The following is a 114984-nucleotide window of genomic DNA, read 5'->3' on the forward strand; positions in this document are numbered from 1 at the left end:
TTTTGCATGTTTGTCACACTTTAATGTTTCAGATAATCAAACAAATTTTAATATGAATCAAAGATAAAACAAGTAAACACAACATGCGGTTTTTAAATGAAGGGGTTTTTTTATGAAGAAAAAAAATCCAAACCCACATGGCCCTGTGGTTAATCACACCTGAGTTTAGTTTCTCTAGCCACACCCAGGCCTGATTACTGCCACACCTGTTCGCAATCAAGAAATCATTAAATAGGACCTGCCTGACAAAGTGAAGTAGACCAAAAGATCCTCAAAAGCTACACAACATGTTGAGATCCAAAGAAATGAGAAAGAAAGTAATTGAGATCTATCAGTCTGGAAAAGGTTATAAAGCCATTTCTAAAGCTTTGGGACTCCAGCGAACCACAATGAGAGCCATTATCATTAAATGGTGAAAACATGGAACAGTGGTGAACCTTCCCAGGAGTGGACGCCAGACCAAAATTACCTCAAGAGCGCAGTGACGACTCATCCAAGAGGTCACAAAAGACCCCACAACAGCATCTAAAGAACTGCAGGCCTCTCTTGCCTCAGTTAAGGTCAGTGTTCGTGACTCCACCATAAGAAAGAGACTGGGCAAAAATGGCCTGCATGGCAGAGTTCCAAGACGAAAACCACTGCTGAGCAAAAAGAACATAAAGGCTCGTTTCAGTTTTGGCAGAACACATCTTGATGATCCCCAAGACTTTTGGGAAAATACCCTGTGGACTGACGAGACAAAAGTTGAACTTTTTGGAAGGTGTGTGTCCCATTACATCTGGCGTAAAAGTAACACAGCATTTCAGAAAAAGAACATCATACCAACAGTAAAATATTGTGGTGGTAGTGTGATGGTCTGGGGTTGTTTTGCTGCTTCTGGACCTGGAAGACTTGCTGTGATAAATGGAACCATGAATTCTGCTGTCTACCAAAAAATTCCTGAAGGACAATGTCCGGCCATCTGTTCGTGACCTCAAGCTGAAGCGAATTTGGGTTCTGCAGCAGGACAATGATCCAAAACACACCAGTAAATCCACCTCTGAATGGCTGAAGAAAAACAAATAAAAGACTTTGGAGTGGCCTAGTCAAAGTCCTGACCTGAATCCTATTGAGATGCTGTGGCATGACCTTAAAAAGGCGGTTCATGCTCGAAAACCCTCCAGTGTGGCTGAATTACAACAATTCTGCCAAGATGAGTGGGCCAAAATTCCTGCACAGCGCTGTAACAGACTCATTGCAAGTTATCGCAAACGCTTGATTGCAGTTGTTGCTGCTAAGGGTGGCCCAAACAGTTATTAAGTTTAGGGGGCAACACAGGGCCATGTGGGTTTGGATTTTGTTTTCCCTTCATAATAAAAAACTTCATTCAAAAACTGCATGTTGTGTTTACTTGTGTTATCTTTGATTAATATTTAAATTTGTTTGATCTGAAACATTAAAATGTGACAAACATGCAAAAAAAAAATAAAAAAAATCAGAAAGGGGGGCAACACTTTTTCACACCACTGTATACTACTATCAGTATATTAGTAGTGAACTCATGTGTACTGTGCTACTAAATTGTCCCACTTTTGAGCACAAATTAAAGTATATTTTAAGTGTACTTTGGGTGTTCACATGAGTAAATTTTAGTAAGTACTTCACATCTTCCGTAAGTCTTTAGTATTGCAGCTATACTAGTTATATACTTCTTGGTGACATTTTAGTTTATAAAAGTTCTGTATATATATGTATATCTAACCCAGGTGAAAAGCAAGTGCACTTCCATAATGTACTTATAAGTGTGCTATTTTCACACACTAATTCTGTCCTTAATATACTATTTTGAGGGCTTGGGAGTACACTTGATCCTATCTTTCATACACTAGTGGGTTCAAGTGTACTACAAATGTGGTAGGTAAATACATTTTTAATATAGAGATAGTATGTTAAAAGCACATTTTAGTTAATATTCATGGTGTCCAAAAATAGCACATTTGAGTACACTTTCTTTTTAAGCCTAGTCCCAGACTAAAATGTAAGGCTGAGCTGTTTCAATTGAAAGAAACTTGACTGATCTTAAAATATATCAGTTACTTTGTTTTGTCTCAAGATGCAAGTTTTTTTCTAAGGCACGTTTATAAAAATTACTTAAATGTCCTAACTGAACTATGGCCTAATCCTGGCTTAGTCTAAACCTAAACCAGGCCTTAAATGTTTTTAAGATTATCTTAATTTTTTAGTATATTAAGTACACAATTAGTGCATGAACATAGAGCACTTTAAGTGCATTATGGAAGTGCACTTTTTCACCTGGGAAGTATAATGTTAAGTTCACTTAAAAATAAATTAGTTCAAGAAAAATTGATTTCAAGTATATACAGTTGAGGTCAAATGTTTACATCCCCCTTTCAGAATCGTCAAAATGTGAATTATTTTACCAAAATAAGAGGGATCATACAAAATGCATGTTATTGTTTATTTAGTACTGACCTGAATAAGATATTTCACATAAAATATGTTTACATATAGTCCACAAGAGAAAATGATAGTTGAATTTATAAAAATGACCCTGTTCAAAAGTTTACATCCATTCTTAATATTGTGTTCTCACCTCAGTGATCCACAGCTGCTTTTTGTTTATTGATAGTTTTTCATAAGTCCCTTGTTTGTCCTGAACAGTTAAACTGCCTGCTGTTCTTTAGAAAAATCCTTCAGGTCTCACAAATTATTTGGTTTTCCAGCAGTTTTGTGTATTTGAACCCTTTCCAACAATGACTGTATGGTTTTGAGATCCATCTTTTTAAACTGAGGACAATTGAGGGACTCATATGCAACTATTACAGAAGGTTCAAACACTCACTGATGCTCCAGAAGGAAAAACGATGCACTACGGGGCAGCCGTGGCCTAATGGTTAGAGATTCGGACTTGTAACCCAAAGGTTGCAGGTTCGAGTCTCAGGTCCGGCAGGGATTGTAGGTGGGGGGAGTGAATGTACAGCACTCTCTCCACCCTCAATACCACGACTGAGGTGAGTCCCTTGAGCAAGGCACCGATCCCCCAACTGCTCCCCGGGCGCCGCAGCAATGGCTGCCCACTGCTCCGGGTGTGTGTTCACGGTGTGTGTGTGTTCACTACTGTGTGTGTGCACTTGGATGGGTTAAATGCAGAGCACAAATTCCTTGTATGGGTCACCATACTTGGCCTCACTCACCCCCTTTCCTTTTAAGAGCCGGGGGTGAAAACTTTTGAACAGAATGGAGATTTATATATTTTTCTTATTTAGCCTAAATATCAATTCGTTTTCATTTAGTAATGCCCTTCAGAGGCTACAGAAGATCCCCATGCTCCCCAGAAGACAAAATCAGTTAAATTATTTTTATCTTCAAATTCAAAAGTTTTCACCCCCAGCTCTTAATGAATGGTTTTTCCTTCTGGAGCATCAGTGAGCGTTTGAACCTTCTTTAATAGTTGCATATGAGCCCCTTAGTGTGAAAAGATGATACAGATGAAAATGAAAATCATACAGTCATTGTTGGAAGGCTGGAAAACCAAATAATTTGTGGGAACTTAAGGATTTTTTGCAGATTCTGAAAGAGGGGTGTAAACTTTTGACCTCAACTGTAACATGTTAACTAACAGTATACCTAAGTTGACTTTTAGTGAAGTTGCTATTCTAACAAAAAATTAAAGTCTACTTTTACTCCTAAGAAGTATTCAAATATAGTATATATACACAAGTATAATATTATATAGTGCATTAAAATGAGTACTTACCACATATTTGGAAAATATACTTGAATTTTACTTACGTTCACATAATAAAATGAGCTTAAAAGGAAGTTATCCACATCAAAGCTGAGTTGTTACTATACACATGAAGATGTAAATTTATAAAATAGTATGCAAAACATTGGCTAGACTCCTAACTACATCAAATAATTCATTATGTGTGGAAAAATGATTTACTCTTATCAAAAAAGTGATGTAAGTATATCTTGATTAAAAGATTATAAGTGAATTTCAGAACCGCATACTAGCATACTACTAATACCGAATCTTAATATCGCAAACGTGTTTCCAAATTCAGAATTTTCTGTATATTTGTCAGTATAAGCCAAGTATGCTTGAGTATAAATTTTGAATTCAAAGTATGTGTATATATAGCACTGGAATAAACTACTTTTTTGAAAGGTGTTCATACAATATTCACTATATTTGGTGACTATGTAGAGACAATCCTGACAAGTTATACAGGGACGTTTGATTCTTTTGTTTTGCAGATACAAGCAATGGAAATTTAGGGCATTGATCTGTGTAATATAAACTCAACAAAACATCAGCATTAGGGTCAACTGAGGATACAAACCACAGTTCGTCAAATTCTGCCTATAGAGGGCACTAGAACCTGTTTGTTGATGTTGAAACACACTATTCTTGTTGTACGGGTGGAGCACATGCTCCTGACAAACTCCAAATCTGATTTCAAATCATAATTAACTGTCCTATATAGATATAGTCTGTAATCGATATATACAACCAATGTAGTACAAGTGCAACTATATGGGTGAATTCAAAATCTTTTCTGATTAGTAAATTCTCCAAAAATCCAGGTCACTTAATTTTTCTGCCAGGAAAATCACTGTTTATGATATCATAGTTAGGGAATTGTTATTCCTGAACACATTTGTCAGATATAAGCCAAATACATATTTGAGCGTGGTCCAAACTGACTAACATTAAAGGCATTTTCAAAAATCTCTTCCAAATATCTGATGTTCTTGAAAATACACAATATAAAAAATATGTGGGATGGAAATACTGTTGAAATGCAGGATAATAAATGCTTATATGCTCAATAACTTCTCTTTGTTACTATGTCCTGTGTAGAATGTATTTGGGCTGTGAGAATGGAAACGGAAATAGGGAAGAGCCTAACACGTCACGGGTACTGTACAACTACTGTGCATTTTATTTTCTAAAAGAAAAAATCTCAAAAGCTGGTGTTTTCTTTCCTTGACAGATCATTTCAAGTCACAAAATGAATAAGTCTTCAAGTCATAATATGTTCTTGTTTGTTTTGAAGGTAAGAGGTTTCAAATTCCACATTATACCACAACAGTGCCTGTAATGGCTTACATTCATACTTAAAGCTGAAGTGTGTCATTTATTTTCAATGTTAAAATTCAGATACAAATAGTAAAGAACTCACCAAAAATAACATCTGCATCTCTGAGCTGCAATCAAAACATGCTTGTTGATTAACGTTGGATTATCGATTTGGTTGCCTGAAAATCAGAAATCACACACTTCAGCTTTCATTCAACATATACAGAATTGTCAAACTGATAATATACATGAAGATGTTTTAAGGGAACCGCTTCTCCATTTTACATACAACCAAACGTCAATTAAAATTTTGGAGAATTTAACTGGAAGACAAATGCAAGAATCATTGTAGCTTGCGTCCATGGGCAGAGAGACCTGAGAAAAGAGGGAAAATACAACAAAAAAGCAGGGAAATCATGCAAGAATGCCTAATGTAAATATATGATCTTAAAAAGGAATGTAACAAAGGTTTTTTACTAGAATGTTGCAATGACAGCCATGTTTAATCATCTCAACTCAAACAAAACCACATGTTAAATCTAACAGCAACCTATAATTCACATGAAACCAGAAAACATTAGCTTAGAAAATGCATAAAATCAGTGAGCATTGAATCGAATTGCATTGGTAATTCCCTTAGGCTATTTGATGTTCATAGTACTGGCATTTCAATGTCAGTCAGTTACCATCAGGGGACTGTGAGGTCATAGTATTATTTGTGCCACATAAAGTCAAGAGGAAAAACACTCAATAACATAGCATGGTCTAACGATATTCAAGCTGGGTAAAACATTGAGCACCGGCCAAACTGAAAGATCCAGAACTAGTGCAGCACCTACATGTGATTTGTCAATGCCAGGGGACTCTGGTACTATGAATAAGCACCGCTGATGAGCACTTTCCCTGAGCTATATACAAACTCAGGGTTATACATGATGGTTTTACACAAAAACAACAGTTTCATTGTTCAGCAAAAACAGATTGAAATGAAGAGACAGTAGCGTGAACGTACCCATGCCACTCTGTGACTTCAAGTTCCCCAAAACATAGGCTCACATTGGGTTACCGTTGAGCTTTTCTGTCCACTAGTTTCAGAGACAATGTGTCTGATTTCTCACAACCTACATGACAAGATGTTGTTGTACAGCATTTTGGGTGTACAATGGTTTTGAACACTCTTTAGCACCATAAAGATGAAATTAAAAAGACATTTCTTAGCCATATGTTCACTTTAAACCCTCATGTAAGAGAAATGTAAACCTTGCGTTTGAGCCAATGTCTTGACTAGGCCTCTGGATACATATGCAATTACGTTGATCTTTCATTCGACGCATCTAAATAAAACCGAACAAACTTGTGTATAAAAATGCACAGACATTGATCCGCCTCAGCCCTCGCACCAAAAAGTGATCGATTTCAAATAAAAATGCACTATGTAGCAATACAAATATATGAAATGACATCTCAAGAGGTGTCATGGGATCTCTTTAAAAGCACCAGTGAAAAACATACAGTAAATTCGTTTTGAACTTAACACGCTTGAATTGTAGAAAATGATTACGCTGTTTTCAAGTCATGTTTCAACCTCTTTGGGAGTTAAAAACAAAAAAAAGAAAAGAAAATGGGGATCAAATAATATAAACTTTTACATAAGTGCCAGAAATGAACTAGATTTGGACATGTTGTCAAAATGCAGCATTAAAACCTTCCATGATTATTGCTTAAATATGCAAAGTTTCATAATCATGAATGAGTCGACTCCAAACACGTGACTATAGATACTGATGAATAAACCAAACGTGTATATTGGAAACTTCAACGGTCAAGTTGGTCTGAAGATACAAAGTGCCTTTTTAAGGATGCCACGTACTATGTCCAGTGTTGGGGAGTAACTAGTTACATGTAACAGCGTTACGTAATTTAATTACAAAATAAATGTAACTTTAAAAAAGTGCAATGAAATTACAGTTACTGGAAATGTTAACGATTACAAAGGGGGTGAATACTTTCGCACACATATAGATTTGATCGATTTCTTTGCAAAATCGCATTGACTGCTCTAAAATATATGACACCAATGTTTCAGGAGTTTCAAACAGAATATTCGATTCGATAACTGTTTTATTTTCTATTTGGGTTTATGTATATGCTTTTTTATATGCCAGTGTTTCTTGTCATAGCTATGCAATGATTTGATTTCAAAAACAGTATCATAGCTATTAAAGTATTTTTTTTTTGTTATGATTTTAAATCTCCAATTAACTTTAGAACAATCTCAAAGTAAAAACATCCTAAAGTCTGATTTTGTGGTGGTGGCTGTGCTTTAAAATCGCTAAAATGTCGCTACTATAAGGTTAACCTTGCCTGCTTTAAATGTTTCAAAATGATTAACAGTTTAGAAAAAATGTAGAAATTTAAATTTAGAAAAATACTCAAAAAGTAGTCAGTCAATCAGTTACATTACTTTAAATAACTGAAATAGTTACACTACTAATTACATTTTAAACAGGGTAATCTGTAATCTATTACATTTCCAAAGTTACTTTTAAAAGTAATGCATTACTTAGTCACTTTTTATGGAAAGTAATGCATTACGTTTCTTTTGCGTATCACCTGGGCTATCCTCGCTTATGTTTTTTATTAACAAAACCCCCAAATATTATACTTTAGACAACTGTAATGGCTTTTTCACACCAAGGGCCAGTTTTACAAACAGCTTGCGCCAGTGCAAACTATGTTTTAGCGTTAAAATATTGCTGTCAGGATTTACTCCACTTCACGCAGTGAAGAATTAGCGTTGTTTTACAGTAATTTTTACACGGACATTAAAAATATCTGGCAGCAACACCGTTAAACCCTCTGTGGTCAAAGATCACACAAGTGCAGTCTGTCTCATTTTTTCTTGATGACCGCGAAAATAACTAAAAATTCGACTAATTTTTGATGGTACAGATAATAAAGTATCGTTTGAAACTGCAAAGGGTCTACATTTTTTTGTATATAGTTATAAAAACAGCAAAACAATGTGCTTTTGTAAAATAAAAATTCACGTGAGACGCACAGAAACCTCCGTAAACAGACATGAACATTCATCAAGTTTATCTCGACTACTTTTTGTTTCTAGAAGAAGACACGCTGAGAGGAATAAACCAGATTTTACCTCAGAAGAAAAACGCAATTCCCTTTAGTGAGCTCAATTATAGTAACGCCGCATTTTATTGTCAGTAACGGCGTTGTAACAGGGGAAAAAGTTATTTGTTTGATTACTCGTTACTGAAAAAAGTAATGCCTTTAAAAACGCCATTATTCCCACCACTGGTCATTATGGAAATGATCTGGCTGCATCTGTGTCTAAAGTGCGCATTGTTAGTAAAATCACACACAGAATTTTCTCCTCCCTTCTGCGTTTTTATGGAATTGCGCTCTAATGCTAAACTGCCCTGCTTAGTAAAACTGGCCCCGAAAGTGAAATTAATAAGCCTTGGCACTTCACTCCCAGTTTCTCTTAACACAGGGACAGGAGTAATTGAGAAATAAGTGGGTAAACAAAGTACCTTATGTAAGAGATATTTTGTCAATTTTAAAACTTTACTTGAAAAAAGTAATCTGATTACGTAACTCGTAATGCGTTACCCCCAACACTCTCACAATGCCGAAACAATGTACCTTCACACCAATACGAATAACCAAAAAACTGATGTAAAGTTCCTGTAACGACCCATGTGTGGTTCATATTGGTCATTTAACCCTACTGCTACAATGGCACCATAAAATAGCAACTACCAAGTGTCGGACAAGACAGCACCGAAGGCTGAGACGAGAATATAGAATTCACATTTGACAATGTCAATTCGGAGTGTTTACTACACACGTCATTTAAAGGATGACATACTCCTATTGCAGTAAACAGGCTTGGACCAGAAATTAAATTACAAAATAGTCTTGAAAATGATCAGAATAAATAATCACATCTTCTATGCACTAATTTCATCTATATGTATAAAACCAGTTTTATAACATCTGTTCTGAGCACCATCTCTTTACAATAAAAAAAACACAGACACACACCAAAACTCACAGTTAAAAACCCACAAACGGTAGTCTATTTCTTCGTAAAAGCTGAGATGAAGAGCACAACTGAAGAAGGGCACACGTAAAAACGGGCATGAAAGGATGAGAACTAGCTGAGGTAAGGCATTAGCTAGACAAGCACAGAGAATTTCACGTCCAACGGTTGTAAGGCCCAGTGACGTGCGTGAGGGCGTAGGGCGCTGACATGACGAGGCCATCGTGCGTGACTGTTTGCGATTGACGGGTAGGGACCTGATACTTGCATCTCTCTTCTGGATAAGTCTCGTTTTCGCTCTCCGTATCCGAATCCATCGGCTTTGACCTATCGTTGAGTCCCAGACGCTCGGCTTCCTCTTTCTCCCTGGCCTTCTCTGCCATTTTAGCCTCCCACTGTTGCAGGCCGTGGCCCTGGGCGTTCAGGCTCTTGTGCTGGTAGAAGACCAGGGAGATGCGGGTGGGATGCGTGCGGTTGGGCCGCAGGATGGGAGTGGTTGCATGCAGTTCCCGACGAGCGCATTCGATCAGGATGGAGCCGTGGGAAGGAGCCACCGCGACCCCGCCGATATCGCTGTCAAGGAAATTGTGCTCGCTGTCTGACCACACTTCCTCCGCTTTACACACCTCTGGGGTCAGGGGTTGTGGGTTGCGGTGGTCCTCTGGGTTCAAGCGGCAGTGGAGACCCTCGGCCATAGGCGGGGAAAACGGGGTGGAAGCTGCGCCGCCCTGGAAGCACCGCATCTCCTCAGGCTCGGATTTGAACGTGGGAGAGTATTTTGAATCGTTCGGATACGAGTTTCTAAACGGTACAGGCGTCTGCCTGATGTTCTCGAGTCCGTGTCTAAGAGAAGGAGAACCATTGCTGTGGCCGGTTCCTCTTGAGGGATCATGCGGTTGAGGGAACTCTGGGTGTGGAGGCATGCCAAAGCCGGAGGCCACTGGAGGTGTGCGGCATGTGTTGGTCTGGTTGTACGGGACAGTAGAGCGGAGGTCTGAGAATTGGTCTCCAATGCCTGGAACTCCAGACAATCGCATTGTGGAACTTAAATTACGAGTATCTTTTTCCGAACATGGTGAGTTGTTTTTGAAACCTGTGGACAGAACAAAAATGATAAGAATAATTTAATATAGATTAGAGACAAGATGGCCCGTGTACGTTAGGGGTGCAACAGTTCTCTGTAAAAATCGGAACCGTCCCGTTCTCCTCCCACAGTTTGGTACGTACCAGGACCGCGGTTCAACTTGAAACTGACAACGCATCTGTAATATGTTTTAAATAACAACAAGTAAAACAAACAATGCATGTTTCTGTTGATGGATGTGCATTCTGGCTTCCCAATACTTACAACAACAGCAATTCAATAAAAAACGTGGACAAACCATTCTTGTTCAATGCGAGTGCCGCATGCTGGAATATGAGCAGTCATTATTCCGTCGTCTCCCGGGTGCTGATAGCGCTCGTGTACAGGTGAGACCTGAACAGCACACATTGCTATCTGGATTTAAACTAAACTCATTTAAGCGTTGCCATTTTCAACATTTAAGAGCTATAAGACGCAAACCCGCGAGCGGAGTGACAAGTGAGAAGATCTGTGTGTGCGCTCATCCGAAGAGCGCAAACCCGCGCCTCAGAACGCGCGCAAATATTACTCCCGCAGAAATATATGTTATTTCGTCCTGCTCTCGCCCGCGACATTTGTTTTGCCCCACTCCCGCCCGCAAAAACCTGCATAAAAGTAACCTATACCCCCGCAGGAAAACAGGTCTCTACTTCATCTCTTGGCTGCATGAAACAAACCCTCGCGCTAATGTAAAGGCACGCATAAGTCCGCTATTGATTCACAAACTATTCATGCTTTCGGGGCTCTGATCCATAGTATTTTTGTGTGAAATTTTAAAGTATTTTCATAGTTGTCAAAATGAATGTCCTGTGAGTGTTTTATAATGAATGCTCACCCATAAAGGTGAATCTTGTAAGGGTCAGTGGTGTTTATGCGCATATGAGCACCAGCATCAACAGATTTATAATGTATTTGCTGTATTTTTCATTTGTATGTTTATTTTATAATGGATACAAACAGAAGATATTCCGTCAGTCCAGTTCAAAAAGACAAGTTTAGTGAGTGGTCTTTTGGCATTTCCCTGTTGTTCTGTTTGGCAGGTTCACTTACTTAAAAAATACTCTGAAGTTGTAAAGAATCTCTGAATTAAAGAATTCAGGAGATTTAAATCTGTATATATGTTAAAAACTTAGAAGTGAGCAGAGGGTTTTCTTTTAATTCAAAAGTATAGTTTTAATTTAAAGTTTGTTTGTTTGTTTGTTTGAGGTTTTTTATAACATGCATTAGAAGAATAAAAAGGCAAAACAAATGTTTTGGTTAATAAAAAAGGTTTAAAAATAAACACCTTTAGAGGAAATGTCAGGCATAGGGGGGCCTTTTAAAAAAGGAGGTAGGCCCCAGCACAGTTTCTGTACCTAAAAACTAATGTTAGACCTACCTAAAAAAACGAAAAATCAGTTTATTTTATTGTATCTTTATTCTATTGTATTTATTTGTGCTGTTGCTTCTAGTTATATAGATCATTCGTATTTCTTTACTTTTAAAATTTTTTCCCTAAACATAGCACATGTACCGAAACGTACCGAAACCGTGACTCTAAAACCGTGATACAAACCGAACCGTGAGTAAGTTGAACCGTTGCACCCCTAGTGTACGTTGAAACATGAGGAAAACGGCACCTTTGAGAAAACGAAAAAAGAATTGGCCTTGATTTTTTGTTTTTACGTTCAGGTATAGAAAATGGGTAAACAGCTTAAATATTCGATTTTAAATCAAATGGTGCCATCCTCAGGTCTTCTTCAGTCACGTGCACCAGAATAATAGTCTTCCGCTTCTATAGTTAAAGCTTTTATTGCGACTACATTTCATCAACATGTTCTCATTCCCAACTCATCACATATTGACACTTGGTCAGGACCCTCAGGACTTTTTGATGCACAGGGTACCCCCTTAGTGCCATTTTTCAACATGCAGGCTCCTCCATTGCTTTAAATAAGAAACCCTTGGTGTCAATATGCAGATGCAAAAGGCATTTGAAATTTTATCGCCATGATCAAATTATACATTGGGTAATTTTGCCATTATTGCATATATTTTGGGATGTATTTTTACAATTAAACAGTCACAACAGGTTCATTTACATTACACTATTTACACTAGGGCTGCTCCTTAGTAGTCAACTAACCACTAGTGGATGAGAAGAGGCTTGGTCGACCAAACTTCTAGAAAAAAAATCCTCAGGAAGTGGCAAAGTCACACAGTCCGTGAGACAGATCGTTAACGACTCGTCTATGTGGTAATATAGTACATCGGGCAGGACTTCCAAACACTCAACTATCATTCATTGACCTCATATTTTTTTCATCTGAAAAATGTAAGTAGCAACTTTACATGTCTGCTCAATCTAATGTTAATCTAGAAAAACGTGTGCTATTCATGTGCCTATGCAGAGTGTGGCAGCTGCATGGAAGATGAAGGCGCCGGTGAGATCATTTGCTCTTAAAATATGTCATTTCTGGTCATACAGATAAAAGTAATACATATTTTGAATCTTTAAAGAATGTGTTTATTTGTGTGCACTCAGAATAACAACGAAGTATTGCGCTTTTGTAAAATAATTAAAGAAAAGAGGATGCGCTTTCTGCCGTCTCGGTCTTTGTGAACTTCAGCGGGAAACTTCGAAACTCCACCTTACAGGCATGAAAAATATATCTATAGACAGTGAAATGTCTACTTTTAAATGAACCAACTCAAATAGAAAACAAATATTCTCAGATTATGTAATCCGTATGAAACATGCATACAGGCGCATCACTACTGTGGAGATGACGAGACGATCTCTAAAGCCGAAAACAAAAAAGTTTAGCAATAAATTATTAAAATGTTAATGCAGTCTCCATGCCGTTTTCCCTGACACATTAATAATTGTTATATCTGCTGGTGCACTGTGGCAAGCTTTTTTTGGCTCAGCCAACAAGACGGGCTATTTGCACTTACTGTGAATAGACACTTTGATTAAAAAAACTGGATTGTCCTGGCTTACACTTTGAGACAACCTGCTTTACAGGTCACCTTAACGGTATGGTAATACAACAAAGATGTACTAAAAATGAAAAAGCATTTGCATTTTAGAAAGGTTTTGTGGCCAGTAACACAGCTCAGACACACTATGTGTCTGCACACACAGGCATTCCTATGGACTGTGACATCTATGTGTGTGACATCTTCTTCTTTTTTTTTTTTTTACAAATTCACATTTTTTTTGTTTACACGGAGACGATAACTGTATCGTTTCTAGTAACCTGCACTTTAAAACCTGTTTTCAAAAGTTTGCATTTTCAGACTGCCATAAAGTATTGTTGTGTAAATGAACGGCCAAACTGTAAGTAAGTTTTCTGTTTTTAGTTGGAAATGGTGTTGTGTTAATGTCCTCTAAACCAGGGGTTTTCATACTGTTTTTGGAGCCTCCCCAGCACTACACATTTTGAACGGTAGGCACACATGAAGAGACTCCACGGGCGGCTGGAAAAACCCTGCCTTAAACCAACTTGTATGCATCAATAACACAGCATGCTTCTTAAAATGGAAGGCTGAACTGGATATACCTTTAAGAGGCTCATTCTTCACTTTCACAGGCGTGCCCTGTTTCTCAGCATTGGCTCTTTTAGCCTCCATCCTCCTCTTGTGTGCTGATTTGACGGGCTCGGCCAACATCCTCACTTCTCTTGGGAAAGCAGAGAGCACCTGCAGTGCCCCAGACTTTATTTTGGACCACTGGCCCTCAACATGGCCAAACTCATCCGTGTCAGAGATCTTGTAGAGCGGCAGGACGTGCAGCTGCTCGTCCTCTGGAATGTTCCGCACTGCACGGTTATCCTCCTTGGTTAAAGTGCATACCTGCGGGTTCACATGAGGCAAGTGCTCATTTATCTCAAAGGTGTCAGAAAATGGAAAAAGTAAGTATTAGAAGGACATTGACATTGATATGGGAAGAGAGACTCACCACAGTGCTTCCATTGGTCATATTATGTGTGTCTCGGTGGGCATGAGCGCAGAAGTCCACACATGCAGTCACACCAGAGAACGGACGACCTTCGGTCCTGCCCAGCCGACAGTCCTGCCCCTGCTGCTCCTGCTCCACCTGAGGGGTTGCAGATCATTATAATACTTTCCTTACAAGTGTAAACAGGGCTTAGTTTGCTTTATCTCAGATGCTATAGAAATATCAACATGATCATATAATGATTCTGCTTAAAGGGATAGTTTACTCAAAAATGAACATTCTGTCATTAATTACACACCTTCATGTCGTTCCAAACCTGTAAATCTTTGTTTATCTTCGGAACACAAATTGAGATATTTTTGATGAAATTTGAGAGCTGTCTGACCCTGCATAGACAGCAACACAACTGACACATTCAAGGCCGGAAAGGTAGTAAGGACAATGTTAAACTTCTTTATGAACGAGTCCTTGAATCATTTGTTCAACTTAATTTTTTTAACAATTCGTTAAATATTGACTATATTTTATAAATAGACTGCAGCAATTTTAGTATAAACTGGTAATTACATGTTATTTTGTTTAAATGTTTTGTTTTTCAGAATCATGGTAGGAGAATAGTGATATCTATTTTAAAAAATAAAATTGTTATTCTCCATTTATCCAAAGTTGCGCAGCTCTAGATGGCATCCAGAACATATACATTTATTTTGTGCCAAGTATTCTACAGATACATTTACATATTTATGTGCTTAAAAAAGTTGGTATACTAAACTGGTATCTAAAGTGTGCTAAATCAAAACAACTCATTTTATGCTTAATGTACTTTCATTTAATTGAATTGAATTTAAGTAAGTCAAGTCAAATTAAAGTTATAGCTACTGTATTAAAATCGTGTTAAAATCGAAAAATTGCAAGTATACTGCAGGCACGCTTTAATCTTGCATTTAAAGACCAATATTATACAGGGATCATACAATCTTTATTAATAGTGATATTAAAACACATATTAGACATAATATTAAGAAATGTGCATTGTGCAATAACAAAATACTCCACATGAAGCTAAATAATAAGTTTATGTCAGTAAGTGATATGTCGATAAATATGTTAATGGATTCGAATCCTACTTAGTAAGAAATTAATGTATTATATATACAGTATATAATTACATATATAAAAATATATTTATAAATATATATATATATATATATATATATATATATATATATATTTTTTTTTTTTTTTTTTTTTTTTTTTTAAATGGGGCTAAGCCCCTTATCTCTCCCAACCCTAGCAACACCCCAAGAAATGGTTGAATGGTTAAATTTTTGTTTTCTTTGTGTACAAAAAGTATTCTCGTAGCTTCATAACATTACGGTTGAACCACTGATGTCACATGGACTATTTCTATAATTTCTTTACTACCTTTCTGGGCCTGGGAACATTTCATTTGTGTTGCTGTCTGTGCAGGGTCAGGAAGCTCTCATATTTCATCAAAAATATCTTAATTTGTATTCTGAAGATGAACAAAGGTCTTACACATTTGGAATATAAGAGATTGTGACATTTTGATTTTGTAATCCTTACCTGGTTATGAAAGGCCTCAGGAGCAAGTTTCTTGTACACGGGGGCCAAATCTGATGCTAGATTCTGCAAGTTTTTTTCCAACTTCTCCTCCTAAATACAAAATCAAACATTATTGGTGTTTGAAGGATGAATTAAAATGACCACAAAGCATAAACCATAAACCTTTGAAAAATTGGGGGTTGGTCCAGTGAGGGAAAAAAAATTGATGCCCTGCTTATTTTGTCCGTTTTCCACTGACAAAGAAATGTTCAGTCTATAATTTTAATTGTAGTTTTATTTTAACAGTGAGAGACAAAATAACAAAACAAACAAACAAACAAAAAAACAAACAAACAGAAAAAACATTTTTAAAAAGTTATAAATTGATTTGCATTTTAATGAGTGAAATAAGTTTTTGATCCTCTATCAATCAGCAAGATTTCTGGCTCCCAGGTGTCTTTTAGACAGGTAACAAGCTGAGATTAGGAGCACTCTCTTAAAGGGAGTGCTCCTAATCTCAGTTTGTTACCTGTATAAAGACACCTGTCCACAGAAGCAATCAATCAGTCAGATTCCAAACTCTCCACCATGGCCAAGACCAAAGAGCTGTCCAAGGATGTCAGGGACAAGATTGTAGACCCACACAAGGCTGGAATGGGCTACAAGACCATCGCCAAGCAGCTTGGTGAGAAGGTGACAACAGTTGGTGCGATTATTCGCAAATGGAAGAAACACAAAATAACTGTTAATCTCCCTCGGTCTGGGGCTCCATGCAAGATCCTACCTCGTGGAGTATCAATAATCATGAGAACGGTGAGGAATCAGCCCAGAACTACATGGGAGGATCTTGTCAATGATCTCAAGGCAGCTGGGACCATAGTCACCAAGAAAACAATTGGCAACACACTACAACGTGAAGGACTGAAATCCTGCAGTGCCAGCAAGGCTCAAAAAAGCACAAGTACAGGCCCGTCTGAAGTTAGCCAATAAACATCTGAATGATTCAGAGGAGAACTGGGTGAAAGTGTTGTGGTCAGATGAGACCAAAATTAAGCTCTCCGGCAATAACTCAACTCGCCGTGTTTGGAAGAGGAACGCTGCCTATGACCCCAAGAACATCATCCCCACCATCAAACATGGAGGTGGAAACATTATGCTTTGGGGGTGTTTTTCTGCTAAGGGGACAGGACAACTTTACTGCATCAAAGGGACGATGGACCAGGCCATGTACCGTCAAATCTTGGGTGAGAACCTCCTTCCCTCAGCCAGGGCATTAAAAATGGGTCATGGCTGGGTATTCCAGCATGACAATGACCCAAAACACATGGAAAAGGCAACAAATGAGTGGCTGAAGAAGAAGCATATTAAGGTCCGAAAGTGGCCAATCTCCAGACCTTAATTCCATAGAAAATCTGTGGAGGTTTGAGTTTCCAAACTTCAGCCTCGAAACCTTAATGACTTGGAGAGGATCTGCAAAGATAAGTGGGACAAAATCCCTCCTGAGATGTGTGCAAACCTGGTGGCCAACTACTAGAAACATCTAACCTCTGTAATTGCCAACAAGGGTTTTGCCACCAAGTACTAAGTCATGTTCTGCGAGGGGGTCAAATAATTATTTCACTCATTAAAATGCATATCAATTTACAACTTTTTTGAAATGCATTTTTCTGTATTTTTTGTTGTTATTCTGCCTGACACTGTTATAATAAACCTACCATTAAAATTATAGACATAATTTCTTTGTCAGTGGGCAAACGTACAAAATCACTGTATGATTTTTTTATTTTTTGAAAAACATCCCTTATTGCTCAGCAAGGGTTTAGTTGATTCAAAAATACAGTAAACACAGTAATAGTATGAAATGTTATTACAATTTAAAGTAACTGTTTTGTATTTTAATACATGTTAAAATGTAATTTATTCTTATGACAGAAAAGCTGAATTTTCAGTCTTCAGTGACACATGATCCTTCAGAAATCATACTAATATGCTGATTTGGTTCTCATGAAACATTTCGTATTACTATCAATCTATAAAACAGTTATGCTGCTTAATATTTGTGTAGAAACCATTTTTTTCCAGGATTATTTGTTTGATAGAAAGTTCAGAAAGCTTGGTTGTAGAAAATGCAGCACAGTACTACAATCTGCCGTACTTTACATTACAGTCTTCCATCATTGCAAATCAGACACTTGAATTATCTGAAAGTGTATAATCTACTTAATAAGAAGGCGTGTTTGCACTGAACTGAATGATAATGACTCAACACTCAGTGGCACTATTAGTCATGTCTTTTATGGATTTGCACTTTGAATTAGGTCCATCATGTGAGTGATTTTCTATTATCTATTTAATTAAGTGTCACTAGAGTTCAACAGGTTAAACTGGTTCAAGGTCTGCTCATACAGGATGCTCTCATCTGAGTTGCACATCTCATTTAAAGCCACTATGGCTTGTTGGCAGGATTTAGAAAACCAGCATGATTATCCATAACATGGCATTTGCTTACACATTTCTAGTGGACTGAGAATGTATCTCCTATATGAACCCATCTAACGCTCACCTCCTCAGGATAGTCTCCCTGCAGTCTGAACTTCCGGGGCGTTTTGCTGCGTGCAAACTTGCAGCCATTGAAGTACATACTCCAGGAGCAACCAAACGAGAAAGAGGCACCGCAGGTCTCTGGATCCAGGCCCTGACACGCGCATGTACGACTAACAAGAGAGAGAAAGAAGATAAAGTAAGTTAGAGTGCAATAATACGCTACAGAATAATACAATATGCTAAAAAACATTACTGTACAGAACATTACACATTTTCTCTATGGTGTAGATGTAACATGGTAATTTGGTGCAATTAATTGTGGAAAAAATATGTTAAAATGAAAATGTAGTAGTAATATCACACGATCAAATATCTGCATGACTGCAAATGTGACGTTGATTTACACAATATACAAGAAGTTAAAATTGTGTTCAATTTTAGACACAATATTGTCAATACTGTCAATATTGTCTGTTTACTCGCTTTGTTATTTGAATCAATTGGTTGAATGAATGACTGAATGCCTCACTCATTATGACTTCTACTTTCATTTTGAGAGTATATTTCATTTGCTTTGTTTATTTTAATACAAATTCAATAAATACATTTTGAGAACTCACAAATACTTATTAAAACTCTTTAAAAACAAGCAAAAATACTATCATTACTTATGCAATGTTGAATCAAAACTACTTTCTAGTAGCTTTCTAAAAAGCTCTGTTTTGTAATGTCTTTTCAGTGACTTTAATGATCAAAGCCAATATTTAAGCCCTATTTTTTACAACTTACAACCAAGGTCTGAAATTAAAGTCCATTACAGGGAAATATTTGTCCCCTGGAAGTGATTTCCTAGGGCATTTTCTTACCTTTGTAAGGGCAATTATTATAATGACCTTATTTTAACATATCCCTTGCCTTTTTATGTGAAATATTTAAATTAATTAATAATTATTAATTTAATCATTTAATTAATTAAATCAAAACATCAACAATAAATTACTTTATATGGAAGCCGTTTCCGACATTGAATAATAAATAAAAATGGTAATTGTGACTTTTTATCCCACAAATTCATTTTTTTTTCTCGCAATTGCAAGTTTACATCACAATTTCAGAATTGTGTGATACAAACTCGCAATTTTGACTTATTTTCTCAGAACTGAGATATAAATTCACAATCGCGAATTAAGTCAGAATTGTGAGATATAAACTTTTCCCCTCAAAATTGGACTTTTTAACTTTTGCGACAATTGCGAGTTCATATCTTACAATTCTGAAAGAAAAAAAGTCAGAATTGTGAGAAATAAACTCGCAATTCTGAGAAATAGTCACAATTCTGAGAAATAAAGTCAGAATTGTGAGATATAAAGTCAGAATTACGAGATATAAAGTCACAAGTCACACAAGATATAAAGACTTTTTTCTCTCAGAATTGCAAGTTTGTATCTCACAATCTTCACTTTTTTCTCGCAACTGCAAGTTTATTTCTCACAATTCTGACTTTTTTCTCAGAATTGTGAGATATAAACTTGCAATTGCGAGTTATAAAGTCCAATTTTTGAGGAATGTTCTCAGAATTGTGAGTTTATATCTCACAATTCTGATTAATAATGCACAATTGATATAAATTCACAAGTCTGAGAAAAAAAAGTCAATATTTTAAGTTTATACCTTGCAATTCCGACTTCATTTCTCAGAATTGCAAGTTTATATCTCACAATTCTGAGAAAAAGTCAGAAGTACAAGTGTGTATCACACAATTTTGAGAAAAAAAGAACTGTGAGAAAAAAAGGTCAGAATTTTAAGATAAAAAGTCACAATTACCTTTTTTTATTTTTTGTTCAGTGACAGAAACAGGCTTCCATAAGTGTATTACTTTCCCTTAATTTATGATAAGAAAAGTTTGTGGAACTGCAGAACTTTTTCCTTCCTCACCGGTGACTAATCTAAACATCTCTAATTGGTCATCATATTTATGCGCTCAACAGATGTGTGTGTTATTATTTTGAAAGCTCAACACTGCAAATAACATGCAAAAACAAATCTTTGACACATTGTGTGCAGATCTGAATGTATGACGCAATTGACACTCATTATTCACGTTCACATTTCACTTTAACCGCAACTGTTTTAGTTTAACTGTGCATTTTTTGTCCTGATATCTAGAATTTTATGTTCAACCCTGCTTTCTTCTAATTCAGCCTGGACTTTTCAGCGGTGAATGTACACTTTCAAAATGATGACGTGAAGCAGTTTGAGTAAAAGCTTAAGGAAAAGTACTAATGCTTCAAAAACACTTCATCAAGAACAACCTCCAAATGTTCTTTTGTATTTAAGTGAGGGAGCGTGTGTTTGAATCATTCCCACACACTCTGTCCGTATGTTACTTGTGACTCACTCTTCATTAAGGGCACATCGGCGGCTAGTGGGCGAGCCATATTTGCAGAGAGTCTGTGTGAGCTCCTGGTACAGCCTGTCAGCCACACTGCGTGGGATCCCCTCCCAGGCCAGGATGAGAATGACTACCACTGCATTCTGACAGCAATGACCAGCACGCTGCCGCACAAGACACAACAGCTTCTCTTCCTCACTTCCTCGACGTATGATCTGCAGAATTCAACACATGTGCACACAGTATGTGAGAAAACAGACATTCCACAAGCTTTTCACAGACTGTTTTTTTATATATATATACAAGTCACTCACCCACTTTGCGATTGGACAACCCTGTGAGCTCCGCCCCTCTTTGCCTGTATACACAACAACCTCCACACGGACTGCGTTGCCTTTCTCTCCATATCTGTGATGAAAACAGTGCAGTGAGTTGTGTGGGTGTCAAAGACTATAACACAGGGGTTATCAAAAGTGCACATTTTTTTGACCTCTCCTCACAAAATATACAGATACATATATTTTTATGTAAAAAGACTCATTTATACTGTGTTAAATGTCATATTACAATGACATGTTGTTTCTAAAATTAAATAACTGGCTTTTAAACTGTCATTGTACAGAAGCCAAATGAGTTAATTATTCCCACCCACTATTACACAAATGTTAGATGTAAAAAAAAACTGAAGAGAAACATTTTCATTAAACTATATTAAGATTTGTGTTTCTTACTGTTAAATATGAATTGAAAAACAGGGGTGGGTTGCATAAACTGCTTAGACTAGTCTTAAAAAGTTAGTAATCTATTTTCAGTCATAAAAAGCAAAAATGTTCTAATTTGAGTCCAAACATTAAGTCTGGTTACCTCTTCGATAATTACTAGTTGGTCTCAACTAGTTCTTACGCATAATTTACTCACCCCCTTGTCATCCAAGATGTTCATGTCTTTCTTTCTTTGGTAGAAAAGAAATTAAGGTTTTTGAGGAAAACATTCCAGGATTTTTCTCCATATAGTGAATTTCAATTGGGATGAATGGGTTAACCTTCCAAATTTCAGTTTCAGTGCAGCTTTAAAGAGCTCTACACCATCCCAGCCAAAAAATAAGAGTCTTGTTTAGAGAAACGATATGTCATTTTCTGAAAAAATAAAAATAAAAAAGTAAAAATTTGTGAACTTTTTAACCACAAATGCTCATCTTGCACTAGCTGGGCTTCACGCATTACATAATCACGTACCGACCCAGTGAATAACTTCATCTTATTTTCTCCTCCAACTTAAAAATCGAAATAGTTGTTTTACCTCTTTTTTTGTAAAGGGTATTTGACTTTCTTTGCACGTTCGCTTTGTAAACACTGGGTCGGTACTTCCGCCTATGTCACACATGACCTTTCCAATGCGACCACATAATGCGTGAAGTTGAGCTAATGCAAGATGAGCATTTGTGTTTAAAAAGTATATTCACTTTAATATTTTTTAAGACAATGACCAATCATTTCACAAGATGACACCCTTATTCCTCAGCTGGGATCATGTAGAGCCTTTTGAAGCTGCATTGAAACTGAAATTTGGACCTTTAAACCTGTTGATGCCCATTGAAGTCCACTATATGGAATGTTCTTTTCAACTGAAGAAAGAAAGACATGAACATCTTGGATGACATGGGGGTGAGTAAATTATCAGGAGATTTTAATTCTGGAGTGAACTAATCCTTTAAATGGAGTCAGTATATTATATTACTTAGGATTAGGGGTCTAAAACAAACTCTAACCAGAAGGTTTGAGAAATATCAATATAGTGCTTCCGTGCTTTTTTGCAAACAAGGTAAGTGTTATACTTTTGACTGAGTGACTTAAGGGAAATGGTATCATCACAAGATAATTCTACCATAGCTACCACACTTCAGTAGTAACCTCTCCACCTCTGTGGTGAGAATAACTCTATGGGCCCCTTAAACCCAGTTATAAGTTTCCTGTTTCAGCTTTTAGAGAGCATGAAAGTGTGTTTCTGCTGAAATGCATCTGTGGTTGCTACTTAGAATGCAGAAAAGTCTATAGTTACATGTATACCTCTTTGCTAACGTTTAAAAATATTGCACACTGGGGATCCACTGCCAGTATTTGTTTGCCAAGCCCTAGAGTTATAGAACTTAATTATGGAACATTAGGTACATTTACATACAACCTGATAATCAGGTATTAATTTGACTGATAGTTCAAGAGGAATACTCTGAATATTGGATATTTAAAACAATTATTTGGGAATTTATTGAAACAGGATAGTATAGACTGACAGGAAGTGAAGTGGGAGAGAGGGGACGGGATTGGGAAAGGTGGTTTGAGCTGGGACTCGAACCACAACCATGCTACACGTTGGATTGTTTATAAATATTAGGGATGTAACGATATTATCAATATCGTGGTATCGCGATAGCAAAACTGTCTCGATATTATCGTGGTCACATGATGATAAGAAACGATAGGTCTTCCATGCAAAAAGTGTAGATTTTTTAAATATTCTATCATAAAACCTCTTTAAAGTTGTGTTTTGGGCCATTGTGCTTTGGCACAGTATCTGTCAAACGAACTAAAATCGTCATCAAGTCTATTTTCACTGTGCGTTTCAAAGTAAAGCGTGCATGTCGTTCAGGCGATCAGCTTGTGATCCGGTGTTTTCCATGCCTCAGTTCACAGTGAATGTAGTGAACTCGTTTATATCATTTTTGCCGCAGATGATTAAGCCTGTTTTCACTAAAACTGGATTTTTCCGTCAAAATAAAAGCTTAAATGTGCAGTGTGAACTGCTGACAGCTAGCTGTTTAAATGGGTAATGTTACTGCAGTTCAAATTCAAAATATCTCTTTCAAGTGTAGAAATTATGAAATAAGTATTGTTATTTCCCTACTGCAGTGTAAAGCAAAAATAAAATACCTACGAAATCTTCATTTTTATTTATTTTACAGTGCAATTGATTTAAAATACATGGCTATTACTGTCATAGTAACAACAATAATACAAATCTTATTATTATTACATTATAATTATTTTGGCTTCTAAAACAGCAGTGTAAATGTAATTTAGACTGAGTTAGTATAACACAAATAAAAAGAGGGTTGAGTCCCCTTTATAGTTTAGGTACAAGTCAATTAACTTTTTTTGTGACTTCAGTTTTTTCAGTTAAGTCTCAAAGTGCATTACATAGAAGAATTTACGTTTAAAATGTAGAAAATTTTACAAATGTCTTCATTTGTCTTTTTTTTTTATATCACAAGAAATATTGTATCTTGGACTTCATATCGCAACATCATCATATTGTGACATTTTGATATTGTTACATCTCTAATAAATATTAAACATTATCATTAATAATAATAATAATAAATAATTTATTTTATTTTTATTTTATATTATTATATATTTTTTATTAAATACATTTATAATTTTTTATTAAATATTTTTTACAAATTACAATTTTACAATTTACAATTTTTTTTACAACAAAAAATATTTTAAAATAAATATGAATGAATACTTATAAAAATGGTACATTTAAATGTATACAATAAAATAAATTATATTTTTATGTTGGAACTAGTAATCACATTACATTACTGCATGTAAACAAAAGAACCAGTGCTGGGTTGATTACTTACGAAGTGTAGTCTGTTATGAAAATCAATGAAAAGTAACTGTAATCTGATAATGAGCATTTTAAAAAGTAATATCTAATTACAAATACTTAATTTTGGGAATATGATTATGTAGTACAGATTACACATAATTAGCACTGACAGCAACTGAGATCCGCTTTACCTGTTCTCCATCATCTCTCTCACAGCTGCTACATTCGGGCCAGATCCAAGGTGAGTGTAGTACGGACCCTCCTCTTTCTCAATTACTTGTTCTGTAGACAGAAATTGTGTTTGTAGATGAACTGAAAGAAGTTTTAGCAAACTTTTATCTCAAGTTATAATATGGCTAATATGACTTACCCACACAGTCGCAGGAGGGCAGCTCTGTGATTTGTTTAGAGGGGGTGTTGAGGAGATTCTTAGTCGGTGTGTCCAAAAACCTCATTGGAGACTCCAAAAAGCTGTTGATCGTGTGCTTGGTAGGAGTCTGTTCTCCAGTGTTCGCCACATCACCGTTCTCCAAACGCACACTGGATGTGGACAACACCGTAACACCTCCAGACTTCTCCACTTTGTAAAATCCGTTTTGGTTGGCGTGCAAGTGTTGATGATCATTAAAGCCGTTGGCTTTATGGTATATCCCTGGGCTCTGCGGCAAGTCTTTACAGGGTTCACTGGCCATGGTTTGCTGAGGTTGTTGTTTAGCACCATGATTTAGCACATCGTAGGTTTTCGATACCTGAGAAATCGTTTGTCGTTCACATTCATGCCTCGGCCACTGGCTAGCACCTAGATGGTCATTTGTATGATTGTGAAAGAGTCCGTTCGGCGGCGGTAAAGAATGACTCTGAGCTCCGTGCTCGTATTTAAAGTGAAAGCCGTTCTGCTTACCAGAACCTAAATTGGTTTCAAAGTGCTCTTTCTTCAGAGAGTTGCCGTAGTATAAGAGCTGCCTGTTCTCGTGATGAGCCTCCGCGATGTACTTTTTCAGGTCTATCTGCGCTTGTGGAAGAAATGGACTCCTCTTGTGCTGGAACCTCATCTTTTGTTGCGAAATGGCTTTCTGAATGGTGGCCTTGAGTGGGGTTTTCCTGTTGGGTGTCCTCTTGGCCAACGGAATCCTACAATGGCTGCCCTCGGTCTCAGCAGCTTTCTTCTTAGACATCCTGGGCTTTGACGGTTTCCTTGGCTTTTTTAAGTGCTGTCCCAAATAATTATTATTGTATTTCATGGTCTGAGTCGGGGGACTGTTTTCCGAGACTTGCATCTGCCTAGATTCGATCATGAACGCTAGCTGCACCAACTGAGCCGCAACTTCCTCCTCATCCCGCTTTCTTGAGATCTGAGTCGCTTCTCCGTTCTTATACATCTTGAAAGTGCCTTCTAACCTGTCGGCTTTACAAAGTGCTTGGCCATTTCTGCGGTTCTCCGTGGCATACGATAACTTTTCACATTCTGAGCTGGCCACCAGAAGATCCTTCAAGGACAGTTTTCTGGAGGTAGACGCACAATGCTGATTTTGACTTTGGGTGAAGTTGGCTGGCCTGTTCAGAGGGTTGCGGATGACAGAAGCCTGTTGCAATGATGAACTAATTACCGAGACCTTGTTAGAGAAAACATCTGAAACTGGTTTAGCCTCTCGAAGAGGTATGTGGTTGCTTGAAGCAGAGCATGTAGACGTTTCTCGCTGAGGGTCCTGATTCTGGTTTTCTGTTTCAAAGGGCACTGTTTGTGGGGTAGCTGCCAGTTGGGTCAAGGCCTCAATAGCTATAGCCTGATCAACGCTAATATTCCTATGCTGGACCAGAGACTGGACACTGGGTAATGATAGTGCAATGTTATCACTCCTTTCTCCTTGATTTAACTGACACTGATATGGTTCTTCTTTCGGCTCAGTTTTTAAACAGGCCTGAGGCCCATAAAGCCTCTCCTCTAGATGTTTCCTGTCCGTACTGGAGAAGCAGACCACAGCTGCTAGAGTAGATAAAGCGTCCTCGTAGCACCCGTTAGTCTCTAAGTGCTTTGAGTGCGAGGCGTCAATCTCAACCCATTGCTCCTCCAGTTTGATCTTCTTCAGAGGAACCATCTGTTCTCGAACGGCCTCGGTTTCGTGACTTTTCCTAACCGTGGATCTATGGAACTTGGCATGTGGCTCAGTGGGATCCACATGTCTCTCAGTGTTTGGTTTCATGTGTTCAGCACCATTATGAGAGGTTAGAGAACTGTTGTGAGGGAGAAGTACATCAGTGGTCCCAGGCTCCTTTCCAGGCGGCGCTGGTAACAAGCCTCGCTGAAGAGGCGTGGGACCATCAGGTGGAACATTGTGTGTTAAGGATATGTAATGCGCCTCTTCCTCTGGTGCCGCACAGGTCTCTTCCATCTGCTCTGAGCTTGTGCCATTTACTGAGTTTGCCTCTGACTCAACCTGCAGTGGAAAAATATAGAGATGCTTCAGCATGTTTTGGCTGGGGTGTGAAGCAGGACATACTGCAATTGGTCATCGCAACTTATGACAGCTGGTGCCACAGTGGATCATGGCACAGAACTTGGGGTGATTAAGCAAGACATGAAAAACACTTTTTCCTTTTCTTGTTTCTTGTAATATGTTAAAACATTATTGTGCATTATTTCTGTACAAAAAAATTTTACTTTCTGAACAGTTTTGTGCCAACTTGAAAAACTTAAAGAGTGAAGTTGGAGTTTGTGCTCTGCATTTTAACCATCCAAGTGCACGCACACGCACACGCACACACACACACACACACACACACACACACACACACACACACACACACACCACAATAGTGAACATACACCCAAAACAATGGACAACAATTTTTGCTGTGGCACTCGGGGGCACCACCTACATTTCCTGCTTGACTTAAACCATTAGGCCACAAATGCCCCAAAGAGAATGTTAGAAAGAAAAAAACAAACTAACACAAAAGTAGTCTTTAATTAATTATATTAAAATCAAATAAATGCAAAATGCCCACTTGAAAGTTTACAAAAGTCAGCACTGTTCAAACTTCCACCATAGGAGTCCACTGTATGGCGAGAAATCCTGAAATATTTTCCTAAAAAAACACAATTTCTTTATGATCGAAGAAAGAAAGACATAAACATCTTGGATGACAAGGGGGTGCGTAAATTATCTAGGGCTGTGCAATTAATCGAAATTCAGCTTCGATTTTGGCTTCAAGCGATTATGAAAATACAATAATCAAGATAAAACCTTTGTGCGCTTTCGCTCCTCTATAAAAAGCCAATTTCACATGCAAATCAGTAAAATCAAGTAACGTGACTTTATCTGTGCAACGGTATATTGGATCCATTGCAGCTCTTAAAGCGGCCACAAGTAATATTCCTTCTGCCGTCTCTATGCTTAATGTTAATCAAACAACAAAAGAAAAAGACAAAATCACTCACTATCTTTTTTTATTGTATTGCTATCTTTAAATTAATCAATCATATAAAGTTCTGGACCCACTCATAATCGTGATTACAATATTGACCAAAAATAATCGTGAATATGATTTTTGCCATAATCGAGCAGCCCTAAAATTATCTCTATATTTTTGTTCTGGAAGTGAACTTCTCATTTAAGATACAATTAACCATACCACACTGTGTTAAATTGACAGCCCTAATTTAAATATACCACAATGCCAACATTATTAGTAACGCTCATTATAGCTTCATAAAAAAAAAGAAAAAGAGGCAATGAAAAAAAAAACTGCATGTGAGAAACTTCGCAGCATGCCAGCCTTACTGTAACCTAAGTACCTCTCATAAAACAATTTTACTACCCGCGTAAAGCAGTGTGCATGAGGAGATTAACTACTTGCGGGAGTCAGTCAGTCATTTTGTGAGAAACTGTGGTTTTATGTTTTTCTTATTTATAAGCAGGTTAGATGTGTCTCTTAGTGCGGTGTGTAAATACATTTAGCAGCACCAACAATGTAGTATTAAGGGAAACTCCTTCATGTATCATTAGCACTTACGCCAGGAGAGGGCTGATGCAACCAAGGGGTCGAAACAAGAGTGAGGCAATAACTTGGCAGCCACTGCAACTGTTAATACTGGGGGGAATAGGAAGAGAATAGTAATGGGCTCCTCTGATGTTCACATCTAGTAGTGAAACAAAAGCGGTCAGCGTCAGATGCTGAGTGAAACTACTTTCAATAACAAACAAAGTAGTCTGGATATAAATCTAATGGGAGGGCTTTGTTAATGTTTTAGATCTTTTGCTTCCTGCAATACAGAATCCTCAATGTTTCATGCCTGCTGATCATAAGGTATAATTCAGTAGAAATGTGACAAACACTATGTAAACACAATGAAAATGAGACTTCGTAGACATGCAGGCTGCAAGTTAGAGGTAGTTTGTTTGTGCAAATTCTGGGTAAACTTGCAAAGTAAATCCACAGCTGTTGCTTTTCAGGAAAAACACCACTGATAGACCTGAGCTCTTGAGTTTGCACTATCATTTTCTAGCAGAGGATTGCAGTTAAAATAATCTTTTGTAGATGGGTGATAAAGAAAGTCAAGTGCTCAAACCACGCAGTTTCATATTTCATATATGGACACTTCAGCTCAGCATCGAAAAAGCTTGAGCAATTATTCCATCTAATTAAACATGAAAATCAGTAGACCGGCTAATTACAGGTAAAATGAAATACCATGACAGCCTTTTGCCTTGTTTACTGGACAATGTAATATAAAAAGTGCAAATGTGCTATGGAGAGTTATCTGCACATATACTAAACTTGGCGAAATGTAAAATTAGATTATTAAAGCAATAAGCCACTTGAGGCTGGGTGTTACAGTGATTTTTTAATCATGGGTAAAGAGGTTATATTCCTGTAAATTCAAAGACGACATTAAATGAAATCCTATTTCTTTTCTAAATAATATTTATATGGATGCCCGTTTCTTCCACTGAATAAAAATTTAAAAAGGTAATTGTGACTTTTTATATCACAATTCCGACTTATTTTCTTGCAATTGCAAGTTTACATCTCGCAATTCTGACTTTTTACTCAGAACTGTGAGATATAAACTCGCAATTGCGAGTTATAAAGTCAGAATTACAAGACATAAACTTGCAATTCTGAGAAATAGTCAGGATTATATAAATACCCATTCTGACTTTTTCTCAGAATTGCTAGTTTATATCTTACAATTGACGAAAAGTTTAAATCTCGCAATTCTGACTTTATATCATGCAATTCTGACTGTAACTCTAAATTGCAAGTTTGTATCTTGCAATTCTGACTTTATAACTCGCAATTGCAAGTTTACATCTTGCAATTTTTACTTTTTACTCAGAAACTCACGATTGCGAGTTATAAAGTCAGAATGTGAGACATAAACTCGCAATTCTGAGAAAGAAACTTGGAATTCTGAGAAACAGTCAGGATTATATAAACTCGCAATTCAGAATTTTTCTCAGAATTGTGAGTTTATATAAATACAACTTACCTGACTATCAGAATTTAGAACTAGAACTTTTATGTTTTATAATGAGCCATTTTAACTCAATTTATTGACGTCTATTTAAACGTTAAGGTCATTGCACACAGTCTGAAATTTTCGTATGTGCTTTTTCGTTTTTTTATCAAAATGTTTGCCATGGATGTAAAAGCGCAGAAAATCAAACCTTCAAAATGTTTTTTTAGATGCACAAAAGTTTCAGAGGCAGTGTGTAAATGTGATTGACACAACATGAGGTCATAATTATTTTTTAACATGCAAAAAAACCTGCAAAAAGCAGGTAAGAAAAGTGTATTAAATAGTATATTAACTCTTATGTTTATTAAATACACTATCAGTCAAAAGTTTTTAAACAGTAAGATTTTTAATGTTTTTTTAAAAGTCTCTTGCTTACCAAGCCTGCATTTATTCGATCCAAAGAACAGCAAAAATAGTACAATTTTAAAACATATTTTTACTTTTTAAAATAACTGTTTTCTATTTGAATATATTTAAAAATGTAATTTATTCTTGTGATTTCAAAGCTGAATTCTTAGCATCATTACTCTAGTCTTCAGTGTCACATGATCTTTCAGAAATCATTCTAATATTGTGATTTGCTGCTTGAAAAACATTATTATTATTATTATTATTATTATGTTGAAAACAGCTGAGTAGAGTTTTCACAGGTTTCTTTGATGAATAGAAAGTTCAATAAATCAGCATTTATCTGAAATAGAAACCTTCTGTAACATTATAAATGTCTTTATCATCACTTTTGATCAACTGAAAGCATCCTTGCTTATTATTTCAGATAAATGCTGATCTATGGATCTTTCTATTTATCAAAGAATCCTGAAAAATGTACTCAACTGTTTTAAATATCGATAACTAGAATATTAGAATGATTTCTAAAAAAAAGATTAAGTGACACTGGAGACTGGAGTAATGATGCTGAAAATTTAGCTTTGATCACAGGAATACATTACATTTTAAAATATTTTCCAATAGAAGGCAGTTATTTTGAAAAGTAAAAATATTTAATTGTTTTATATTTGAATTTTGGACTGCATTTTGACCTTAACAGCAAAAAGCAGGTAAGAAAAGTGTATTAAATACTGTATTAACTTATGTTTATTAAATACACTACCAGTCGAAAGTTTTTGAACAGTAAGATTTTTTTTTTTTTTTTACCAAGCCTACATTTATTTGATCCAAAGTACAACAAAAACAGTAAAATTTAAAAAAATATTTTTACTGTTTGAAATAACTGTTTTCTATTTAAATATTTTTTTAAATATAATTTATTCCTGTGAATAAATACAGGTCCTTCTCAAAAAATTAGCATATTGTGATGAAGTTCATTATTTTCTGTAATGTACTGATAAACATTAGACTTTCATATATTTTAGATTCATTACACACAACTGAAGTAGTTCAAGCCTTTTATTGTTTTAATATTGATGATTTTGGCATACAGCTCATGAAAACCCAAAATTCCTATCTCAAAAAATTAGCATATCATGAAAAGGTTCTCTAAACGAGCTATTAACCTAATCATCTGAATCAACTAATTAACTCTAAACACCTGCAAAAGATTCCCGAGGCTTTTAAAAACTCCCAGCCTGGTTCATTACTCAAAACCGCAATCATGGGTAAGACTGCCGACCTGACTGCTGTCCAGAAGGCCATCATTGACACCCTCAAGCAAGAGGGTAAGACACAGAAAGAAATTTCTGAACGAATAGGCTGTTCCCAGAGTGCTGTATCAAGGCACCTCAGTGGGAAGTCTGTGGGAAGGAAAAAGTGTGGCAGAAAACGCTGCACAACGAGAAGAGGTGACCGGACCCTGAGGAAGATTGTGAGGAAGGGACCTGCGGAAGCAGTGGACTGAGTCTGGAGTCGAAACATCCAGAGCTACCGTGTACAGGCGTGTGCAGGAAATGGGCTACAGGTGCCGCATTCCCCAGGTCAAGCCACTTTTGAACCAGAAACAGCGGCAGAAGCGCCTGACCTGGGCTACAGAGAAGCAGCACTGGACTGTTGCTCAGTGGTCCAAAGTACTTTTTTCAGATGAAAGCAAATTTTGCATGTCATTCGGAAATCAAGGTGCCAGAGTCTGGAGGAAGACTGGGGAGAGGGAAATGCCAAAATGCCAGAAGTCCAGTGTCAAGTACCCACAGTCAGTGATGGTCTGGGGTGCCATGTCAGCTGCTGGTGTTGGTCCACTGTGTTTTATCAAGGGCAGGGTCAATGCAGCTAGCTATCAGGAGATTTTGGAGCACTTCATGCTTCCATCTGCTGAAAAGCTTTATGGAGATGAAGATTTCATTTTTCAGCACGACCTGGCACCTTCTCACAGTGCCAAAACCACTGGTAAATGGTTTACTGACCATGGTATTACTGTGCTCAATTGGCCTGCCAACTCTCCTGACCTGAACCCCATAGAGAATCTGTGGGATATTGTGAAGAGAAAGTTGAGAGACGCAAGACCCAACACTCTGGATGAGCTTAAGGCCGCTATCGAAGCATCCTGGGCCTCCATAACACCTCAGCAGTGCCACAGGCTGATTGCCTCCATGCCACGCCGCATTGAAGCAGTCATTTCTGCAAAAGGATTCCCGACCAAGTATTGAGTGCATAACTGAACATAATTATTTGAAGGTTGACTTTTTTTGTATTAAAAACACTTTTCTTTTATTGGTCGGATGAAATATGCTAATTTTTTTAGATAGGAATTTTGGGTTTTCATGAGCTGTATGCCAAAATCATCAATATTAAAACAATAAAAGGCTTGAACTACTTCAGTTGTGTGTAATGAATCTAAAATATATGAAAGTCTAATGTTTATCAGTACATTACAGAAAATAATGAACTTTATCACAATATGCTAATTTTTTTAGAAGGACCTGTATTGTGTTATTCCATTACAATTTTTTTTACTGATTTTGCTGTATTTTGGATCAAATAAATGCAGACTTGGTGAGCAGAAGAGACTTCTTTAAAAACCTTAAAAATCCAACTGTTCAAAAGCTTTCAACTGATAGTGTACAATTAAGTTGTAATAGATATGTCATTAAATTTAATTCAGCTACAAATAAATATGCAACTTAAATCCACAGAATTTAGCAGAAAATGAAAAAACCTTCACAGATTGGGTCTGGGCCTGATTATAAGCAGACCTACAACGACCAACCGCTCAAATTACAGTCTCATGGTAACAGTGTCCAAAACTTTCATGTTTATAAATAAACTAAGAAAGTGTATCAAGAAAGTAAACAAACCCCTCAAACGGCTGCATACTTCTCTTGAATTCATGTGGGTCAAAAACAACCATACACTACAACAACGTCCCAAACGCACACAGTAGAAAATGTGCTTTTTATTGAAAACATTACTAGGAGGGCTAACGGTTTGCTCATTCTCAGCACGTCAAACGTTAGTCGCTCACATCTGCGGCTTTGTTCTTGACTTGTTGTGTCTGAAGCCTTGAAAACTCAAAAAAGTCACACTTGACTTTGTCTCCTTTTCATTGTTGTAAAACTCCCCCAGACAGACACACGCACCCCTGGCAAAAGCACACGTACTCCCGGAATCCTAAGAAGCGTTACCAGGGAAAGTTAAAGCAGAAGGAGAGTATCCAACCTAAACATAGGGAGAGGAGGAGAGACCACACCACATGCTCATTCAGCTTAGAACGATAACACGCTGCAAAATAGCACGTCTTTATAGCTAAGCAGGTACTCTGAGAAGTTAACCATCATCCCCAGAACTCCCTTCTGAACACATCAAAGCTAGTACTTTTGCTCAAACTGCTTTGCGTGCACAAACCCTCGCTGTTACGCGGATTCGAAAAAACAAACGCTTCCTTCCTGAAGCGCGTGTAGTTTCTCTGAAGTTGTGAGGTTTTTTCATTCATATGCTGCTGCTTTCCTGTTTCTGAACTTCGGTGCGAAAAAAAAAAAAAAAAACTGGTGAACACACACTCGCGGCTGCCCCTTCAGCCAAGCTAAACTCTGATTTGAAACGCTGCTTCAAAAGAACCAGAATGAGCACAAAATGTTCTGTGCCTAAAAACTTAGTAGTCTGTTACCTTAAAATCTCGCTTTTTTGTCGCGGTTTGGAAATATCCTTGCACACTACCTGAAAGAAGAACCAAAACATTAGCTGAGGCACATTACTGATGATGCAGCAAGAGCATAAACACACACACACACACACACACACACACACACACACACACACACACACACACACACACACACACACACACACAGACAAGCGCACACACACTCTCCCAGGAGCATCTGTTTGAGACAATAGCCATTAAAAGCCAGGCTGGGGTTGTACCTTCTCATTCCTCAGAGGCAGACCCTCAATTTTGGGCAGCATAATCCTAAAAGGTAGCCATCTTGCCTCCCTCGGCTTCAGAAGAATAAGTGGCCGTAGTGGCAGATGCGGCGCGAGCAGCACAGGTTTCGCATGATCAGTGCAGAGGAGAGAGGCTTTGGATGGCCGCTGCCGCTGCAGACAGCCGACGCATGCCTCTCGCAGACGCAGACAGCACCACCTCCAGCCAATCGCGGAGGGACTCTAGCGGCTTGTAAATGTATCAGCCATGCCTAGACCCTCCTAAACAAAGGATCCCCTATGTGGATTCTTACTCTACAAGTACGCACGAGGGAGAGCGTTAAGCTGCGGTCCGGACACTCACGACGCCGGACTGGAGTTCAAAGTCGTGGGGGAGGGAGGGGGAGAGAACAGGAAAAGTGGGCTTTGGACTATTTTTAGAAGCACGCTGAAGTTTCCAAGCACATTATGTGCCATCTCAGTCTTGTTTTATTAACAGGGCTCTATGTGAAATAACTAATTAGCATTTGTTTCTAAATATGATAGAATTATAATAGATATAATGAATGTATAATAATCACATTCAAATAGTACAAATGTATTGTATATATTCTAGATTGTGCATGTTTATTTATATTTTAATTGTATATTTGATCTCTAGTAATCTTATATAATCTACATTTTGTATGTTTATTAATAATCTAGTTAAAGTAGAATTCTATTCTATATATATTCTCTCTATTATTATATTTTAATTGTATATTTTATGTCTAATAATCTTACATAATGACAGAAATTGTGATTTTAATATTTAAAAAAAAAAAAATTATATATATATATATATATATATAATTAATTAATAATCTAGTTAAAATGGAAATATATTACACATATTCCAAATGTTTTGTTTATTTATATTTTAATCAATAAAAATAATCATTTTATATATCGACAGAAATTCTGATTTTACTGATAATTAAACAACAATAATAAATATAATTAAGTAATAATCTAGTTATATTCCATATCTCATGTTTATTTATAATTTAATTGTATATTTTATCTCTAATAATCTTATATATGGACAGAAACTGTGATTTTAATGATAATTAAACAATAATAAATGTAATTAATTAATAATCTAGTTAAAATATAATTATAGTCTATGTTTCATATCTCGTTTGTTATTTTTTTTTTTTAATATTTTCTTTTATCTCTAGTAATCTTATATATTGACAGAAATTGTGATTATAATGACAATTAAAAATATATATAATTAATAATTTAGTTAAATGAAATCATATTCTATATATTCCATATTTTATATATTTATATTTTAATTGTATATTCTATCACTAATAATATTATAGAATTGTATCCTGTATGTATTCTTTATTTTGTGTTTATTTATATTTTAAGTGTAATCTCTAATAATCTTATATATTGACAGAAATTTATATTTTAATGATAATTAAAATTTATATTTTAATTGTAAATTTTATGTCTAATAATCTTATAAAATTGTATCATAAATATTCTATATTTTGTATGTATATTTATTTTTTAATTTTATATTTTAAAAGAAATTGTGATTTAAATGTTAAACAATAATAATAAGTATAATTATGCAATAATCTAGTTAAAATAGTTATATATATATAATTCATATCTCGTATGTTTATTTATATTTTATATCTCTAATAATCTTACATATTGACATAAATTGTGATTTTAATGATAATTAAGCAATACCAAATATAATTTATTAATAATCTAGTTCAAATTGAATTATATTCTACATATTCCATATTTTGTATGTTTATTTATATTTTAATTGTATATGTTTTTATATACTGACAGAAATTATATAGCAATTATATTCAACATGTTATTTCTTATATAATAATTCAGAGCCATTTTGGTCTTATTACGTTTAATGCACTAATTATAATTTATTTATAAATATTATATAATATTATAAAATAGATTAATAATAATTACAAATATGAATATAATATTAATATTATTAAATTTTTTTTATTTATTTTTATATTTTCTTTCTAATAATCTTATAAAGTGACAGAAATTATTAGTAAAATAGACTTTTTAATATTATATGTTGAACTCAACTCACTCTTATTATTATAAACAAACTCGGTTTTAAGTTCCCAAGCATATTAGCATTTTTCTTATTACATTAATGGTGCATTGTGTGAAAACCTATTCCCATGACAAATGCAAGCTGTAAACACTACATTGATATCTTATTTAAAAAATAAATAAAACCACACACATAACCTGTTACATCATGCAGGGTAATCACCTCTATTCTTGCTTCAAAAATGTAAGAATAAATCTAAAATAACCATTGAAATATTATAATAAAGCTTAGCCGACCTATGATGCAACACAACATGGATGTTCCAAATAACATGAGGAACAAAGAGCACGAGTATGACTAAGCGTGCTGCTGCCACACAGCTGTTTTTGTAAGTGACGTCACAGCAAGGCGCGTCACGCTCTCCTTTTTCTGGGAGGATGTCAGACGCTTCAGGGCAGGCAGTCGCGCTCTCTGTTCTCCATGGAGACGCGTTTAGAGTGGATGTGACGGCGCAGCCGCAGACCCTCCACCGCTGCACTGCAGCTGTCACACCATGTACTGTTCAGCCTGGTCTGCAGACACACTCCAACCTCCACACAAACATAGGCTGAGGAGGTCAGATGAGGACAAGGGAACGCAACAGCTACTTTTAGCACTAGCACAGCCATTGACTACAAAGACCAGGGAGCCGGCGGATACAAACGCAACTCTATTATTTTACTATCTTCTGTATGCAGATATCTTATGTTACATAATATATCTTTGATGTATTAACTATATAGCCTATACACGTCTGTGTTTGTACATGCATTTATTTAATTACAAGATTGCATTTTATGGAAGCCCGTTTCCGTCACCGAATAAAAAATTAAAAAAGTAATTGTGACTTTTTTCCTCACAATTTCGAGTTTACATCTCGCAATTCGGACTTTTTGAACCGTGAGATATAAACTCACAATTGCAAGTTATAGTCAGAATTGCGGGATATAAAGTCAGAATTGCAGGATATAAACTCTTTCTAACTGTCTTTGTCACAATTGTGACTTTTTTTCGCGCAATTGCGAGTTTGTATCTTGCAATTCTGACTTCTTTTCTCAGAACTGTGAGATATAAACTTTGCAAGTTATAAAGTCAGAATTGCTAGATACGAAGTCAGAATTGTGGGATATAAACTCACAATTGCGAAAAATAAAAGTCAGAATTGCGAGATGTAAACTCACAGTTCTAACTTTCGTTGTCGCAAATGCAACTTGTATCTTGCAATTCCGACTTTTTTTCTCAGAATTTTTAGATATAAACTCACAATTGCAAGGTAAAGTCAGAATTGCTAGATACAAAGTCAGAATTGTGGGATATAAACTCACAATTGCGAGAAATAAAGTCAGAATTGCGAGATGTAAACTCGCAATTCTAACTTTCTTTGTCGCAAATGCGACTTGTATCTTGCAATTCTGACTTTTTTTCTCAGAACTGTGAGATATAAACTCACAATTGCAAGTTATAAAGTCAGAATTGCTAGATACAAAGTCAGAATTGTGGGATATAAACTCACAATTGCGAGAAATAAAGTCAGAATTGCTAGATACAAAGTCGGAACTGTGAGATATAAACTCACAATTGCAAGTTATAGTCAGAATTGCAGGATATAAACTCTTTCTAACTGTCTTTGTCACAATTGTGACTTTTTTTCGCGCAATTGCAAGTTTGTATCTTGCAATTCTGACTTCTTTTCTCAGAACTGTGAGATATAAACTTTGCAAGTTATAAAGTCAGAATTGCTAGATACAAAGTCAGAATTGTGGGATATAAACTCACAATTGCGAAAAATAAAAGTCAGAATTGCGAGATGTAAACTCACAGTTCTAACTTTCGTTGTCGCAAATGCAACTTGTATCTTGCAATTCCGACTTTTTTTCTCAGAATTTTTAGATATAAACTCACAATTGCAAGGTAAAGTCAGAATTGCTAGATACAAAGTCAGAATTGTGGGATATAAACTCACAATTGCGAGAAATAAAGTCAGAATTGCTAGATACAAAGTCAGAATTGTGAGATATAAACTCACAATTGTGAGAAATAAAGTCAGAATTGCAAGATATAAAGTCAGAATTGTGAGATATAAACTCACAATTTCAAGTTATAAAGTCAGAATTGCTAGATATAAAGTTAGAATTGTCAGATATAAACACAATTGTGAGAAATAAAGTCAGAATTGCTAGATACAAAGTCAGAATTGTGGGATATAAACTCACAATTGCAAGTTATAAAGTTAGAATTATGAGATATAAACTCACAATTGCGTGAAATAAAGTCAGAATTGCAAGATACAAAGTCAGAATTGTGAGATATAAACTCACAATTGTGAGAAATAAAGTCAGAATTGCAAGATACAAAGTCAGAATTGTGGGATATAAACTCCCAATTTCCAGTTATAAAGTCAGAATTGCTAGATATAAAGTTAGAATTGTCGGATATAAACACAATTGTGAGAAATAAAGTCAGAATTGCAAGATACAAAGTCAGAATTGTGGGATATAAAGTCAGAATTGTGAGATATAAACTCACAATTGTGAGAAATAAAGTCAGAATTGCAAGATACAAAGTCAGAATTGTGGGATATAAACTCCCAATTTCAAGTTATAAAGTCAGAATTGCTAGATATAAAGTTAGAATTGTCGGATATAAACACAATTGTGAGAAATAAAGTCAGAATTGCAAGATACAAAGTCAGAATTGTGGGATATAAACTCACAATTGTGAGAAATAAAGTCAGAATTGCTAGATACAAAGTCAGAATTGTGAGATATAAACTCACAATTGTGAGATATAAACTCACAATTGTGAGAAATAAAGTCAGAATTGCTAGATACAAAGTCAGAATTGTGAGATATAAACTCACAATTGTGAGATATAAACTCACAATTGTGAGAAATAAAGTCAGAATTGCAAGATACAAAGTCAGAATTGTGGGATATAAAGTTAGAATTATGAGATATAAACTCACAATTGCGTGAAATAAAGTCAGAATTGCAAGATACAAAGTCAGAATTGTGAGATATAAACTCACAATTGTGAGAAATAAAGTCAGAATTGCAAGATACAAAGTCAGAATTGTGGGATATAAAGTTAGAATTATGAGATATAAACTCACAATTGCGTGAAATAAAGTCAGAATTGCAAGATACAAAGTCAGAATTGTGAGATATAAACTCACAATTGTGAGATATAAACTCACAATTGTGAGAAATAAAGTCAGAATTGCTAGATACAAAGTCAGAATTGTGAGATATAAACTCACAATTGTGAGATATAAACTCACAATTGTGAGAAATAAAGTCAGAATTGCAAGATACAAAGTCAGAATTGTGGGATATAAAGTTAGAATTATGAGATATAAACTCACAATTGCGTGAAATAAAGTCAGAATTGCAAGATACAAAGTCAGAATTGTGAGATATAAACTCACAATTGTGAGATATAAACTCACAATTGTGAGAAATAAAGTCAGAATTGCAAGATACAAAGTCAGAATTGTGGGATATAAACTCCCAATTTCAAGTTATAAAGTCAGAATTGCTAGATATAAAGTTAGAATTGTCGGATATAAACACAATTGTGAGAAATAAAGTCAGAATTGCAAGATACAAAGTCAGAATTGTGGGATATAAACTCCCAATTGCATGTTATAAAGTCAGAATTGCTAGATATAAAGTTAGAATTGTCGGATATAAACACAATTGTGAGAAATAAAGTCAGAATTGCAAGATACAAAGTCAGAATTGTGGGATATAAACTCCCAATTTCAAGTTATAAAGTCAGAATTGCTAGATATAAAGTTAGAATTGTCGGATATAAACACAATTGTGAGAAATAAAGTCAGAATTGCAAGATACAAAGTCAGAATTGTGGGATATAAAGTTAGAATTATGAGATATAAACTCACAATTGCGTGAAATAAAGTCAGAATTGCAAGATACAAAGTCAGAATTGTGAGATATAAACTCACAATTGCGTGAAATAAAGTCAGAATTGCAAGATATAAAGTTAGAATTGTCGGATATAAACTCACAATTGTGAGAAATAAAGTCAGAATTGCAAGATACAAAGTCAGAATTGTGGGATATAAACTCCCAATTTCAAGTTATAAAGTCAGAATTGCTAGATATAAAGTTAGAATTGTCGGATATAAACACAATTGTGAGAAATAAAGTCAGAATTGCAAGATACAAAGTCAGAATTGTGGGATATAAAGTTAGAATTATGAGATATAAACTCACAATTGCGTGAAATAAAGTCAGAATTGCAAGATACAAAGTCAGAATTGTGAGATATAAACTCCCAATTGTGAGAAATAAAGTCAGAATTGCTAGATACAAAGTCAGAATTGTGAGATATAAACTCACAATTTCAAGTTATAAAGTCAGAATTGCTAGATACAAAGTTAGAATTGTCGGATATAAACACAATTGTGAGAAATAAAGTCAGAATTGCTAGATACAAAGTCAGAATTGTGAGATATAAACTCATAATTGTGAGAAATAAAGTCAGAATTGCTAGATACAAAGTCAGAATTGTGAGATATAAACTCACAATTTCAAGTTATAAAGTCAGAATTGCTAGATACAAAGTTAGAATTGTCGGATATAAACACAATTGTGAGAAATAAAGTCAGAATTGCTAGATACAAAGTCAGAATTGTGAGATATAAACTCACAATTGTGAGATATAAACTCATAATTGTGAGAAATAAAGTCAGAATTGCTAGATACAAAGTTAGAATTGTGAGATATAAACTCACAATTTCAAGTTATAAAGTCAGAATTGCTAGATACAAAGTTAGAATTGTCGGATATAAACACAATTGTGAGAAATAAAGTCAGAATTGCTAGATACAAAGTCAGAATTGTGAGATATAAACTCACAATTGTGAGATATAAACTCATAATTGTGAGAAATAAAGTCAGAATTGCTAGATACAAAGTTAGAATTGTCGGATATAAACACAATTGTGAGAAATAAAGTCAGAATTGCTAGATACAAAGTCAGAATTGTGAGATATAAACTCACAATTGTGAGATATAAACTCATAATTGTGAGAAATAAAGTCAGAATTGCTAGATACAAAGTTAGAATTGTGAGATATAAACTCACAATTTCAAGTTATAAAGTCAGAATTGCTAGATACAAAGTTAGAATTGTCGGATATAAACACAATTGTGAGAAATAAAGTCAGAATTGCTAGATACAAAGTCAGAATTGTGAGATATAAACTCACAATTGTGAGATATAAACTCATAATTGTGAGAAATAAAGTCAGAATTGCTAGATACAAAGTTAGAATTGTCGGATATAAACACAATTGTGAGAAATAAAGTCAGAATTGCTAGATACAAAGTCAGAATTGTGAGATATAAACTCACAATTGTGAGATATAAACTCATAATTGTGAGAAATAAAGTCAGAATTGCTAGATACAAAGTTAGAATTGTGAGATATAAACTCACAATTTCAAGTTATAAAGTCAGAATTGCTAGATACAAAGTTAGAATTGTCGGATATAAACACAATTGTGAGAAATAAAGTCAGAATTGCTAGATATAAAGTTAGAATTGTGGGATATAAACTCCCAATTGCATGTTATAAAGTCAGAATTGCTAGATACAAAGTCAGAGTTGTGGGATATAAACTCCCAACTGCAAGTTATAAAGTTAGAATTGTGAGATATAAACTCACAATTGCGTGAAATAAAGTCAGAATTACAAGATACAAACTCGCAATTCTAAATTTCTTTGTCGCAATTGCGACTTTGTATCTCACAATTCTGACTTTTACTCGCAATTGCGAGTTTGTATCTCGCAATTCTGACTTTTTTCTCAGAATTGTGAGATATAAGCTCGCAATTGCGAGGTATAAAGTCCAGTTCTGAGGAGCAAAAAAAAAATCTGATATGTTCACAGAATTGCGAGTTTATATCTTACAATTCTAACTTAATAACTCGCAGTTGCAGTTGTCTACTCTATATCACACAATTCTGACTTTATTTCTTAGAATTGCAAGTTTATATCACACAATTCTGACTTTATAACTTGCAACTGTTTGTTTCTAGCAATTCTGACTTTATTTCTAAGAATTGAGAGTTTATATCTCGCAATTCTGACTTTATAACTTGCAATTGCGAGTTTATATCACGCAATTGCGACTTTATTTCTTAGAATTGCGTTTGTATCACGCAATTCTGAGAAAAAAAGAACTGTGAGATAAAGTCACAATTACCTTTTTTATTTTTTATTCAGTGGCGGAAACGGGCTTCCATAGCATTTACTCGTTTAAAAAAAGGACACAAAAAAATGGAAAAATGCAACGCTGAATTTTCATCAGTCATTATTCCAGTCTTCAGTGTCACATGATCCTTCAGAAATAATTCTGAAGATTTATGCTGATTTATCAATGTTGGAAACAGTTGTGCTGTTTGAAACCTGTGGTACTTTGATGAATAAAAAGTTAAAAAAGAGCAATTATTCAAAATAGAAATATTTTCTAACAACATAAGTCTTTGCTATCACATATTAACACATACTTGGTGAATAAAAGTATTAATGTCTTTCAAAAAAAGAAAGAATAAAAAACCACAAACTTTTGAATGGTAGTTTATATTATTACAAGTAATGATGCTGAAAATTCAGCTTTACATCACAGGAGTAAATTACATTTTAAAATATATTCACATAGAAAAAGTTGCTTTTACACTGAAATAATATTTCACAATATTACTGTTTTTTTTTCTGAATTTTTGTTCAAAGAAATGCAGCCTTGATGAGCATAAGAAACTTTTTTAAAAACATTAAAAATCCTACTGATCCCAAACTGTTAAACAACAGCGTATATGTGTGTATATTTGTTTATAAACATACTTATGTATATATGTCTCAAATACTGCAGACAGCACGTTGTTTGACTGAAGAGTCAACATGAAATGATTGTGTATAGTAACTCAAGGTCGTAAAACAGGTTATATTTTGACTTAATGGGGGTTGTATGTTCAACTGGTTTGTCTGGATGACTTAGTTTCTATGAATGTGACCCATTCCTTTCTGCTAATTAATATAGCAATGATCACTTTTCCATGTGTTTGTCATACACATAAACTGTTATTTTATTTTATTTATCACTCATTTTCTAAAGCAATCTTGCCTAGATAGAAGTCCATGTGGATCTAAACTAAGACATTTCACCTAATCCTCACTCTAGATGAAACTTTACTCCAAAGCGTAACTTGCATAATAGACTGACCGTCTCTCTGTGAGCGTTTGTCTAAAGCAGCCATCCATAATAAGTCTGCCTGCTGTGTCCAGTGATGGCTGAGTATTGTTGCAGCGCTTTGTGTGATAACATGTGAGGTGGCTGATGGAAATCGGTTTGAGTCGTGCAGTGAGTCAGCTGCCTTGAGACAGTTTTCTTCACGCTCGCATCAACGGACAATAGAGTTGTGGTATTCTCTTTGACAACGGACATAAAGGCTGAATCTGGTTAATATTCTGAAGACTGCTGAAAGCTACATAATGCTTTAAGTGAGAAGGCATTTCATGAGTGAAACCAGTAGTCTTTGTTCGACTATTACAAATATTAATCCTAGCATGTTTCATCATGCCCTTCTCTTTGACAAATCATTTGCCTGTTGAATTTTTTTAAAGGGATAGCTCACCCAAAAATGAAGATTCATGTAGTGGCTCTATCCACTCTATTGTATGGAAAAGTGGACATTGTGCTCAATATCTTTTATGTTTCACTGAAAAAGGAAAGTCAGGTTTGGAATGAGATGGAGGTGAGTGTATGATGACAGAACTTTCATTATTATTATTAGGGGCCAAGCACTTATTGTATCCGTTAGTTTTCTTCTTCCGCTTCGGGAGTCTAAAGCAGCATAGAACTGCTTGCAGGGAAGTTACGAAATTTGTCACACAGATTTGTCGGACATTCTCAATAACCACAGCAAATTTGGCAAATTAACTCAAACTCTCTAGCACCACCAATAGGCCAAATCTGCACTCATATTTCTGCTAATAACTAAAGCTCTGATTCCTTGGCTCATGCTGAGTCGAATGCATCCCAAAATTAAAATTTAGAATTTTGGGAAAAAAATTACTTTTTTTTTAACTCCTCCTAGACGGTTTGTCCGATTTTCACCAAAATTGGCTCAGATCATCTTCAGACAATGCTGGCAAAAAAATATCAAAAGCTTTTTAATATACCAAACCGTTTTCGTAAAACCTGTTAATGAATTTGACGAAATTTACACAAAAATGGGCATGAGGTTATATCTTCGCAACTCTTTAACTCTTTAATGGCGCTTTTCCACTACACAGTACCAGCTCGCCTCGGCTCGACTCGACTCGGCTCGGCTCTGTTTGGTTTTCCACTGTGTAAAAGTTGTACCTATAATAATAATAATTATAATTCGTTACATTTATATAGCGCTTTTCTAGACACTCAAAGCGCTTTACAGTGTCAGGGGTATCTCCTCATCCACCACCAGTGTGCAGCATCCACCTGGATGATGCGACGGCAGCCATAGTGCGCCAGAACGCCCACCACACACCAGCTTACTGGTGGAGAGGAGACAGAGTGATGAAGCCAATCGGAATATGGGGATGATTCGGGGGCCATGATGGTCAGAGGCCAGTGGGCAAATTTGGCCAGGATGCCGAGGTCACACCTCTACTCTTTTCGAAGGACATCCTGGGATTTTTAATGACCACAAAGAGTCAGGACCTCGGTTTAACGTCTCATCCGAAAGACGGTGCTTTTTGGCAGTATAGTGTCCCCGTCACTATACTGGGGTGCTAGGACCCACACAGACCACAGGGTGAGCACCCCCTGCTGGCCTCACTAGCACCTCTTCCGGCAGCAACCTAGTTTTCCCAGGAGGTCTCCCATCCAGGTACTGACCAGGCTCAACCCTGCTTAGCTTCAGTGGGCAACCAAGCTTGGGCTACAGGGTGATATGGCTGTACCTCTACAATAGTACCTGGTTTGTCATAGCGACGCTGCAGGAAACTGCCGTGACGTAATCTTCTACGCGACACACACCCGCTGTCTGCACCTCCTCGTTTGAGCACGGCGTATTCTTCCGAGTTGCCATAATATGTAATGGATTGGATATGTCACGCAATCTCTGGCCAAACTTTTTAAAAATGGCGGGGTTATTCTGGATACTATTGCTGGCGCGTGCAATGATGACGCAGTGAATAGTGACGATTCTCTCTGACCAATCAGCAGTCTGCTGTGTTTTCACGTCACATTTAGTATCGCCTCAGCTCGCCTCAGCTCGCTTGGAACCTCGCCGGAGGTGGTACGAAAAAAAGTACCTGGAAGCCGGTACAGGTACAACTTTTACACAGTGAAAAACCAAACAGAGCCGAGTCGAGTCGAGCCGAGGCGAGCTGGTACTGTGTAGTGGAAAAGCGCCATAATTCAGACTAAACTTGGTAGGTGTTATACCAAGCATGACCTGAGGGCATATGACTAGTTTTGGCGCAGTGCCAAACTGACATGTTTGTTAATATTTTCTGAACAGTCTGACCAAAAATCATAAGTGTTATCTCGTTAGATTTGGAGTAGCTTATTGAATCAAACGATACCAAATTGTCCTATGTCAGCCATTTTGAGCATGGACCATCTCAAACTAGTAAAATGCTGTATTTTTCCAAATGCTTTAATGTATTGTTATGAATCTTATAGAATCACTTGTGAGAAACTTATGAAATTTGGCGCACGGATAGAGGACAGTCTCATCAGTAACCACAGCAAATTTGGAGTCTCTAACTCAAACTCTCTAGCACCACCAACAGGCCAGATTTGTAATCATGCTTTTGCTAATATCTTTCGAACCCGTAAGGTCTAAAAGCAGAATTCTTTTTTCCTCTGATTCCTTGGCTCATGCCAAGTTGAATGAATACCAAAATTTAAATTTTTATGGGTCAAGATTTTTTGCAATATGGAATTTTTCAAAAAATCTACTATTTTGAACCTGTCCTAGATGGGTTGTCCACTTTTCACCAAAATTGGCATTTTTGTTAATATTTTCTGAACAGTTTAACCAAAAAGCATAAGAGTGATCTCATTAAATTCAAAGTAGCATACTGAATCAAACAATACAAAATTTTGGTGTAGACCATTTTGAATTTTGTAGTAAAATGGTGTTTTTTTCAAACGCTTTAATGTACTGTAATGTGTCCTATGAATCTTATAGAAATGCTTGCAAGAAAATTATGAAGTTTGGCACACGGATAGAAGACAGTCTCATCATTAACCACAGCAAATTTGGAGTCTCTTACACAAACCCTTTAGCGCCACCAACAGACCAAATTTGCATTCATGTTTCTGCCATTTCTGCTTGAATGCATATGGAAATGTAAATTTCTATGGTCAAGTTTTTTCGCAATTTAGAATTTTTCTGAAATATCTACTTTTTTGAACTTGTCCTAGACAGTTTGTCCAGTTTGTTCACCAAAATTGGCTCAGATCATCTTAATAGCATTCTGGCAAGAAGTTATCAAAGAGCTTTTTGATATACCAAAGCATTTTCTTAAAGTGCGCTAATGAATTTGCTGAAGTTTGTGCAAAAAAGAACATAAGGCTATATCTCTGCAACGCTTTAGCAGATTCTGACCAAACTTGGTATGTGTTATAACAAGCATGACCTGATCACATAAGTAGTTTCGTCACAGCACTACCTACTGGTCAACATTTCTGCTTATAACTTTTTCCCAGTTGGGCCAAAAATCATAAAAGTTGTTCGTGTTCGATTCGGAACATCACACTGAATCAAACATTACCTCATTTTCCTGGCGTCTTTTCAAAATCTGAATGTCTTTAACAGGGGTCTCCAACCCTGCTCCTGGAAAGCTACCATACTTGCAGCTTCAACCCTAATCAAACACACCTGAACCAGCTAATCAAGGTGTTTAGGACTAAATAATTACAGACAGGTGTGTTAAAGCAGGGTTGGAACTTAAATCTGCAGGAAGGTAGCTCTCCAGGAACAGGGTTGGAGACTGGTCTCTACCGAGTAAATAAAAACAGTTCCTTAGCTCTCCATTTTACCTCTGTTGTGCTTGCAGCTATATTCATTATTATTATTAATATTTAGGCCTAATCTGTGACTCTTGTGCCTCTTTCCACCGACTTAATGCTGCTCAGAGGTGGCATGAATGTATTTACACAGCAATTACAACTGCATGCTTTGATATTAGGAACTGAGGTGTGTCTGAACAGGCATAATTTAGTCTGGCTTTTATGTGGCATTGCATCCTTACAGCCTTTAATCTGCTGTGTAAAGATGCCTTTTTCGAGCAATGTAAACTTACGGTGCAGAAATCTTTTCCAACACCGCCCAGAGCACCTCCCTTCTTTGTCTTTCCTCACGTGTGTTTAGAGTGCCAATTGAAGAAACATGTCCATATGGTGAGCTTTAAAAAGCTGCCCAGCCTTTATTAGTCACAGGCAGCCCATGTATAAATCTCCTCATGAAGTGCTGGCATACGGCCCCTACACCAGTGGACTATGTCGAGGTGCTCACCAATGGCTCAAACCAATAAAACACCAGCCACAATCGAGCATGTCAGGAGATTAAAGAACTTCACCTCCTTTTATCACTGTAACTGAGGAAGGAATAAACAGCATGTGGCAGATGAATGGATATGGGTGAATTTACAATTAGGGGAATTGTTGACCCAAGTCTTGAAAAATAAATACTTTATGTGAAAGGGATAGTTCACCCAAAAATGAAAATTCTCATGTCTTCAACACGTTCATGAGAGTACCGTTGTGGTACTCTGACTATTTTAACAATGTCCTTACAACATTTCTGGGCTGTGAATGTGGAAGTTGCGTTGCTGTCTATAGGGGGTCAGAAAGCTCTCAGATTTCACCAAAAATATCTTAATTTGTGTTTTAAAGATAAATGAAGGTCTTACGGGTTTGGAACGACATGAGGGTGAGTAATTAATGATAGAATTTTCCTTTTTGAGTGAACTAACCTTTTAAATGCCAAAATGAACTCAAAATATGAATTTAGATCCTCAAAAGCTTACTTTTCTTGATTATAACTTAAAGACATACAATAAACAGTTAAAAATTAACTTATCCTCTAAAATCTTTGACAACCAATTTACTTTTAAAGACCACATAGCTAAAACTGCTCGATCTTGCAGGTTTGCATTGCACAACATCAGAAAGATTAGGCCCTTCCTAACAGAGCATGCTGCACAACTCCTCGTCCAGGCCCTGGTCATTTCCAGGCTGGACTACTGCAATGCTCTTTTAGCCGGTCTTCCAGCATGTACAATCAGACCTCTACAAATGATTCAGAGTGCAGCAGCACGTCTGGTCTTCAATGAGCCCAAAAAGGCCCATGTCACACCTCTCTTTATATCCCTGCACTGGCTACCGGTTACAGCACGCATCAAATTCAAGACACTGATGCTGGCCTATAGGACAGCCACCGGATCATCACCTGCCTACCTCCATTCACTCCTCCAGAAGTCTAAGATCCTCTAGTGAAAGACGCCTCATTGTACCACCACAGAGAGGCATGAAATCACTTTCCAGAACATTCTCGTTCAACGTTCCTGTCCCGTGGAATGATCTTCCCACCCCTTTCCAGAATGCAGACTCCTTAACAGCTTTCAAGCGACTGCTGAAAACCCATCTTTTTCGACACTATTTGACTCAATAATATATATATAAAAAAAGAAACTTTGTTCTCCTCTCTTTCTTGATCTTCCCTTTCTAGCCTCTACTCATCTAACAACGCCTATTATATGGTATTTTTGAGCACTTCCTATGTTGATCTGCCTCCTTAGGATGAATCACTTGTTGTATTCCCAATTTGTAAGTCGCTTTGGATAAAAGCGTCCTGCTAAATGAATAAATGTAAATGTAATGTAAATGTAAAATTAAAATGATCTGTTGTTTTGGTTTGTTTGTTTGTTTAAAGCATTTTTTCATTCTAACAAATACAGGGTCCAAAGGTTCCCTAATCAGAGAATCACCCATTAATGGTGGAAATATCCTCTCTTTCAGGAAAGCATGACCGTACGTTTGGATATATCCCTAAAGTCACACACACATTAAATCAACCCCAGGCGGCAGGAAAAGTCAGGCTGAGCAAGAGGCGAGAATCCTAATCCCCTCTAAAAGGCACAGAGAAGCAATAAAACAATGTATTTATTGAGTGAATACACTTCTTAATTCAATAATCCACTGGAGCCTGCTAATATGCACTGTTAATATGCAGTGTGAAAAAGCCTTGGAAAGTGTTTTCTCTTAACAAATTCACACAATAGTCAAATAAATGAGAAACCTTGTTGATAATGCTGCCCTCATACATCCTATACGCAATCAGTTTTTGCATATAATGCAAAGTGTCCTGCATTTCTGCATACACAAAAACAAAAAATATGCATCTGCGAGCGGGCAGTTTTGCTCCACAAGATTTCCTCCATCAGGAGGGAAGTGTGTGTGAACACAGGAAGACTAACTGGTGGTTTGCTCTACATTCAGATAACAAGGAAAAAACAGAGGGAGAGCCGACAAAGTCCATCAAGGACAATTCAAGGGATGGACCTGGCTTCTGTAATTACAAATGTAACAAAAATGCAGCTGCCTGATCCCATCATTGTACTTATGTCATGACTTTATTTTAAGCTATGATGATTCATATCACAAACTAAAACCTGTATAGCTCTTGGGGAAGGATTACCTTGAGTGAATAGTGTAAGAACACCTGGGACTCCTCAAAAGGAACTGAACGATTCAATCCATTGGCTTGCTCGGAGGGCTGACATTGAAATTTAAATCACTATTCAACTGTAAAGTCGTGAGGACTGTGAAGAAATTTTCCAGTACTACCATACTCCTCCATGGCAACTAATGTAGTAGTGTAAAACGCTTCAAGACTTCCTATTTTCAGTACTGACAGGCATTAATCTTAGGTTTGCTTGAATGTAATGAGATATTTTGAGCGGAGACATGCCGAATACTGTATAGTCTGTTCTGTGTGTTGCTCCTAAACAAGTTTCTCCATGTTTGGTTAACCTAATACAGTGAGGGAATAAAATTATTTGATCCCCTGACAAAGAAATGATCAGTCTGTAATTTTAATGGCAGGTTTATTTGAACAGTGAGAGACAACAAACAAAAAAATCCTGAAAAATGCATTTCAAAAAAGTTATAAATTGATTTGCATTTTAATGAGTGAAATAAGTATTTGATCCCCTATCAATCAGCAAGATTTCTGACTCCTAGGTGTCTTTTAGACAGGTAACGAGCTGAGATTAGGAGCAGGGAGTTCTCCTAATCTCAGCAAACAGGCATTCAAATAGTAAGTTCAGAATGGCTCTAATACAGAGAAAACCAGAACGATTTTGTCAGATTGCGGAGAGTCGCATCCAGATGTCAGTTAACGTTATTCTTTTCTGAGTGGATTTGGTTTAAAATCATGAGTGATAAACGTAGGCCTATATAAGTGTGCAGCGATGTGCAGATCAGCTGAATCAATCTGCTGTTAAAAATGAACCATTCATTTCATCATGCAAAGCTAAGAATTACAATAAGTGTAATATGACAATCGGGTGCGGCTATCTAAATCAGAGAAAAATATAGGTGCGGGTGGGTGGCGGGCGGATAATTTATTTGAAGCTGCGGATTCGGGTGACGGTTGAGCCATCCGTGCATCTCTGCGTGGTTGTCATCACGTGACAGCGTGGAGGAGAAAGAGAGAGGTGGGGAAAGATGGCGAGTCGCGCACCAAGTGACCTGAGGCGCGTTTCCCAAAAGCATCGTTAGCCAACTATGGTCGCAAGTTCCGTCGTTACCAACATAGTTCAATGATTGGGTGTTTCCCGACACCATAGTTCAAACGAACATTCGCAAACTTACATGGTTGGAACTACAGCTCCCAATCTGCGGTTAGAAGTATAGTTTCTTGTTAGTAAGACATGTGGGCTTAATCAATTTTGTTTTTGAGCATAACTTGCAAGCTAACATGCTGTACAATCTATATCTTCCATTTAAACTAAATATAAATGCATTTTAATCTATGTATTTTTGTGCTTCCTCTATAAGCACCGTTTATGAGTAGTGCGTGTGCACAAATGTCTGAGGGAACCCCGGAGTATGACGTAAGAGGGAACCCGTGATGAATCAAACATCAAATAAAGCGTAATGACAGGGGGGAAAAAGAAAATGATTCATTAGGTGCCATGTTTAATATAGCTGCATTTTTGAGATCTCTAATAAGTTAAAGGTCCCATATTGTACACATTTCTGGAGGTTTATTTTAGTTGTTGATGTCCTTAAGAATATATATTTGCGGTATAAGTGCCAAAATCCATCTCAATATATTTTTACAGCTCCTTTTTTAGGAGCTCTGTCAAAAACAGGTCGATTTTGGCCCATCTAATTAATATTCATGAGCCTCTCTTCTGATTGACCTGTTGTTTTCTGAGTGACGCACAGCCAGGCCAACCACAGTTAACTACGGTCATGTATGCTTTAGCCGAGCCCAGAGCCATAGAGAGAGCCTAGTCTGCTGATACTCAACAGGATATTTCATCGAATGCAGTAAGCTACATAACTGTTGCTTTAGTAAAGCCCCTTTCACAATGCGCGCTGATTCTGGAAAATTACAGGAACAAGCGCTGTGTGAACAAAAGCCAGAACCATAAAGGCAGTGTTGTAGTGATGAGGCACGTTATCATGCGACTCTTCACAACGAAAAAATACGTGCAAAGTGGAATGAAGCGGCGATCGGGCAGAGCCAGCTCCGCACTATCAGCGCTGAAGCACAGTTTGTTCAGGTTAGTTTCAGTTTAGTGAAATGTACGCGTCGCATTACATCTCACATCCAAACGTCACATGTCTTTATGGTTTGTGTGTAAAGCACGCACAGATTCCGGAAAACAACTGTGAATGAACCAAATCAAACAACTCCGGAACAAATCATGGGACACATTATCCGTGTATTTACCGGAATCGCTGTGTGAAAGAGGCTGAAGTTGACGTGCCTCTGGTCTCTTATATTCACGTTGTTCTGAAGCCTGTGCAATGATGTAGTTTCGACATCTATCGACTGAACAGGGTTTTCTAGATTAGTTTCCGTGTTGTTGTTCCTTAGCAATGTTATGGACCCGATGTTGTCTGGGTTTGACAAAAGGAGGGTGGTACGGTGGTTGGTGCTGGGGTGGTGACTGAAGGCGGTGACTGAGTAGATCGGACGTCACATCGTTACGGAAGTCACAGCGGCTCGTGAAAATGAACAGCTACTTTAAGCAGGCTGTGTGCAGTTTACTGTGGATTGACTGTTTTGAAACTCATATGGTAGTTACATAGCCCCTAGACCTCAATTATCATGAAAAAAGCCAGGAAATTTCGATTTTGACAATATGGGACCTTTAAATAGCCGAAATTATTACTCAGTTACGTCATTAACAACGGCCATACGTTGTTGAACTAGTGTGGTTCAAACGACGGAGATGCGACCATGTTCGGGAAACACTCGTGACTAGCTAGTTCGTTTCCACAACAATGCATCATACTATGGAGGTTAACCAGCGAATTATGTCGTTCTACGGGAAACGCACCCCTGGATGTTTGTTAATTTAATTCTGTTTGACTGTTGTATTTGCACTTTTTTATAAACTGCTATTTGTTGCTAATAAAAGTTGTTAATATTGTTGTGCATGTTATTTTGTTATTGTTTCAGTAGTGTTTGGTATTCAGTTTCTGAACGGTTTAGGCACAAGCCAACAGTTTGGTGACTCCTTACGTCATAATTTTTTTATTATTCACGGTAATACCGTATACCGAGGTAAAATATGGAGGAGGTTTGACGGTATCAAAATTTGGATACCTGGCTGGAATGGGCTACAAGACCATCGCCAAGCAGCTTGGTGAGAAGGTGACAACAGTAGGTGTGATTATTCGCAAATGGAAGAAAGACAAAATAACTGTCAATCTCCCTCGGTCTGGGGCTCCATGCAAGATCTCACCTCGTGGAGTTTCAGTGATCACAAGAACAGTGAGGAATCAGCCCAGAACTACTCTGGAGGATCTTGTCAATGATCTCAAAGCAGCTAGGACCATAGTCACCAAGAAAACAATTGGTAACACACTACGCCATGAAGGACTGAAATCCTGCAGCGCCGGAATGATTTAGAAGAGAACTGGCTGAAAGTGTTGTGGTCAGATGAGACCAAAATCAAGCTCTTTGGCATCAACTCAACTCGCCATGTTTGAAGGAGGAGGAACGCTGCCTATGACCCCAAGAACACCATCCCCACCGTCAAAAATGGAGGTGAAAACATTATGCTTTGGGCAACTGCATCGCATCAAAGGGGTGATGGACGGGGCCATGTACCGTCAAATCTTGAGTGACAACCTCCTTCCCTCAGCCATGGCATTGAAAATGGGTCGTGGACAAGTATTCCAGCATGACAATAACCCAAAACACACGGCCAAGGCAACAAAGGAGTGGCTCAAGAAGAATCACAATAAGGTCCTGGAGTGGCCTAGCCAGTCTCCAGACCTTACTCCTATAGAAAATCTGTGGAGGGAGCTGAAGGTTCGAGTTGCCAAATATCACCTTCAAAACCTTAATGACTTGGAGAGGATCTGCAAAGAAGAGTGGGACAAAATTCCTCCTGGGATGTGTGCAAACCTGGTGGCCAACTACAAGAAACGTCTGACCTCTGTGATTGCCAACAAGGGTTTTGCCACCAAGTACTAAGTCATGTTTTGCAAAGGGGTCAAATACTCATACTCATTAAAATGCAAATCAATTTATAACTTTTTTGGGAGGCATTTTTCTGGATTTTTTTGTTGTTATTCTGTCTTTCACTGTTAAAATAACCCTACCATTGAAATTATAGACTGATCATTTCTTTGTCAGTGAGCAAATGTATAAAATCAGCAGAGGATCAAATCATTTTTCCCTCACTGTAAAGTAGTCTAGTTACAATGCCATTCCACTCATTTATATTTCACAAGATTACCTTATATCTTTCAACTGTTACTTTATATACTGCAATAAAGTCAAATTGTGAGATATAAATATACTTTGATATACATTCATCCTAGGTAGCACCAAATGTAGCATGCCTGGTAAAATAAACACCCAAAAGAGCAGTATAAATATAAGTATATAAATATAATAATTAATGGACTCCGCCATGATGTGGTGCACAGAGGTGGCTAATGGTGTCAGATGTTGTTCCGGCCTTGGATTTCTGTTGTTTGAGGGTGTGATGGAAGCATAACAAGGTGTTGAGGCAGAACAGAGATCATATCACACTGGTCAGAGCGAGAGCTGATGCAGAAGCATTCACTCATACTGACATTTCACGATTTGTTTGCTCACTTCCTTACACTCCAGCCTCCTACCAGCTTGCCTGGCTCACCAACACTCACACCAGCTCATGCCAATGATCCCACACTGGCACAGCATTACAGTCCCTGCCTACAGGCTCCAGGAAAAACTTTTTGCTGGAGATTTAACTACATGAATATAACATTACCATCATCCTACCAGATCTAAAATCTCACAGCATTAGCCAAGTTTCAAAACACATCTGTAATTGCACAGCTGAATTCTATACACACAGTGAGTGCACAATCAATAAAAGGGCTACAATAAATTTAAATGACATATTACTAAAATGAATTTACTGTTATGAGTATACTAGGGATGTAATGAATATGAAACGATAGGTCTTCCGAGCAAAAAGTGTAGTTTTTAAGTTTTCTTAGTTAAGAACATAGGTTGGTGCTCTTAATTTTAAACTCTCAAAGTGCATTAGATAGAATAATATAAACTTAAAATGTACAAAATTTAAAAAAAATTCCAAGTCTTCATTTGTCTTTTTTAAAACAATATCGCAATAATATTGTACCGTGGTGGGAGACCAATACAGGCAATCCACCTGTCACTCAAGTGGCCACGCCTTTAATTATGCAGAACTTTAAGGCTTAATATAACTTAAACGGATGAGTTATAAAAAAATCACCCCCCTCACAGTTGACATGAAGGGCAAAATTAGCTATATAGACCAAAATCACTTTTTGCACCAGGCTGTAAACATTTTTTTCTGCTGTAAAGTTGGGCATTTTAACATAGGGAGTCTATGGGATTGACTCCCTTTTGGAGCCATTCTCTCTAGCAGCCAGTCGATGAATTGCAGTTTAAGTCACTTCTGTGTTGGTTTCAATAGAGAGAGCGGGAGGTTGCCGCTTGTGTAGTACCCTTGCTCTCTATGAAGTAGGGTTGCATGGTATACCGGTACTACGGTAGTATCGCGATACTAAGGCTTAAAAATACCCGCGGTGCCTTTGCATTTTTGAAACGGTAATATCGTCTATACGGTAGCACCGTATGATATGTTGTATGCAAGGCAGGAACACTGTTTAAAATGTTCGTTTGAACATGCACGCCAGCAGAAACATTACAAGTTGATTGCCAAAATGTATTTCTGCTGTGCTTTGTGTAGTACAGGCTGTGTATACGCTTTATATGGTATTCAGTGTTTCCTGACGCTTCAGTTCAGTTTGAAATGAGAAGGTGCACGCGCGCGTCGTTGTTCACGCTGCAGTTTATCAGAAGAGAGGGTCTGATTCAGACCGTCTGATGTTATTAAAAAAAAAATTGCAGCCCAAGAATCAATTATTAAACATCAAAATATTTTACTCGAAAGAATTTTCGTATTGTAATAATTCGTTTCTGGAAGCATCTTTGCAATCACAAATGCAATTCCATTCATTAACATAGTGGTTTTGCAATTGGTTCTTATCAATCAGTATATATATGTATTTTTTTAACATTATAAATGAATACGTTTTAATATACAAGCTGCTAACTTGGAAATTTTAAGATATGGCAGCAAAAAGTGACAGTTCAGCAATATAACACAAGCAAGATGTTTTTGTTTCGTTTCTGTGTTCGAATCCGAATCCGCGTTGGTTTGGGCGAATCACTGATTCACTAAGCCATTCATAAAAACGAGTCATTTGATTCACTCCTGAATTATTCAGCCGTTTGAATGAACAACTCAGTGATTCAATCATCAACACTGCTGCCACCTGCTGGCGGTTTTAGGTATCCCGTCATGTTCCATTCTTTTCCAACATATTTCTATATTCAGAGTTCTGTATTTAAAACATTAATCTTATAACATTATTTATGCAATTATAAGTACAGTCTAAATGTATAAATACCACATTTAAATGTCACTCCATGAAGCTTCTGTGCAGTGCTAAGATGAGTTTTGTTTACATGATTTCATGGATAACAACAGCCAGTCATTCATTCACATTAATGAAGTATTCAGAGAAAAATCTTGCCTGTTTTCATTTACATCTTTTTATTGATGAAATCTTTATTCATTTTGTAGAACTGAATTTTAAATGAACAGAATACTGCACGGTATCATGATACTACTTGGTATCGTGATACTTCAACTGGTATAGTATCGTAAGTCATTTTTATGGTATCGTGACAACCCTACTATGAAGGGTCAGAAAGCTCTCAGATTTCATCAAGGTCTTATGGGTTTGGAATGACATGAGGGTGAGTAATCACAGAATTTTCATTTTTAGGTGACCTATCCCTTTAAGGTACTAATATGCACCTTTTAGGGGTAAATAAGGTACAAATATGTACTTTTGAAAAGGTATCACCCCAGTCAAAGCTTTTGTACCTTTTTATCTAAAGAGTGTACTGTATATTGATTATGTTAGCAGGATTGAACTGGTATTGCAATGACCTACCACTTAATTTGCCTTGTTATGTACCAAAAGATCCCAAATTCACTAACTGCAATGATTTCCTTGGATTGCTGAAACCCAAGTTTGCTGTGGGCATCCGAAGTTCACACAGAAAAAAAGGGTTCAAAATTGTACTTTTTGGGGTACAACAGCTTGTCACTGGAGCAGTACCCTTAAAAGGTCATCTTGACCCCTTTTTTCTGAGTGTTCGAGTCTCGACTTAAGGTCCTTTCCCGTTGCCCTCTTTCTTCCAAATTCCGGCCAGAATGGCTTACACGTATAACAGTTAGAGCAAGCTAGAGAAAAGTGACTATTAAGTTTTAAATATGGATATTTTTATTAAGAATGCATCAATTCACTACAAGAGGTCTGGAGCTGTGTGAAGCACTTTTTATTATAGATAGACTTCTTATTGGACTTCTTTTGGACTGTTGAACAGAAACACCGGCCCACTGTCACTATAAAGCTTGGAAGAGCTAGGACAATTTTCAATATAACTCTGTTTGGTTTGACTGAAAGAAAGTCATATACATGTAGGATGCCTTGAGGGTGAGAAAATCCTGGGCTAATTTTCATTTTTTGGGTGAACTATCCATTTAATTGTTTCTGGTCTGTTGACATTACTCATTGCTTAGAGTTTTTATTACTTCTTGTCTGTTACTTAAAGTATAAAGTATATAAAGTATAAAGGCCAAAACATTTAAATGAAGAATAAGACAATCCAACACATTCCAGAGGGACTTATCAATAAAAAATCATTTTGACATATAGCTGCATCTGGGGTAGAGGATTAATGATGGAAACTGCCAACTCAAGGGCTGAATCGATTACATGGGCCAGAATGGCACCAAGTTCACCACCTTGAATTCATTAAAGCCTCCAAAAATGAGAGGAAATCACTGGTGAATACCTCTACCTATTCAGTCAAAATGCCGGCCATTCATCTCCATATATAATATATTTCCTATAAAGGAATACCACAGAATTATTTAATTATTATAGAACACTGGTTACTTTTATTGCTGTTGCAACATTTTCCTAAACGCAATAAGCCACTCAAGGCCATGCTTTACCATTTTATGCCTATTTATGCCACTAATCTGTAGTAAACTTACTGTAAGGCTTGATCTCTAATGGCTTATTGCTTTAAAAAAGCCTATTCACTGCATAATCCACATTGTAGTAATGTCCCGAGGCATGAGTGTGAGTGCTGGGTATTTTCTTCTGATGTGTTTTATTAAATGATTAAGTGCCGGTTATACATGGCTTATAAAATCTTTCTATAGTGATAAAACAGAAAATTATTAAAAGGATAACAGTCTATTCGACATGTTTGGTTTTGTTTTTTAAAACAAACACAAAGTATCAAAGCCAGAGGTTTTGCCACCCAAACTGTCGAGATGATAAAAAAATACATCCAATACTTATATCTCAACATTTAAAGGGCTGTAAAAACATAAAATATGTGTACACCTCTGATGATGTTTTAACAGCCCGTGTCTTTATAGATTTGACTGGAAATTTGGAGAATTTAAGATTAAATGTTGACAGTAACTATTCATGATGCATCATCAACCCCTCAGTGAAAATATCAGTGGCCAAATGATCTTGACTTAGATTGTCAAGGTGATACACGCTGATACCATGGCAACCATATCAGCTCAGTTCTGTGGTTTATCAAGTTGTGTTTGGCATCGCTCTGGAAAAGCACTGAAATACTTACTCATAATGTTAAAACAAAAGATGCACGAGTATGAATAATGACAGGGTTCAAAACAGACTGAAGTAAAAATTGCCAAACCCATTATACACAAATCTCTAAAGTGAAAAAAAAGTAAGGCATTTGTTAGTTAACATCTCACAATTCTGACTTCTCCTCAGGATTGCATAATACTGTATTAACTCACAACTGTGAGAAATAAAGTCAGAATTGAGCAATTCAGAATTTTTTCTTGCAAATGCAAGTTTGTATTTGCCAATTCTGACTTTTTTTTCCTCAGAATTGGACGATATAAACTCAGTTCTGACTTTTTTTCTCAGAATTGGATGATATAAACTGGTAAATCTGATTTCTTTTCTCAGAATTGCATGATATAAACTTACAATTATGAGTTATAAAGTCAAAATAGTGGGATATAAACACAATTCTGACTTTTTCTCACAAATGAGAGTTCATATCTTGCGATTCTGACTTTTTTCTCACAATTCTATTTTTTCCCCGCAAATGCGAGTTTGTATCTCACAATTCTGACTTTTTTTTCTCAGAATTGGACGATATAAACTCACAGTTCTGACATTTTTTCTCCGAATTGCGTGACATAAACACAATTGTAAGTAATAAATTCAAAACAGCGAGACTGAGCCAGAATTGTTAGATAACTCATAATTCGTACTTTTTTCTCGCAATTCTGAAATTTTTCTCGCAAATGCGAGTTTGTAACTGCCAATTCTGACTTTTATCTCAGAACTAGACCATATAAACTCACAATTCTAATTTTTATTTCTCAGAATTGGATGATATAAACTTGTAATTCTGACATTTTTTTCAGGATTGCGTAATATTAACTCACAATTGTGAGAAATAAAGTCAGAATTCAGCAATTCAGAATTTTTTCTCGCAAATGCAAGTTTGCATCTCACAATTCTGAATTTTTTCTTGCAAATGCAAGTTTGCATCTCACAATTCTGAATTTTTTCTTGCAAATGTGAGTTTGTAACTGCCAATTCTGACTTTTATCTCAGAATTGGACCATATAAACTCACAATTCAGATTTGTTTTTCTCAGGATTGCGTAATATTAACTCACAACTGTTAGAAATAAAGTCAGAATTCAGCAATTCGGATTTTTTTTCTTGCAAATGCGAGTTTGTATCTCACAAATCTGACTTTTTTCTTGCAAATGCAAGTTTGTATCTGCCAATTCTGACTTTTTTTTCAGAATTGGACGATATAAACTTCTTTTCTTTTCTCAAAATTGCATGATAAAAACAATTGTAAACTATAAAGTCAAAATAGCGGGATACAAATGCGCAATTGCGAGAAATATAGTCAGAATTGCGAGATAACTCACAATTTGGACTTTTTTCTCACGAATGCGAGTTTGTATCTCGCAATTCTGACTTTTTTTCACAGAATTGGATGATATAAACTCGCAATTCTGACTTTCTTACAAATGTGAGTTTGGATCTTGCAAAAAGACTATTCTCAGAACTGCATTGAAGCTTACATCTCACAATACTGACTTAATAACTCGCAATTGTGTGTAAAGTCAGAATTGCGAGATATAAATTCGCATTTCTGCGGGGAAAAAAAATCACTCGGAAATCTAGCAATTCTGACTTAATTTCTCAGAATTTCAAGTTTATATCTCTTAATTGTTAAAAGACAATGTCTCATTGTTTCCGATTCTGACAAAAATCGCACTGAGGAAAGCCACACATCTCGACACAAAGTAGGCTAAATGTATTCAAAAATACAGTATTTTGTACTATGAAAAAGTCTTCCAAAAACTTAATTAACTAAAACCAAAAACCTAAGTGAACATTGTCTATAAACTACCTAAACAATATTTTACTAGCTTTGGTCTTTAGAGATGTTTCCTTGTGCAGTGTGGTAGCTTCAGAGCAAAAATGAGACATCTGTTTTAAACCTTTCTTTAACTTGACTCACACTGGATAGTCTGGGTAGATTTAGCCCATTGCGAGCAGCTCAGTCATTTTCTTCGTTCTGTGTTGATTGTGTGTGTGATCTGGCAAGCTCAACTGTGCAAATGGTCGTATGGTATGTCAATTTGAGCTCCATCATGTAAAACTTGCTGACACCCTCATTAGTTTTGATCCACACGCAGCCAAGATTTCTGTGGTACATCACTTCAGACTAACACAGCACTGTGTCAAAACCATTACTTAATGTATAAGAGAGGAAATGGAAGTTGTAAAACTCAAGTTCCTTTTAATCTCAAATATGAAAAATGTGCTGTTTATGAAAGAGGTTTAGTCACATGCAACCTCTTTGTATCTTTTTTTTACTCATACAGTATGCTTGTAATTTCTGCATTTGTGAAAAATACTCAAAACAGCTTTTAAGAAGAGATTGGTTCCCCTATTTTCAGTAGGGGAAACAATCCAAAAAAAAAGATTTTCGAAGATTTCCATTAACAATTCAGCACTGGGGTAATAAATATTAATTACCCTACAAAACATTCACCTCAAATGATTTGATGCATGGTGGATAAGTGAGTGCTATCACTTAATCGCTTGCAAGTTCATTCAGCTCACGGCCAAAGCAACCAGTTGGCAAAGAGTACTCCTTAGATTTAAAAGCCATCATTTCAAGCCGTTTCTTTTCCTCCGCACTGCAGCCAAGAAAAATTAAGCTCTCAGAATAGACAGATTATGTCTCAAAAAATGAGGGAGACAAATTTAGTCATTTCTAAAAGTGACAAGGCATGTTATGATGTGAGGGTGAGGGTCAATTGCTACATCCTTGCTTTTCAATGCTTGGAGGATTTGACAACAAGCATTGAACAAAACAAAAGAGTTACATGGAGGTCCAAGTAATTTATTCTCCGCATACTCGATTAAATCAGGACATTAGCACACGGAAGTGGTAAAAAAAACCATCCGGCGTTCAATACACATCATCTGTGAACTAAACCAGTAAGCATTTGTTTGTAAAAATTAAGAATTTGAGGTTACCATCTTGATAAGCATATTCAATCCAAATAAACACTTCCTGGAGAAGAGAAAGTCGTCATGGTTTTCTGAGAAACTAGGTAGCGTTTTCCCAGTCAGGGTAATATATTGTTTGTCTGTAACACAAAGCAAAGCCCAGGGGTGGACGAGCTGCTGTATCTACCTTTGGGATTGTAGACATAGACACAAACCCTCCAGCTGGAGAAAAACCCATGACTTAAAACCTTCCGATCGGCATTTACTAATACCCAAACTCGTGGTCCAAACACTTCTTGAGAGTAAATCAGGACATGTGTGACATGAACTGAAGCCACTGTATTCCGAAGCGTTACCTCAGCATCCTGCCTGGCTTCGGTGCACTGTCAGGCGTGATTAAAACCAGACCTGACTGAACCAACAGCCCTCTTACCCTTCGTTTTTCCTTGATTTCCCTCTTCTTTGACTGTGCCAAGTCAAGCAGCCCCTTGTGGCATTCATAAACCCATGGCGGTAGCTCCGTCTCTGAGGCATGGCAAAATACGGCAAGTGAGATGAAACTTTTTTAACCGAAAGCTCATCGGTTGTTGGTGTAGTTGGGAGTGTCACAGCTGGACGGCAGATGTGCACACCCAGCAAAATTAGTTTTGTTTTTTCATATGAATATACCTTGTAATTAGGAATGGAACACAAAACTTGATCACAAAAGCTTGCTGATGTTAAAGTGAACCAACATTGGGGTAACTGAGATCTAATGTAATCTAAACCCAGCATAGCTCATCTCTTAGCAAAAGCTACGCTCCGAAAAGTAAACAAAACACACATCATTTATAATTGTTATGACTATTCTACGGTGATGAAGGAGACATGTTGCGGCACAGGCTGTGAGATGTGGTATGTGATCACTTCTAGCCCAGGGGTCATGCTGTTCAGGAACATTAATTAGAGAAAGACGCAAGAAAAACACAAAGCGGATTACGTAAAAGCGACAACTGATCTCTCGTACTGGATCACAAATCACCCAGCATGTTGATATCTCCACGTAATTATCAGTATGATCTTGTTTACAAGTCAGAGCACATGTAGGTCTTACCCATACACACTATCAAGATCATCTGATCCAGTTTGGGAACACCGGTGTTTCATGTTTGGTAACTTTTGACCTGATATAGTAGGTGTGGATGCAGGCTGATCCTGAACTTCTTGTCAGGACAGCCTCTTTCCTCGACATACACCCAAAGAGACTTGATTTAACCTGCTCATGAGGGAATGGAACAATATGTAACAAAAAAACAGAACAAACCTTAAAGCTAATCATTTTGAAATGTCTTTTGAAGTCCAAAATATATGACTAATTTTAGAAAAAAAGAGTAGTATTTGGTGGAAAAATAGCTTATTGATGATTACTCTAGTTCAAACTATTTATTTAATTTATATCAAATAAGCAACTTAGCAAAATACTTCAAAAGTATAGGATGGGTTAACGGATTAATGCAAATGCAGATCCCACTGTTTTGTTTTTTGGCTAAGGTTTGCATATGGTGGTGTGTTCTTAATTACACCTTTCCTAAAATTATTTCCCTTTTCATAAAATAAGAAATATTCCAAAATATCGCCTTGCTTACAGTATCGCAATGTATTGTATTGCAACCCCTGTATCATTGTACATATCGCCAGATTCTTGGCAATACACAACCCCTAGTGGCCATTGTGTTCCTAAACCCACGCTATACTCACAGCACATGCAAAATATGAGTACACTGCATTCACTGTGAACTGAACCGTTCTGAGGCACAGAAAACACAGGATCTTAGCAGATCGCCTAAACGAAGTGCACGCTTCGCTTTGAAATGCGCAGTGCAAACAGACTTGATGAGGGGATTAAGCCATATTGTGCTTTTGGTTTTAGCTCATTTGACAGATACTGTGCCAAAGCATAATTGCCCAGAACACAACTTTAAAGACCTTTTATGTTAGAATATTAAATGTGTCATGTGACCACGATAATATCGAGACAGTTTTGCTACTGCAATAATATAATCAAGTTACATCTCTAGTAAACAGTAATATTGTAAAATATATTTTTACAATTTAAAATAACTCTTTTTCTTTTTTAATATTTTTTAATTATTCCTGTTACGGCAAAACTACATTTTCAGCAAGCATTAAGCCGTGAAGTTCAAAAGAACAGCATTTATTTCAAATAGAATTCTTTCGTAAAACTGCAAATTACTGTCACTTTTTTTTTTTAAATGAATGCATCCTTGCTGAATAACAGTATTATTCATACTTTTAAAAAGTACTGTATATGAAATTAAAATAGGCCATATATTTATCACCAAGTACATCAGACAGGCAGAGGTTAAATTGCATCACTGCAATGAATCTTTCGTAAGCATCCACATTTCCTCCTGCACTTATTTCCACTTTACCTATCATGTGACACCAATAATGGGCAGATGGATGCACAAACAACAACCCTCTCTTATGTAGTTAATTACATAATTACAGATTGCCTTTCCCATAAGCCCTTAAAAGATAGAGAAGCACAATCCAAGACATTCAGCCCACAAACCACCCGCTCGCATCCAGACACTGATGACAACCTGACTAAAGTCTGACTATAACTACGGCAGATGTGACCCTGGCCTAAATTTTAGGGAAATGACTGATACGTTTACGAACCTCAATCTGGTGTAATCCTGTCATCATCCCTGTCCCTGAGAGAAAACTACTAACAGACAGACATTAGAGGACAGGCTCAAACACTCACAAGTGACAGCAACGATTATGTAATTAGGTAAGAGTGAACTTACTGTGTTAGTCAACTTTCTACCATGTTTAAAACATTTCAAAACTAGCAACTTTATATGCATTAACATCAAAGTTGTGATTGCTTACAATGTCATTTAATATTTGGTGGACACTTATTAAAACACATTTCATCATACCATGCATTACTTGGAAACCCTCTTGCCAGAGCTATGCTCTACTCTACTGTAAAATGACAAAGGTGGTTTTATATGCTCAGTTCCTTGTTGGCAAATTTGACAAAGGGTCTAAAAATACTGCTCCAGTGCACGAAGTTGGCTAATCAGTGCTTAATCAGAAACAGCAATCCTGTTTCCAACAGACTAAATAAACAACTAGACTTAAAAATGCCAGGAATTCAGTCTTAATCAGCACAATGACACAGTGACAACACTGAATTAAACATGCTTAAAACGAACAAGCTGTTAAACTACTGACTCATCAAACGCACACAAGTAAAATGAGGACACGCTGTAACATGGAGACTTAACATATGTAGAGTGCCATTCATTCTCTCTCGCTCACAAACTTGCACACACACAGACACATAAGCCACGTGCAATGCTCATGGTAAATCATGTGATGGGTTATGCCTGAAACCAGTTCTCATCTATTTCTTTCATATTTTTGAGCCAATGCAGTCAGGAGACAGCAATAACGATAAGCAAAAGTGTGACTAGTAACTACGATTCAGAAACCAAATCAGTTTCAACCTCTGCAGCCTAGTAACATTATTAACCATCATTAAATGAGTCATATAATTTTTTTAAAATGCTAAGTGCACTTATCAACTGTATTTTTAAACTTAGGAGCGGGTGTGGCCATTTTAATTTTCAATCTGCTTAACCAAACCATGTGAACAGGACCATATTTAACACTCCAAACAAAACTGACAACTGTAACTCTGTTGTTGTATAATAGTTGTCACCAAAAAATTGGAGATATTTAAATGATCAGGGACCTTTAAAGCAAACTTTAGCCTTTAATTGAACCTGGGGATGTTTGGGAAAGATATGCGTTCCATAACTTCCACAACTTTTAATGTGTTTCCTTATTACCTCTGTGACTGGGTAGAAGTTTTGCGTCACCAACAGACATCTCTGATGTGTAAAATGATGCATATGTTGTACTGAAGAACTTTTGAATTTAAGAGAAGTTCACTTCCAGAATAAAAATTTCCTGATAATTTAATCCAAGATGTTCATGTCTTTCTTTCTACAGTCGCAAAGAAATTTAGGTTTTTGAGGGTTTTTCTCCATATAGTGGACTTCAATGTTGGCCAATGGTTTGGAGGTCCAAATTGCAGTTTCAGTGCAGTTTCAAAGTGCTTTACAAAGCGATTGGTTGTTTTCTTAAAAAAAATTAACATTTATACGCTTTTTACCCACAAATGCTAATCTTGCACTAGCTATGCGATGTGCATATGTGTCTTCATGCTCGCTTAGTTCTTCGTCTGTGTACTTCAGTTCAAAAAGGTAGGGTAGAGCGAAAAACTCCATCTCATTTTCTCCTCCAACTTCACAATTGTCCGACAACGTTACCTGTTTTGTAAAGGGCATTTGACTTTCTTTGTACGTTCGCTTTGTAAACACTGGGTCCAACACAGGCTCAGTGGAAATAAGTGGCTCTATATACATTTATGCAACAAATTACGTACCTTACTGCATGTTTCGCGGCAGTTTCAAAGTGAAACGCCCAGAGAGTATGTTGATAAAACGTGCATATTCCTGCGTTTTTATTACACTGCTTGAGGTGTGTATTGCAACTGTTATCAAATATCTGAGTTAGGGCTGGGCGGTATACCTTTTCATACCGAATACCGGTGTTTTTTTTTTAAATGATATTCATTTTTCATATACCCCAATACCGGTGAGTGTGTGCGTACAAAGCGCTGGGAACACGTATGTTGACGCAAACAGAAACCGCAGCTTGCACGTGCTTGTCTGAAGCAACACATCTGAGGTGTGGACGTATTTCAGTAGGCTATATCTGAGAAAGACCCAGGGTTAGCGATTTGCAAAACTTGTAATGCCGAAATTTCAAGAGGGGGTGTGTCTGCAGTGATGACTAGAGCAGATCGGCGCATTGTGCGCAGACAGATGTAGCTTTCAGTGAGAGAAAAACAATGGCTTTACGTTGGTGTTACGTCGCAATATTTTAAAAATGTCTTTTCTATATACTGTATTTTTTATTAATATTTATGCTTTAAAGCCAATGGATATCACACAAGCAACGTGGAAACTGATCAATATGTTAAAGTGAAAGTAAAAACTGACTTTCAGCATCTGATGTGCATTCTTTCAGACAATGAGAGACGATTATACTTCATATGCTGATATTAATTTAGTCCCTTAATATTTTTCTTGTGCCCCGAACATGGTGGGAAAAATAAATAAAAAAGAAACGTATTTTGTGTAAGGTTTGTTTTTTAAGTCTTAAATAAAGCTCTTAATTTTCATTGATGACTGCAGTGTTATTAGGGGGTTATGAAAGTCATAATTATGATTTCAGGTGGTCTAAAATGTGGGGATTGAAAGACAAGAATTGCGATGAAACTTCAAAAGGCTATCCATTGAATAAATATGAGCGCTGCACGTTTCAAAATCATTTGTTGCGCTACTTTGTATACTATCATTCTGACAGCGCCTCCTGCTGGAAGAGAAACGCGTAGACTTGTAAATGTGAACTTGTGAAGAATGCACAATAAAGTGTTGTGTATTTTGACTGCAAATCATGAATTCTGATTTCTTCACCTCATTACAATTATGAGTGCCACTGTCACTTCTTTGTGAACAGCAGCATTTTGTGAGACCAATCAAACCTGGGTTAATACTAGTCCGGTCAATGTAAGCCAATATACTGCAGTAATTATTCTCTAATTTATTAGGAAATGTGGTTAACACCTAGTCATGCATGAAAAAAAATAAAAAAAATACCGTCATATACCGTGATACCGTATAATTTTGAAAAATACCGTGATATAAATTTTTGGTCATACCGCCCAGCTCTAATCTGAGTAGTGTAGCTAAAGGGTCCTGCTATATCGTGTTGGAAATAACGGCTACACCAAACCCAACTCTAAAAATCTATCCGATAGTATTAACAAATGCAAAAGTGATATAAAAACGCATTTGTTGATTCAGCCGTTATATTTTACCTTCCTTATAAATTTGAGCTTGTCAGATCATAGTTTCACAGGTAAAAGTTTTTGTTGAGTTTTACTGCCTCTAGTTTTAATTTCAACTGGAAACTGCGGTGATTTGTACTTACAGGAAAAAAAATTCAGTTTTGCAGAAATATAGAGGCTAGGGGTGTGCAGGTCTAATCGACTAGTCACAAAAACGGGACAGCTCCTACTAGTCGACACTGAAAACAATAGAAAAAAACATGATTTTTATCATTAAAATTTACAGAATTTTAACATTACATTCACAACATTTTAAACAATAAGTTAAAATGAAAGGTTAAAAATTATGCATTATTTTTAAAAGTGTATCTGGACCTCACATGCCCTTATAGAGACCTCATGACCATGCAAAAGACTATAAGGTGTGGGAATATTTTGAATTAGATAGAAATTGGAAAAGTTGTGTGTAAATGGTATAATGTCAAATTGGCAAACAATAACTCTACTAAAGCGATGCATAACAGGTACGTTGTAGGCGTTAGCTTAGAGGCTAGCCAAAGCCAGCAAATGTCAATCACGGCATTCTCTACAATCTGCCGCCATTGCGACCCCTTTCCCCCCGTCTTTTCTTCTAAATAAAGACCCACTTCGGTGGTGGTGCGGGATGTCCAGGCGCTTTCTAAAACTCTATTGGCTTAGTTTTCGTAATCTATGCGCGTCTGCAACTTCAGTTCCTGCGGACCGTGTTTTTTCAAGTGCAGGAATAATTGTTAATTGCCTCAAGTCCTGTAGTTCACCAGACCACGTTGATAATTCAATGTCCCTGCCTGGTGGAATGATCTTCCCACCCCCATCCGGAATGCAGACTCCATTACTGTCTTCAAGCGACTGCTGAAAACCCATCTTTTTCGACACTATCTGACTCAATAAAAAAAATAATAAATAAAATAAAAAAAATTATTTTCCTCTCTTTCCTGATCTTCCCTTTCTAGCCCGTACTCATCTAACAACGCCTGTCATACGGTATTTTTGAGCACTTCCTATGTTGATCTGCCTCCTTAGGATGAATCACTTGTTGTATTCCCAATTGTAAGTCGCTTTGGATAAAAGCGTCTGCTAAATGAATAAATGTAAATGTAATGTAAATGATAATTTCACTGAACAAAAAAAAAAATGTATATTTCAAATGTAGGCTATTATATACATGCACACACATAGGTTTTTTTTTCTTACTATCTTTTGAGGGTTTGTTGCTTTCAGACTAGTCGGATACAAAACTTTCGTTTAAGCGACGTTTAAAGTCGCTGCACACATGCCTAATAGAGGCACATATTTCCAATGAGTCGGTACTTCCGCCTATGTCACATGTGACCTTTCCAAATGAGACCCTTATTCCTCGGCTAGGATCATGTAAAGCCTTTTGAAGCTGCATTGAAACTGCAAATTGGACCTTCAACCCATTTGCTCCTATTGAAGTCCATTATATAAAGAAAATCCTGGAATGTTTTCCTCAAAAACCTTTTTTTGCCACTGAAGAAAGAAAGACATGAACATCTTGGATGCCATGGAGGTGAGTAAATTACCAGGAAATAATTATTATCTGGTAAATTAAAATAGAACAGTAGACACATCAAAATGTTAAAGAGTCAGGTGTCTTACCTCTCCCGAACAGATCATTAGGGGCTTTTTTCTCAGCTCAACACATTTTCTGAGCTTGCAGATCTGATGGCCCGTTTTTCCGTTTAGGCAGCTCCTGCATTCCCCACAGTTGATCTTGCGCAGGCAGGGCACGCAAACACCACAGTGAATTCTCTTGTTCCTCTCTCTCCTCTCTTGAACTTGAAGTAAACGCAACTGAATATCCTCAACTTGGAGAGGAGGGCTTCCTGACGCCCCGTGCTCCAGAACCGATTCTGACTCACTGTCAAAAGAGAACTGGGTGCTTTCTGTGCTACTGGAGAGCGACGCCGTCGCCTGAGGCCCACGGCCCATTTCACAAAGAGTGCTGTTGTAAATGGTCATGCTCAGCGAGAGGAGAGAAAGAGCTCCCTCTTTTTTCATTGACATTTCAGCATCGTCAATTTCATCTTTGGTGTCCACGTTTGCAGTGCTTTCAAACTTGTTTTCTTCCTTCTGGGGTGCATTCGCAATGTTTTCAAGTGCTGGTGATTCATTGGAGGACTGACACATTTGGGAGGGCATAGTCTCACCTGCTTCTGTAGAGTTTTCTGGAGTGGTTTGAAAAGAATTGTCGGGAAAGTTCATGTGTGGAACCTCCTCAATCTGACCTGAAACATATTTATCTGACTGTGAAGGGGAGGGAGTTGTTGGGCCTGAGGTATTATTGTTGTAGGCAAAGTCCACATTATTGACAGGGTCATTAGGGTCACGCTGCTCAACAAGCGCCATGTTCGGCTGCTCGGTAGGAGCGGAGCAGCTTTCACTTTGTTCAGCTTCTGTGTTTGCTTCTACCGTCTCTTTCTCAGCCTCGTCAGTGTTGTGAACAACAGTCTCTCTGTGGTCCTCCGCAGTTTCCTCTGAGCTTATGTTAACGCTCTGTCCCTCGCCAGTGGGAATTACAGCACCCTTTTGTTGTCCATCACCATTAGGATCATGAACTTCTGACCTTTTAGTATCAGTATCCTGTTCCCTAATCTCCTGACCTCCCTTTCTCTTTGTAACCGCTCTCTTGTTGGACTCAACTTCATTCGGACACGAGACACTATTGCCAGGTGACTTCCCTTTCCCATTAAGTTCTGACAACAAGCCATTTTGGTTCAAAGAACCACGCGTGTGCCTGGATCCTTTAACAACGAGGACATTCTTGACTGTCCTCTTGCTGGGCTTGCTGGCAACAGTCCTCTGGGTCGCCTTGGCTGCCTGTTTCTTGTTTATGGCCTTCCTGATCTTGCCATTGGCTTTGAGCAAGTTGACCGTTTGCCTCCTAGCCTTGGAAGCTGTCACCCTCCTAACATTTTGCTTTTTGGATGCACAAGATGACTTCTTGGGTGCTTTGGGAGTATGAGGCATAGCTGAAGTAAGTGAGGGTGAGGGAGGAGGAGTTCAGGATAGCCGGCATGGGAAACAGTATAACGATGACTCTGGGCAACTGTACTTTTCAGCTCTTTCATGTAATGTTCCCTGTTTTGAGTTAGATCACATTGACATTGTTCCACTGATGACATATGGATGAATGGCTACCTGCGGAAAGGACAATTCGTTAAAAACCATGTAGCATGATATCACATCTGATTCTGTTTATTTAAGACCTGTTAAATTAAAATTGGGGTTTGTGGCTTGTGGTCCATATTTGTGGGCTTTGAAGACATCTATATGTGACCCTGGACCACAAAACCTGTCGTAAGTCGCACAGGTATATTTGTAGCAATAGCCAACAATACACTGTATGTGCCAAAACTACCTATTTTTCTTTTATGCCAAAAATCATCAGCTCATGTTCCATGAAGATATTTTGTAAATTTTCTACCGCAAATATATCAAAATGTATTTTTTGATTAGTAAATATGCATCGCTAAGGATTTCATTTGGACAACTCTAAAGGCGATTTAGGTTGTATCTCAGCCAAATATTGTCATATCCTAACAAACCATACATCAATAAAAAGCTGATTTATTTGCTTTCAGATTATGTTTTAATTTCAATAAAAAAAAAAAGACCCTTATGACTGGTTTTGTGGTCCAAAGTCACATATATAAGTGAAATATGACTAAATTCACAGTACACATTTACATTTACAGTCTTTCTCTTATAATTAACTGAAACAAAACCTCAATCGGCTCCCTTGTTCAGGGATCGATGTTAGGGAGTTGTTAGTTGTTAACACAATCATTCACATATCAGAAATTGTATAATATTTCTAAAGTGTGAAAAATAAATTACACAAGATAATTCAATACACACCATGGAACATGTTAAAAGAAGCTGTTTTAATTAAATTTTACCATAAGCCTATTGATGGACAGTAGTCACTATAATTTAGATAAGATATATAATTAATATAAGGCTGAAATGTTACAGAGATATACAGTACTGCACAAAAGTCATAGGCAGGCCATTACTATTTTTACCAACAAAAATGGTTTTAAACCAGTTATGTCTACTTTTTGTGGTAGTGTGTCAGTAGGAAATTTCAGTTTACATTTCCAAACATTCATTTTGCCATTTATTGTAATAATTCAGTGAGATGTTAGTATGCACAAGGAGTCTGACAACAGCCAGTGCTCCACACAGAGATCTGATCTCACCATCACCCAGTCTATCTGGGATTACATCAAAAATAATAATAATGAGACAGACTAAATCTAGAAAAACTGTGGCACCGTCTCCAAGACGCTTGAAGAACCATACATGAAAAGCTACAGAACTGTGAAAAGTTTTAGGCACTTTCAAAACAAAAATAATGCTGTAAAGTGAGGATTCTATCAAAAATATACAGTCAAGACCGAAATTATTCATACCCCTGGCAAATTATCACTTAAAATCATATAATTGCTGATCAGCTTTTTGCATGTCTCCACTGGTATCTTTAGCAATGAGCTCCAACTCTTTCAGGTTGGAGGCTCTCCTTGCCATCACCCTGATCTTTAGCTCAGATTCTCAATTGGATTTAAGTCAGGACTCTGGCTGGGCCACTGCAAAACGTTAATGTTTTTGTCTGCTAACCATTTCTTCACCACTTTTGCTGTGTGTTTTTGGTCGTTGTCGTGCTGAAATGTCCACTGGTGCCCAAGGCCAAGTTTCTCTGCAGACTGTCTGATGTTGTTATTGAGATTTTTGATGTATTGTCCGCCTTGGTGGTGATCCTCTTTTTTACAACTCTCACTGTCCTCCTGGCCAGCACAGGTGTCAGTTTTGGCTTCCGACCACATTCTCTGAGATTTTTCAGTGTGGAACGTCTTGTATGTTTTAATAATACTTTGCACTGTAGCCACTGGAACTTCAAAATATGGTATTATAGCCCTTTCCTGACTTGTGAGCAGCCACAATGCGCAGCCGCAGGTCCTCAGTGAGCTCCTCTGTCCACAAACCAACAGCAGAGAGCTTCTGTTTTTCACCTGTTGATTAAAACAGCTATTCCCAATGAATCAGGGTAATACTTTATGCTTTAGAACAGCTTGGACTATTTGGAATGGTATAGAACTTTCGATTTTCCCATAGACTGTGACAGTTTGCAAAGGGTATGAATATTTTTGGACATGCCACTTTTTGCTCAAATGAAAATAAAAGCTGAGAAATATTTTTGTAAATTGTCTTATTATCTTTTGGGAGAAGCCTGTGTCATTTCCAGTCAAAAAAAAAACCTGGTTGAATAAAAGTAAATTTAAGTTGGAATTTGCCAGGGGTATGAATAATTTCGGGCTTGACTGTATATGTCATAAATAGATTTTTTTTTTTTTTTATCAATTAACTTCTAGTAACTACATCAAATCAACATTTGGTGTGACCACACGTTTTGTTTATAAAAAAAATGTCTGGTACACTTTTGCATAGCCTTCAGCTTTGCAGGAAGGTTTCTTCAAGCATCTTGGAGACGTTGCCACAGTTCTTCCAGATTTAGTCCGTCTCAGTTTGTTTTGTTTCTTTATGTCGCTCCAGACAGACTGGATGATAATGAGATCAGATCTCTGTGTGGAGCACTGGCTGTTGTCAGACTCCTTGTGCAAACACAAATCTTACTGGATTATTACAATTAATGGCAAAAGAAATGTTTGAAAATGTAAACTGATATTTCCTACTGACACACTACCGCAAAAGATTGAAATAACTGACTTAACATAATTTTTTGTTGGTGTAAATACTAATAGCTTAACACTTTTGCACAGTACTGTACATTCAAATTATTTTTCATAATATACTTTTATTGGCATTTAAAATTATTGTCAATGTATTGATAAATAAAAGTGGTGATGTTTTATAAATACGAGTATGTTGTCACATTGCTGGAAATAGATTCATCAGTGTCCCAATTTGTTGTGAGTCAGGGTCCTTACCGGTGCCCAGTGTATGTCATGTAAACAACACACTGATTCACGACCTAGAGAGAGGACTGAGACGCATCCAATGATGCATCAAATTTTTGTTTAATCAAATGCTCTCTAAAAAGAGAATAGACCAGCAAGTAGGAAATTGTGATTCATGGCTGTAACGTAAACTTAAGGACTCTTGCTGCTTAAAAAAAAGGATGAGTCTGTCAATGTTTACACCAAAGAAAACTGTGCTCACCCAGCCATTAACTTCAAGCTAATGAAGTGTAATGTGAATCATACAGTAAACTAATCAGCTAACAGATAATCACAATGGCTGACATAGTTTGATGACGGTGCATCCTCACCATTCCAAACTTTGCACAGTTTCTACCATAAACCAACTCCCCATGAAAATAAAGACCAAATGTGAATATATTTCAGTCAGGAAGAAATGCACAATAAATAATACTGTGGAATATTATGCAGTCTTTAGGTACAATGTATTCAGAGCACAACAAATGTGACCCTGGACCACAATACCAGTCATAAGGGTAAATTTTGTGAATAGGACAATATTTGGCCGAGATACAACTATTTGAAAATCTGAAATCTGAGAGTGCAAAAACTTCAAATATTGAGAAAATCGCCTTTAAATTTGTCCAAATTAAGTTCTTAGCAATGCATATTACTAATCAAAAATTATTTGTGATTTATTTACAGTAGGAAATTTCCAAAATATCTTCATGGAACATCATCTATAATTAACATCCTAATGATTTTTGGCTTAAAAGAAAAATTTATGATTTTGACCCATACAATGTATTTTTTGGCAATTGCTACATACATAACCATGCTACTTAAGACTGGTTTGGTGGTACAGGGTCACAAATGAATATGTGACCCAAATATGTGAAAATCATTAGGATACTACGTAAAGATCATGTTCCATTAAGATATTTTGTAAATTTCCTACAGAAAATACTGTAACTTAATTTTCAATGTGTAATATGCATTGCTACAGACTTAATCTGGACTTTAAAGGTGATTTTCTCAATATTTAGATTTTTTTTTTGTACCCTCAGATTCCAGATTTCCAAATAGTTGTATCTCTGGCAAATATTGTCCTATCCTAACAAACCATATATCAATGAAAAGCTTATTTATCAGCTTTTAGATGATGTATACATCTCTCTCTCTTTCCTCGGCTTATTCCCTTCTACTCAGGGGTCGCCGCAGCGGAGTGATCCGCACAACTGATTTCGGATGCCCTTCCTGACGCAACCTAGACCTGAGACTGCACTAACTCGTGCAACCCCAGTGCTAGGACACACCCACTCACTCATTCACTCACACACTCATTCCCTACGGCCAATTTAGACTGTTCAATTTACCCATGCATGTCTTTGGAATTGTGGGGGAAACCGGAGCACCCGGAGCACGCAGACACGAGGAGAACATGCAAACTCCACACAGAAAGGCATCCTGGCCCAGCCGGGGCTCGAACCAGGGACCTTCTCGCTGTGAGGCAACAGTGCTACCCACTGAACCACCGTGCCGCCCCATGATGTATACATCTCAATTTAAAAAAAAAAAAAAGATCCTTAAGTTATGACTATTTTTCTGGTCCTGGGTCACATATATTAGGGTTAGTGCTGCTAATAAGACAAATCTTTCTGCTTACCAAAAAGTACCATGGTGGTATTACATGGTTATTAAACAGTACCGTTACCATGGCTTTTAGACACTGGCATGTTTCTTAAGATGAGTACCATGATAGTAACATTCATGAATATGGTAAGCATTAAGTACTATGCTTCTTTTTTTAAAGGGATAGTTCACCCAAAAATGAAAATTTGATGTTTCTCTGCTTACCCCCAGGGCATCCAAGATGTAGGTGACTTTGTTTCCTCAGCAGAACACAAACAAAGATTTTTAACGAAACCGGTGCAGACTGTCAGTCATATAATGGCAGTGGATGGGCACCAGACCTTTAAAAGTAAACAAAAACACTCACAGACAAATCCAAATAACACCCTGCGACTCGTGACGATACATTGATGTCCTAAGACACGAAACGATTGGTTTTTGCGAGAAACTGAACAGTATTTATATCATTTTTTACCTCTGATACACAGCCATGTCCATCTGTCCTGAACACGAGCTTATCATCCGGCTCGTTACAAGTGAACACGCTCTGGCAAACGCCATAATATATATAACGTATATTGTTTCTCGCAAAAAACGATCGTTTCGTGTCTTTGGATTTGTCTGGGTTTTTTTTTTTACTTTTAAAGGTCTGGGTAGGGTTGCACCAGCCATTCGTAAGTTCTTACTTAAATTGGAACGTAAAGTCCACACTAGAGGCTTAGTAACTAGTTTTTAACTAAATCTATACATTATTTGGTTGCACCAGTTGTTGGCAAGGCAGGACTTAGCTAGTAGACCGTAAACTCTCCGTAAAGTAATGCGTAGTCGCATAATATGACGTTTACACTACATCATCCTATTAAGACCTTCAAAATACGTGAGCAGAACTTGTTTAAATGCTATGAATTGTAATTTATCCTTCATTCTAACTTATTTTGCCTCGCATATACTAACGCTAAAAACATGTTTCCATTAAAAACGAAACAATAATAACACTAGTTTATATGTAAGCAATTTTTTGGCAGGGTCACATGTGTAAATAACATTCAGAGACTAACTGAAATAAATGTGGATCAATAAAAAATTAAAAAAGAAATGCTATTTATTTATTATTTCATCTGACATGCGCAACACAAAGTGCATAGAGTCGCACTGTAGATGGGGTGTTAAAGACGCGCTAAAAAAGAAACAAGTACGTTTATTCACATATTGTTCACTCTCTTAATATGTGTGTGAGTGTAAATGTCAGCAGCATCATACATGTCTAAATGATTGAAGGTTGTCGGTTCAAAAAAGAGCATTTTGATGCAGTTCACTCAGTCTGCTATTTTATTCCAATCGTTAATCCTGACCAGACGCTTCCGTAAATATTTAGTTTATACATAGTAGGGATGTTAACCGATGACCGTTTGACCGGTGGTTGACCGTATCAACGTTAACCGGTCAAAGTTGTCGGTAGTCGGTTAAAAAAAAAAGTGCCGGTGTGTCTTTTACGCATTCTGAAGGTGCCTGTTTTATGCATTGGTTTTATCATGTTGCAGTCTATTAGGCAACATTCCGCATAAAATGGGCTTAGATTTGGAAATACATTACATCTACATTTCAGTGGTAACCGATAAGGTGATGATGATCATCATCTTTCTTTAATATGGTTAGCACTACCTCAACTAAAGCGGCGTCTCTTCGGAGCTGTCATTTTCTTAAATGAGCCGTGGCAATGTTTCAAATGAGCTTCTAGTCATGAAGTTGAAAAAAAAATCAACTCTAATGGTGCGTTCACACCGGACGCGACTTGCGCGGAAAAAACGCGCTATTCGCGCGTAGTTGAACGCTTGAACATTTGAGTTTACTCGCGCCATTCGCGCGGTAAAATTCGCGTCATTCGCGCGTGACATTTTCTTCACAACAGACGCGAATTCGCGTGAAGGGAGGGGCTTCTGCCACTCGTCAGCGGGAAAGTAGTTGTAAAATAGGTGAATGAGCTCAATTTGCCAGCTTTAGCTTGCTTGTAGTCTCAATATGTATGTATATGTAGGTTAAATTGAGTAAAGAGCGTTTTTTAAAACTAACCAGATTGTCCGACCTCTTCACTCACTTTATTCTTAGCAAGATCCCTTTTATTCCTGTTTCTACAAAAGTCCAAAGATGTATCGTACAGCTCCGATAGCTCATGCTGTGCGCCTGTGCGTTTTTAGAACTAAAAGACGCGTTCGGTGTGATGATGCGACAGAGTTGCGAAATTGCAGGCGCGGCTGGAAATGGCTGTTATTTCAAATAGCGTACCATATTTTAAACTAATCGGTTAACCGGTTTCAACCGGCTAATGAGGCTCGGTGGTCGGTCAAGAAATTTTTTAGTTTTCGCCATCCCTAATACATAGAGTTACGTTCAAACTAAGTTTAATGGTGCAACGCAAAAATGTTAAGTAGTGCGTAAGTTGTAACTTAGTGTCCATTTACGTCGCAACTAGGCTAAGTTGTAACTTACGCACAGCTGGTGCAACCGGCCCCTGGTGCCCATTCACTGTCATTATTTGGCTGGCAGGCTGCACCGGTTTTCGTTAAAAATCTTCGTTTGTGTTCTTCCGAAGAAACAAAGTCACCTACATCTTGGATGCTCTGGGGGTATGCAGATAAACATCAAATTTTCATTTTTGGGTGAACTATCCCTTTAAGGATGCTCATACTTCCTACATTTACATGTTTATTGGTTTCAACTGTTTGTTTACGTGTATATGTGATTCAAAGTCTCCCTCGAGTGAAACAAGTGTTTGGCCACTTGTCATGAGTCGAATGTAAACACAAATTAGTCAAGTGTGAGGTAAGTTTGTTCTGACAAGTGGGTCTGAAGACACTCACATAGGTTTATACACTGGATGTGTCTCAAACCGAGTGAGCTCCCTATCTACACAACATTTCTGTGCGTCATTGTGCAAAATTGCGAGTCACGCGCCTGCGATGCCCAAAATGCTCTCTAAGTAGGGAACTAACTAGGTTTTGTGACAGCCGTTGAGGCTGACTAATCGCTTCACATGCTTATCTCTACCAACAGTTTGTTTCACTTTCTATAGCACTCTACAAACTTTTACAACGTGCTACGAGACATATAATCAAATGAGGGGACTTTAATCCGTGGGTTGCTGTATTGTTATGAACACTTTGAAGGGAGTTGAAATACTTTACATACCGGAGAGACAGATGCACTGTCTGAGGGCTAATAATATTCCCCGCCTGTACGACACGACCGATCCTTCTGCATTTCTCTTCGATGGATCTTCCCTAGGCACGCGGGAATATCGTCTTCACGCCGTATCCTTGAACTGTACCACTGACATGCTGCCACAGAGACTAAAGCACCTGATAAAAGGCAAATCCTTCTTATGTCAATCCATTCACGGCAGCCCTCTGCCAGCCTCGACCGACCTACACTCTCCAGTCAACTTCAGGATATTTAATGGACGTCGGCGTGAGACGGCGGGAAATCCCGGACTGGATTCCTGTTCTCAGCATACTAGTCAATCTGTGCAGAAATCGGTCTAAATATCAGATCAGTTTTTAGGCTGCTAACTCACGGTGCTTTGAGCTAAAAGCTAACACCTCTAAATGCGTGTACCACGACTTGAGATGACGTTGGTTTCACTATGACTGTTTCACTGTGACTCAGTTCACCAATCCAACAGACCACTTGTCTGTGAATGAGCTTGTATGACATCTGTGTTTATGAGGCATTAAATATGACTATTACACTGGATATATCTTTCTCATCATTTTATTATTATTATTATTGTTGTTGTTGTTGTTGTTGTTGTTGTTGTTGTTGTTGTTGTTGTTGTTGTTGATATCTTATTACGCAATTTTATCATACAGACAAGTCCTCAAAAATTCAGATGAATATAACTTGTAACTTTAAAAATTCAAATTATCGTTATTATTGTTATTATTATATTATATTATTCTAAATATAAATATATTTCTATTATTATTAATGATATTAATTATAATAATTATAAGTGTATTAATAATAATAAACATTATTATTATATTAGAAAATTATTATTATTATTATAAACATTATAATTGTTGTTGTTGATATCTTATTACGCAATTTTATTATACTGACTGTCCTCAAATTGTCAGATAAATAGAAGTTGTAACTTTTAAAATTCAAATTATCATTATTATTGTTATTATTACTATTATATGATATCATTCTAAATATAAGTATATTTCTATTATTATTATATTATATTATTCTAAATATAAATATATTTCTATTATTATTAATGATATTAATTATAATAATTATAAGTGTATTAATAATAATAAACATTATTATTATATTAGAAAATTATTATTATTATTATAAACATTATAATTGTTGTTGTTGATATCTTATTACGCAATTTTATTATACTGACTGTCCTCAAATTGTCAGATAAATAGAAGTTGTAACTTTTAAAATTCAAATTATCATTATTATTGTTATTATTACTATTATATGATATCATTCTAAATATAAGTATATTTCTATTATTATTAATGATATTAATTATAAAAATTATAGGTGTATTAATAATAATAAACATTATTATTATATTAGACAATAATAATAATTATTATTATTATAATAAACATTATAATTACTGTTGTTATTGATATCTTATTAGACGATTTTATTATACAGACAAGTCCTCAAAAAGTCAGATGAATAGAACTTGTAACTTTTAAAATTCAATTTATCATTATTATTGTTATTATTACTACTATTATATTATATTATTATATTATATTATATTATTCTAAATATAAATATATTTCTAATATTATTGATGATATTAATTATAATAATTATAAGTGTATTAATAATAATAAACATTATTATTATATTAGACAATAATAATTATTATTATAAACATTATTATTAATGTTATTGTTGATATCTTATTACACAATTTTAATATGCAGACAATTCCTCAAAAAAGTCAGCTGAATAGAAAAAAACATAATATTTAAATGTATTATCATTGTTATTATTACTACTATTATTATATTATATTATATTATTATAAACAATTCTATTAATAATAATAATAATAATAAACACTATTATATTATACAATAATAATAATAATTATTATTATTATTATGCAGACAATTCCTCAAAAGTCAGCTGAAAGAAAAAAAATTAACATTTAAAATTATCATTGTTACTATAAATATATTTTAATTATTAATAATAATATTAATTGTAATAATTATAACAACAAGTAATACATTATTTTTATATTATACAATAATACTTATCATTATTATTGTAAACATTATTATTGTTTTTGTTGATATTTTATTACGCTATTTTAATATACAGACAATTCCTCAAAAAAGTCAGCTGAATAGAAAAAAACATATTTAAAATGATCATTATTGTTATTATTACTTCTATTAGTATATTATAAATATATTTGTATTATTAATACTAATATTAATTGTAAAAATTATAATTATAATAACAAGAAACATTATTATTATATTATACAATAATAATAATAATATTTACTTATCTTATATACAGACAACATTTCCTCAAAAGTGTGATGTATAGAAAAAATATAAAACGTTTAAAATGATCATTATTGTTATTATTATTACTACTACTATTATATTATATTATTATTGATAAATATATTAATAATAAAATTTACATTTACATGTATTATTATTATTATTATTGTATTTTCATATATAGACAATAACTCCTCAATAAATAAAAAAACTCACAATACACAGTATTCCCAAAAATCATTTGATATATTTTATCATACTAAATCTTATAGGAATGTAATGTTGATGAACGATTATTATTATTATTATTATTATTATTATTATTATTATTATTATTATTATTACTGAACAATATCAATTTAATGTAGAATCAGATGAACGTTGAATGCTGTGGCGTGGTGCGTGTACACGCAATTACGTAGTAATTCTGCGACAGGAAACAAATCAGTGAAGGACACGATATGGACGTAACTGCCGACAAACACGTGAAAATCTCACTATGCCTTGAAGTGTGTTTTATGTAAGTACATCGTTTAAATACAAAGAACTAAACACATATGCATGTAATGTAGAGCGAATAGTGGTGTCGTCGTTGACGCATTAGTGTTCACGCAGTTCAGACGCAGTGTTTATAACAGGAAGAGCTGACAGCTTCAGTATCACGCAGGTCCATACACAGTTGTGCAACCAGTGACCTTGATTTTAGCCAGGATCTATTTTAGCGGTTTCTAAGAATTCGGGTCAGAGCTCCTGAAAACGTCTGTTTTTGAATGGTGCAAATAGTTGAGTGTAAATGGCATGAGGAGTCACTATCTCTGGTGTAATATGGCTGGTTGACGCACGGAATAAACAACAGTAACCAAGGTAACAGTCTGCGAACATGGCTATTGTGCATTCAACAACCTTTCGAGTTATAAAGGCTTACGCACATAGGCAATTTTATCTAATTTAGCCAGTTGCGAAAAGCAGACCAGATATTTACGCACTAAAAATAAAGTAGCAAAAGTTTTCCTCTGTCATTACCGTGGTTATTGACGTAAGTTACGTGAGTATAGTGATCATTCAATTCTATAATGTAAAACGTTATATTAAGCTTATGTGGTATTGACATGTGATACCATGGTGCAGCAGTCATTTTTAAAATCATTTAGGAGCCAGAATAACTTGTTTGTATGAATTACCTATTAATTTGTCTTTATATAAGCATTAATACAGAATTACACTCAATGTTGTACATAATTTGGTTTGTCTTTGTAGTTTAGACAACTAAATCTGTTAAAAAGTAATACATTTACAACGCTGTCTATCTGTTTATGACTGAAATGACTTTCCTGTGTGCATAGTCCAACCTATAGTTGAGGCATAATAATACCAATACGCATGTTTGTTTACTACATTCCAGAGTGTGCTGAAGACATCAATGTGCTGCAGTCCTGATAGCAGCCATCATGACGACAGAAGCTGTGTCCTCAGGGTCTCGGGCTCAGATCCCAGCTCCTGTCCAGAAAGACTTCCACTACTGGTTACGATCTTTCGCAGCTGGAGGTGAAGTTTTAATCACAAAATGTTTGTGTTGGGAATCCAGGGATTCCTAAACTTTTTTTATCAGCTGAAGATTTGGAGAAATTTAGCATTACGTGACTTGCTCACCAATTGATCCAATGCAGTGAATGGGTGCCATCCGAATGAGAGTCCAAAGAGCTGATAAAAACATCACAAGTAATCCACATGACTCCAGTCCATCAATTAATGTCTCGTGCAGTGAAAAGCTGTGTTTTTAAGAATCAAATCTGTCATACATTTAAAGGCTTTTCATTTTAAACCATCACTTCTGGCCAAAATATGAATCCATAATAACACTTACCGGTAATTTAGTGAAAAAATTCATGCCCTGTTGTCTTCTCACATCAAAATCCTCCAACAAATTTGTTTTAAAACCATTTTCGCTTGTAAACAGTGCTTGATCTGTGCATATTTTTCTCTTCAGATGAGAGGACTGAAGAAAGCGGTATTTCGCATATACAGTGCCTTGCAAAAGTATTCATACCCCTTCATTTTTTTTCACGTTTTGTTGCAGCATTATGTTAAACTGCTTTAAATTAGTTTTTCAACACATCAATTTACACTCCATACACCATAATAATGACAAAGCAAAAACCAGATTATTAGATTTTACAAATTTATTAAAAATAAAGCACTGAAATAAGTACATTGCATAAGTATTCACACCCTTAACCTTTACAGCCTCAAGTCTTTTTGGGTATGATGTGACAAGCTTTGCACATCTGCATTTGGCAGTTATCTGCCATTCTTTGCCTCACCTTTTCACCTCTCAGGCTCTGTCAGCTTGGATGGGGGCTGGCAGACATTTTCTAGAGTCCTAGTTGTTCCAATCGTCTTCCATTATGGATAATGGAGGCTACATGCTTCTGTGAGCCTCCAATGCAGCAGATTTTTTTCTGAACTCTTCCCTAGATCATTGCCTTAACATAAGTCTATCACTGAGCTCTACAGGCAGTTATCTTGACCTCAGGACTTGGTTTTTGGTCTGATATGCATTTTCAGCTGTGAGACCTTTTCTGAGAGGTGTGTGCCTTTCTAAATCATACTCATTCAAATGAATTTGCCACAGTTTAACTCCACTCGAAGTGTAGTAACATCTAGAAGCAATATGAATGCTCCTGAGCTAAATTTCGAGTGTCCCAGAAAAGGGTATGAATACTTATGCAACTGGATCTTTTCAGTTTTTTTTATTTTTAATAAATTTGCACAATGTTAAAAAAACTATTTTTTGCTTTGCCATTATGAAGTAGGGAGTGTAGATTGATGTGGGGGAAAAAAGTTATTTAAAGTAGTTTAATATAAGGCAGCAACATAACAAAAAATGAAGGGGTATGAATAATTTCGCAAGGCACTGTATCTAATATTTTAGCTAGAAGCAATGGTTTAATACAGCCTAATGATAGATTTGTTTATTACAAACACACAGTTTTTCGCTTAAGACATTCATTGATGGACTGGAGTCATTTGAATTTTTTGTAGATTATTGAGATGTTTTTATCAGCTGTTTAGACTCTCATTCAGACGGCACACAGTCACTGCAGAGGATCCAATGGTGAGCAAGTATTGTGTTAGATCGAGTCCCCATGCCAAGACAATTTAGATTCAGCCCCAGACACCAGATCTCGTCAGAAAATATCAGTTTGTCCGGAAACAGAACAACTTGTCAGAAGTAGTCTTTAATACCCAAAACCTGTTAACAGGAGTTCTTGTCTGGTACCCGAAATACCCAAAAGACTATTAACAGTCTTCTATCAGCTGAGAAGTTGACTGAGGGAAAAGCCAGTGAAAGTGAAGAGCAGAAGCATGAAGTGATGGTGGTTAAAAGGAACAGAGTTTATTGAATAGTCTTAGCTTCATATGTTTTAATGCTCAGACTTTGTTTAAAGAACACAAATACAACAACATCCCATAAACCATGAGTTTCCAAACACATTCCCTTATATCTCTTATTCATAAAAACAAACAGCCCTTGAAACCAACACTCAAATATATATATATATATATATATATATATATATATATATATATATATATATATATATATATAAAATACAACTATAATATAATAAAACATAGTATAGTATAATATAATATAAATGACTAATCAATTAAAGAATCAATGAAATAGGTATATAAATGATTATTATAAATGATTTTATGATTAAATGGAATAATAAAATGTAAATTTATTTATATAAATTATATAAATGAAAACATGAATGAAGAATAAAGAGTATAAAAAAGTAAAACAACACCAATTTCTTTAAATATGTTATAATGAAGAAACTACAAATCTACATCTTAGATGGCTTTAGGGTGAGGAAATGTTCAGCAAATGTTTATTTTTGGCTGAACTGTTCATTTAATGGTCACATGAGGTAGACAAATAAAACATCTATCTAATCTTTTCTGGTAAGTGTTTTATAATGAGCATATTTCATTTTTATATTTAGGTGTTGCAGGATGCTGTGCCAAGTCCACCATAGCGCCTCTGGATAGAGTGAAAATTTTACTGCAAGCTCAAAATCCTCATTACAAACACCTTGGTAAGTTAAACTCTAGGGGCCTTATTTATAAAAATTGCACCGAAACCATCCTAAATGTGATCTTACGATCATCTCTCAAATATGCATACATGTGATTCACAGAATGAATGTATGTGCAGAAAACGCACGTATGCCTCTCTTTCAGATGTGAAATTTATGAATCACAAATGATCTTAAACTTGCATGAAACACAATGATTTCAGCTCTCTGCCTTGTAAACAACCTAATTAATGTCATTAACATATCAAAGATCACCAGTCATCATCCAAATCCTTTAGTTTAGAACAGAGAGCTGCAAGAACAGCTTACATTTCCAAAAACCTGCCGTACCCCGACAAGAAAAAGGAAAAGTACACTTTTTCACATCAAAGGCAGTTTTCACTAATATGAGCGTTGGCGTGGATTTAAGCTTCAAATCTGTTTTATAAATGGGGCCCAAAATGTTTCTGATGGACAGATATTTTTGATTATCAAAAGAACTATGCATTAGAATACACTAAACGGTTGAATGTGATGTTATCTTGTTTTTTGTTTTTTTTTTCAGGAGTGTTTGCCACACTTAAGGCTGTGCCAAAAAAAGAGGGTTATCTTGGATTATACAAAGGAAATGGAGCTATGATGATCAGGATTTTCCCATATGGAGCTATCCAGTTTATGGCTTTTGATAACTACAAAAAGGTTACTTTTGTCTCATAGTCATTATGAATGACAAACTCAACATAGTGACGTTATTAACATACAGTAACTGTATTTTTAGCAGAGTGACAGTTCAGTTGTTCAAAATACCATAGCTATTCTAGTACTACTACTTCTGGGTTTTTGTCACATTATTGCAAAAGCAAGCATAAAAATAGACAATAATCAAACACAATCTCCTAAACGGTCCTCTCAAGTAAAGCACTAGTCTGATTCAAAGATTTAAGAAGTTAATGTAGTTAAAGTTTATCTGATGATACAGTTGAGGTTGAGAGAATCTGCAAAATGTTTATCATTTTACCAAAATAAAAGGGATCATAAAAAATGCATGTTATTTTGTATTTAGTGCTGACCTGAGTAAGATATTTCACATAAATTACATTGACATATAGCACACAAGAGAAAATAATAGTTGAATTTATAAAAAATGACTGTTCAAACATTTACTTACACTTGATTTTTAATACTGTGTTGTTACCTGAATGATTTTTTTTGTTTAGTGATAACTGTTCATAAGTCCTGAACAGTTAAACTGCCCGCTGTTCTTTCAGCATTTTTGTGTGTTTGAATACTTTCCAACAATGACTGTCTGATTTTGAGATCCATCTTTTTACACTGAGGACAACTGAGGGACTCATATACAGCTATTACAGAAGGTTCAAACACTCACTGATGCTCCAGAAGGAAAAACGATGCATTAAGAGCTGTAAACTTTTGAACAGAATGAAGATGTTTACATTTTTCTTATTTTGCCTAAATCAGTGCTGTTTTTGACAACCATCTTAGATTTAGTCTTAGTCTTTTGGACTAAAATGCTTCTTAGTTTTAGTCAAATTTTAGTCACGTCTATATGTGATAGTTTTAGTCCAATTTTAGTCGACGAAAAGTCAAAAAGGTTTTAGTCTAGTTTTAGTCAAAAAAAGGGGAAAAAGTAGTCTTTTAACAAATTAATGTAGGTCAGTAAGTATTTTGCTGTTGGGTAGTGTCACTTATAAGTTCTGAAAATAGCAGATCTATAGTTCAACACAATGTGAGCTTCCGGATCGACTATTTTCACCAATAATTACAATAATGAAGGAATGTTTTAGAACATAAAAGACAAACAAGGATGGAATGCTAAAACGGCTTGCCATACCAGTATAGCAAAGAGTATTTAATGCTAAACGGCTTGCCATAGCGTCAGATACTTTTTAAGTTTTAATTGGCATGCACAATAAGCAGAAATGTCATGCATTTTAAACGTCTGATGGACCACCCACTAACATTTTTGTCTATTCTCGTCTCATCAACGAAAACTCACACACGTCTCGTCATGTTTTAGTCATCAACGAGCCATTTTTATCTCGTCATCGTCTCATTATCGTCATGAAAAAAAGCGGCGTCAACGAAATGATTTCGTCATCGTCATCGTTGACGAAAACAACACTGGCCTAAATATATATATTTTTAGTACTACTCTTTGGAAGCTACAGAAGATACTAACATGTTTCCCAGAGAACAAAATAAATTAAATTTACCCTGATCTTCAAATTCAAAAAGTTTTCACCCCAAGCTCTTAATTCATTGTGTTTCCTTCTGAAGCATCAGTGAGCGTTTGAACCTTCTGTAATAGTTGCATGTGAGTCCCTCAGTTGTCCTCAGTGTGAAAAGATGGATCTCAAAATCATACAATCATTGTTGGAAAGAGTTCAAATACACAAAAATGCTAAAAAAAGACGAACAAGAAACGACCCTCACTAAACAAAAACACAGCTGTGGATTATTCAAGTGTATGTAAACTTTCGAACAGGGTCATTTTTATAAATTCAACTATTATTTTCTCTTGTGGACTACATGTAAACATCTTTAATATGAAATATCTTATTCAGGTCAGTACTAAATAAAAAAATAACATGCATTTTGTATGATCCCTCTTATTTTGGTAAAATAATTAGCATTTTGCAGATTCTGCAAGGTGAATGTAAACGTTTGACCTCAACTGTATTTGAAATGACTGCTTCCATAACTTTGATGTTAGTACACAGTTTTGCACTAATGCCAAATGTACACTCTGTTTAGGTTATGTAATGCTTGCAGTAAGCTGTTTCTGATGTACTTTCAGTTCCTTAACACACGACTTGGAATATCTGGGCATATTCATCGGCTCATGGCAGGATCTATGGCAGGTTTGTGTTTGTTTTCCATGACTCTTTTCCAAGAACATTGTAACATCATGATAAGTGTTATGGCTTTATATTCTTTCTGCAGGGATTACTGCAGTTATTTGCACCTATCCACTCGATGTTATCCGAGCCCGCTTGGCATTTCAAGTGACAGGAGAGCATCGCTACACTGGCATACGAAATGCCTTTCAGACTATTTACCTTAAGGTATGAATACCAGAAAGAAGTTTAATTGAAAACCTTTCTGTGCTTCCCTTTTGCATGACAATGTTTTATCTTTGAAGGAAGGAGGAGTCTCTGGATTCTACCGTGGTCTGACCCCCACAATCATTGGCATGGCTCCATACGCAGGTTATTTTCTTATTTATTTTATGTAGATCATACACTTTTACTTTAGTTTGCTTTATGTCACTGTTTTCTCTATGTTCCAGGCTTTTCTTTTTTCACATTCGGTACATTGAAGACTCTGGGACTCACTCACTTTCCAGAGCACCTAGGCAAGCCGTCTCTTGACAATCCTGATGTTCTAGTGCTGAAGACCCACGTCAATCTGATGTGTGGCGGAGTTGCTGGAGCAATTGCTCAAACTATATCGTATGGTTACTTTATTTTTTTTAATACCTTATTTATAGTTTTCTCTTTTACAACCGTCATTTAGAAAAAAGTATGTCACATATCAAGTTTAGAGAACAACCTATAATATCCTAAATTTCAAGGTTACCGCTTAGTCGTATTTGAAGTTATTCTAACAGGAGTAGGGCAAGTTTTTAAGCATATTTCATAAATTATTTGTATTCTGAAGCACAGTATAAAAAACTTAAATGAGAACTCTTGCAGATACCTTCAAATTATTGGTGTGTATCTGGCATATGGTGCTAATTTCCTTAATTATATGACAAACCATGTTTAACTGGCAGCATTCCTCCAATTTTCACTGAGATTGCAAGATGGCGGGCTGTCAGGAAGTTGTCCAGATGAAGGTCAAAGGGATAACACTTTCAGCTGTTGAAAAAGAAGTTGGTCGTTCCAAATCTGTGATTTCTGAAATATTGCAGGTTTAAATATTGCAATGACACTAATTCACTCAAGTCCTCCAAAAAGGCTGGTCATCCACATAAGACAAATGCAGAAAATGACAGAATAATGCAGAGACTCTCAATGGGGAACTGGTTCATTTCAGTGCCAAAAAAAAGGCTAAGTTCACCTTAGCAAGGAGTATGTTGTGTGGAGAGAGGAGAACTGGTCCAAAGTACACTTCTGTAATAAGAGCAAGTTTAATTTATTTGGGTCTGATGGGAAACATTTTGTTCAACATCAAACTGAAGAAAGACTGAAACCCAAGTGTGTAAAGAAGTCAGTGACAGGTGAAGGAGGAAGTGTCATGGTTTGGGGGATGTTTTGTGCAGCCTCTTGTACAGCTACATGTCAGAATGAATGCAAATGCAGAACCTCCTTCAGCAACTTGCAGCAACTTCCCTGCAAGCATTTCCCAATCAGCCTGCAATTTCATTTAAAACAATGCTCCTGTCTAAAAACAGTTCCTTGAAGCTAAGAACATTGAAATACTGAAATGGCCAGGCTGATGTCCTAAAACCTGATCGAAAATCCTTGGCAACAATGTTATTGTTAAGAAACCCATCAGAGTGGAAAAAAGTGCAAGATCACACCAGCGAAGCGGCCGCAGATGTGCTGAAGTCATTCAAAGCAAGGGCCTCCAAACTTCCTACTAATTTCTGACAGCTGTAACTTTGCGAAATTTTATTTGTAATCTTCTTTTGTGTAACACTGGTTACTGTTTGCTTACAGTGGTATACCTTCAGCTAATTTTCCTTCACATTTTAAGTGATGAAGATGTATTTATAGATTGTTCTCTAATTTTGATCTCCACTGTGTTTGTGCATTTGCGTAACTGTGCATACATTCTATATTCTCTATAAAACATTCTTTCTAATATTTCTGCACAGATATCCACTAGATGTTGCCCGGAGGAGAATGCAGTTAGGTACATCACTACCTGATTTTGACAAATGTTGGTGAGTATCATATAATTTGGATGATTTCAAGTCTTTGTTCCCGTAATGATTTACACTGGCGTGAATTATAAGAGAGGTATTGCTTTGTAATTAGGTCTAACTAATAATTATTTTTATATTATGGCAGAGAACTGACTAGTGTTGTCACGGTACCAAAATGTCAGTATTCGGTACCAATACCAGTGAAAATCCACGGTTCTCGGTACCAAAGTAAAACACAATAACATTAATTGAACAACACACAATTTTTTATTAATAAAGTTAAAGAAAAATAAAATGTGCAAAAACCAATGTCATTCGTTATACTTATCTAAATTTAGTTTCAGGTTTTTCCAAGTAATAAAAGTATTTCAAGGATTGTAAACATTTGAATAATTATTCAAAATTCATTCAAAAAATGTACACAAGCTTCATCCAAAAGTTTGTTTGTGCTGCTTCTAAAAACATCTGTACTGTTGTCTGTTTTAGAGTTTGCTGGGGTGTTTCATGATCTTCCTCAGTCTGCAGCTGTAAAAAGAAAATATAATACATTTAAGTAAAGCAGTGGGCTAAGTCTGACCAGATGCAACATTAGATCATTGACACCAGCAAAAATATTAATTTTCATTAAATAACAAACCTCAGCTTTTATAATAAATGTAGATAAGATTACATATATTAAGTTAACTGTCTATCACAGATAGAAACTGCAGTATTGAAAACTCTTTACAATACGATTTCATTTGTTAGACAACATGACCTTACAAAAAAACAGTAGTTATATGGCAATTATTCTTCTTAAAGGAGAAGTCCGGTGTGATATTGACCTAAAGTGTATTGAATCATGATACCGAGTGTGAACGTACCTTGCATATCTCATCTCGGTTTGTGTCCTGCTGTCCGAAATCTGGGGTCAGTTAGCCGATGCTAACAACAGGTTGTCAATGAGAGTCAACAGGGCATCGGAATAGTGGAGCTACTTTGTGCCTCGTAAATGGCGTAAAACAGTGATTTATTTACATGGCTATTCCGATGCCCTGTTGACTCTCATTGACAACCTGTTGTTAGCATCGGCTAACTGACCCCAGATTTCGGACAGCAGGACACAAACCGAGATGAGATATGCAAGGTACGTTCACACTCGGTATCATGATTCAATACACTTTAGGTCAAAATCACACCGGAGTTCTCCTTTAAGGTTAGGCTCATTTCAACATTTACTAATCCATAAAATCATGTTAAACTGTTAAACATGAACAAACATGAATGATCATGTGTTTGTATTGAATAACATTTTAAATTAATGTTGTAAAAATATATTGTTCACTTAAGTTTTAGATAATGCATGAATTTGATCTTATCGTAAAGTATGACAAAACTAAACTGGAGATCAAACGTGTTTTATTTGACTGTACTTTTATTTAATCCAAACTGCGTTCATATTTAATGAAAAAAAAAAAAAAGCTTTATAAACCTGCTAGAGTTATCCAGCCAAGAATAAGAACGTTTTCTGACAGACTGATATTAAGGACATGAACGTTGTTAATGATACATTTGTACATTCTTTAACACACATATTTTGGATAAACAGGTCATTTGTGTGTATAAATAGTACATATATCATGTCTTTCTTTTATCTTTTACCCTAATAGAAATTATGGGAGCGTTAAATAGCTCAAAATCATTCTAAGGCCCAGCATATTAGCGTTAGCCGCTTATGCTAATGATTAACTACATTACAATCCGACATTCAAATTAAAATATGCAATAATGTTCTTAACAGAAGCTCTAAATATGAAATTAAATTGAAACATACCGTACTTGAACTCTTTAATTTGATCCTGCAGTCAGCCTTCACTGTGTTTTGTTCAGTTTGATGCGTTTCCTTCTTTTGAGAGAACCTAGACGATCTATGATGTTCGCCTTCTTCAGCCGAAAATCGAAAATGTTTGGAGCATGCCTGGCTCTTCCTTGTCAACAAGTGGATTCAGAGCGACCGCATCAGCAGCAGCGCCGACGAGAGCGCAACTGCGCAGTGCGCACCTTTTAGATAGCGCGTCAAGAACCGGGTCGACCGGATAGTCGGTACCACCGGTACTAAAGACAACCTGGAACCGTAACATTTAAATTTTTTAGTACCAAGGTACCGAAGTACCGGGACTTTTGACAACACTAGAACTGACAATTGATATACATAAATACATACATACAGTCAAAAGTTTACATACACCTTGCAGAATCTGCAAAATGTTCATTATTTTACCAAAATAAGAGGGATCATACAAAATGCATGTTTTTTTTTTGTTTGTTTGTTGTTTTTTTTTACTTTTTTTAACTGCCCGCTGTTGTTCTTTAGGCCCCTCAAATTCTTTGTTTTTTCTTTTTTGTGTGTGTGTATTTCAACCCTTTTTATCAATGACTGTATGATTTTGAGATCCATCTTTTTACACTGAGGAAAACTGAGGGACTCATATGCAACTATTAAAGAAGGCTTAATGCATCGATTTTCCTTCTGAAGCATCAGTGAGCGTTTGAACCTTCTGTAATGATCTTGTGGACTATTTGTTAATGTCTTTTAAGTGAAATATCTTATTCAGGTCAGTACTAAATAAACAATAACATGCATTTTGTATGATCCTACTTATTTTGGTAAACTAATAAACTTTTTGTAGATTCTTCAATTTGTATGTAAACTTTTGACCTCATCTGTATATCCACACAATAGGGTTGCACGGTATACCGTTACTACGGTAACATCGAGCTTACAAATACCGGCGGTGCCATTGCATTTTTGAAACGGTAGTATATCGTCCACAATAGTACCGTGAGATATGTTGAAGATATGTTGAACACTGTTTAAAACGTTGATGCACGCCAGCAGAAACATTACAAGTTGATTGCCAAAATGTCTTTCTGCTGTGCGTTGTGTAGTATAGGCTGTGTATACGCTTTATGTGCTATTCAGTGTTTCCCGATCCCGACGCTTCAGTTCAGTTTGAAATGAGCAGCTGCACGCGCACGTCGTTGTTCACGCTGCAGTTTCAGAAGAGAGGGTGTGATTCAGACCGTCTAATGTTTTTAAAAAAATAGCAGCTCAAGAATCACTTATTAAACATCAAAATATTTTACTAGAAAGAATTGTCGTATTTTTATTCATTTGCCCACTTTTAGAATAAGTGTAATAATTCGTTTCTGGAAGCATCTTTGCGATCACGAATGCAATTCCATTCATTAACATAGTGGTTTTGCACTTGGTTCTTATCAATCATTATATATTATATATGTATTTTTTTAACATTATAAATGAATACGTTTTAATATACAACCTGCTTACTTGGAATTTTTAAGATATGGCAGCAAAAATGCTCGTGACAGTTCAGCAATAAGACACGAGCAAGATGTTTTAGTTTCGTTTCTGTGTTCGAATCTGAAATGGCGTTGGTTTGGGCGAATCACTGATTCACTAAGCCATTCATAAAAACGAGTCATTTGATTCACTCCTGAATGATTCAGCCGTTTTGAAAGAATCGTTTGAACGACTCAGTGATTCAATCATGAACATTGCTGCCACCTGCTGGCGGTTTTAAGTTTGTTCCATTCTTTTCCAACATATTTCTATATTCAGTTTTTTATTTACAATATTAATCTTATAACATTATTTATTCAATTATAAGTACAGTCTAAATGTATAAATACCACATCTAAATGTCACTCCATGAAGCTTCTGTGCAGTGCTAAGATGAGTTTTGTTTACATGATTTTATGGATAACAATAGCCAGTCATTCATTCACATTAATGAAGTATTCAGAGAAAAATCTTGCCTGTTTTCATGTACATCTTTTTATTTAAGAATTTTTATTTTATTTTGTAGAATTGAATTTTAAATTAACAGAATACTGCATGGTATCGTGATACTACTTGGTATCGTGATACTTCAGCTGCTTTAGTATCGTAAGTTATTTTTATGGTATCGTGACAACCCTACCACACACACTACATGTCAAAAGTTGGAGTAATTCATATTTTTTGAAAGAAGTCTTTTATTCTCACCAAGGCTGCATTTATTTGATCAAAATATAGTAAAAAATTATTACAATTTAAAATGATTTTTTAAATAAATATTAAAACATAATTTATTCCTGCAGTGCAAAGCTGAATTTACAATAGCAGTTGCTTACGTCTTCAGTGTCACATGATCCTTTAGAAATCTGCTGATTTGCTGCTCAAGAAACGTTTAAAAACATTTTCATGTTGAAATCAGTTGTGCTGCTTAATGTTTGTGGAGACCAAGGTACACTACCATTTAGACATTTAAGATAAAGATAACTTTTAACACACATTAACACTGGTACTAAGAAGTATATATATATATAATGATATACAGTCAAGCCCGAATTATTCATACTTTTATTCAACCAGAACGTTTTTGTTTTTTTGACCGGAAATGACACAGGCTTCTCCCAAATGATAATAAGATGATGTACAAGAGGCAAAAAAAAAATTCTCAGCTTGAATTACATTTGAACAAAAAGTGGCATGTCTAAAATTATTTATACCCTTTGCAAACTGTCACAGTCTATGGGAAAATCCCAAGTTCTATACCATTCCAAATAGTCCAAGCTGTTCTAAAGCATCCTAATTACCCTGATTCATTAAGAACAGCTGTTTTAATCAACTCAACAGGTGAAAAACTCTCTCTGCTGTTGCTTTGTGGACAGTCATGGCTAAGACAAAGGAGCTCACTGAGGACCTGCGGCTGCGCATTGTGGCTGCTCACAAGTCAGGGAAGGGCTATAAGACCATATCTAAATGTTTTGAAGTTCCAGTGGCACCACTTCTCCAGATAAGGCACATAAAAGCCCGCTTGGCCTTTGCAAATACTTATCTGGACAAAGAAGAAGACTTCTGAGATGAAACAAAAATGTAATTGTTTGGCCACAATTATGTAGCCTTCATTTGGCGTAAAAAAGGAGAAGCCTTCAACCCTAAGAACACCATCCCCACTGTCAAACATGGTGGTGGGAACCTGATGTTTTGGGGGTGTTTTTCAGCCGGTGGACCAGGGAACCTAATCACAGTAAACGGCACCATGAAAAAGGAGCAATACATCAAAATTCTCAACAACAACATCAGGCAGTCTGCAGAGAAACTTGGCCTTGGGCACCAGTGGACATTTCAGCATGACAACGACCCAAAACACACAGCAAAAGTGGTGAAGAAATGGTTAGCAGACAAAAAAAATTAACGTTTTGCAGTGGCCCAGCCAGAGTCCTGACTTAAATCCAATTGAGAATCTGTGGAGGGAGCTAAAGATCAGGGTGATGGCAAGGAGACCCTCCAACCTGAAAGAGTTGGAGCTCATCGCTAAAAATGAATGGGCAAAAATACTAGTGGAGACATGTAAAAAGCTGGTCAGCAATTATAGGAAGCGTTTGATTGCTGTAATAGCCAATAAAGGCTTTTCTATTGATTATTGAGAAGGGTATGAATACTTTTGGACATGCCACTTTTTGTTCAAATGTAAATAAAAGATGAGTAATATTTTTTTCCACAGTGATGCCTCTTGTACATCATCTTGTTATCTTCTGGGAGACGTCTGTGTCATTTCTAATAAAAAAAAAACTTGCTGGTGGAATAAAAGTAAATTTAAGTCAGAATTTGCCAGGGGTATGAATCATTTCTGGCTTGAATATCTATTGGATCTTCTCTGTATGTGCACTTTTCTCTGTGATCACTAATATTGTTTTACCTTTTCTTTTTTTTTTTTGAGCAGCAGCCTGTCAAAAACTCTCAACCATGTGTACACCCAGTATGGTGTTAAGAAAGGACTGTATCGTGGCCTGTCCCTCAACTACATCCGCTGTATACCGTCACAAGCCGTTGCCTTCACCACTTACGAGTTCATGAAGGAAGTTCTGCACCTAAACTAGAAAAATCAGTGATTAAGCCTTAAAGAAAAGAGTTGAAACAACCCCTGGCAACATCACAGCAGCCCTGCCTGCCATTCCAGTAACCAGTCATCTGAACTCCAGTTCTTACAAAACACCCACACAAACGGCAAACCTGTGGCTTTGCACAGCCCAGCAACGGTCACTGTGGATACAGAGACAAAAGCTCGCTTTTCCATTATGTGTGGATCAGAAACAACCGACACTGGAAATGCCATGGAAACCTACATCTGAAACTTGGTTGTAAGAAGCCATCCAGTCTCAATTTGAACAATATGCCTTAATAATTCACTCTCTTCACACAGACTTTGATCTGTGTGGACAGTTTGAGTAGGTGTCTAACAGTTTTAACTATGACTGATGACGTAATTTTTTTTTATGTCAGAAATGGAAGTTGATTCTTTGTTAAATTTCATTCATATGTAGCTTTATATTTCAGCAAATCAGAGTCACCTCAAGTCTTACTGACTGATATTTGTCTCTTTTACTGATAAAGATGACGTTCCTCTACAATTTAAAAATACAGTGAATGGAAGAGACTGTACATAATGTCTATGCAGTATTCAGTCATGTTCGCATGCCGACGTTACTGTGGCTCAACTTTAATGTCTGATTGATGCCTTACAGTGCAGGTTAATTTACAGTCTCCTTTATGTGTGGTGATAAACATATCATAGCTGATATGTATATGAACCTTAAATTATTGTTCACTGATTTGTGATGGGAACTAAAATAGTTCTTTAAATATAAAAATGACTTGCCTTTCCATATGCAAAGGATTTGTCAAAAAATAATTCTGTCTTGCTTCAGTTATGAATTTCATATTGGAGTAGCGCATGTCAAATATACACTAGCAGTCAAAAGTTTTGAACAGTAAGATTCTCTTCGGCTCTCCAAGCCTGCATTTATTTGATCCAAAGTACAGCAAAAGCTGTAATATTGTGAAAATATTTTTACTATTTAAAATAACTGCTTTCTATTTAAATATATTTTAAAATGTCATTTATTCCTGTGATCAAAGCTAAACGTTCAGCATGATTACTCCAGTCTTCAGTGTCACAAGATCCTTCTGAAATCATACTAATATGCTGATTTGCTGTTCAAGAAACATTTTTCGATTTATCATTCTCAATACAAACAGCTGAGTACATTTTTTTCAGGATTCTTTGATGAACAGAAAGATCCAAAAATCAGCATTTATCTGAAATAAAAAACTTTTGTAACATTATACACTTTTTTTTTTGTTTGTTTGTTTGGGAAAGAAATGATAGAAATGAATACTTTTATTTAACAAGGATGATTTAAATTGATCAAAAGTGATGATAAAGACAATTATAATGTTACTAAAGATTTCTATTTCAGATAAATGCTGTTATTTGGAACTTTTTATTCATCAAAGATTAAAAATTCTACTCAGCTGTTTTCAACATAACAATAATAATAAATGTTTTTTTTATCAGAATGTTAGAATGATTTCTGCAAGATCATGTGACTGGAATAGTGACGCTAAAAATTCAGCTTTGATCACAGGAATAAATTACATTTTAAAATATATTCAAATAGATAACACAGATAGTTAAAACATTTCAAAAGTTGACTGCTTTTTCTGTACTTTGGATCAAATAAATAAAAATCGTACTGTTCAAACTGTTCAACTTTGTCTGTTAGTGTACTTTTACACTATTATTACATGTTTACCAGGCCAGGTGACAATTAAAATTAGATTTTATTTTTTAAAATATATATATAAAATTTAGGTATTGCCTTGTTCTTTTTTTTTGTTTTGTTTTGTTTTTTTGTATGGAAATAAGCTCCTTCAAACGCTTTTCTGTTGTAACTTCTTTTGTTGTCATGTGGTGGCAGTGTTGCAGTGAATCGAGTTCTTAAACCTCTGTAAATTTGACTTTTGAGTTCATGTACGTGTTGATCATTTAGCTGCATGTGTTTCCAGAGATGAAGAAGAACATTTTTGAGTATATGTGTGTATGAGTACATTCAACAGTGACTGATACAGTTTTATTACTCAGCGGATACATGTATGAGTAGTAAAAGTCTTGATTAATTCATTACATTTCAGTTTATTTGCACTAAATACCATCGAGTTGAATCGCTAGAATATGAGGTCTGTCTTAATCTTATCTTTGCTGATTCTTGAGGAGAAACTGAGAGAAAGTTCATCTTGCTGCTTTGGATAAATCGCCTTTTTTGTGTGTGTTATATTTATATAATGAATGAATATAACGTCCGATTGAAATGGTTAACAGGCGTTGAACAAATGAACAGTGAGAATGTCTGTTCCGTACATGTGATTTTTAATTTGCGTGTATGCTCAGATCATTAAAGAAATGTAAATGTTATCCAAATATCTTTGGAGTAAACATAAAGGCTTATTGTCTTTTGCTGGAGTTTGGTTTGATTGCTTTCAGATACGTAAAATATGAAATAGTTTTTACCATATTTGTCATCCGGTGGGATTTCCCTGAAGTTCCTTCATTTTTGCTTGGAAATGGATTCACTATAATACGCCTCCCACATAGCAATTCATTTGCATTTATTTCCTCCTATGTTTGTAAGGTACTGTTGTTTGATAACGCCTTATTTGACTGGAAAATATGTTACAAACAAAACACTGGTTATAGTATATATGTCTGAATTACCATGTCACCATGCCAGCATTAAAAAGTAGAGCTCACTGGCCAGTGTCAGTTTTTGTCCTTCTGTAGCCTACTTTGGAAAGTTTGGAAACAGCTGTAAGTAGATTGGCCCAGTCATTTTGAGGTAAATGTGTTTAAAAGTATGAAAAATCTGTGTGTAATTTAAGGAACGTCACTACCAAACAAGATCTTTCTGCAATTAAACATCCTTTTTTGTGAGTTATTCCATAACATTTAGTTTTTATATGTGAACAACTGTTCAAAACTGTGCTAGCTAACCATGTGCTGATTAGTATCTTTGAACTAGATTCAAAAGTATAAAATTGTCAGGACCGAAACATTTGGTGGCGTTTCGGTATGACATCTTTATTTTTGGAGTTTTATCACATAAAATTGTCACTACCAAATCAGTGACAAAAGGGAACACATAATCCTTTATTTGGAGGAAATAAACAACGTTTTAATACAGTTATGTCATTTTTTTGTATTTTAGTTTGCAAGTTAAAATCCTGTAATGTGATGTGGTCGCTACCAAACAGGGTTGCCAGGTTTTCACACTTTTTTTTGCTTCTCAAAACTAGCCTAAAACTAGCCAAGTCGCATTTCGAGGGGGTTCCAAGTGGGAAAAATACATGGTTTTTTTTAGCAGAGTTCCCCTGGTAAAATTTGGATTTCATGGGCTAAACATTGCTGGAAAACTGCAGACTTGACAACACTGCTACCAAAACATTACCGTCGCTACCGAAAATGTGCAGTCACTACCGAAACATAGAAAAAAATAAAGTGTACTGAAATATCAACTAAATGTTAAGATAGTTTTTGGTTCAATGTATATTCAAACTAATAAATCCTTGACTTTGAAATCAGTATAATCAACTTTTTGCCTTTTACAAAGAAAACATTTATTCAAAATACCAAAAAATTCTCATTAATTGCACTTGAAATCTTGTTAAAAATGTAACTGTTTTTGATTTACCTCTGACAAAAATTGTAATTAAATAGCAAAAATATATATTTGCAATGTAGATGTAAGCAAAATCTTAATAGGCCAATAAAAACCTTCTTATTAAATTATTACTGTGTTTCGAGTGACAAATTTGGGGAGAGGACAAATATTTCAGAACCTTCTGAAAATACAATATGAAAATTAACTGCACAATTACTAGAAATGTCTACTTTGGATATTATACAGTTTGCATACAAACAATTTTTTTGGTAAAATAAATTTTTTCCAAGATGTTTCTAACTTTGACTTTGGACTAGTTCTGTAGAATGGCCCATATACTACCATTCAAAAGTTTAGGGTCAGTACATGTCGTTTATTTGTTTAAATGAAATGATAGCTTACCAAAAAAAATACCAGGGTTATTCTGGTAAAATTCGGATTTCATGGGCTAAGTATCGCAGGAAAACCGCAGACTTGGCAACACGGCTACCAAAAACATTACTGTCACTACCAAAAATGTGCAGTCACTACCGAAACATAGGATGTTTTGTTAAAAATAAAGTATACTAAATGATCAACTAAGATTTTATGATAGTTTTTGGTTCAATGTATATTCAAACTAATGAATCCTTAACTTGGAAATCAATATGATCAACTTTTTGCCTTTGAATTGGATTCAAAATACAACAAATCTCATTTATTACACTTGAAATCTTGTTAAAAATGTAACTGTTTTTGATTTACTCCTTTAAAAAAAATAGCAATTAAATAGCAAAAATATAAATTTGCAATCTAGATGTAAGCAAAACCTTAATAGGCCAATAAAAACCTGATTATTTAATTATTATTACTGTGTTTCGGTAGTGACAAATTTGAGGAGAGGACAAATATTCCAAAACTTTCTGAAAAAAAAAAAAAAAACATGAGAATTTACTCTATAATTACTAGAAATGTGTATCTTGGATATTATACAATTTGCATACAAATTTTCTTTTGGAAAAAGACATTTTTTTCCAAGATGTTTTTAACTTTGACTTTGGACCAATTCTGTAGAATGGCCCATATTTATTTATTTAAATTAAATGACACTTTATCAAAGAATACTAAAAAATGTATCACTTTCCACAAAAGCAGGTCAACTGTTTTCATTAATAAGAAAATAAATATTAGTCAAGCAGCAAAACCGCATATTTGAATCATGTGAGAATCATGTGACACTGAAGACTGGAGTAATAATGCTGAAAATTCAGCTTTGCATCACAGTAATAAATTACATTTTAAAATATATTAAAATAGAAAACATTAAATTTTTCTAATTAGATTTATATTGTAAATGAATTATTATATTACTTTATGATTAAATAATTGCCTTGGTGAGCATAAAAGATTAAAAAATACAATTAAAAATATTAAAATAATATAAACCTCTTTTAATGGTAGTTTCTGTTTGTATTTATTAGCTGACTGTGAGCTGGTGCACCACAGAGCAAATACCACAAAGCCTTGCAAAACTATCAAGACCATTGCAAACTCTCAAAACTTAAAAAAACACAACTGTGAAGCAACCGCTCACTCCAAGTACAACTTTTCTTAAGGCAAGCCTTGAAGATAAACGAGAACTACAATATCTGATAACCATGCCAAGCAGAGCATCTTAAAACTGGTTCCTGTATTGTGAAGTGTATAGACATGATTTACTGTATAGACAGAATTTGATTTCATAAATAAACTGCATGATACACTTCTTAAAACGAGTAACTAGGGTAAAGCCTACCGCAATGCTAATCAAAAGCACATCTATGAATTTCCGCGTACTCTACGTGTGAAGTTTGTGGCTTGAGCGAGTCAGTTAGAGAGAGAACGGGAGAGGGGGAGAGAGAAGAGGAAATGCAGTCTGCGTGCAACTATTGAAAAGTCCATTCGAGTTTAGTCGCAGAGCTGATCTCCAGCTTGACGAAAATGCCTAACTACACAGTGACTGTCGCCACAGGCACTCAGTGGTTTGCTGGGACGGATGACTACATTTATCTGACCCTGGTGGGGTCTGAGAGATGCAGTGAGAGGACCCTCCTGGATAAACCCCTCTATAATGACTTTGAGAGAGGAGCGGTAAGAGACCTTGCCTAAAAGAGGCATTGCCTATGATTGCAACTTACACTGTATTAGACTTTTAAACTCCTTTTGAAGAGTTCAATCCACTGTATCTGAAATATATTGAACATATTATGCAAATAATGTAAAGAATTATATTGCATGTATGAAATTATAAATTAAAATTGCAATTATTATGGCTGTTGATTAATTTGACTCAAAAACATAGGCTATATTAACCACAGGAATGAAGAAAATGCTGAATAATTTAAAAGTGGAAAGGATGCTGTTTTAAAAATGCAATATGTGACCCTGGACCACAGAACCAATCATAAGGGTCAATTTTTGTTAAATTTATACCGGAAAAGATTTTAATAAAAGCTCTCTATTGATGTATGGTTTGTAAGAAAAGGACGATATTTGGTTGAGATACAACTATTTGAAAATGTACAACCTGAGGATGCAAAAAAATCTAAATATTGAAAAAAATCACCTTCAAATTTTTTTGAAATGAAGTTCTTAGCAGTGCATATTATTAATCAAAAGTTAAGTTTTGATACATTACGGTAGGAAATGTACAAAATGTCTTCATGGAACATCATCTTTACTTAATATCCTATGGAAAATCAATCATTTTGACCCATACAATGTATTTTTGTTTTGTGGTCCAGGGTCACAAATTACATTTTGGGTATGATTTGTCCAGTATTCGATGATCAGGGCTTTAAGGCTTCAACCAAAAGTCAAACAATCTCTTGCATGTGTCGTATAAAGACTTATAAGTTATATGCAGTACACTTAAACACTTTGAAAATATTTTTTCAAAGTTAAGTTTAAGTCTCAAAGTCAAAAAAGGGTTATTTAGCACGTTTTATAAGAAAATTTCAGTCTTTTTATATTTAAATTCCTATTTAATTCGATGTCACTTGCCGATTCTATTATTTGTGAAATCAATTTCCTTTGTGAAATGCATTTCATCAGTTTTCAGTATGCACTTTATAAGCAGTGTCTTTGATCAAAATTGAAATCAAACCGCAAACTTGTTTAGAATATTCAAACTAGTCATACAGTGCATCCCTGAGGGAGTCTAATCACCAAGTGTCAGACATAAGATAAAAGATCAAATCAATGATTACTCACAGGAAGACTGTTAAATGTGTTTTTTTCTTGAGCTACTGTGTTTCAATAACATCTAACCATAAGCTGTAATTCAAGGTGGACTCATATGACGTTAATGTGGGAGAAGACCTGGGTGAAATCGAGCTGGTGAAAATCGAAAAGAAGAAATACTGGATGCACGATGACTGGTACTGCAAATACATCACGGTGAAGACGCCCTATGGAGATTACGTTGAGTTTCCCTGCTTTCGCTGGTTAGCTGACGACAAAGAGGTGATCCTCAGAGACGGCAGGGGTATGTTCTAATTGGCTTGTACATTTCTTCTTGTAATAGATGTCTAGGCTTTACCTTAACATAAGGTTTCCGATGCTTGCTGTGTTTGTTTCAGCTCGATTGCCACAGCATGACAAGACCGGAGTGGCGAAACAGCACAGGCGCAAAGAACTAGAACAGAGACAGAAGACATACAGGTTTGATGCAACTTTCAGAAAGAGGTTAAACACTGTAGCAAATAGGGTCTCCAGGAAAAAGTGCTTTCATCATATGCACATGTGGTTAAGTGTGTGATTTCATCGTAAGATAACAAACCATTAATTTTTCGCTTTTCTCACAGACAGTTATACTTTGATGATTCATATGGGTCTTTCTACAGAGTCAGAGTTGTTTTTTCTCACACATTTTATATATGTGCAAATTGTACAATATGCAGGGTACAAGTTTATAGTGATAGTTAAAGTTAAAGTTAATTCTCTTTTTTTTTTAGAAGGTTTTGGAATATTTTTTCTCCCTTCAAATTTGTCACTACTGAAACACAGTAATATATAATTTAATAAGAAGGGTTATACTGACCCTATTAAGATTTTGCTTACATCTTTCTTGTAAATACATATTTTTTCTATTTTATTAAAAAGTTTTTTAGAGGTAAATCAATAACAATGACAATTTTAACAATATTTCAATTGTGATTTAAGAGATTTGTCATATTTTGAATCTATTTTTTCTTTGTACAAGGCAATAATTTGATTTCAATGTTAAGGATTCATTAGTTTGAATATACATTGAACCAAAACTGTCATAACATCCTAGTTGATAATTAAGTATAACTTTACTTTTGACAAAACATCCCATGTTTCAGTCGTGACAACACATATTTGGTAGTGACAGTAATGTTTTGGGTGTGACACATTACTAAAACATACTAAAATACTACAAATGTGCACAACTGTACTAAAAGTTTGTTTATTTCCCCCAAATAAAGGATTGCGTGTTCATTTCTGTCACTACTGAAACAATGATGACATGTACCTGCTGAAAAAAACAGCTAAAACCAGCGTAGGCTGGTTGGCTGGTCTTAGCTGGAAGTAGCTAGTTTTAGCTGGTCTTTTCCCAACATGGCCAGGCTGGAAAAGTGGCTAAAACCCCTTTAAAACCAGTCTGCTGAACAGCTGTGACCAGCTAAAACCAGGCTGGTTGACAAGCAAAAATCAGCCAACCAGTCTAGGCTTTTTTTCATCAGGGTTTTCGGTTGTGACTATTTCAGTAGTGACAATTTTATGGGATAACACCCAAAAAAACAAAGATGTCACTATACGCAGTAACTCCCAAAAAAGTGCACTTAATTATAGAAAAAAGAAAATCAGTTTGGTAGTGACATCCCTGGTGAAAAAAACAAAAAAAACAAAAAAAAAAACAGCTAAAACCAGACTAGGCTAGTTGGCTGGTTTTAGTTGGTCAACCAGCCTGGTTTTAGCTGGTCAGGTTGGGAAACCAGCCAAAACCAGTTACTTTCAGCCTAAACCAGCTAAGACCAGCCAACCAGCCTTGTTTTCATACTTTTGTACACATTTACTGTATCTCAAAATAATGGGGCCTATTTACTCACCAGAGTGACACATAAATATTTCCTGATCATAAATGTAGGGGTGTAGTTAAAATCAGTCAATAAACTAAAATATACGCTGTTTCGGTAGTGACCTGAAAATGCGGGACACATTAAAGTTTAATAATTTACAAAGAAAAACAAACATATATTTTTTGAACTTCACTTTGTTAAAAAAAATCTAAACGATATCTTTTAAATTTACCAGACAATATCTTAAAAAAACAACAATCTAATAAAATGCAAAAATTATTGTAATGTTTTCATAATTTGACATTTAGAGGTTAAGATTCGGCAAAGCCACCTCCTAATTTAAAGTACCTACTAAATGATGATTTTATATATTAAGCTTACTGATATTTTATTTTTTATTTCAATTGATAATAAAATTATCTTAGTAATCATTTAATATTTAAATACCTAAATGCTTTTTAACTGCGTAGCCTACTGTTTTTTTTTTTTTTTTTTTTTTGGAGGTGGGACAGCAGTTTGCACCAATTCTGTAGAATGGCCCATACTGTTTACTCTTTTTGGTTTAATAAATAACTTATTCGGACTTTGTATTGTACCTTTGTAAATCCTGGGTTACCAGTTGCATATCTGCAGGATCACACTATCATGTTTGGAAGAACGCTCAAAATGTGGCTTGTTTAAATAACGTCTTGTGTAGCTTATGTCCCTCAACTGAGTTTACATACCGACCGTACCATCCAGTCTTCCTGAATACACTAGTCTTTTCATAACTGTAAGAGTAAATCGCTCTTATTGCAACAATTAACGCTTTTCCCGTCAATGTTGGACGTTTTAATTCTCCCTCAAACTCTGAAACAAAATACACCGAGTCAAAGTTTGAGACTCTCCGAGCTCATGAATATTTAATTAGGCAAGCGCTATTCAGTTAATGATTGGTTGTTGATAAATCGTCATTTTCTAACGTCGCATACCGTGAGATAGGGCCGATTGCAGAACAGCAGAACCATACGTCACAGCCATAGACTGTAAAAAAGCAGCAGGCTCAGCCGGTAGTGGGCGGAGTCTCCAACTCAGAACGAAAGTGTGTGAAAATAATTATATATATATATATATATTTTTTTTTTTTTTATCAGGTAACACATTGATTATTTATAACTCAAACCCCTTTCTCCACCCGTCCGTTGATCGCGCATATCCGCCATGTTTGTAGTTTTTTTTTTTTTTACACTTTTTATGTGTGTTTGTAGTTCTAATCGAATCTTCGTTCACCGCGTAACGTGTTGTGGGTGCATTGATCCGTATGTCGTATTCTGAAGTTAAGTAGTAGACCACCCGGAAATCTTTGGAATACTTTTTAAATATAATACGATTTGGGACATACTAATTCTATTTGCGAATACTATTTAAAACGCATAGTTTGCGAATTGGGACCTGATTGGGCCGCAGCAGGAGACTCCGCCCACAACCGGCTGAGCCTGCTGCTGCCGTGTGACTGCTGTGACGTATGGTTCTGCTGTTCTGCAATCAGTCATTGTTGGATACCGTAAACACGGACTACATTGTTTTTTTTTCTTTTTTTTCAAAATGACAAGTGGGGTTACACCAAAGTCCCGTTAAGGCTCTTTATTCTATAGTCTTTGGTTACACAGATTTCCCCCTCAAGTGAAAAGTTTGTCATCATTTACTAATGTTCTTACAAACCTGTATGGCTTTCGTTTTTCTGTAGAAAACAAAAGAGTAGCCTAAATATTTTACATATTCAGATTTAGATAATTAGGTATTTTGAACGAATGCAAATGATGACAGACATTTTTGAGCTATTCTAATGAGAGTTTAAAAAAACGCCGTGCATGCTGAGATCTGACACCAAAGACCCAAGGGCGAAAGCCCGGGGTTCATATAGTTCATAATCACCTAGAGAACTCACAGGGAGTCTGGGGAAGAGGGAGGGGCAACGCCGCACTCTTCCACATAGTGCAGCGTCACTCAGACGCTAAGTTTAACGTACATACAGGGCGGGGTTACGGCCTGAGCTGATGTGGAAATATGGGTCTTTACACAGTTTGCCCAGGCACATCTTGTGCTACTACTTTCACTGTCGACCCTAGAGCTATGCTCAGTAGACGCAGCATTCCGAGCTGATAGCATCAGGTCAGACAACACTGATTATCTAGACTGACAGCAGTCTGGCCTGTAAGGCGGGAACCTCCAGGTTGTAAAACCTTATAAATGTAGACGAAGAGGCCCAGCCCGCCGCCGTACAAATATCTTGCAAGGCAATCCCACTCGACCAAGCCCACGATGAGGCCACGCCCCTCGTGGAATGTGCTCTGACACCCAGAGGGCACTGCATGCCCTTGGAAGCATATGCCAGCGCAATAGCATCAACTATCCATCTGGATAGGCTCTGTTTCGACGTGGCCAGTCCCTTGGGACGCAAATAAAACGAAACAAAAAGCTGTTCTGTCTGCCTAAAAGCAGATGAGCGAGACACGTAAGCTCGTAATGCTCTGACTGGGCATAAGAGGCTCGCGTCCATTTCCTCATCAGTGACCGGTAGGGCTGACAGAGCGATGACCTGTGCCCTAAACGGTGTGTTGAGGGATTTTGGAACGTAACCATGTTTGGGTTTGAGTATGACTTTAGAGTCATTAGGTCCAAACTCCATGCACGTCGCGCCCATGGAGAGCGCGTGCAAGTCCCCTATGCGCTTCACTGAAGCGAGAGCCAACAGAAACACAGTCTTAAGAGACAGGTATTTCAGATCAATCGTCTGCAGAGGTTCGAATGGTCCACCATTCATGGCCTCTTGTACCACAGAAAGGTCCCATACGGGGACTGAGGGAGGTCTGGGGGGATTCAGTCTTCTAGCTCCCCTCAGGAAGCGAATAACTAAATCGTTCCTTCCTATTGACTGACCTAGCGTTGTCCTCGAAAACTCTGTTATGGCCGCCACATAGACTCTTGTAGAAAGGAAAGCACCTCCGTCACACCACAGTCAGTGGGTGACGAGCCACGGGCTGCGCACCAGCCCGAAAACACAGACCATTTTGAGGAATGGAGCCGTCTCGTAGAAGGGGCTCTAGCCTGCATGATCGTGTTTAATACTCCTTTAGGGAGTTCATCATATATTCGCTGGTGGCCCAGACATGAAGGGACCACAGCTCTGGGTGAGGATGCCAAATCGAGCCGCTGGCCTGAGAGAGAAGGTCTCTCCTCACTGGTATCGGCCACGGGGCAGTGCTCGTCAGCTGCATCAACGCTGGGAACCAGGGCTGGTTTTCCCAAAACGGCGCTATCAGCAGTATTGAACATCCTTTTTCCCTGACTCTCTCTATCACCTGAGGTAGGAGAGAGACGGGGGGAAAAGCATAGAGATGACGGCGGGGCCATTCGTGGGCCAGCGCGCCCCTGCTTTTGGAGAAAAATTCCAGACAGTGAGCGTTGTTCTGAGACGCGAACAGGTCTACTTCCGCTCTGCCGAATTTCTTCCACAGTAGTTGTACTGTCTGTGGGTGTAGAGACCATTCGCCTGCTGGAACGTTGTTCCTGGACAGTCTGTCTGGCCCTATGTTTAGGAGCCCCGGCACATGCGCTGCTTTCAGCGAGCGCAGGTTGCGCTGAGCCCATACCAGGAGGCGTTCTGCAAGCCTGTATAGGTTTTTGGACCTGAGACCGCCCTGGCGATTTATGTAGGACACCACTGACATGTTGTCCGAGCGGACTAGTACATGGTTTTCCTTTATTTGGGGACAGAAGCGCGTCAGCGCGTTCTGTACTTCCAGCATTTCGAGGCAGTCGATATGCAGGAGCTTTTCCCGTTCTGACCACTGGCCAAAAGACGGTCTGCCCTCGAGCAGAGCCCCCCCCATCCCGAGGTGGACGCGTCCATAGACACCACTTTTATTCAAGAGGAAGTCCCCAGGCTTACACCTGACTGGTACCAGTCGACTACTTTCCACGGTTTCAGGGCTGTGACACATTTCTGATTGACCGTGAGACGAAGCCGACCGGACGCCCATGCTTGACACGGAACGCGCGCTTTCAACCAGAACTGCAGTGGGCGCATGCGGAGCAGACCCAGCTGGAGAACTGATGACGCTGAGGCCATGAGACCCAGCATTTTCTGAAATTTCTTGAGCGGGACGGACGCGCCGCAGCGGAACGAGCCCGCTGTGCGCAGAATGTCTGCCGCGCGCTGTGGTGATAGCCGCGCTATCATTGACAGCGAGTCCAATTCTGTGCCCAGGAAGGAAGTCTTCTGACTGGGAGACAGAGAGCTCTTCGCCCAATTGACCCTGAGACCCAAATTCTCGAGGTGATCGAGTAACATGGTCATGTGCTCCACGAGCACTGAGCGAGATTGCGCTAGAATCAGCCAATCGTCCAAATAGTTCAGTATGCGCACGCCTTTCAGTCTGAGAGGAACGAGCGCTGCGTCTATGCACTTCGTAAATGTACGGGGTGCCTGGGACAAACCGAACGGCAGGACTGTGTACTGATATGCCTGGCCCTCGAAGGCGAATCTCAAAAACCGCCTGTGACGAGACGCTATCTGTATTTGAAAATACGCGTCTTTCAGATCCACTGACACGAACCAGTCTCCTTGGCGAACTTGCGCGAGGATTTTTCTGGTCGTGAGCATCCTGAACCGATGCTTCACCAGCGCTTTGTTCAGTTGCCTTAGATCTAGTATGGGTCTGAGACCACCGTCTTTTTTCGGTACCAGGAAATATCTGCTGTACAGCCCTCCTTCGCTCTGAGCTTGAGAAAGGGGCTCTATGACCCCTTTGCTCAATAGTTTCGCCACTTCGGCTCGAAGCAGGTGTGCTGCTTCTGTCTGCATCGTGGTCTCGACGCGCGCTGTATAGCGGCGCGGGCGTCGGTGAAACTGTAGCGAATAGCCTCCTTTTATAATGCCCAGCACCCATTTCGAAACCCCTGGAAGCTTTTCCCATGCGTTTGCATGAATAGCTAGAGGTTGAATACGAAGCGCGGTCCGTTCGTTGAGTAACGGAGTGGTTTCGGTGTGCTGTGGCACAAGAGACGTGCTCGTGACATTCGGGGCGCGGGCGCTGATAGCGGGAACTATTATGTCTGTGTGTGGATGTGGTTGTGTGGCAACAGGCACATTTAACACACTACAAACAACGTTCGCCTGCATATAGGGAATGCACTTTGGTTTCGTTTTTACAGAAACCTTGGGACGTGCATAATGTGATGTCTGTGGGCACTGTGAAGTGGGCACGTTTACCACATGTGAAGCGCAATCGATCTGAGTCCATTTTATGTGCGCGGGACCTGTGTGACAGGCTGTGCTTGTGTGTAGAGATGGGCACTGGGAAGTGGGCATGCTTACTACACATGAAACACCATCGGCCGTGGCCGGGACACCAGAAAATACACTCTTTTTGGATTTATCTGGGTAGCCGTGAGAACGGCTTTTGAGTACAAGCAAACGGGCGACAGAGCCGGTTTGTTGGCTGCATAGAACACTGGAACAGTCACATTTCTTGGAACTGGACGAGCGAATACTTTTGGTGGGGGTCCGGCGACAGCGGGACTCGTGCACCGTCGTTTTCCTAGCTTTGCTAGGACAGCTTCGGAGGCTCAGGCTTTAGTTCAATTCTGGGCCTCGGGCCACGCCCAGCGGGACGGCGGCCTGAAGAGCGGGAACGCGGTCTCGCGCCTTGCACTCGGTGACGTTGCGAAGCGGCGGCAGCGGGCTGTGGCTGGGGTCGTGAGCTCTGCGCAGGCGGTTTCCCACGGCCGGCTGCAGAACTGGAGTGCTTTGGCAGGAAGTGTCTCATCGCCTGGGACGCTTTCTGTACCTCTGCGAATCTCTCTGCAAAATCCTTGACAGAGGATCCAAACGGGCCAGCGGGTGAGAGTGGAGCGTCGAGGAACGCGGTGCGTTCAGACTCGGCCATTTCAGAAAGCGTCAGCCTCTCGGTTACCGTAAGCACGGCCATGTTGCGTCCTATGGCTTGTGCTGCGGACTTTGTAGCGCGGAGGGCGAGGTCCGTGGCGCTTCTTAAGTCCGGCACGCAGAACGCTCCAGGACTTAGCCAGTTCTTCGTGCAACTCAGGAAGAAAAGGCGCCGGTTTAGACGCGCTTGAAGCACGCTCCCCTTTCGGCAGAAAACAGCCATCCAGCCGGTTGTGAGCGGGCTGCTCTGGTGAGGACCACTCGAGGCCCAGGCTCGCCGTGGCCTGTGTGAGGATCCTCATTAATTCTGCCTCAATCGAAGCTCTCGTGCCTGACGGAGCGTGGGCAGGGGGAGCGAGGTCCGCAGAGCTCTCCCAATCCCCACTGCATGACGCCAGTATAGAGCAGGAATCCTCCTCCTCCTCCATGACGGCCTCCTCATCAGCAGCGTCGACGCAAGCGGCGGCAGACAGCGGCCATTTAACGTCCGAAACGGGAACTGACGAGATCGGTGAAGCTGGCGGGCGAACCGGCGAGCTTTGTCGGCTGGGGGGGGGGGGGGGGGGGGGTTCCGGGGCCCGCTGGGCACGGCGCTTCTTACGGCGCGAGAGCGCGGCGAGCGGGGGAGCAGACTCAGTGAAAAAAGCCAAGCGAGTCCTCAGAGTCGCTATTGGCAACGGTTCGCAGTGAGGGCAGCCGCCCTCAGAGAGCGCGATCACCGCGTGCTCCTCACCCAGGCAGGAAACGCAGACGACATGGCGGTCCCCGTCACTGAGTGTGGCTCTGCACGAGCCGCATGAAGGCATCTTTATAAAGACTAGGGCTGTCCCCGACTATGAATTTTCATAGTCGACCGATAGTCGAATCATCTAGGCCTATGTGTGTGTGTGTGTGTGTGTGAATGGGTTGGGAGGGGCACAACACTATAGTCAGCAGGAGGGTAAAACAGTTTTTATTTTATTTTACACACTGCACACAGCAACAACTTTTAATAAAGCAACAAAAACTGCCTGCCAACTGACAGACGAACTTATTTAGGTTTAAATAAAAACACAGAACGCGTCTTTTAGTTCTAAAAACGCGAGGCGCACAGCATTGCCTTTTTTGCTAAGCAACGACCGAAACAGCTGTCCTGTCAGTCAAATCAAAGGATTATAGCGCGAACGCTCTAAAATCTTAGTTTTTTGCTGTTAAGTAAACTGTCATATTAGCAGAAACCCTAAATAATACAGCTCCTGGTTACCCACGATAGACACCAAAGGTTTCTCCTCCATTTCTTGCAGTCTCCGGACTTTTTAAGCGACGGTAAACTTTCGCCATCACAACAGAAGGCCCGCCTCTCCATTCATTCGATTGGACAATGGAAAAGAACGCGAATGACGTTGGGCGTTTTTCCGCTCAGAGTTGATTTTTTTTTTCAACTTCAGGCGCTCAGAGCGCTCCTGCAAAAACGCGAGGCGCGGGGGGCGCATAAACAGAGTGCAGAACGCTCACTGCCAACAGAAAACCATTCAAAAGAGGCGCCTCCAATTGCAAAAACGCGTTCGGTGTGATCGCCGCCTAATCCCTGCCGTCAAGATGGTCCGCATCTCATCATGGATCAGGGCAAGTGAAAATTAAATCTGTCACAGGGGTGGTTAGATTTATTCACAAACACGTTAAAAATATTTATTGAACGCTTCTTTCTTTTCACTTTTGTTTTTACTGCATTATCATAATCAAAAGCTGTATATAACGTAATATAACCGTACAAAACCAGTAGTTCTGTGTGCAATTAGACATTGAGCACCCCCATATTGCCAAAATGGTATGATGCTCGTTTCACCCGCGAAGATTCGACTGTGAGATCGGTGGTCGAATCAGGCTCCGCATATCGATGCATCGAATCTTCGACTATTCGGGGACAGCCCTAATAAAGACGCTTTGCTTTTTTATTGATAAGTGTGTATCGCAGCGGCGACACACACTTCAGATTGAAAGGATATAGGCGCCGGAAAGCGCAGCAGGAAGGCACGGAAGACGGCGTGGCCAGCAGCTTCAGTGGCTCGTCCCGCTGAGATGCTTGCAGTCGACGGCGGCTTCTTCTTTGGCTCCAGCAATGCGTGTGCTTCGCTTGAAGGATGAAAAATCAGATAATAGCTGCCTGCGAGCGGTATTTATAGGCCTAGACCACGCCTTTTTAGGCGGGAAGCGACGCAGTGGGCGCGAAATGCCCCCATTGGATCTGTCGTCGCGCCAGGCCTCGCTCTATAGGCTGCTGCAGTTGCCGCAGAGCAGCCAATAGGCGCGCAAGCTGTTTCGCCTATGTCTGTATGCTGCTGCAACGCGCTTTACATTATTTCAAAATTAAGGATAATTTTTGGCTTCAATATCTCGCAGAAAAGGATTTTCCCCTAGCGTAAGATACTTACGCAGTACGAGAGACCTCTCGTAAGAGAACATTTACTTGAAAAGTCTTAAAGGAATAGTTAAGCTAAAAATGAAAATGGTCTTATCATATACTCAACCTCATGTTTTTCCAAACCTGCTTGAGGTTCTTTCTGTACGGGTTTCTATTCTGAACACAAATGAAGATATTATGAAGACTGTTGGTAACCAAACATTTGACTTCCATTGTATTTTTGTTCCATTCTGTGGAAGTCAACTCTTTGCTTACCCAAATACATCTTTTTTTGTCCTCAACAAAAGAAAGAAACACATAAAGTGAGTAAAGGATGACAAAATCAACATTTTTGATGTTTTGATTCTCCCTCAAACTCTGAAACAAAAATACACTGTGTCAAAGTTTCTGTGACTCTGCCAAGCTCATGAATATCTAATAAGGCAAGCGCTGTTCAGTTAATGATTGGTTGTGGCTAAACCGTCATTTTCTTACACCGCATAACGTAAACCAGGAGAAAAAACATTACATTTTTTCAAAATGACTAGTGAGTGGGGTTACGCAGATTTCATCTTCATTCATTCATGTCCTTACAAACCTGTATGACTTTAATTTTTCTGTAGAACACAAGAGTAAATATTTAGCATATTTAAATGTAGCCTATTTAGATATTTAGGTATTTTAAAGAAAGATATGAGGGTGTGTAAATAATGACAGAAGTTTAATTTTTGGGGTGAGCTAACCTAAGCTAGTCTTTAAGCTATAGTTAACCTCAAAATTAAAATGATTTTATTTTTTATTCAACCTGAAGTTGTTCCAAACCTGTTTGAGTTTCTATTCTGAACACAAAGGAAGATATTATGAAGACTGTTGGTAACCAAACATTTGACTTCCATTGAATTTTTGTTCCATTCTGTGGAAGTCAATGGCTACCGTCAACTGTTTGGTTACCCACATTAATCTTTTTTTGTGCTCAACAGAAGAAAGAAAGGTGAAGGTGAATAAATAGGAAACACTAATTATAACACATAACACATAATGTTGACAGGAGGGTAAATGAACACAGAATTAAAATTTTTGATATTTTTTTCATTCTCCCTCAAACTCTGAAACAAAATACACAGCACCAAAGTTTCTGACTCTGCCAAGCTCATGAATATTTAATAAGGCTTTTCGGTTAATGATTGGTTGCTGCTAAACCATAATTTTCTAACGTCACATACCGTAAACAGAGTAAAAACGTGACTATTTTTTCTTTTTCTTTTTTCAAAATGACTAGTGAGTGGGGTTACACAGATTTCATCATCATTCACTCATGTCCTTACAAACCTGTATGACTTTCTGCAGAAAGAGTAAATATTTGTTTAGATATTTAGGTATTGTAAAAGAACCATATGAGGGTGTATAAATGATGACAGAAGTTTATTTCGGGGAGGGGGTGAGCTATTCTAATGAGAGTTTAAAAAGACCATTCATTTAGGTTAAGCTACCTGTCTTTAACAGACAGTTCACCCAAAAATGAAAGTGATGTTATTATTTACTCAACCTCATGTTGTTCCAAACCTCTTTGTGGTTCTTTCTGTATGAGTTTCTGAACACAAATGAAGATATTTTGAAGACTGCTGGTAACCAAACTGTTGACTTCCGTAGTATCTTTGTTTCATTCTATGGAAGTCAATAGCTAAGCTTGGTTACTCACATTCATCTTTTTTGTGCTCAACAGAAGAAAGAAACATGCAAAGTTTTGGAATGAAATGAAGGTGAATAAATAGGAAAGACTAATTATAGAAACAGGAATCTGACGAATAACTATAAAGGACTGAATCTGGGATCTTGTCATACCATCACTACCACATGTCTAACCACACTGCCCAGGAAATCCTTTTTTCAAATGCGGAAACTTTTATTTATTGCGTAATGATGGCAATAAATGATTTGGTGCTGATATAATACAGACTGGATTTGAAAACATGATGCTGTGCTTGATGTTAAAGATGGAAGGAATGGCACCCTGGCTTTCCTATGAGTATAGATGCCAAAACCCACAGTGAGCTTCCACGGGACATTCAGTTCGACAGCGAGAAAGGAGTGGACTTTGTGCTCAACTACAGCAAAGCGTAAGATTCATTTTGTTTAATTACTTTTCATATTGCATTCTTGAATAGCATTCACTGCTCTGTGCAGTCA

The 114984-nt window shown here is 36.9% G+C and overlaps 3 protein-coding genes across 4 annotated transcripts in view; 2 read left to right on the forward strand and 1 right to left on the reverse strand.

Moving 5' to 3' along the window:
• Window positions 1–4929: 4929 nt before the first annotated feature.
• tet1 (tet methylcytosine dioxygenase 1) lies at window positions 4930–75252 on the reverse strand. The gene is given in 11 exon segments (XM_073834646.1): window positions 4930–10248; window positions 13824–14115; window positions 14222–14359; window positions 15809–15898; window positions 18351–18501; window positions 20730–20938; window positions 21038–21131; window positions 24533–24623; window positions 24712–26776; window positions 69362–70843; window positions 75112–75252. Coding segments are annotated over 11 exon segments (5691 nt in total). The 3' UTR covers window positions 4930–9310.
• Window positions 75253–81333: 6081 nt separating this feature from the next.
• slc25a16 (solute carrier family 25 member 16) lies at window positions 81334–98182 on the forward strand. Of its 2 annotated transcripts, none has more exons than XM_073835152.1 (10): window positions 81334–81417; window positions 82300–82442; window positions 84914–85006; window positions 85551–85684; window positions 87804–87867; window positions 87950–88071; window positions 88149–88215; window positions 88296–88458; window positions 89829–89897; window positions 95651–98182. In XM_073835152.1, exons 2-10 carry the CDS (start codon window positions 82346–82348, stop codon window positions 95805–95807), a joined length of 966 nt encoding a protein of 321 aa, XP_073691253.1. In that variant the 5' UTR covers window positions 81334–81417; window positions 82300–82345; the 3' UTR covers window positions 95808–98182. The 2 variants fall into 2 exon arrangements, with proteins under 2 accessions (XP_073691253.1, XP_073691254.1); XM_073835153.1 differs by lacking the exon at window positions 81334–81417 and adding an exon at window positions 81649–81761.
• Window positions 98183–101313: 3131 nt separating this feature from the next.
• The window catches only part of alox5a (arachidonate 5-lipoxygenase a), a 15286-nt gene continuing 1615 nt past the window's right edge, over window positions 101314–114984 (forward strand). The window contains exons 1-4 of the mRNA XM_073834647.1: window positions 101314–101534; window positions 102732–102930; window positions 103025–103106; window positions 114792–114914. Coding sequence (XP_073690748.1) covers window positions 101385–101534; window positions 102732–102930; window positions 103025–103106; window positions 114792–114914 — 554 coding nt within the window. The 5' untranslated portion in view covers window positions 101314–101384. The remainder of the gene's footprint in view (window positions 101535–102731; window positions 102931–103024; window positions 103107–114791; window positions 114915–114984) is intronic.

Source organism: Garra rufa, chromosome 2 (genome assembly GCF_049309525.1).
Source record: "Garra rufa chromosome 2, GarRuf1.0, whole genome shotgun sequence".
In the NCBI taxonomy this organism is placed as follows: Eukaryota; Metazoa; Chordata; class Actinopteri; order Cypriniformes; family Cyprinidae; genus Garra; species Garra rufa.

Bases quoted from the DNA above. Each gene is read 5' to 3' on its own strand.
- slc25a16 (XM_073835152.1), top strand. From the start codon at position 82,346: ATGACGACAGAAGCTGTGTCCTCAGGGTCTCGGGCTCAGATCCCAGCT. The intron at 88,216-88,295 runs GTTATTTTCTTA...TCTATGTTCCAG, and splicing joins TGGCATGGCTCCATACGCAG to GCTTTTCTTTTTTCACATTC. The intron at 88,459-89,828 runs GTATGGTTACTT...ATTTCTGCACAG, and splicing joins GCAATTGCTCAAACTATATC to ATATCCACTAGATGTTGCCC.